Source organism: Mytilus californianus, unplaced genomic scaffold (genome assembly GCF_021869535.1).
Source record: "Mytilus californianus isolate M0D057914Y unplaced genomic scaffold, xbMytCali1.0.p SCAF_18, whole genome shotgun sequence".
NCBI classification, from domain to species: Eukaryota; Metazoa; Mollusca; class Bivalvia; order Mytilida; family Mytilidae; genus Mytilus; species Mytilus californianus.
In genome coordinates, this window is record NW_026262666.1 from 1,783,697 (window position 1) to 1,927,875 (window position 144,179).

At 33.6% G+C, this 144,179-nt stretch overlaps 6 protein-coding genes across 17 annotated transcripts in view; 3 read left to right on the forward strand and 3 right to left on the reverse strand.

Annotated features, from left to right (window-relative positions):
* LOC127726523 (tripartite motif-containing protein 45-like) overlaps window positions 1–904 on the reverse strand; it is a 2,202-nt gene extending 1,298 nt beyond the window's left edge. Inside the window, exon 1 of the mRNA XM_052233900.1 lies at window positions 1–904. This exon is cut by the window's left edge and continues 1,298 nt beyond it. Coding sequence (XP_052089860.1) covers window positions 1–871 — 871 coding nt within the window. The 5' untranslated portion in view covers window positions 872–904.
* Window positions 905–3,781: 2,877 nt separating this feature from the next.
* LOC127726766 (uncharacterized) lies at window positions 3,782–15,508 on the reverse strand. Its single transcript, XM_052234221.1, has 7 exons — window positions 15,368–15,508; window positions 14,847–15,015; window positions 11,413–11,601; window positions 9,201–9,451; window positions 8,540–8,746; window positions 4,943–5,347; window positions 3,782–4,239 (listed from the first exon to the last, which is right to left on the reverse strand). Exons 1-6 carry the CDS (start codon window positions 15,462–15,464, stop codon window positions 5,085–5,087), a joined length of 1,176 nt encoding a protein of 391 aa, XP_052090181.1. The 5' UTR covers window positions 15,465–15,508; the 3' UTR covers window positions 3,782–4,239; window positions 4,943–5,084.
* An 8,721-nt stretch (window positions 15,509–24,229) lies between these two features.
* LOC127726517 (balbiani ring protein 3-like) lies at window positions 24,230–71,844 on the forward strand. 4 transcript variants are annotated; one of them, XM_052233884.1, is made up of 24 exons: window positions 24,231–24,340; window positions 25,779–25,869; window positions 28,162–28,237; window positions 33,288–33,407; window positions 34,341–34,490; window positions 35,855–35,977; window positions 37,216–37,332; window positions 39,203–39,325; window positions 40,995–41,120; window positions 42,157–42,282; window positions 44,063–44,182; window positions 45,274–45,399; window positions 46,876–47,001; window positions 47,250–47,375; window positions 48,007–48,126; window positions 49,210–49,359; window positions 50,395–50,517; window positions 51,443–51,559; window positions 54,845–54,970; window positions 55,851–55,976; window positions 56,781–56,900; window positions 58,124–58,249; window positions 69,290–69,415; window positions 71,731–71,844. In XM_052233884.1, the coding sequence occupies exons 2-24, from the start codon at window positions 25,809–25,811 to the stop codon at window positions 71,786–71,788; spliced, it is 2,712 nt and encodes a 903-aa protein (XP_052089844.1). In that variant the 5' UTR covers window positions 24,231–24,340; window positions 25,779–25,808; the 3' UTR covers window positions 71,789–71,844. The 4 variants fall into 4 exon arrangements, with proteins under 4 accessions (XP_052089845.1, XP_052089844.1, XP_052089846.1 ...); XM_052233885.1 differs by lacking the exons at window positions 69,290–69,415; window positions 71,731–71,844 and adding an exon at window positions 60,887–61,280 and having other exon boundaries at window positions 24,230–24,340; XM_052233886.1 differs by lacking the exon at window positions 37,216–37,332.
* Window positions 71,845–77,443: 5,599 nt separating this feature from the next.
* Window positions 77,444–99,034, forward strand: LOC127726513 (balbiani ring protein 3-like). Of its 9 annotated transcripts, XM_052233873.1 has the most exons (22): window positions 77,447–77,661; window positions 78,786–78,867; window positions 79,965–80,087; window positions 80,838–80,972; window positions 81,295–81,426; window positions 82,524–82,646; window positions 83,474–83,620; window positions 84,468–84,599; window positions 84,811–84,942; window positions 85,748–86,785; window positions 88,090–88,617; window positions 88,927–89,190; window positions 89,488–89,619; window positions 90,667–90,930; window positions 91,212–91,343; window positions 91,949–92,212; window positions 93,388–93,519; window positions 94,430–94,693; window positions 95,434–95,565; window positions 95,826–95,957; window positions 96,153–96,284; window positions 98,791–99,034. In XM_052233873.1, exons 1-22 carry the CDS (start codon window positions 77,595–77,597, stop codon window positions 98,828–98,830), a joined length of 4,527 nt encoding a protein of 1,508 aa, XP_052089833.1. In that variant the 5' UTR covers window positions 77,447–77,594; the 3' UTR covers window positions 98,831–99,034. The 9 variants fall into 9 exon arrangements, with proteins under 9 accessions (XP_052089841.1, XP_052089840.1, XP_052089837.1 ...); XM_052233874.1 differs by lacking the exon at window positions 82,524–82,646 and having other exon boundaries at window positions 77,448–77,661; XM_052233877.1 differs by lacking the exons at window positions 93,388–93,519; window positions 94,430–94,693 and having other exon boundaries at window positions 77,446–77,661.
* Window positions 99,035–100,788: 1,754 nt separating this feature from the next.
* On the reverse strand, window positions 100,789–118,063 carry LOC127726768 (uncharacterized). The gene is made up of 8 exons (XM_052234222.1): window positions 118,043–118,063; window positions 116,667–116,769; window positions 114,048–114,093; window positions 107,287–107,472; window positions 106,825–106,856; window positions 104,759–104,965; window positions 103,651–104,011; window positions 100,789–102,051 (listed from the first exon to the last, which is right to left on the reverse strand). Exons 1-8 carry the CDS (start codon window positions 118,061–118,063, stop codon window positions 101,895–101,897), a joined length of 1,113 nt encoding a protein of 370 aa, XP_052090182.1. The 3' UTR covers window positions 100,789–101,894.
* A 2,441-nt stretch (window positions 118,064–120,504) lies between these two features.
* On the forward strand, window positions 120,505–131,357 carry LOC127726769 (uncharacterized). Its single transcript, XM_052234223.1, has 8 exons — window positions 120,505–120,519; window positions 122,080–122,182; window positions 125,233–125,401; window positions 125,895–126,083; window positions 127,860–128,101; window positions 128,478–128,684; window positions 129,963–130,353; window positions 131,188–131,357. The coding sequence occupies exons 1-8, from the start codon at window positions 120,505–120,507 to the stop codon at window positions 131,336–131,338; spliced, it is 1,467 nt and encodes a 488-aa protein (XP_052090183.1). The 3' UTR covers window positions 131,339–131,357.
* Window positions 131,358–144,179: the final 12,822 nt, after the last annotated feature.

The following is a 144,179-nucleotide window of genomic DNA, read 5'->3' on the forward strand; positions in this document are numbered from 1 at the left end:
TTTTCCTTGTACTATTTACTTCGTCTCTTATCTTGTTCTCGAGTTCATCTAGTTTTTTGTTTAATTTTTCACGAACATTCCCAATTTCTACTAAAACAGCATCTGTTTCTCCTTCGAAATTTGTCGTATTTTGTTTACGAGTATTAATAACTGCTTCTAATTTTCTAACTGTTTCTTTCAACTTCGTCAGAAGTTCCTTTGCTTTTGTAGATTCCTTGACACCGGTTACAGCTTTATCTATAGTAATGACGTGTTCACATTTTCTATGGTGTACAGTAGCACAAACGGTACAACATGGCTTGGAGTGATCCTTGCAGTATATTTCTATTGTTTTGTCTGGATGGTCATCGCAAGCAACAGAAGCAAAAATATTTGGAGCATTCATTTCTGCATTTATATCTGTAATAGCTAATAAGTTGTGGTTCCGTGTAATTTTGAATCTTTTATGACTTACTTCACATGGACCACAATAAGCTTCATCACAAACAGTGCACCATGATATGGCTTTTTGAGAGACGTTTTCGTTGCTACACGCATCGCAAAGTTTCTCCGCTTTCTTCATAGCTCTCCGGTCAATCATTGAATTGACAAAATGATTTCCAGGTAGGTTTCTAGCCCACGTGTCGGGTTTCACCATACTGTCGCTAGACGATACAAGACGACGACATACTGGGCACTTAAATCCTTCTGGTTTTTCTTCCTTCACGGTTGAAACAATATATGTATTTATACATGATTCACAGAACGTATGTAGACAAGGTAAATACTTTGGCTGTTTAAATGTTTCAAGACAAATAGAACACGTCAATAAATCGCCAAAATCTTCGTTGATAGATTCTTCCTTAAAGTTTGCGTCTGCTGAAGTCGCCATTTTGTTCTTATTGTTAAACTTCCTTGTCAAATATCAATAACGAGATAAAAATAGACTGCCTACTATTTACATAATGATATGTGATAAGTATCATTTTACATTGTTCTCTAGCTTACATGGTTGATTTGGAAGTTTTTATGTTTAGTATTATTTAATAATTAATTGTTCAACGTTATGGATTTATAAAATGTTTAAGCTGCTCAACATGTTTGCTCAAGGAAGATTTATGAATAAGTTTAATCTTGTTTACATGTTGTTATGTATTTTTAGTTCAACGAGTGGGATAATATCAAGTTGCGTTGTATATATACACTTCAAAATTCAAAACAGACGATACACTTTTAAAAGTAAAACTGTTTTTTACAATACTACTTCAAATTTCAAATTTTGCCTAAAATTCAACAGTCGATTAATATTATATTGTATATTAATAAACCAATCGACACAGGAAAAGTTATTTAAAAAAATTCATTGCATTTCTCATTTGGTGCGCTTTTCTTAAACATCAGCGTTCCTTGTATTCTTTTTCTAACCGGTTGTTGTCGCATGTTTGCATATAAACGAAGAAAGAAACATACACCCAAGCGCATGCTGATTGCACATTTTTTTGTAGATTGGAAAATACTTAACTTTTACGAAAACAGTTACTCTTCCTATCTGTATGAAAATTGACCAATTATCAAAAGTAAAAAGTTGATTCATGAAAGATTTCCAACATTCCTTATTAAAACTAATCTAAATAATTGATTTTTCTTTTTTGCAATGTCGTTGTCAGTTTATTTTCGACTTATGAGTTTGTATCGTTCGCCTCTCTTTTAATTTCAAGAACAAAATACGAAACCTTCTCATAAAGTCATAAGTTGCATCACAGTGAGTAAGACTTCACATGAAAATTGGACTTTCAATTTCTCTATACCATCTCTACTATGGGTACAGACAGCCTCAGTACAGAGTTTAAGAATAATTGAAGGCATTCAGGAAACAAAATATGAAAGATAAAATAAACGCATCCAGATTATACTGCAAACTAAGTTTGATTTTATATTCGATTGGTCTGTACATTTTGCTATAGACATCCGGTTTGCAGAAACTGGGAATTGCAATTAAACACGAGGAGAAAAAACAATGTGAACTCCCAAGTAATAAATAAAATAATCAAGCCTTTATCATGTTTATATGTAAATTCAAATGGTAGCTGTATACACTATTCGATTTGCAACTAAAATCCAATAGTGTTTTTTAAAATTACCTTTTGCAAGAATCTACACACAATAACATATTTCCAATAAAGGTGTTTCAACATCATTATTACCTTGTTCTATTCACAATCAATTATTTCAAATCAAAAGCAAAACAATTCATCCACAATTTCTTGGTGACAAGTCAGCGGTTTCGGGTTCCTTTTTTTTGAACAACTTGTTTTTGGAATCATTGTTAGCAGAAAACTGTATAAACTGCATCTATCTATTAAGTCAGGATACCTGAAAACTAATTACTTTAGATTTAAAATAAGGAGATGCGGCATAATTGTCACTGAGACAACTATCCACCAAAGTCTAAATGACGTGAATGTAAGCAACTATAGGTCATTGTAATGCCTTCAATAATGAGCAAAACGCGTACCGTACAGTAAGCTAAAAGGCCACGGTGTGATATAGTTACGGACGTACTATTTTTTCAGAAGACGCAAAAATCAAATATAGGTAAAGTATTAATTAGTTAGGCAGGTTCTATCGGAACAGTGGATCTTGAAGTTCATAAATGTTCATCTTGCAACATTACAATTTAGACCCGAACAAATTGTTGCAGGGATGTAATTACAAGCACTCTCTAAATTGAGAAATTTAATTTAAAAGAACCTATTTGTTTCTTTCGTCAGTATCTGTGTTAAAGGAGCAATATAGACCCTGTAAGCTAGAATGGTTCCTTCTACTAAACAAGATAGGAGTAGGTGATAATATTCCTATATCTTTGTTGTTGTCTTTGTTATGTAGTTTTCTTTTATCAATAACGCCATTTTCTTTTATCAATAACGCCATTTTCTTTTATCAATAACGCCATTTTCTTTTATCAAAACGCCATCTTTATTCTACATCTGACTATTCTCCCTTGATAGGGACTATAACTTATTTCATTTTATAAAATGTTCAAAAAAATAACCAAATAGTCCGAATGAATTTGTTTTACAGGGGAGTAATTCGTATTAGCCTGTTTAGTAGATAACCTTACCTAGTAGCGGTTTAGAAAATATTGATAAGAGAGGATGGTGAAATGTGGGAATAGCGAATTATATTTCTTTTTTTTGCAGATATATACGCAATTCAACATGAACTGAAGAATTGAAAGTGTCGAACCCTGGACACCCAAAGGTCACTTTTGAAATAAGTTTACTATCAAATAGACATCCAAAGGTTATTTGTGATAATGATTCTATATATTCTAGTGGAATGACACCTTCGCTTCATGGTCGTTTAAAATTGGTAAAGGTATAAAATTGTACATGCTAGACCTCAAACAGTGGGCTGAGACTAACAAGGATCTGACATCAAGCTGAGACAACCGGTGACGAGGTTTTACTCAAATGTAATTATCTATGTTTAAAAGGTTGATTTATATCACCGAAAGGGGACTTTCAATTAATTGTAACATAAACAATCACAAAAATATTTTACTGGGATTTTACATTGACTTGCACCACAATAGCAGAATGAATCGGTTTCTATAAAGTGATGATTATGGCTATATAATGAATGTTCCCTCTATAAAAGCATTCATTTATAATATTAAAAAAATTCTTTTTAACAATGATCTTTTGGTCAGCTGCTTATTACATATATCATAGAGGCATTACAATTTTATAATCTTGATGTTCGATATTATAGAAACTAAACATGATCATTTAAAACATGACATTGATACTATTTTATTATATATATTTTTGTATTCAAACTGTTTAAAATAGATTGTAACATGAAAAGCACTGAGTAATCAATGATAACAAGAATCACTACCGCTACACCACCACTACCACTACATGTGCTTCCACCAAAAAATACTCTTTAAATTATTACTACTATTTTTATTATTGTATTATGAGCTATTCATATTATCATAACTTCAAATTTAAAATTTTCATTTTAGCCATTTATAAAGTTAAAAATGAATTTATCTTCTATTCTTCATAATGCATAAATAATTTGACCCATAGTAATTATGACCCTGCTCCATTTAGACTAACATAACACGGCACAGACAAACTATCAGGAGTTGCTATGGCAATGATGGCGGACACGGTTGCAGCAAATCCGCCTATGATACCGATGCAGATGATTTCGATATTCAAAACCTTTTGCCAAAGAGGAATAAATCTGAAAAAGAACCAAAAAAAGCATGTAGTTTAATTTGCTTAATCAAGATGGCAACTGTTAACACTCCAGAGAAAATATAAATTCTGCTGAACTGTTGTATAATAAAAAATTAACAACTTATTTTGGTTTTTCTTTGAAAATAAAAATAATTGTTTTTCGATATGTTATATTAGCTATAATTTGGGTTGTACTTACAAAAATTAACAACATACAACAAAATGACAACTTTTCTCAGACCTTACAAAGTAAAATCTGGAGACTTCAGTTTAGAAATATATTTTTTTTTCGTGTCACTGTGATACATGTATCCTAATCCTAGCAAAATGGCTATTTTTGTACATATACTTTAGTCAAGTTAATAATGAGCAACAGTTTTATACGAGAAAAAAAAATCTTTTACTCACATCAACATCTTTGTAAAATGAAATTTTTAAGCAGATTATATTTTAGTGTCAGACTATTGCTCAGGTCTAAATATTAATAAAAAGATCTTAAACTGAGGCTATTTTTATTGACGTGTTGCCATCAGGGTGAGCATACTTTTTGCAAGAAAATTATTATAAAGTTGTCAGATTTTTAAAATGATGTAATGTTAAAATGCAACAGTTTTCATACCTAGATATTCCTTAATGGTAATTCAAGTAAACGTTTCAATTATTCGGGTTGGATTTAAGATTTAGTTTCAGTTTTAAAGATAACTTACATACGTTCTGTGCTTGGATGCGGCTCAGAATTCGCTTGAACATTTTGCTTGCTTGAACTTGCTAACAAATTATTGTCAGCTTTAATTTTCTCATCACTAGCAGTCATTGTTCGGTTTTTCAAAAGGGGCGTTTTAGCAGTTACTATTTCGTCTGTATCGTCACGTGAGACGTCATTCTGAGCACTAAACTCCACTCTATGACGGATGATGGATGATCGGTTTTGTTACCACAGTTACTATTGCATAATTTCATATAGAATAAGCAAGGGAATACATAAGAGAGTAAAGTTGTTGTTGAGCCGCCAACCAAAGATAAAATAGCACCAAAATGAGGAACACTTTCAGCAATGAATAGGACAACCAGTACGATCAGTGGTCTAACGATACATCTCTTCCAAGTGAAAGCTGAAAAACAAACGTCTTCGTCATTTGGTTTCTGGTGGAAAGTTGTCTCATATGCAGTCATACCAAATTCAAATTCAAATAATTTTATTGCCATATAAATCATTTTAAAAGGATTTGTGACATTAACATAGAAAAAGATAACATATAAACATTATATGAATGCAAACATACACAAAAAGACAAAAAAAAAACCCATAGGAAAACATATCCCATAATACATGTATAAGTAAAAAAAGCACATAATATATTTATATAAATAAATCAAGAGTCCCCTTTCCTCAATTATAATGCCTGTTTAAAAAGGGACCCTAAGCTTTTATATAAATATAATTTACTTTTTTTTATCTATTTTTCCAAATTTTTGTTCAAATATATTTTTGTAGAAATTTAAAAATTGGTGTTTTAAGTTGTTTTTTTTTTAACAACTTTGAGTACTTTTTCCTTTGTTTCCCTCAAGAATGGATAATTCTATGTTTACCTCTTTCAAAATATTTTTAACATATGTAAACCAGGTATAGCAACCTGATTCATCCAAATTTTTTGAAAGTAAAAAGATTTCATATAATAATGGATTAAATTCAGAATTTAATAATCTTGTTAGGTAAAGTATACTGTGAGTTTTTATATGCATCTCTGGTGGGTATCTCCCTAACTCTGTTCTCACGGCTATGTTTGCTGAAGATTTTCTTGTTCAGAGGATATACTCACAGAAAAACAAATGTAATTTTTCTAAACATGATTTATCAGTAACATTTAGGAGGTATATATTTGTTTTGGAGATATTTGCACGTTTTTCTGCTCTAAATTTTGAAACATATGTATCCATATAAGTAATTTCTGAATTGTAAGTGGCTATTGGTTTAAACTATAGAGTCAAAAAGACTGCAAGCTACAACAAATGGAAGTGTTTAACGACCTTGACTGGATATACATCCCTCGCACGGTCGGCTCGGTGCCCGAAGCGTTTGGTGAGCGTTTAAATAATTTTGTGCCATCGGTCAGGAACAGGTGGAGGACGCCATTTTGGTAGGCCGCCATCTTTGTTTTGTGAGTTGTTTTGGTTTTTCTTTTGTTGACTATTTTGATGTTCTTCACAACGGCTGCTTTCAGGGCCAGATTAGTCAGCTTGGCAGCCCGCTAACCTCGATGATGGAGTACTGGTAGATGAGTCTCGGACGTAGTATTAACGATGACAGGAAGCATTATCAGGACCAAAGTCGTGAGACAGTGAAATGGTGGTCCATCATCTAACACCTAGGATACAGCCCTCGGACGTCACTCGGCATACCACCCCCCCCCCCCCCCCCCCCATCAATAATGGGTTTTGGAGTGTATGTTGACGCGGGAATTTGCCCTACGCGGATTATAGCCTAACGTAGTCTGTACAGCGTTGGATTGGTTTCTGTCATCGAAAGTAGTAAGTCGTTGATCCATCTAACAATAAACCCTCATCGAAGATAGCGGGTAAAGGAGAGCTGACCTAGCACGTCCGTTCAGTTGTAATGACTGAGACGTGACTGAATGAATGAATCTAAATTGGATTCGATGTGACTGCAAGCTACTTTAACTGGCAGAATATTTAAAGAACCAGTATAAGTTTTATTGGCAAACATCACTTTCCTTGCTTTATTTACAAGTTCTTCAGAGCTATTCAATAAGTTTTCATTTGTTTTTACAAGAATTCCAAGAAATGGATATTCAGAGACATTTGTCAAATTTTCATTCTTATATTTTGCAAAAGATGTTCCCACTTTTTTTTTATTATATTGCTGCAGAATCATTGTTTTAGTTTTATTAATATTTAAAGTCAATTGCCACTTTTCACAATATTTGTCTAAGTTGTTAAGACTATTTTGTAGGCCTTCTTTACTTTCAGATAATATTAAAAGGTCATCAGCAAATTATAAAGATCCTACTTTAGTATCAATCAGTTCCAATGGACAGCTTTTTTTCATTTGAAAACTCTGCATCTAAATCATTTATAAATAAATTAAATCAAGTAGGACTCAATGAATCCCCTTGCTTAACCCCTTGAGAGACCTCAAAATATGCTGAATGCCACTCTTGGTGCTTAAAAGCAGATTTTGTTTCCTCATACTGTACTTTAATAATATTAAATATTTTTTCCCTGCTCCTGCGTTATACAGTTTATAAAGTAAGGCTTTTCTCCAGACAGAATCAAATGCCTTTTTTTTAAATCTACAAAGCAGGCATATATTTTTTTTTTTAATTTTTGTGTAAGTATTTGTTTATTAAAGACTTAAGAACAAATATACTATCAGAGGTTCTATGATTTTTCCTAGAGCCAAATTGAGTATTACTAATAGTATTTTCCATCAGTTTAATCAATCTTTCATTTAATACAGCATTAAATAACTTTGGTAAGCAAATTATCAGGGATACTCCCCTGTAATTATTATGATCACTTTTTTCTCCTGATTTATGCAATAAAATTAAATATGAGCATTTCCATAGTGATGGGTAAATACCTGTATTTAAAATTAGGTTAAACAGTTGAACAATGCTTTTGATAGATACATTTTTACTAAATTTTACTATTTCATTAATAATGGTATCTGGCCCAGGAGCTTTTTCTTTTTTGAGCTAACTAATAACGTTTTTTATTTCAGAGTATTTTATGGGAGCATCTGTTTCTCTATTGGATGTAATGTTCTTTTCAATATTAACAAGTTGTTTTTCTATTTCCTCTTTCCATTTTATATTTACAAATGTGGGTTTTCCTTGGTCCTGAATATGCTTCGTAATTATTTCTTCGTCTTTTAAAATTTCCGGTACTTCATTACCAAATTTTTTGTAAATTTTTCAATCCTTTAAGTATTTCCCAATAATCTTTAAGTTTCTTATTAAAACTGTCTGTCAACGAACTAAATATCTTCTCTCTATATTGTGCTTTTTTTAAAATTTCACCATTTTTTTAAAACTTTTTAACATTTCAAAATATTTCTGTTTTTTAAGTTGGTTATTTGGACATTTTTTAAGTTTATTTCCAACTAAGTTTATTTCTTTTTTTGTCTCATAGACACCCCACATCTTTTTATTTTTATATTTTACTATAATAATTACACATCGTATTTTCAGGTCTGTGTTTCAGCATCATATACACCAGTCACGGATTTCTTGAAATATTCGTTCCAATTGTTTTGTATCTGTTGGTTTATCTTTTTATCTCACCTTTAGGAACGCCTACTTTAGCTTCAAACTGCTGGCACACAGGGTTCATATAGATTATAAATCCCAAGAGAAGATGCAATGTGACCAAAATATCCACTACATACGCGAGAGGACCAGCTGGTATACTTCTAATTATATTGACATTAACATCTCTACCATACACAAAGTATCCAGACGCTGCTGTTGGTATGTACATTAGGAGGACAACTTTGAAAATATAAAACAAATGTATCTAAATTAAAATACAAATTAAACTAGGCTGACTTTTTTCATTTCTATCTTCAAATAATAACTAGAAGAATCATCTAATGGTTGTTACGATGCATCTTTGACATGAATTTCTTTAAATGCTTATATATTTTTCCTCTTCCATTTAAGGTACAAACTGTACATTTTACATCGAGTGAATGAAAAATCTGAATACAAACGGTATACAGTAGATACAAACAATTGATAACTTGATTGCCGTGCATTCATTTGTATTTCACTTTCAAAGTTTGAACACTTCTTTGTGCTCAACCTTTTTGTATGGTAACTTTTTCTGTCGATAATTTGTCACCTGTGTATCATACCCCCAAATAGTCGTATACCTTTACAGATAGTTTTGTATCAGGTTTAAATGAATTTTATTGTATCTTTTAAATTTACATATTCATATTACTTCCATATCCAAGGAGCGCTGCAAGTTTGAAGTCTTCCTTTTTCTTCATGTCTGTTATAATTGTTGGAAATACGGAATGACCACTGACAGCAAAAACCATTGTTCCAAAGGCCGAGGAAAAGTTTTGAAGCTTAATGTTTGAGTGCACAGTAGTATTTTTACTGTGAGAGTTGTCTTGGAAAATTTGTATGATAATTAATGTACAAGCTATTCCAGTGGAAATTGCTGCGCCAACTCCAATTGGCCTAAAAAGGTAGAAATATGTTATTTATTTAGATATGAATGGTTGTTCATTACATAAAACGTCAAAATTATTGATGTTATCTATAACTTTGGCCTGCTTTTCGTAATTTCCTTAATAGAGTGCTGTTGTACACGGAATGAATTAAATCAAGGGCTCTTTCAAGGTTAAGACTAAGTATCTTTTCGAATTTGTTACGGAAATCATCAGTATTTGAATGTTATGAAATATATGTGTCCAGCTGTCGAAGTCACTATTCGTTCTTCATTTCTTCATTCGTGACCACACTGATTTCAACTTTTAAGCAGATTTTTTTTAATAGTCATAACCAACAGGACCAGAATAACGGCTGCACCTACTATAGAACCATTAACCTTCCAGTGCACCCGAGTTTACCAAGTGTTTGGTAGGATTTGTGTAGCTCAATATTTAGTTTATCTATGTAATTTTTTGTAGACTGGCGTTTGGTTGTTTTCTTTTGTCCATTTCCTTCTTACAACTTAAAAATGAATAATTCATTTAAATGCATGTTTCGTTTTTTACTGAAATCGATATTAACTCTCTTTTTGAAGATGTAAATCCCTCGGGGTTGGGGCACTTCAATACTTAATTGATAGGGGTGCCGCTGGGGTACTGTTACCCTACCCTTTTCATATAATTTAGATTTTAAAAATGTATACCTTTTCGTATACCTTGTTTATAGGATGTGCCCCCTTAGGTAAATCATAATAAGGAGGAACCCTAAATGTGTTTGTGCTTCATGTATGATAATTGTAAGTTTAAGGCACTGGACCAGCAAAGTAATCTCAACGTTGAGTTTTTTTATTCATTGGAAACTTTTAGTCTTCCTAGCTGTAATTTTACCGATTGCGTCCTATTCCCGATTGTTACGTTTTGATCGAGTGCAGTTGATGCATTAATTGAAGAAGACGCTTACCCTGCTTACGCACCTTCTCTCGTCCCGTTTCAACTTTATTCGATTTTATCAGTTTTTTTTATTTGTTACCTTGATTAGCATCTTCTTATTTGATTTGAACATCGATGAATTAGTGACTTATTTTAATATAGTCGGGTGTAAAGTTAAAGGATAATTTTGGCTTTATCTATGTACGAGCTACTGTATGAAACGGCAATTTATAATGGTTAAAAAGTCTTTTAATAAAACACAAAAAGACTGCATCTTCAGTTTCAGGTACATTTCTGTTAGAATCTAATCTTATACAAAGAATCATTTCTTCATTTCCAATGCGAGATATGCGTTTCTTTATTGGCCTTTTTTATGAAGTGTTAATATTTTATATATCAAATATTATGCCCATTCAGTTCATAATGAGGAATAATTTAGTAACAGTTAGAGATCAATTTGATCCAGAAAACTTTTGACGGTAAGAGGAAAAATACCACAGTTACATCAAATGCTTTACAATTCCCGTTAGTTCCAGTGAGGATGTCAAAATAAATGTTTCAGAATTTTTTTATTGTAAATAAATTATACTGGTAAAGAATCGATGTGGCAGAAGTAATATTTTATTTTCTATAAGCATAAAATATCAACAATATTTCTATTTTTAAAAAAAATAACAAATCATAAATTTCTTGCGTCTGAAGCGCTGTTCTGTATTAACCGTCACTGAGAACGCACTCTAACCTTAACATCTGAAAGCCAAGGGAAAGAGTTGTTCTGTAAATGTTATTTTTATATGATCGGACCAATTGAAAAACTTAAAATCCTGATAGCCCAGTGACGTCATAAATGTTCCTTGACTAACCTGCTAACATGCTTTACCAAAATAAAGATAGGTGTTACTGTACATATATTGTGTATATCGTGTATTACTAAGAAACATGTTTAATGATCACTCATGTGAATTGTTTACTAAATTTATAGTTAATAAAACAGTGTGGTTCTCGATCGTTAATCATATATTTTTGATGATCATTTTTATGGTAACCGTAATGCTAATCAGTTACCAGAAGTCTTTTGGTGTACCAAGACAAACGATTGGAACAACAATACACGTCAGTATCATCAACCAATAACAGAACGATATATCTTTGATGACGTCAGTTAGTAAAGTCTCAATATTTCCAGCCGCTAATACCAAGAAAACAACAGAACTTCCAAAATTGAAAATATTCAACGTAATTGTAACTAAATATCTGAAAAAAAGTAATAGGACAATGGATATGATATCATTAGCGTGTAAGATTTAAAATTCTATAATGTTTTGGTGAGGTTCGTGTTGCTCAGTCTTCAGTTTTCTATGTTGAGTTGTGTGACCAGATGTTTATCTTTTCGTCGTTTTTCGGTTTTTGCCATGTTATTGTCAGTTTGTCAATTTTGAGTTTCAATTGTATTTCCTTACTTACTCCTTAAAAACATACTTCGCCTATACTGTGAAGTAAATGTATGCTTTTGTCAAAATTCATTACAGTACGGAAAGTTGACTGGATTATGAATGCATCCTTTTACTCGATAGTTCATTTTAATTGTCTTTTTTATTTTTGTACAGTAACTGTTTTTTTTTTTTTGTACACTTCAAATAAAGAAATTATAAAAGCAATATACACAGTTGAATGAATGGCGAGTTACCCTACCATTTAAAGAAAAAAGTTGATGAGTGAAGGCAATTAAAAGTGAATGTGATCATTAGTCTAAGGTTATTATTAACCTGTATAAAGAACACTCACACCAAAGAATCGGAAAGCCAATGATGAATACTTCAGGAGCTTTAAGACCGAAATGGACTTTAAAGAATAGCAAAATCGTTTTCCAAAGACTTTCTCAAGTCATATCTCATCTTACTGGTGTAGTTGATCATGCCTCGTTCAACGCAATAATCTTCGATAAGCTTAACCAGCGCGTCTTTGGATTTTCTGCTCTATCCCTTCAAACCTGCCTTGGTGATTTTTTTTTTTTTTAGTTTCTTTACTGTCTCATATTGTCCTGTTCAGAGCTCTTCTTTCAGATGTCTTCTTTCCTTCGTAGAGGAGCTCCTCCTCAAGTGACTGCTATTTTATTTAATTCGTAATAAAAATATCACCATTGTCCACTATGATGATATATCTTTACATTGTACTTTACGAAAGCCATTGTAGTTTTATCATTAGTACTCAATTCAGACACTTATTTGATTAATTAGTTCCCAGGTCAGGAATATGACAGTTGTTTTCCATTCGTTTGATGTGTTTGAGCTTTTGGTTTTGCCGTTTTATAAGGGACTTTCCGTTTTGGGTTTTCCTTGAAGTTCGGTATTTTTGTTATTTTGCTTTTTACATGTAGAACCGTAATTTATCTCCGTTCCGCTTATCGTGTAGATATAACGTTGATTAATTGAAAACTTCGACTACTTTTTTACATGTTTTCCCACTATGAGAGAGTACCTAAGTCCAATTACGATGTTTAAGATACAAATATTTTCATTTTCGAGATAATTATGTATTAATGTGATCGTTCGACTACTGTAAAACTGCTATGTTTCTACTCTTATCTCAAGTGAAATTGGTAAACAACTCGAGTTTTCGAATATATAAAGGTTTAAATCTTTAAAAAACATAGTATCATATTTTACGGCTTGTTAGTTTAATTTCAGAAAAATTTGGTTACGAGGTTCCAGAAACTTGTGTTGGTTTTTTTCATTTTTGCTTTTTTTTGTATTTGTATTTTTTTTCTTTTACGTGTTTTTTTTCCCCGTATCTGACCAAGATAATAAACAAGAGGCTCGCAAGAGCCTGAATCAATCACCTTTAAGTTTTTACTTGAATATTTCATCAATGATTATTTTTGCTTTTCAATAAATATTAATGAGTGGCTTAAAAATGCCATTTAAATGTTCATTGTATCTGTCATATTTTCCTCAAAAGCAAAAAAATGCATTTTACCCCTATGTTTCACTTTAGCCATAGTGGCTATGTTTCTTGACGTACAAGGAAACAAAATACAAAATTTATACTAGATACTCTGAAACTCATTCAGCCCAAGTTTGGCTGAAATTGATTCAGCAGTTTCAAAGTAGAAGATTTTTTAAAGTAAGCAAACTAGATGAACAAATTGTGAAAAATTGTCTTTAAAGGGCAATAGCTCCTTAAGGGGTCAATTGACAATTTTTGTTATATACACTTATTTGTAGATCTTAGATTGTTGAACATTTTTGCTGTTTACAGTTTATCTTTATCTATAATAATATTCAAGATAATAACCGAAAACTGCAAAATTTCCTTTAAATCATCAATTCAGGGGCAATAACCTAAAATTCAGATATCCGATTTTACTGATAATTTCAGGGCAGGTAGACTTTGACCTAATGAATACTTTAACTTCTTGTCTGATTTGCTCTAAATGCTTTAGTTTTTGAGATATAAGTCAAAAACTGCATTTTACCCATTGTTCTATTTTTAGCCATGGCGGCCATGTTTTCTGAGGAAACATAAAATAATGCACAAACTTTATTCTAGATAACCTAAGAATCATTCAGCTTAAGTTTGGTTCAATTTGGTTCTGTAGTTTCAGAGGAGAAGATTTTTTAAAGTTAGAAAACATGATAAACAAATTGTGTAAAATTGTCTTTAAAGGGCAATAACTCCTTCAGGGATCAATTGACAATTTTGATCATTAAACTTATTTGTAGATCTTACCTTGCTGGACATTTTTGCTGTTTACAGTTTATCTTTATCTATAATAATATTCAAGATAATAACCAAAAACAGCAAAATTTCCTTGAAATTAACAATTTAGTGGCAGCAACCCAACAATGGGTTGTCAGATTCATCTGAAAATTTCAGGGCTGATAGAACTTGATCTAATGAACATTTTTACCCATGTCAGATTTGCTCTAAATGCTTTATTTTTTTAGATATAAGCCAAAAACTGCACTGTACCCTTATGTTCTATTTTTAGCCATGGCGGCCATGTTTTTTGACGAAACAGAAAATAAAACACAAACTTTATTTTAGATACCCTAAGGATCATTCAGCTTAAGTTTGGTTGGAATTGGTTAATTGTTTCAGAGGAGAAGATCTTTGAAATAGTTTACACCGGACGGACGACGGAAGACGGACGAAGGACGCCAAGTGATGGCAAAAGCTCACATTTCCTTTTAGGAAAGGTGAGCTAAAAAGTAGATGTGGTATGTTTGCCAATTAGACAACTATCCACTAAGGATCAAATGACGAAGATGTAACCAATTGTTTTATTTTGAAAAAATAAACTTGTCATTATATGGTTTTGCCTATTCGTTCAGTTGGGGTTGTCTTTACATTTAACATTGTAATAAATTGTCTTTACTTTCAAAATTCAAAAGTAACGCATTTTGTGTGTTTCTCACAGGTTAAATAACTACGAAAAGAAATTTAGAGTAACCTCTATTGTTTTAACATCTTTAAAACAAATAAAATATAAATTCTACCTGCCAGTCTTGCCATACGTTTTCTCGCCCATGATTGGATAAGGATCCGGAACATGAGATCGATATTCGGGATATCTCTCCTGAATCATTGCCCAGCATTTTCCTATCAATGTGGCAGTGTATGTTGACAGCAATGTAAATACAACTATTAAAACAAACCCAATCCATCCTGTAAAAGAATTTTATCTAGCTTGAAAAAAAATTGAAATAATTTTTGTGTTTTCACCCGTACCCGGATTTTTTAAACCGTGCTCTTGAGACATCTTGCACCTCCCCTATCCAAGGCCCTTAACCGATCATACAACAAAGCAAAATAAAAAATGGCTTATGTGAGTCGAGGAATATAAGATAAAGATCTTTTTTAATTTAGGAATTTAAGGTGTTTGGTTTTCTAACTGGAAAATAGATCATACTGAGAAACATTATTTTATATTATCAGATCAAACTTTATGTCTGGAAATCTTTGTAATAAATTAAAACATTGTTACACAATTCAGCTAGCCGTTACATCATTACTGTACCTGTATCGTCTACAGCCCTAGGCAAAGCCAACACACCAACACCTGCTATCTCTCCAATAATAAACACTGCTGTTGTACATATAGTCAAACCCTGCATGTCTGTGGCAAATTGTTAACAACTGAGAAAATAACAAAGTAGTATCACTAGGGCAACGAACCAGAAAAATCATAAAAGTTCAGAAAAATTTCCTGTAATAAAAATTAAGTATAGATATAACACATACAAACAAAAACTGTTCGCGCGTACATCATTGTCATTTTATCACTGTGGCAAAATGTTATCAGCCAAATTAAAAGTAATATCTTAAAACGGGTGTTGGTTTGACATTTGCACAAATTTCCTAAAGACACAGTATTACTCTGTATATTTTATTGTATATTACACTTCTGTAAAGATGTATGCTACGCTTCCGTATAAAGTGCGTACTGCCTTTGCGATCGAAATGTGTACTGAGCAATTTTCTTGTAATCAACGCTAGATAAAGAAATGCAGAATATGAAATTAACACTTTTAATATTTGGTGCTTTCGAAGCCTTATGATATATACAAAAAGAAGAAGTGATATGAATGCCAACTAGACAACTATCCACTAAAGACCGAAAGACAAGGATGTATATATAGAAGATAGTCAAAATGTATTACATGTACATCTAAATTTTATCTTATTTAATTCTCTTGCAGATTGCTAAATTTATATAAAGTTCTGAGCCACAGAAAATTTTAAAAATGAAACGTTTTGTAGTTTAAATGTGTTATATAAGAAGATGTGATTAAGTTTCAATACAAGTATTTTAGATAAAATTTGATTAATCTATTTGAAGTTAAAGTACCATTTCGCAAAAGCAAAATGTTTACATAACTAACCAAAGTGGGGAAAAAGTTTCGGAACCGTAAACAAGTGTTTTTGAACTCTATCGAAAATATTGCAGAAAAGTAAGATATGTCAAATTTGCGAAAAAGCAACATTATATTTGAAGAAACGTATGACTAATTTGTGGAAAAGCGAAACTTCGCCTTAAAAATGAATAAAAATACACATAACATTCTGTTACAAACTTTCTTTACCAAGTTTGTGTGTCTTCTGGGAACACATCGATGAGACATTAATCAAACGACAAAAATAAATAAAATGCAAAATACTTCTGAAGGTCAACATACAGTCCTCAACAGAAAGAGAGGTTTCTAATAACCCCATCACACTAGGACCACGATCCCGCTACGACCTCAAAAATTACGAAATATTTTGGAAGTCGTTGTAAGATCGTGGTGGTCGTGGTAAGGACGTGCCAAGATCTTCATGATCGTGGAGGTCCACGACCAACTTTGAACATGCTTAAAATATTCGTAGTGCAGTCGTGGCCAAAACTAGTCGTACTAGAAGCGTAGGAAGGTCGTAGTTAGGACGTAGTAAGATCAGGATGGGCGTAGAAGCATCGTATTGGAAATCGTGGTGCAATTATATGAAGCCGATGGAAAAGATTTCGCTGCGACCTTACTACGATTTCACTGCGACTACCCCGGAATCACTACGTCTTTATTACGCTTCTACTGCGATATTGATACGATTATACTACGATGCGGAATACAATAGTACGCTGCTACTGCGCGCTTGTCGTCCTAGCCACGATAATTGCACGACCTGATTCTGTTGATATAAAAAAAACGGATGCAATAACTCCTACCTGTAGTTCAACCATGGACACACATGAGCAAAACCTACTTCTACAATCTTCAGCTGCACTGTATCGATTTGGCTGATCAGGCTACAGTTTTAGTTATATGAAGGAGAAGACATACTAGACAGCTTAGGTCCTGTTAGGTGCGTCCTTAGCTTTCTGTTGAAAGTAGACTCCAGTTTGGGGATTACGACCGACTTATGAAAGAATTAAGGATGGAGGATCAACAGTCATTCTTTGATTTTTTAAGAATGCCTCCAGAAATGTTTGATGAACTTCAAAACAGAGTAAGTCCTCGAATTCAAAAGAGAGACACCCGATTCAGAAAGGCACTAGATCCCGGTCTGAAAGTTGTTATTACCTTAAGGCACTTAGCTTCTGGCGATAGGTATCAACTACTTCAGTACGATTTCAGAGTCGCGCGCAATACTGTAAGTACTTTTATTCCTGAGGTTTGCCAGGCAATTGTACAGGAATATAAAGATGAAGTCATATCCTGTCCAACAGGAACAAAAGATTTTCAGAGAAGATGGAACGTGCCACACGCTTGTGGCGCCCTCGACGGAAAGCATGTTGCTATTAGAAGGCCGCCTAAAAGCAGATCCTTGTTTCATAACTATAAAGGTTTATTTTCGTTAGTGCTCCTTGCCTTGGTGGATGCAGACTACAAATTTTATGGATAGATGTAGGAGGATATGGTTCCATGTCGGACGCCCAGATTTACAACGCGGCAGAATTAAAGGAGTGTTTGGAAGATAAGACTATTGGATTTCCAGAAACAGATCTCTTACCTAATGACGACCTGTACATGCCATACTTCATCTTGGGTGACGACGCATTTGGGTTGAGAACTTATTTGATGAAGCCATATTCTAGAGCGCAGTGACAACGTAGTGGAAACGTAGTGGAGTCGTGGTTCGATCGTAGTAGACTCGTATTGAGATCGTAATGCGATCGGGAAGGTCTTGGTAGAAGCGTACAGAGATCGTGTAAATCGTGGTAAGGTCTTATTAGACGTAGCAAGAGCGTGACAAGATTGTAACTAGAACGTGTTACTATCGTAGCAGCTTATCAGAATCATAGCAAGGTCGTGGTATGAACGTGTTGAATATTCAAGCCGACCATACCACGATCTCACGGCGATCTTATTTTTTTATTGATCGTAGTGGGATCTTCATGGTGTTGGTCTAGTGTGACGGGGGGTTAAGCAATAATCCGCCCAGAGTTTAAAAAGTTGTGAAGAAATAAAACACAACCAAATTCTTACAGTACAAAATCATTATGATTCAATCACGTTTTGTTTCTCAAAACTTTTCAAATCAAAATGGATAACGAATATAGATACCGAAAAAAGGGGGAAGTATGATGAGCCCATGAAACTACAAAAATACTATAAATATCCAAACCATTAAAGGTGGTACATAACACTACAGGGATATAACTATGTAAAAATCACCTGAACGTTTTAATCATGTTCTATTGTTAAGAAAATATTAAGCTTCTCAATGATCAAAATTAGTGTTTGTCAAACTGCTATATATCCAATGAATTTTTTCCGATAAAGTGTGTGGTTCTAGTTTTTTTAAATTTTTATATTTTTGTCAAAGGGTCAAAGTGAATATTTTGTCAAAATTTTTTTAGTCAAGGTGTTTGGGACCACCTTAATAACATTTGAAAGTCTAAAGATTTGTTACGGTATGAAAAGGAAAGGCTCAACAATGATCGGTTATGATGCTTGTTAAACACAGATAATTTCGAAACCTTAGAGAGATAAAATTTTATTAAAAAAAAGCGCTGTGCAATACTTACTTATAAAACGTATCCAAATAAAATAAATGTGCTGTTCCTGTGCTTTTTATTTCCCAAGTGCGTTATAGGATTTTGTGTAAAGAATCAAAACACCAAATCTCATCCTATGCTTTAATACGGAAGTGTAATCGAGGCAATTATTTTTATCATTAATGGATGATTTATCATTGTATAAGTAGATAAGTGCAATAAAACTATAACAAAGTACTTGACATAATTTTTTTTTAATGTTACATATTTTTAAAAATATTCTATAGTAAAAAAAAAAATAAACGCTATAATTGATCAATACAAGATAAAATTATCTGAAATAAACTAGAATACTAGTCAATATCAGGGGCGAATCCAGGATTTTTGAAAAGGGCGTTAGTCCATAAAACGGATTATATATAAAATATTTTTGGATGATTTTATGCTAAAAATTTAAATAAATCGTAAAAAATATGACGTATTATTACGCTCCCCCTCCCTCCTTGCATCCCTCACTGATTATCATAGATTATTTCCTGATAGAGGAAACGGTATTTTCCCTTTTTGTGTGTGTCCATACAAAATGTCCGCTTGAAGTTCGATAAATGTTCATCCTTCCTGTACCAGATTACCACAAGATATATATATATATATATATTTGACTGTTATATAATAGATATGGATTATTTACTTTATGTATACACGATCTAAAAATACCATTGCATGTTTATTTTCTGATTTAAAACCGATGTTACCTAATTAAACATTAAACCACTCACTGAGACTGTCGGTGCAGGGGGGTTGATTAATTGTTGCATCAATGGATAATTATGTCATCATGCATATTCAGGATGATAAAATATGAAGAGTTAATAAAATGGGTAGATTCTGCTAGGTGGGAGGACAGGGATGAAGGCCGTGTAATTTGGACTGATTCTGGAAAACAATGGTTTATTTCAATCACATATGTACGAAATCGATGTTGCAAGGTTCATTTCATCATCAGTGGCGTAGCTTCGATTTGGCAATGAGGCAACTGCCTCACTAAATGTTTGACCAAGAAAAATTTAAGAAAAAAAAATGTGCAATTATTATTTTGTAGTATTGGATGGTTATAAACATTTGACTTCTCTACTGTTTACACAAGTATTTCTCCCTCCAAACGTAAGACGGATTGGAATAATTAGTTCAACTCTTTCAGTGTAGATACATATATCTTGTTTTAGCCAGGAACACCTACTCAATAAATACACATCAAACAAGAAGTTCTATAAACTGGCACCTTTAAGATGACACCATATTTGTTACTTTTGGTGGAATAGCTAGTCAACAGAACGTTAGCGTTCCTATTGAAACAAATGTTCTCCTTTTTTCACCGACTTATTCTTTAAATTTATTCGTATGATTCAGACTTCATATATATAGAGTCTCCTGGAATAGAAGAGAAGCTAGCATTATCTTTTACGTTCCATTATGTATGTACTGTTATCTCACTGAATAACTAAAATTTGGTGACAATGTTGAGCGTATATAAATAAGGTATGACTGCCAATGAGACAACTATCCACCAAAGTTCAAATAAAGTGGATGTAAGCAATTATCTGCAACCGTACGGTCTTCAACAATGAGAAAAAACCATACTGTATAGTCGGGTATAAAAGGCCCCGACATGAAAAATATGAAACAATTCAATTCAGAAAACTAACTATCTATTTCTTTGAACTTGAAATACAGGATACCACATATACAGTTATGTCTGCTTAATATCTAGAATTGGATTTAAAAACTGACAGATAAGTTGAGAAAACAAAAGAGAAAATTTCTTCCCATTGTAATTCTTCCTTTTTTATAGTAAAACCTGAGTATGGAGTATATACCTCTAAGATCAAACTCTTATAATGATAATAGTGATAAAAAATCGTTTCTTTCAATGAAGCTGGTGAACCAAGGGTTCTTAAGATAAAGTTGTAGTTATCACTTGTTTTATTGACGCCATCATGAATTGATCATTTATGTTACATATGGCCAAGAATTTTTTTCAAAATATCAGTAGCCACAACCCTGTCTTTTTTCCCAAATTTACGGCATCACAGAATTATATTTATCAACTGGTTTTAACTTAATTATTACATTAAGCAAAACGACGGGTTCCACTTGTGGAGCAGGAACTGCTCAAGTTACCCTATACCAATGCATCTGCTTGAGTTCCGTTCTTTTGTTTTTTGTGGTTCGTGTTGCGGAATGATTTTTTTGTATTGTTTGTTGAATAATTGTCTGTCTGTTGGGTCGCATTTTTTTCTTTTTGTCAGGATGTTGTCTATTTTTTTTATTTTTTTTTTGGTCTGGGTGTTGTCTAATTTTTTTTTGGTCTGGGTGTTGTCTAATTTTCTTTTTTGTCAGGGTGTTGTCTATTTTTTCCTTTTGTCAGGGTGTTGTCTATTTTTTCTTTTTGTCAGGGTGTTGTCTATTTTTTTTTTCTGGTCTAGGTGTTGTCTATTTTTTCTTTTTGTCAGAGTTGTCTAATTTTTTTTGGTCTAGGTGTTATCTAATTTTATTTTGGTCTGGGTGTTGTCTAGTTTTTTTCTTTTCTGGTCTAGGTGTTGTCTATTTTTTTTTTTTGTCTGGGTGTTGTCTAATTGTTTTTTTAGTCTGGGTGTTGTATAATTTTTTTGGGTCTGGGTTTTGTCTAATTTCTTTTTTTTTTGGTCTGGGTGTTGTAATTTCCTTCGACTTATGGTTTTTGATTGTCCTTTGGTATCGCCTCTCCCTCCTTGATTGCAATAAACGAGTCTTCATTTAAGGAATGACTGTAATATTTTTTCTGTCTATGAAGAAATCACATCAAAAATGTGGTGCACTCTGAATAACCCGCGTAGCGGGTTATTTTAAAGTGTGCACCACATTTTTTATGTTATTTCGAATAGACAGAAAAAATATTACAGTCATTTCTTATAATTTAATTCTATATTCCATTTTAGACCTGAGTAAACCATGAAAAAACGTCGATGACGTCACGGTCACATGACAAAGATATGTCTATGAGCTGATAAACAAAACAAAGTCAGCCAATCAGTAGACGCGTTAAATCCAAAATTAAATTATTACGCTATAACTTAACTTCAGTAAACAGCTAATGCATATCCTTATTTCAAAAAGACAAGCGTGAACCTTCCATAAAACGACAAGTATAAAAATAAGGAGATGTGGTATGATTGCCCATGAGACAACTATCCTTCAACAATGAGAAAAACCCATACCGTATAGTCGGTTATAAAAGGCCCCGAATTAATTCAATTGATAAAACTAACGGCCAAATTTATAACAGAATTATTTACGAAAAACAAATATGACCCACATGAACCAATGACATCCACTGAACTACAGGCTCCTGACTTGGGACAGGCACTTAAATAATGTTCATTATAACAGAATCTTTTTTTTTCAAAATTGATAGCATTAAATCTTTCGACATCGAAACGCTACCAAAACTTCTTTGCTGAATCAATAAAAAATAAAAAATAAATCTATAGAAAAGGGTTTACTGCAAATGTGTGAACAATCAAAAGGGAAAAAAGATAGAAAGATACAAATGTATTTCTTGTCAGAATGAGACATTAAATCCGGTGCCTCGTATAGGGAGCGTGCTACACTAAAGAATCCTTGCGACTGTACATTAAGGAGTGCCTAGGTGGCATGTTGCATGACAGTATTTCTGCCACTATCCAGCATATCCTCTTTTTAGTGGCAGTCCAAATTTACCCACACGTTATCCTAGTTAGCCGTTTGTTTCAGAATCAACCTACTGCTCGATTTGTTGTTTATTTGTTCTAGTCCTAAATATGTATAAAATATTTGCCGCTGAATGCTAAGTAACATAAAAAAAATTACATTTTAAATGCTGAAATTGTTTTTTAGACACGGGAAGTATCCTTGACTTATGCCCTCCAAAGCAGCATTGGGGTTCTTGACTTCCTTCGCCTCACTAGAAATAAGGGCCCAGCTACGCCACTGGCCATTAATCAATTTGCAAAGACAGTTGCCATTTTGATATTCGATGATTGATTGATTGTTGTTTTTTAACGTCTAGTGGCAAATCTTTTATGCATGTTCACGACATATCAACATAAATACAATAGGCAGGTCCTGTTATATAGGCCGTCCGGCATGGTAGTGGGCGAAATTTGCATTGCAAAATGAGTGTATATTGGATAGGGACTTGCAATATGCCACCTACGGACCCTTCAAATAGTTGTCGCAAGTGTTTCATGAGCTCCCTACAAGACGCATCAGTTAACGTACTTTGTTCAAAGGGTGATAATGGATGTATGACTGCTTAACGTCCAGTGGCAAATTAATATACATATTCAAGACGATAACATGTTCATGTAATATGAATATTAACCCTGCTTTGTACTAGACCGACACGCTGAGCCGGATTTTCTTTAACGTGCTAGTTCACAAGGTAACAGTTCGCAGGAAGACATGTCATCTTACCCGGACACATTATTCTGACTCCGAGCTGACCAATCTTTGCTCTTGCTCCTTAATGCCGCGTGTTTAGCGCGGAGAAGCAGCAAATATCTTTTTTAAAGTCTTTGGTTTGACCCAGCCGGGGTTAGAACCCATGACCTGCCGCACTCGAGGCGAACATTCTACCTCGAGACCACCGAGGTGGTTTTCGTTCAAAGGAAGATCTTTTCTTGTCTGTAATAATGTTTCCGTTTAAATAAAGTATGACGGGAGATTACGAAAATCAAAATCTCATTCCATCTTTTTACTGAAGGAACACATTTGAATAGGAACCAAAAGCTGTAATCTGTTATCAGATCATTAACATTAGATACAGATTTTAAAACACGATGTATACGTATTTTTATTAATTTATCTGTATACTTCGACTAGGGCATTTAGTGTAGACATGAATATGCATGATGGATAATGCATTTATCACTGCACGTTTTGAAATCAATAGTAAAACAATAAAATGTTGTAAAGTTTTGAAGAAAAAAAAACATTATTTTTTAAAACTTTCTTCCCTAAACACAATAAGAGCTCTTTTAAGTCGGTTCCTATTAATTTGTCTTTATATCGCATGTTTTACATTGTTAACATTTTCGCCATTAAAAATCAGCATGTAAAATAGCTAATGTAAATCATATATCTTCAGGAAACGATTTTCGCAAACCTGTTGCAAGGGGTAAATCTTGTTTAACACAATAAATAATCGCTTTAACGGATTAAATCCCTATTCAAACCATATGAAGCAATCAAATTGCAAATAAATTACAGAAAACAAACTAACCAACCAACATATTCATTTTTAGATTTGCGTTATACATATTGTAATGATATACTATATTATATAATATTGTGCAGAGACTGAAAAAAATTCTATACAATAGTTTTCTACGACAAGACGGATTATTTTTATATTGGGGGAAATGTATTGAATGAAAATCCAAAAAAATATCCGTGAAATTTCACAAACGTCACAAACAAATGGAAACATTTATCTAGGTAAGTTGATGTTAAAATAATATTAAATAAAAGTTACTTTTTTTTATATTTAGTCTCATGATTTAAAATTGACATACAACATGCGTTAGGTAAACACCGATCTCTTGCTAGAACAAATATTCCCTGTAGAGAGAAAATCTTAATTGTATTAAAAAAAACCACACAAATCAGCAAAAAATATATTTGAAATTCGATCGCACAACACCTGTTTCTGGCAAAATCTAAATCAATTAAGCCTCTGACCAAACGTACCATAAGCCAAAAAAAAAAAACGTATGCGAGCATAAAAAGGCCTTAATGTGAAGGGTAAATTAAACATATTTAATTTCAACAAATTACTAGTAGTTATTATTCTGGCGTAAAAATCTAATGTCTATGTCCTAAATTGACCAACAATTTAACTGAAAAATATTGAAATAATACAAACATTTAGACAACCCTGAGTCACACCAAGATGTATGTTAGTTAACTCTGCTGGAAGTTTCATATGAATATGGCTTACAGTTCGAGTCAACTATATAATAAATAGATTTTAATAAATAATCTGACCGGAAGCGAGAAAACGAAATAGTTCCCATATGCCCATATATAAGAAGAACAACACCATAAGCACGGCAAAATTTTAAATCACCACAAAACACGATAGAAATTAGTTTCATTTGCAGTTCTCATCTTTTTGTGTTTGTCGTTGGCATTTCATCTCTACGTCTTTTCATTATAAAGTATCGTGCCAAACTAAACTAGATAACAATGAAGGAGGTGCCTTATGATTACCAATGCGACAGCTATTCACCAAAGTTAAACTGACATGGACTTATGTAATCATATTCCACTATACGACCTTCAACAATGAGAAAATCCCAAATTGAATAGTCAGGCATATTGTTGGTTTTCGATGCTTTGATGCAACATTGTAAGACACAAGTCATGTTGTTCAAATATTTATTAAAGTACAAGAATATATATATCCAAATGTTATACAAATATTTGGTGAATACCCAAATCATCCCCTTGCCACCACTTTTCACAAACACACACAGGCACAGATATACATAATGGAATGGTTGTTTAAGCAATCGAAAGAAACACTCCATTTTGTCGAGCTGATCATGTGCAGTTTGGCAGTTTGCAAGTATATTAACGTTTCGGTTGAATGTTCAATTATTTGATTTGTTTTACTATAAATAAATACACGCTAATGTAATATAAAATTTTCTTATCTTCTCAAAGATATGTTATGATACTAGTGTCGGTCCTTCTGTATGTTTGTTTGTCCGTTGAATTTAAAATCTTATATTTGCTAGATTTGACATTGTTAACCATCAAGAATGGCATTATGTATGATTGTAGTATTGAAAGTTGGGAAGGGTATCTTTGATCTTTGTTTCAATCATTCTCCAAAGTCAAATAAAATTAAATGAGATGTTTTCTTCTGTAGAAAAATATTGAAAAGACAAACCTGAAGAATATGAAGTTTGTATTATTATTGTTAGCAATGGTTGTATCAAGTACAGAAGCTTCAAGCCAAGGTATGCAAATAAATGACCGATTCCATACACTGGTAATTTTAAGGTTAAAATGAGATACCGGTACAAAAATGTATATGTCAATATGCCAACAACTAAAAAAAATAACTGGATGTCAATATTCAGTCTTCCACAAAATGTATACAATATGTCAATCTCGTTCCAAATCGCTTTGCGTCTAGACAAAATGTGAATATAAAAGCGCCTCCTGAAATACTGCCATTATCACTGAATTCCCCAACATAACAACAAAAACAAAACCCAAAAACCCACATTGGAACCGTTACGTAGTGCTTAATAGAGCTTTCTTACAATTTGACGATTTGTACGGTTGACGAATCATACGTTAGACCCGGTTGAGGGATCTTCTGTTTTGACTCTTTTCAAAATATGACATATCTTTGTAATCATAATCAATGCTGTCGTGGGACTTCGATGACCTTTCGCCTGAATGTTTGTCTATGTTAGACCATTACACTGCATGCAACGACACAGGTCAAACTTGAATTTCGTGTGACATAGGAATTTCTGGATATACGAGGTAAATATATAATTCCACCAGGGGAAGGAGATAACCCAACAAAATTTGCTTAACAAAGGCCTCGTCAGAAGAAAAAAAATACCCCTAAAAATAAAAGATTGTGCTCAAACTCCCCTACACCAAAAAATAAATAAATAAATAAATGAAAAAAATACAAAGGCAAATATACCCCCCCCTCCAAAATTTTTTTTTTTACCTAAAACATTACTTCCTAAATACTTTTTTATTTGCACCCCCTAGTAAATTCAACAGTGAAAATATGGCGCCAAAATGTTATTGGTCTCGTTTAATAACTTTTATAGAAATTGCCCGCCTCCCCCTGTTTATTACTGCCTGTTACCTTGTGCGGAGAAAATACACCGAGTCTTTAATACTCACCCATGGATTCTTTTTTTCAGCGTGTAATTGCGTTTTCTTCCAAGCGTGTTTATTGTTAAATCATCAGTATTGAAATTCAGAATATATGTAGTACAAGATCATTTATTTGTAGGTTCGTGGACATTTATCCTATATTCATCTTCTAGTATCTAAATCAAAACTTTTTTTGTGATAATTGTTCCACTGGAATTGACACGGGATTTCACGACTTCGCTCGATTTTGTTTACATTTGACCTTTAAATTAATGGAAAGAACTTCACAAAAAATCATTTTTTTTTCTGTCTCCCAGTTTTTTTTAATTTCCATACCTTGTTGCATCCTTGTCTGGCAAATCTTGATGATTCACGTTTACAATTTGATGATGGCATACTCCTTAATATATAGAAAGAATTAAGAATTTTGTCGTTAAATTTAGGGAGCTACCATTTGATTTTTATGGGTGGGGTGGTGGGGAGAGGGGGGGGGGGGGGGGGGGGCTAGGATTAAAAGTTTTGTCCTGCATTTTATTTTAGTTATATCTCTATCCTGCCTTTTTATTTTTCACTCTATTCGGTCCTGCCTTTTTATTATTAATTTATCCTGACTTTTTTTACATAAATTGTCATACTGCCTTTTTTTTTGCCAAGTTGCTCATCCTGCCTTTTTTTTTACTCAAAACCCCTGTCCTGCTTTTTTTTCAAATTTAATCCTAGTCCCCATAAAAATGTAACTCCCTTAGAGTATCATACTTCAAGAAGTTCATTAAAATGTTCCATTGTGTTCATAGTTTAAACATTTATAAAGCATGCGTGAACAATTCCCGCGCAAATGTGTGTAATCGTGGTTAACATAAGCAACATGTTGGACGTACGTGTATTTTAAACTATTTTTCTTTATTTTTAGATATTAAATGCGAGTTTTATATGCGACATACTTAAATTTTTAAAGATACCTTTGATTCGGAAGAGAATGCGGTTTTACCGGATAAAACATAGACTGAGTTTTATCGTTGGAATGTAATACATGCTCCCTGTACGTTCGTTCGTACCTTTCGTTAAAATGTAAGAAAGCTCTTGTACTACATATCGTAGTCTAGTGTCTAAAGCACGTGTTCTGTCATTACCTACCTTCACAAAAACGATAAACATCAAGCATCTATCGAAACTTCCAAAACCAGAGTCTGGACTAAACTAGGAAACCGCTTACAGTTTGTTCTTATAATATTGTGCTGTTGTGCGACTGTCCCATTTGGAGGGGGAGTGCATAACTTCCCCTGCTATAGCAATTACAATAGATACTGAATATAAAACGTTTAGCACTTGAAAAGTCATATATAAAGCCACAAAATGTGTTCAAATAAATTTTTAACAATTTCCTATTACAATATTTGTTTCAGATTGTAATGCTGACAGTGGGAAGGTGTGTGGAGAAGATATGATAACGTATCATAACGAATGTCATGCATCAAATAGGTTTGTATAGAAAAAGGTTGCAAATTGTAATACTGACAGTGGGGAGGTGTGTGGAGACGATATGATAACGTATACAAACGAGCGTCGTGCATCACATAGGTTTGTATAGATATGGGTTACAGATTGTAATACTGACAGTAGGGAGGTGTGTGGAGAAGAGATGATAACGTATCAGAACGAATGTCATGGATCACATAGGTTTGTATTGATATAAGTTTCAGATTGTAATATTGACAGTCGGGAGGTGTTTGGAGAAGATATGATAACGTATAAAAAAGAATGTCATGGATCACATAGGTTTGTATTAATATAGGTTTCAGATTGTAATTTTGACAGTGGGGAGGTGTGTGGAGAAGATATGATTACGTATACAAACGAATGTCATGTGTCATTTAGGTTTGTATTGATATAGGTTTCATAGCGAGTGAGAATTCGATATCGCTTGATATCAACTCGAGATATTTAATTACAATATAATAATAAACGAGCCTTCTGCGAGTTTATCGTTACTATACAGTCCGCCAAAAGTTAAGCACCACCTAAATATAACTGTCAATATTTTTTAACTATTGCGAAAAATATATTTATGTTTGGTGTTATGGAGTTGCCTATTGCATACACTAGGAAAATTCATTACGACCAAAAAAATTAAACTCCGATATACCCGCCAAGCAACCTTTTATTAAAGGTCATCTGCACTTTTACAAATACACTGTTTCGATGCCTTTAAATCATCTTCCTACTGTCCCGCGTACAGGTGAAATTTGACCTTCACCAAGTCACTGTGAAATACTTTCATACATTTTTTCTCGGATCAAACTTTTTTCTTTCCCTAAAAACACTAAACAATTTATGTGTTTTATAATTAAATTAATCGATGTATACTTTAGATTTTATAATATAGATATATTGAATTAAAAAAAAAAAGATTTTAACACAACCTAAATATTTTTATGGTAAACACATCTAATGTCTAGTTAGTTTCTTATGCAAACAATTAATATTTCATTTTTTTTTTAAAGATAATAGTATAATCAGTTTTGTAATTTGACACGTGTCTTACGGTTCACTGATTTTCGGCAAAATGAATGAAAAACCGGCACGTGCTTAAACATTGTTCAATTGTTCATTTATTTTGTGATTCTTTTTCGATAGAATTTGGAATTTATGCATTAAATATCAATCTCTACCATGATATGAAATTTGTTTACATGTAATAGCACCCCATCTAGTCCTTAGTGGCATAATATAAGTCCTTAGTGCACTAAGGAGTCCTTAGCAGGTTTTAGACGCACTGTACTAAGGTGATTAAACCTTAGCTTCTTGTATGCCATGTCTTTAATTTTGACAAAACGTATTTAAATTTAATTAAAATGAATTTTTACTGCAACTTTTTAAAAGGTTAACAAGGATTGCTATGAGAGTTTTATTATCTGTATTATATTAAATTCTTGGTTTTACAAAACAAAGGTGTCATTTTTAACATTTATTAAGTTGCTTTATTTACTATTTTATATATATTTTGATAAAAAAAATGTTCACTGCATTATTAACTAATCTCGACTGACACCATAAATCTATACCAGGCTTAAGTTAGTGGTGAAAATTGTCCAGTAACCATAAAATATATCTGAAACATTAAAAAAAAATTGAATAACATTTGAGATATTTGAATAATGGTTGAAAGTTCTAGTATTTCTGATGTACATAGCAATGTGAACATGATACCATGTATTTAAAAATTCATTTAACGAAAACTTAATTTATTTCATGATGTTTTTGTAATCCAACCAGAAATTACTTCCTTAAATCACCTTGTTTTATTTTAATTTTAAAGGTGATATATACGGAGCCCTGTTGGTCTCACACAGATTATTAAGTGTCTTTTAAAGTCCAGCGCTGAAGATGTGTAAAGTCTAGCGCTGGAGATGTAAAGTCTAGCGCTAGAGATGTAAAGTCTAGCGCTGGAGATGTAAAGTCCAGCGCTGAAGATGTAAAGTCTAGCGCTGGAGATGTAAAGTCCAGCGCTGGAGATCTAAAGTCTAGCGCTGGAGATGTAAAGTCAAGCGCTGAAGATGTAAAGTCTAGCGCTGGGGATGTAAAGTCTAGCGCTGGAGATGTGTAAAATCTTGCGCTGGAGATATGCAGAGTCTAGCGCTGGAGATGTAAATTCAAACGCTGGAGATGTAAAATCAAGCGCTGGAGATGTAAAGTCTAGCGCTGAAGATGTATAATCAAGCGCTGGAGATGTAAAGTCAAGCGCTGAAGATGTAAAGTCAAGCGCTGAAGATGTAAAGTCTACCGCTGGAGATGTAAAGTCAAGCGCTGGAAATGTAAAGTCCAGCGCTGGAGATGTAAAGTCAAGCGCTGGAGATGTAAAGTCTAGCGCTGGAGATATAAAATCAATCGAATTATACGAATTCCAAACAAAAAGAAATTAGAAAATTCAGCAAAGAGTCAGAAACTCACTAAAATAAGTAAGAAAATACCAAAACGAGAATAAAAAATTTATAGACGGAAGAAGAAATGAAGCACACTATGACCAGCAAACAACCATTAGATAGCTGATAGTGGGGGCATAAAGAACCCTCAGATAGCTGATAGTGAGCATAAAGAACCCTCAGATAGCTGATAGTGGGCATAAAGAACCCTCAGATAGCTGATAGTGGGCAAAGCGAACCCCTAGATAGCTAATATTGGCATAAGGAACCCTTAGCTAGCTGAAAATGGGCATAAAGAACCCTTAGATAGCTGATAGTGGACATAAAAAACCCATAGATAGATGATAGTGGGCATAACGAACCATTAGATAGCTGATAGTGAATAGAATAGAATAAAGGTTGGCGACTTTGGCGAACAGTATTGATTTCATAAAGGTTGGCGACGTTGGCGACGTTGGCGAACAGTAATGATTTCGTTGGCGACGTTGGCGACGTTGGCGAACAGTAATGATTTTGTAAATGTTGGCGACGTTGGCGACGTTGGCGACGTTGGCGAACATTCACACAATCCTGTACCAGAATGCAGCTTTCTAAAGGTTCGTTATGCCAACTATCAGCTATCTAAGGGTTCGTTATGCCCACTATCAGCTATCTGAGGGTTCGCTTTGCCCACTACCAGCTATCTAAGGGTTCTTTATGCCCACTATCAGCTATCTAAGGATTCGTTATGCCCACTATCAGCTATCTAAGGGTTCGTTATGCCCACTATCAGCTTTCTAAGGGTTCGTTATGCACATTATCAGCTATCTAAGGGTTCGTTATGCCCACTATCATCTATCTGAGGGTTCGTTATGACCACTATCAGCTATCTAAGAGTTTGTTATGCCCACTATCAGTTATCTGAGGGTTCGCTTTGCCCACTATCAGCTATCTGAGGGTGTTTTGTTCTTTGCTGCGTAATGCCCACTATCAACTATCTAAGGGTTCTGTATGCCCACTATCAGTTATCTAAGGGTTCTTTATGTCCACTATCAGCTATCTAAGGGTTCTTTTTGCCCACTATCAGCTATCTGAGGGTTCTTTATGCCCACTATCAGCTATCTGAGTGTTCTTTATGCTCACTATCAGCTACCTGAGGGTTGCTTTATGCCCCCACTATCAGCTATCTAATGGTTGTTTGCTGGTCATATTGTGCTTCATTTCTTCTTCCGTCTATAATTTTTTTTATTCTCGTTTTGGTATTTTCTTACTTATTTTAGTGAGTTTCTGACTCTTTGCTGAATTTTCTAATTTCTTTTTGTTTGGAATTCGTATAATTCGATTGATTTTACATCTCCAGCGCTAGACTTTACATCTCCAGCGCTTGACTTTACATCTCCAGCGCTAGACTTTACATCTTCAGCGCTTGACTTTACATCTCCAGCGCTAGACTTTAGATCTCCAGCGCTGGACTTTACATCTCCAGCGCTAGACTTTACATCTTCAGCGCTGGACTTTACATCTCCAGCGCTAGACTTTACATCTCCAGCGCTAGACTTTACATCTCCAGCGCTAGACTTTACAAATCTTCAGCGCAGGACTTTAAAAGACACTTTATAATCTGTGTGAGACCAAAAGGGCTCCGTAGATATACATTCAATTTGTATATATATATATATATGTGTGTGTATGTATAACAGTTCTTAAATTAAATTTGATGAAATACAATAGATAGATACAAATAGTAGGTCTAGGTTGGTTAAGACTTTGTCGAGTATGGTTAAGACTTGGTCGAGTATGGTTCAGACTAGGTCGAGCATGGTAAGACTTGGTCGAGCATGGTAAGACTTGGTCAAGAATAGTTAAGACTATGTCGAGTATGGATCAGACGCATGTAAAATTGTTAATTACTGGTCGAGTACAAGTTCAGACTGTTAAGTATGGTTCAGGCTACATTCGAGTAATATCAAGTAAATTTCAGACCAATTCAGACTGGTCGAGTAAATATCGATACAGTCCAGTACAGGCCATTTCAGACCTTTACAAGTTTGTAGTGATATACGCCATCAAGACAGTAGCCAAATAACAAAAATAATCATAAAGACAACGATTAGGTAGTGTACTAGTATATTCAGAATTAAACGAGATGCCAACCAATCTATTTTAAAAACCAATTTAGAAATATGGAGGTCGATGTTATACATGAATAAAACGGGGTATAAGATTTACATCAAAGAGACAGATACCCAACGATACAAAACCCTAAAGGACATCTAGAGGTCAGTATTTGATTTTGATACAATGAGAGGTCATTTCTGGTTTGCTTATTCTTTTGTGGACACATAGATGTACGCTTTATAATTGAAAAGAGGATATGTCTGAATTGATGTTTTTCAATTATGAATATTTATTTCTGACGTTTAATTATTCACTGAAACAGATTTTGTGTATAAACTGTTAACGTTCTTGTCGATTTGTTTGGGAGTTCAAATGATAAAGTGAGTTCCCATAATGGCAAAGCATTTCTGATTTGATCAAGCCTCATCATTTTTAAAATCTGTTTTTTTTGTTGCTCTTTTTGATATCTGCTTTTTTCTTGTAAGACGACAGATTATTTGTATGATTTACAGAGGTGTTGCGGTATCGTGTAAGGGAAACTGTCCATGTGGATGCAAATGTTCCCAGCAAAGACGACAAGTTTGTGGTCAAGATGATAAAACATATTGGAACGAATGCTTTGCCAAATGTGCGTAAGTAAGGTATATTGGAATTAATGTTTTGCCAAATCTACATAAGTTAGCCATACAGAAACGAATGTTTTGCCAAATCTGCATAAGTCATCTAATCAGAAACGAATGTATTGCCAAATGTGCGTAAATATGCCATACTGAAAGTAATGATTTGGCAAATATGCGTCAGTAAGCCATACTGGAACTAATGTTTCGCCAACTTTGCATACGTAAGTCATGTTGGTATGTTTGTGCTGGCAGATATGCTTAATTATGCTCGACTAAAACTCAGTTGTCTTACCCGAATGATGAACGCACAAATGTCAAATTCGAATTATAGAAAGAAAAAAAAAACAGATGTTTGTCTTGTGAATATACTATAATCATGCAAACTTTGCAACAATAAAATGTTTATTTTGAATATGTATACCAGAATGACAGAACAGCAAACTCTTGTGTATACCATAGTAGAAAGATTGCATTAAATCTAAATTGTATTGAATGTAAGCACTAGTAAGCTGAAGGCAGGATACCAATTGACATCTCTGTTAGTCTCCATTATATAATGAAAATGTTTTGATTATTTTTATAACATTTACAAGAATTTCATTTAAAAATAATAAAGAGGATTCTCTTAATTATCCGTCTAATCAGGCTCTTAGTTTTCTCGTTTGCATTGTTTTACATTTGTCTTTTCGGGGCCTTTTATAGCTGACTATGCGGTATAAGTTTTACTCATTGTTGAAGGCCGTACGATGATATATAGTTGTTAATGTCTGTGCCATTTGGTCTCTTGTGGAGAGTTGTCTCATTGGCAATCATACCACATCTTCTTATTTTTATATGTACACATAAACAGTATAATGCAACACACATCTAAATTTGACTATGCTCTACATATGGATCATGATAAAATACAGATTTTCAAACGTAAACTACACCATGTATTTGTAGAGAGGTGAAAACCAAGTGTTACATGCATTGTCCCTGTCCTTATGGATCTTACAAACACGTGAAGCCTCCTTGTCGATGTAGTCGACAGTACAAACCTGTGTGTGGGGCCAACGGTAAAACATACATCAACAAGTGTAAAGCAAATTGTAGGTAGGTATCTTTGTACAGTCGAAGCTGTCTTAACCGAACCTCTTAAGATTTTGTTCGGTTTTGGTAGATGTTCGGTTATATCAGGTTCACAACTCATAAAAGTTGTTATGATTGGACTTAAGAACATGTTTGGTTTAGACAGGTTTTCGGTTTATTCAAGATTCGTTTTAGACAGGTTTCACTGTATATAGAACTTTTAATGTCTATATTGATCGATGTAACTCAGATTCAAACTTTTCTTACTGATTTGCTTGTCGTCATGTGGGCATCGAAATAATGATACTTTACTGATTAAAAAAAGTTTAGCAACATATATTTTAATTGAAAAACTTTGAAGTAAAAGTTTACAAAGTTGCGGAAGTAAATCGTTGATATTTTTTCTTTTTGTCGATTGAGAATAACATCTTATGATTTATTTTATTTTTTGGGGGTTAAATCAATTATTCTATTGTTATGTTTAGAAGTAAAATGCATTCTTGAAATACTATATTGAAAACAGTTAGTATAGATGTACCCCTTGTCGTACTGTGATTTTTTAACTTACCGTATGAAAAAGGTTTGTAACGTATTCATGGGGTGGTTGCAAAGTGGTATCATCTCCTTAGAATCCAATGCTGGTGTCAGATATTTGATTGTTTGCTTGATATATTCATGGCTTGTCTAAACCTGTGTGAGCTTGTGCCTATCAGATGATTTCCAACGTTTGTGTTTGTAGGCTTACCTTAAATCTATTAACTTGTATCGGTGGTTAGCTGTATAGTTGACATATGCAAGGTTACCAATTCAACACTGTAATTAGATCTTTGAATATTGTTTTATTGGTATTAATATTGATTTTGTTATTAGTAAATTAAAATCAAACTAAATATTATTGTTATATATATGCACACTCATGGCTCTACAATCTGTCGATACCTGTATCTTGGTATTGCACAAGGTCATGTTTTTCTCTGACTGTTCATGACGCTCAAAACTTGCACAGAAAGATATAATGTGTTTTGTACTTTAAAAAGTTATGATAAAGGTAAATGCTGGGTATAAATCAATGAGAAAAACAACCAAAAGACGTCCAAAAGGACAACAGGCAGTCTTCAATAATAGACAAAGTGTCTATACTAGTATGTTGAAGACCGTACTTTGACCTATAATGGGTTACTTTTATAAATTTTGACTTGGATGGAGAGTTGTCTCATTGGCACTCATACCACATCTTCTTATATTTATCTACTAGCTATAAATCGCCCCGAGTCTTTAAATGTTGTAAATGAATTAAACAGAAAACATAAAAGATCTGCCACTAACTTCTATCTACTGTAATGCCATAGTTACCCATTATGCTAAATCAGGATTTAATTGTATTTCAGAAAAGTGCCCGTATCCTGTACAGGAAAATGTCCATGTAAAAAATGTGCATGTCCTAAAGAATATAATCCTGTTTGTGGCGATAATGGTAAATCATATCAAAACACATGTTTCGCTTCCTGCAAGTAAGTTTTAGTATATACCATTTACATCAAACATTAGCATGTTAATAACATATTTTAGGTACACCCTGTGCTTTTACCATCCTGCTAAGCTAGCGTTAAATCTCATGAGATGTTAGACCCGAAAATATTAAGGTTTCTTGTCAAAGAAAGAAAAACTACCGTTTGTGATTATAAAAAACTCATAAATGAACCATTATATCATGTCTTATTCTAAAATATATAACGCACCGATTGCTCATTCTCCTAAAAAGCTTCATACTTGGAATGGCATTTTACACAATATTAATAGGCAGAAAACCTGATAATCGGTTACCAGGTAATCATCCAGTCGACATTTTCCGCTGCTCTACGGTTGCTACATTAACGAGTGGGAGAGTCGATGACGGGGAGGGACTGAATTATTCGGGTTAGATAATCGGTACCGCCCAACGATGAAACCAACACTGGTGATAAATAGCATACGGAAATTAGAGTTCAAACGACCCATCAGATCAATCTTTGGGATTGAATATTGTAATAAACCAGACAATATGGATGAAAACCCGTCTCTATTATCATTTTACCCCGAGAAGTATAGAGTTACGTAGTTTGTTGCTGTGTAACATATTTGTTTTTCGTTCATTATTTTGTACATAAATTAAGCCGTAAGTTTTCTCGTTTGAATTGTAACAGTTTTACATTTGTCATTTTGGGGCCTTTTATAGCTGACTATGCGGTATGGGCTTTGCTCATTGTTAAAGGCTGTACGGTGACCTATAGTTGTCAATTTCTGTGTCATTTGGTCTCTTGTGGAGAGTTGTCTCATTGACAATCATACCACATCTTCTTATTTTTATATTTACGTAGTACACCTGTAAACTTGTATTGCAATTCTGAATTTGCTTGTTCTAATCTTTATTTATTGGTCATGAGTTTGTGGAATTTTCCGAATCACCATAATGTATGGCCTAATGCCAAAAACGTCAAAGCACTATAATGTATGGCTTATTTTCAAAATCGTCAATCTGTTGTGATATTAAGCTTTTCACTTATGTTTTCATAACACGACGGGTGATGCAATTGGAACACGATATGTAGCGTTTTTGTCCTCAATCCTGTATTTCTCTTTGTATTTTTTTGTAAAGTGTTATTTTCGGGGGGGGGGGGGGGTTTTGGGGGGGGTATCATAGTTTTGACCGTATTCTGCGACCTACAGTTTATGATTTTCCTTTTCATAGTTTTTTTTTCTGATTTTCTAGAAACGTAAAAGTCTCGTGTAACCACAAATGCCCATGTTGTGAATGCCCGGCTGACATAACACCAGTCTGTGGGACTAATGGGAAACAATATTCAAATGAATGCTATGCAAAATGCGCGTGAGTACATATTAGTAAGAAGATATACTATTGAATGTCATGTCTACAATTGATTTTGGGGAAAAAAAGTAAACTAAATTAGATGTGGGGTATTTGTCAACGGGACAAGAACCCAGCAACTCCTGTCATATGATGCGTGTTGGTTGCTTGGTGTGTCTGTACGCTTAGCCTAAACCGGTGGTTGGCTTATAGTTGACGCATGCGCATCTTTTTTTTAATAAAAAAAATCACAGAAACTTTCACAGAACGATATAAGATGTTTTGACTTGTACTTTAAAAAATTAAGATAAAGGAAATGTTGGTTTACATCAATAAGACAGTAACTCAACGACAAAAACAACCAAAAGACATCCAAAGAGCAACATACAGTTGTCTTCATTAATAGAAACTCGGGTATCTATTCTACATTTTTTATATTCAAGCTATAAATCTTCCTAAGTCTATATAATTAAGTTGTAAAAAAAATAAACAGAAACAAAGAACGATCTGCCACCAATTTTTATTGGGGAAAGACGGCTTCAAGCCGTCAATTCCCTATTTGGTTGGCCAGACTTCCAAGCTTCTCATGTCAATCATTTTGTTTTTATAGTTGGGAAAACACCTCAAAATTTCATACTAAATTGATGAGGAGACACACAAATGAACAGATTGACTTTAAACACTTTTTTTACACATTTCCCTTCTGTTTCTCGTGAAATCATCGTATCTTGAGCTCTCCCTTACACTATTTACGTTTCTTTTACAATCCGGAAAAATCAGTATTACGAAATATTCTAAATATATCCAACCTAGTGACGTCATGGTTGGAATTCCACACTACGTAGAAGAAGGGATATCCTTTACTCATTATTAAAATCATTCACAGAAATAGTGTACGATTTCAAAATCGGTATTTGTTTATTTAAACATAATTATGTTTGCTGTAGATGATTCCAACATCAATGCTTTAATTTGTAGGCCAACTTTCGCGGTAAACAATGGGGATACATGAGATTGGGGAGAAAAACGACAGTTTTCATTCTTTCTGTCACTGTATTGAGAATCTTCCTCCAATACAGGAGGACCTCAATTGATGAGTAATTATCCACCAAAATAAAAGTTAATGTATCTGAACACTTAAAATTTGACATTTATTATATGATAAGTAGTCTTCCATTTCAACAAAATTTTGTGTACCAGCATAATGGTAAAAAAATTATAAAATTTTCAAATGTTGCTTTTTGTAGTTTAAACATATGTATTCATGAAATTACATATATCAAAATGTAGGATCTTGAAACAAGCTGCACACAGCTTATATCAATCTGATTGATTTTTGTAAGTACATGTATCCCTGTGATGAGAGTTGTAACTGGGAACTTTATCAATGGAAATTTAAAACTAAATAGACTTTTCAGTCCTCACTTTCTTGAGACAGTTGTAATCAATTAAAAATCTTAGAGCACTGTCACAAAAAAATGGAGAATGACCCTAGCCTGAAGTTAAGTGGTACACAAAAAAAATTTGAATATATGGAAGAAGTTATTAAATGATAGAATTCAATTGAATTTTAGATAATTAACTTTCAACTTTCATCAAATGTTTTGATTTAGAAGGTGCCAATCTCTTCCATTGGTCCAAATTGACTCCATGATGAATTCTTGACTAAGGAAATGAAATTACATTAAACAATAATTAATTTCAATATTGTCAACCTTTCTGCATGTTCTAGCTGTTCTTTTGCTCATTCTTTGTATGAATACTATCAAAAGATACCCAAAAAAAAAATAGAAACAATGGCCGTCTTTTCCCTCAGAGCTCTTAAGCTCTTTGATTCACTGTTTTACCACAGTTACCAATTATGCTTAATAAGGATTTAATTACATTTAAGAAAAGTGCGTGTATCCTGTACAGGGAAATGTCCGTGTAAGAAATGTGAATGTCCTAAAGAATATAATCCTGTTTGTGGTGCTAATGGTAAATCATATCAAAACACATGTTTCGCTTCCTGCAAGTAAGTATTAGTATATCTCATTTGCATAAAACCTAATCATGTTGATAGCATCTTATCGGTACACCTTATGACTTTACCATCCTGTTCAACTCATCGTGAAACTAGTGCAATGTTTGACCCGAAATTTTTAAGTTTTCGGTTATATTGTCAAAGGGAGAATATCTATTGTTTCGATTAAGAAAACCACACAGATTTGACAAATGCTAGCTGATAAATCGAGTGTCAGGTTTTTTCCTTGAATAGATATTGTACGTGTGTTGAATCCCCCAAAAGCGTTAAATTGGCACTCGTAGATGATATTTTAAAATACGAATATGCAGAAAGACTGTTGTGGTGCCATATAAGGAGCAGGATCTGATTACACTTCCGGAGCACCTGAGATCACCACGTTTTTTGATGGGGTTCGTGTTGCCGAGTCTTTAGTTTTCTATATTGTGTTTTGTATACTGGTGTATGTCTTTTGGTCTTTTCCTTTATTTCATCATGGCGTTGTCGGCTTATTTTCGACTAATGAGTTTGAATGTCCCTTTGTTATCTATCACCTCTCTTTTAAAAATGTATGTATGCTATTGGACTTTATATATATATGTCTACATTTGCTTAAGAGAAAATGTATTTGTTATTGTGAACAAAACGAGATGTGCGGTATACGACAATAAGATACCAGCAACGCAAATAAGTAAAGTACATCTATAGAGGTCAACATACAGGCTTCAAAAATAAATATCAGGAGTTCGAACAATATGTGCAGCTCGAAATCATACCCAGTGTAAAAAAAAAATTGTAGTGAATTTAACAGTTGACAATCATGTATTATTTGGATATGAGAAAAGACAACATTTGTTTATTTTATAGAGTAGGCCGTTAGTTTTCTCAATTAAATTATTTCATATTTTGGGTCCTTTTATAGCCGACTATACGGTAATGTTTTTTCTCATTGTTGAAGGCCGTATATTTATTTACTACAATTAAGCTTGCGTATTCATTTTTTTCCAATTTTGCAATTATCACAGATTTGTTCACTTGTAAAAAAAAATTATATCATGTATAGTAAGCTGTTTATTTTTTAATAATAATAAAGCATTTAGTTTTTACGAAAAAAATGTTTTGATCATTCCTGTTTTAAGCAGCTGACGAAGCATAATAATATCACAAAGAACAAAAATCACAGCCCCCTCTTCGTCCCAAAAGATCAAAAACTAAACAAAAAGAAAGAAAGAAAGAAACCTATAAAAGACACTAACTGTCTCAAGGCCTCACTTTGACTTTGAGATGAAGAAAAGTAATTAAAGCGCTGTTCCTTTGCTTTGTGTGTGTGTTTTTTGTTGTGCATGTACTAATTTTGTGTTATGGATGGATACCCCATATCCTTTGTTTATCTATCAAAAAACAGAAAAAAGAAACAAAAAGACAAAAATAAAGAAAGTAAAACAAAAACAGTAAAAGAAAAGTAAAAGAAAAAGAAAATGAGTATCAAAACAAACATATAATTATCTATAAATGGTGGATGGTTGTATCATTGGCAATCATACCACATCTCCTTATTTTTAAAAGGATGATCACTGACGGTGTGTTCGGATTTTTGCTTGAATATGGTATAGATCTTGAGATTATGGCATTTAGAATGAAGTAACAGAGATTAAAACAAATATTCTTCATAACATTGCAGGAAAGTTCCAGTTAAATGTCATACAAAATGTCCATGTAAAAAGACTGAATACTGTTCTAAAAAATATGAACCTGTTTGTGGAACGAATAGCAAGACATATGACAATGAATGTTACGCTAGATTAAGGTAAATATCAGTTTTAGATTTAAGTTCGAATTGTACAGGGTCGGCTACAGTGAAAAGAAATTGAGCAGAAAAGAGTAAAAATGGAAAATTAATTTACACTCGTCAGTAATGTTGCTCGATGCATCGTCAGTAATGTTGCTGGATGCATCGTCAGTAATGTTGCTCGATGCATCGTCAGTAGTGTTGCTGGATGCATCGTCAGTAATGTTGCTCGACGCATCGTCAGTAATGTCGCTCGACGCATCGTCAGTAATGTTGCTCGATGCATCGTCAGTAATGTTGCTGGATGCATCGTTAGTAATGTTGCTCGACGCATCGTCAGTAGTGTTGCTCGATGCATCATCATTCTGTATATTAACAAAACAAATGTTTTTCATGATGTTTCTTTTGGATTATTTTGACACACGCAGAATGAAGAGACTAGTAATATACCTTCAAAGTAGAAACCGAATGTAAGAAACCAAGGCTTACACGTACATAGGAAAATGGAAAAAGTACAAGGCAAGCACAAGTCATAGCATTTTTTTAACAGAAGGGTTATAGGGGGTTCTACTTTGAAAAGTGGAGTCGATGTTTTAAAAAGTAGCTGATTAGTAAATCATTTTGCAACTTGTAACTGTCTAAACTAACTTTTTAAAGGGGTTCAACCAAATTTTCAATACATCCTAACACATGACCGATGTCTGGATTGTTGGGATCCTTCACTATTAGCCATTTTTCTCTATTCTTTATAAATTTTGCCCATTATTCTCTGTTGTTTATATTTTAACACCCCACTATTCTTTTCTTCTGTGGACTTTTTTTTTCTTATTCTTTTTTTAATTCCATTTTTCTGTATAACAGGCCCAGTATTCTCTATTTTGTATCTGTAAACCACGTCCAGACCGTCAGGACCGATTGTGAAAGGTTTTCATAAGAAAATTTAAAATTGATCTAAAATCAAAACAAATGCACACGATATAAAAAGAATAAAAATTATAACTTTAGTTATAGATATGGTCCATATGAATATTTCAAATGCAAACTTTGTTTCCAGTAATACAGTTGTTAAATGTAAGACTGAGTGTCCTTGTCCAGAACCATGTGACTGTCCTAAAACCTACAATGCTGTTTGTGGCACTGATGATAAAACGTATGACAGCGAGTGTCATGCTAAATGCAGGTAAGTCTATAGATTTGCATTTTTCGAAACTTAAAGTTTTATCTAACATTTATATTTTCATTTTTATGTAATGGAAAGACATTTGTATTTGTTATCTTGAAGTTTACTTTTTTAAAGTTCTATGTCTTACAACAAATCCAAAGAAAATTATAGTGATGCGAACATATAAATAAGCTTGTTTGTAGTATGCGTTAAAAAGTTCATTAGAACAAATATAAAAAGGTATTAGTTGTTATTGGCTTAGAACTAGCTGTCAGCAATTGCGAGTACTCTCAGATCTGTACTTAGTGTCCTTTCTGTTGTTAGGGATGAGGGGTGGATAAATACCCTGCCACGTCCGGTCTGTGTTTATGTTTGATGTTTTTCTGCTTTGTATCGATCTGATGAGTTCAGCCTTTTTTAACTGATTTTTATAGTATGTTCTTATTTTGTGCTGTTACACCACTGTCCTAGGTTAGGGGAGGGTTGAACGCTCACGAACATGTATAACCCCGCCACATTCTTTATGTGCCTTTCCTAAGTTAGGAGCCTGTAGTTCAGTGGTTGTCGTTGGTTCATGTCTGTCATACTTGTTTTTCGATGATTGTTTTGCTATGAATAAGGCCGTTAGTTTTATCAATTGAATTGTTTCATATTTTTCATGTCGGGGCCTTTTATAGCCGAATATACGGTATGGGTTTTTCTCGTTGTTGAAGGCCGTACGATTGCCTATAATGGCTTACATCCACTTTTTTAAAACTTTGGTGGATAGTTGTCTCATTGGTAATCATACCACATCTCCTTATTTTTATAACTATATTAAAAAAAATGATAACTATCATGTTTTACAAGACAGACTATCTAGACCATGTGTTGTCCGTTATTGTTTGTCTTTGTTTGTTTGTCGGTTTGTTTTTTTTTTGTTTGATTTCTTCGGAGGAGCAGTGTTTTTGGTGAATCAAACTCCCCGGCAGTTCAAGCTCCGATCCGCATACTACTCTACACTAATTGAATATAGGAAAATAGTTCCGGAACGGAAACGATTACTGTACGGAGTTTGTTGGTGAATGTGGTTGGATGTTCCGTGTGGTATATTTGACGATTCCTGTTATCTCTTTTATGTGTTATAATGTTACACAATAAAATTGAGAATGGAAATGGGGAATGTGTCAAAGAGACAACAACTCGACCATAGAACAGACAACAGCAGAAGATCACCTGTCCAACAGGTCTTCAATGCAGCGAGAAATTCCCGCACCCGGAGGCGTCCTTCAGCTGGCCCCTAAACAAATATATATACTAGATCAGTGATAATGAACGCCATACTAAACTCCAAATTGTACACAAGAAACTAAAATTAAAAATAATACAAGACTAACAAAGGCTAGAGGCTCCTGACTTGGGACAGGCGCAAAAATGCGGCGGGGTTAAACATGTTTATGAGATCTCAACGCAATTAAACTCTTTTTCTGCAGAAGGAATAAATCAATAAATCATTTTACTGCGATAGATTTTTTTTTGAGTTTGAAACTAGATTTAGCATGTCAATCTTGAATATATTTGATTCTAATCTTCTGTTTGAGAGATGAATGAAAGGAATCGTTTGGTTGCTGTCATAGTGACACGTGCACCAACTGAATAAAACCAGATAACACAATTATGTTTATCTTCCTCTATCTTAAAGCGGTTTTAGTTTTAACATTTTGTATTTCTAAAACGTAGAGCTATTGTAGTAATTTCTTCTTTTGTACTCTTTCATTATTTTATATTCTATGAGCAATGCTCTTTTTCAAATCAACAGCAATGTTGGGATAAAATGTCCAGATCGGTGTCCATGTAACTGTGGATGTTCTACGGAATATAAACCAGTATGTGGAACCAATGGTCAGACGTATGCCAACAAGTGTACTGCAAATTGTCGGTAATAATATTCAGTATTTGATAATATAACGAGTGTTGTGTAAAATTGTTGAAATCATTATAAACAAGATGACTGATCATGATTTGAAATCGAAAAAAATATAGATGCGTTAATTGACCTCAGGGGCGATAAATCTAATATAAGTTTGATCAGCAGTCTCTTTTTTAACTTTGAGGCAACCAATAAGTGTTCTAGTATAAAAAAAAATTCGTATCTCGACTGCAAACATGTTAGTTGTGATCCTAAGTTCACCTTATAATAAACCTTTACATATAAGTTCAGGTTTGTGGCAATTAAACCAAAAAAGACAAGATAGAAGAGTGATCAATTCATATCACAAAAGCAGTGATAAGCTATCAATTTGATGACCGAAAAAGAGAAGCAATTAAGATTTCATTCCAAATACGTAACTATAAAACATCTTCTGAAAGTGTAACGATTCCTGTTTTATTATGCCCACGCCGCAGCGGAGGGGACATTAAGTGTTACCCTTGTCCGTCTGTACGTCCGTACTTACGTCCAAAAATTAGTTTACGTTCTCTAACTTTAGTTTGCCTCAACCAAATGTTATGACACTTATACACAATGCTTATTACCCCAAAACAGAGACCAAGTTTGAATTTGGGGGCATCGCTTTTATCGTTCTAGAGTTATGCTCCTTTACAAATGGAAAAGTTCCTGATTTTTTCGTTTCCGTTCTCTAACTTAAGTTTGCCTCAACCAAATGTTATGAAACTTACACACAACGCTTATTATCACAAAACTCGGATCTTGAGTTGTGTCCCTTTATACTGTTATATGCAAGCGGGGCATCATCTGTGTCCCATGATTTATCAAAACAATTATTGCTCTTTTTAGAATGAGAGAAAAAAATAAAATGGTTATGTATTACTTCTATGTGCATTAGATTCTGTATACATGTACCCGTCTCGTGTAGTCGTCTCATATCTTCGTGGCTGCCACAACTCGGATAACAAAAAACTATATTCAAAACAAATACCAGATCTGGTGAAATTAGTTAACTAACATAATAAGTAAAAGAGCAAAGAGTTTACATGTACGTTGGTTTTGGGAATCTTTAATTGTTTTAGAAAGGTGTCTATAAAATGTCATCGTGAATGTCCGTGTACTCCATCCTGTGTTTGTCCAGAAGTGTATGAACCTGTTTGTGGAACGGACGGTGACACGTACGACAACGAATGTCAAGCCAGATGCAAGTAAGCTAAATATATATTATATGAAAATATTGAGGGGATGGGGTATAAGTCAATGAGACAGAATTCAACAGCACACGAAAATGAACTTCTATGGTGTTCATTTGTTTAAATTGGAGTAAAACAACCATTTTAAAACAGTGTGCAAAATTGTGAATATTTAGAATATAATAACCTTCAGAAACGGATTATTGAAACTAAAAAACGATTCAGAAATATAGCAGTGATCGTTAAAAGCATATACTTTAGTACGTGTATTAGAAAAATAGCCAATATGACTTGATGCATTTCAAGATTTATTTTATGCCCCAAAGTAATAATGTCTGCTTTATACTGGTTCTTTTGATATAGAACACAAACCTCCATCCAGCAAAATAAGGTCCATTTCGTTCATCTCTAGAATTATCCAGCAACATAAAGTATATATCTTACATCTCTAGGATTATAAAAAAAAAAAAGTGTATTGCGTTCATCTCTAGAATTCTTTTGCAAAATATGGTATTCTTCGCACACCTCTAGGATTATCCTGCAAAATAAGGTATATTCCATCCATCTGTAGAATTATCCTGCAAAATAACCTATCTTTCGTACATCTCTAGAATTAACCTGCAAAGTAAGGTCTTTTTTGCAATTCTGCAGCATCCCGGGTTAGGTCCGAACCCCGTACCTTCTGCGCCAAAAACATCCACTCTACAAACTGAGCTAAAGAAGATCTCCACTAGATCAACTAGCAGAGGGGGTCTTTAGTTCTATCATAATACCTGAATGGCCAGGCTATTAACCTATTTTTGTTACTTTTTTCTCTAAAACTATCATGCAAAATAAGGTCTATTTCGTACATCTCTAAACAGTCATACTACATATTGAAACCCGGACCAAATACTACAGACTATCAACCCCCGGTAATTATTGAGCTGTTCTATTCTTCTCAAGTTGAAATATGGGATGCAGATTTTTGTTATGAATTATTTTTTATATACTACATATTACTGTCAAAGTTATATTTCATGTATTGATCATCTTCTTGGTAGCTATACTGCGCAGAGTATCTAGTTAGTCAAAGGGAAAAGTTTGTGCGCGCGTAAAACTGGTTTAATCAAACCAAGTATGGCATGTACCAAGTCCAGATATCTTGACCATGCGTTGTTCTAAACGTCCGATTTATTTTTTAGGAGTCGGGAGTTTGATTTATGTTGTCTGTCCTACTGTCTATAGATATAAGAAGATGTGGTATGAGTGCCAATGAGACAACTCTCCATCCAAGTCAAAATTTATAAAAGTAAACCATTTTAGGTCACAGTACGGTCTTCAACACGGAGCCTTGGCTCACACCGAACAGTAAGCTATAAAGGGCCCCAAAAAATTACTATTGTAAAACCATTCAAACGGGAAAACCAACGGTCTAATCTATATAAAAAACGAGAAACGTTTTTGTGATTCCTTCTATCCTTTATATGAATTTAAAATATATAATTTCAGAAAGATGCCAATTAAGTGTAATAAAAAGTGTCCGTGTGCTCCATCTTGTGTGTGTCCAGCCATATATAAACCTGTTTGTGGTACTGATGGTAACACTTACAGCAACCAGTGTCGAGCTTCATGCAAGTAAGCAATATACATTAGTTTAGGGGACAATAAAAATCATCAATAGAAAAACAGTCATCCACCATTTCCAAAAGAAAAAAAATGTAAACAAAACTAACAACGTTAAAGAAAACACATCACAACACAGAAAGATCAAAAGTCTGGCAGAGAAAAGGAAACATAAAATGTTCAAACTTTACAGCAAAAAGTGTAGTATAAGTCTAAAGATTATCAAACAAAATATGAATAAATGCCTTAATTGATTTCAGAAATGTCCCTATAAAGTGTGATAACGAGTGTCCCTGTAAACAGAAATGCGTCTGTCCTGCTGTGTATCAGCCTGTGTGTGGATCAGATGACGTCACGTACGATAATACATGTACAGCAAATTGCAAGTAAGAAAACAAACGGTCAATGTATTTTGTATAACGTAAGCGTGTCTACTTTGGAATACTGAAAACAGCTATAAAACTAACTAAGTACTAAGTAATCAGATTAGAATGTGAATTATCAACATAAAATGAGATATATTGAATTGACAATGCAGCAAAAATTTCCCCAAAATGAAGACAAAATGTATACGGTACATTGCGTTCGAACTTGTCATTTAAAGGTTTTTATTATCATCAAATGAAAGTTAATCACTTCTTATTTTGTTTTTTGTTCTTTTTGTTATTCATTCCTTAGAAACATGAAACACGAGAAAAGACTGAATGAATTATATGATCCGTAGATGTTTTGTCGAACCGATTTCATAAAGATTTTAAAAGAAGTTTAAAAAAATATGAAGAATACGAACTCGTGAAAGAGTATGAACAATATATCTTTAACCAAGAAGTGAACTTTCAACTCAATGTCTATACTTCTAGTATTTTTAGAGAAATACAATTTACATACAATAAAAATAAAAAAAAAAAACGTTTAGTTGTTTTGAATATTGACTTTTGTACTCCTTGAACTGCAACGGTTATTCTAATACATGTACATGAATTTTATAAATTAAAAACATGGTTGATTTTTTTACAGAGGAGTTACAGTATCTTGTAAGGGAAAATGTCCATGTGCATGTAAATGTTCACCATACAAAAGTGATGTGTGTGGAGAGGATAATAAGACATACTATAATGAATGTTATGCTAAATGTGCGTAAGTATACCAAGCTATGCTTTATGTGCGTAATTACGCTATGTTATGCTAAATGTGCGTAAGTACATGTATGCCTTGTTATGCTAAATATGCGTAAGTATGCCATTTTAGGCTAAATATGCGTAAACATGTCATGCTAGCTTATGCTAAATGTGTGTAAGTATGCCGTACTTTGCTAAATGTGCGTAAGTATGAAATGTTATGCTTAATGTGCGTAATTATGCCTTGCTAAATGTGCGTAAGTATGCCATGTTATGCTAAATGTGCATAAATAAGCCATGTTATGTGCGTAAGTATGCCATATTATGATAAATGTGCCTAAGTATGCTATTCTATGCTAAATGTGCATACATGTAAGTATGCCGTGTTAGGCTGAATGTGCGTAAATATGCCATGTTATAACAAATGTGCGTAAGTATGCCATGTTAGGCTGAATGTGCGTAAGTATTCAATGATATGCTAAATTTGAGTTGGTATGCTATGTTATGCTTAATGTGTGTAAGTATACCATGATATGCTAAATTTGCGTAAGTATGCCATGCTAAATGTGAGCAAGTATGCCATGTTAGGCTAAATGTGCGTAAGTATGCCATGATATACTAAATGTGCGTAAGTATGCCATGCTAAATGTGCGCAAGTATGCCATGTTATGCTAAATGTGCGTAATCGTAAATATGCCAATGCAGATCGAACTTTAATGAAAATTTGCATATACATTTGTAGTACATATTCCGAGTATAAATGAATCATGATATCTTGCTAACCAAGATGGTATCGAATGGACTTAAAGGGAGCGAGGCAAGGTGTGTCGACTTGGTAAGCGTCAACCGCTTTTCGAATCCAGATTTAGTAAAATGGCATGATAAAGGACAGGTTATATTCAGTAAATTTCAGAACAGACGACTATTTTCGGCTCTTTAGAGTTGGAGTATAAGCACAGTGTACCAGACAACAGGTTTGGGAATATAAACATGCCGAATTAATTACTAAATAATTATTTTTATGAAAAATTATTCATAATGTCATAACAAAGAACCTCGAATGTGGATTCAAAAGTAGTTGAGACATTCCCTTGTTTTCTAGGGAGGTTAAGACTAAATGTTACCATCGTTGTCCCTGTCCTGTAGGATCATTCACCACCGTAAAACCTCCATGTCAGTGTACACTCCAATACGAACCTGTATGTGGCATCAATGGTAAGACGTATGTCAACAAATGTAAAGCTGCTTGCAGGTATTTACAAATCATATATAGCATTATATTAAGTTTGTGTTATTCTACAGTTTGCTTGTTTAAATATAAATGATTATAAATAATCTACAAATTCAAGCGATGGTTGGTCCTATTTTTGTTGGCATGAGACGAAATGTGAGCCATTGGTCACTTATTATATCACCGATCTATGTATTTATATCACCGATCTATGTATTTATACCACCGATCTATGTATTTATATCACCGATCTATGTATTTATATCACCGATCTATGTATTTATATCACCGATCTATGTATTTATATCACCGATCTATGTATTTGGCTAAATAAGACGAAAATTTTATATACGAGGGTCAGGATGGGGCTTACAGAATAGAGAATAATGGGCCAAATCTACAGAAAAATGGGGGGGGGGAGATAAAGAATAGACAAAAATGGACACAAAAAAAATAATAGAGAAAAATAGGCCAAAAGAATAAAGAATAGAGAATATTTAAATGCTAAAATATAAAGAAATGAGAAAAACGACCTGGGACTATTATACTACATGCATACTGTTAGTAAAATAGTCCCAGATGACTTGTTATGATAAAAGTTGTAATTTTAACGAACCGAATATGTGTCACAAGGTATGGCATGGCCAGGTGAATTTTGATGCCATATATGTCTTGTGTTGGCTATTGGTGCGTTCTAGCCACCTCACTTGATATGGGAACTTTAAAAATGTTTAGCAAGATGAGTGCAACGCGTAACTAGGGACGACAGCCAATCAGGGGAAAAGGGAAAAAATATATCCTGTCATTCATTTTCATTAAAATTGCATTCATGGTACATGTTGTATGAACTTAGAAGAAAGTGATAACAAGAAAGCAAAGATAAAGACATATGGTCTAAAAAAATAGAAAAGTGTTGAACATCAGCATATGTTTGAACTTGTTTTTGGTCATTCAAAAACAGAATATTAACATAACAAGACCTTTTATGAAGTTTTTGCTTTGTGTTTATAAGTTTTCATGAATATACCCTGGACCCATGTCTTTACTATTTTACAGCAAAACAACTGTACTATGCACAGGGAAATGTCCTTGTAAGAAGTGTATGTGTCCGAGAAATTATCATCCAGTATGTGGTGTAGATGGTAAAACATATGCTAATACTTGTTTAGCGTCATGCAAGTGAGTCCAGTAAAAATAAACTGTAGGTTCAGAGTTGTCAAAATACGGAAAATAGTAATCAATAGAAATAAATAAATTAATTAAACTTGCAGAACACCTTGACTATGATGTTGTATGGTCTACATTTATGAATTAATTATCAAAAGTTTAAAATGCATATTGCATATCTTGCAGTTGGCAAATCACAAACTGTCCATATATCAGTTTTAGGGCTTATCATGTTGGTTTCTCTTAGATTCATTTCATCATATACGCTGAAATTGTATTTGTTGAACGAAAAAAGCAAAACCTTTGTGAATTAAAACTATAATACAAACGTAAACACAAAAAACAAGAAACTTTTAATTAAAAAGGTCAACAATACTTGTGTGAGGTGGACTATAGTTTATACTGAAACTATTGCATAGGTAAAGTAGATGAGGTATGATTGCAAATGAGACAATTATCCACCAGAGACCAAATGACATAAATGTAAGCAACCATAGATCATCAACATTCCCGTTAAAATAAAATATCAGCGGAGTAAATTATCATATCTTCGGAACATTTGACTCGGAGTTTTCCTTAAGTCATTTGAGAAATAATTTCTATCGTCTTCGGAACATTTGACTCAGGGTTTTCCTTAAGTCATTTGAGAAATAGTTCTATCATCTTCGGAACATTTGACTCAGAGTTTTCCTAAAGTCATTTGAGAAATAGTTCTATCATCTTCGGAACACTTGACTCGGAGTTTTCCTTAAGTCATTTGAGAAATAGTTTCTATTACTTAATTGATTGTAATACTTACACTTTCCATATTTAGATTTGCAAATTTTGAAATTTATTTACTATCTCGAATATATACACGTAACTGACATAATTAACGTCGTGTAGTAAGAACTATATTTTTTTTTACATGTCTTTAATATTGCTGACGATTCTATAGGGATGTTGAAGTGTCATGTGACCACAAATGTCCATGTTGTACCTGTCCTTCTGACGTCACTCCTGTTTGTGGTATCGATCGTAGCCAATATTCAAATGAATGTCAAGCTAAATGTGCGTAAGTAATATTAACATTGTTATTAGTTTTATACTCAAAGCTTTCGAGGTTTTATCAAAAGCCTCGCACTGCCTTACAGTAAACCCAGTTCTTTTCAATGGAAATAAAAAGGGATATTTGTAATTATTACCGACTTTTGATTCTGGAGTTGATATTTTTTCGACAGGTTACTCTGTGGTAAGACATCCTGGTACTCGGTCAAGTAAGAGCAACGTAAAAAAGTAAAATCAGGCTTTTAATCGATACAATTTATGGAGGAAATTAACTGCTTTATATTTTCTTAACACGATAAAATCATCAGAAAACAGAAAGCTTTCCCCGTCCAATTGCACGGATTATGTGTTTGATTTTTCTTCTTTTGGTTGCTCTTACTTGACCGAGTACCAGGATGTCTAACCACAGAAAAGGTAACCTGTCGAAAAATTATATAATCCGGAGTCAAAAGTCGGTAATATGAAAATAGTCTATTACTTATCATAATACCAAACACTTTTTCACTTTAAAAAACAAAGCAAAATGAATAGTTTGAGTCAAAATGAAAAAAAAAAACATCCAAGACTAACAAAGGCCAGAGGTTCCTGACTTAGGACAGGCGCAAAAATACGGCGGGGTAAAACATGTTTTGTGAGATCTCAACCCTCCCCCTATACCTTTAGCCAATGTAGAATAAACAAACATACAGCAATACGCATAGTAAAACTCAGTTTAAAAGAAGTCCGAGTCCAATGTTAGAATAGGTAACAGAAGAAACTTAGCAAAATGACAATGATCAACATAAATTAACAAAGGACTACTAGCAGTTACTGACATGCCAGCACCAGACCTCAGTTAAACTGATTGAAAGATTATGTCTTCATCATATGAAAATCAAGCACAATCCCTCCTGTTAGGGGTAGAGTACCACACCATCATAAATTATACGAGAAGAATATAATCCGTATCATGCCAACAACTTGTTTTAGAATAAATGTGTTTATTTCCGTGGCAAATACCCTATGAGTGAATCAATATTAATTCCAATTAATTTTTATAGACTATTACCATAAAAGATTGAATGTGAAATACCTGAACGTATAAGATGTCTGCACGTTGATTTATATTTACGAAATTCAATGATGTCGTTGTACCTATGATAAAATTTAGTAAATGTTTTGACAAGTTTTGTGATATCGAAAACCCTGGTGTAATAATTTTTCAGTAATACAGCGATTTCTTTCGTTAAAATCAAATACGTTGTTACAAACACGAGCGAATCGAACAAGTTGAGATATATACGAGGGAACGTCACCATCTCTTTTGTCGTGAATTTTGGTATTAAGCTTCCCGTTAAAGATATAGATATCAAGATCTAGGAAAGGGCAGTGTTCAATGTTAGTATTAGCTTTATTTGAAGTCAGTTCAGCAGGATAAATCTCTTTAGTGTACATACTGAAGTCGGCATTATTGAGAGCCAATATATCATCTAAATATAAGTGTTATTAAATGTTTGTATCAGATGTTGTTTCGATGGGTCTTTGTTGATTTTAGTCACAAATTGTAACTCGTAACAATACAAAAACAGGTCCGCAATAACTGGTGCACAGTTAGTCCCCATTGGAATTCCGATAACTTGACGATATACGGAATCTCCATAGCGAATAGAAATGTTACATTTGTATCTAGTAAAAATTCAATTGCAGTGATCGTATCAAAGCAGGTCCAATTGACATTATGATAGTTCTTTTGTTTGTTGTTACCAAAACATAACCTGAAAGAGTTTGAACATATATATTCGCATTCTGACTTTTTAAATGCCCATTTGATTAGGTGTATGAAGTTTTTCTTAATGAGATTATGAGGCAAAGTGGTATACAGCGTAGAAAAAGCAAAAATTTGAACACATTCAAAATCACCAATATGAGCATGCAATTTACAAAGTACTTCCAACGAATTTTTGACACTTTAGAAGTAATTAATTCCGTCTGGCGTACAAAATTTCAATCCTGTTATCTATGATGAGTTTATTTGCAACCACTGGGTCGATGCCACTGCTGGTGGAGTTTTTCTCCCCGAGGGTATCACCAGCGCAGTAGTCAGCACTTCTGAGTTGACATGAATTATCATCGATATGGTCATAATTATAGATTAACTGTTTACAAAACTTTGAATTTTTCGAAATACTAAGGACTTTCTACCCCAGGAAAAGATTACCTTAGCTGTGTTTGGCAAAACTTTTAGGAATGTTTGGTCCTCAATGCTCTTCATCTTCTTACTTTGTTTGGCCTTTTTAACTTTTTTGATTCGAGCGTCACTGATGAGTCTTTTTTAGACTAAACGCGCGTCTTGCGTACAAATTTTCAATCCTGTTATATATGATGAGTTTATTTCCAATATTTTCAAAGGCTTTATTTGAACAATTAATTATCAGGTTTTTGATTGCACCAAGTGTACTAGTAAGTAGAATAGACAGTTTAGTAGTGGAACAATGTCTTGAAGACGAAATAAATATACATTTGTAAGGTGTTTTGTGCAGCTTTGGAAGCCAGTACATAGCTGGAACTTTCATGTTATTCGGTGCTGCTTGTAAAGAGGTACAGCTAAAAGTTTATGTGTGTTACAGATGTTATTTTCCGAAAATGGAGTCAGTTGGAATGTTTGTGAATTCGTGATTTCCGTTTGCAGAACCTCAATATTAAATTTACGTCAAACAATAATGATATTATTGGCAGCCTTATCAGCCGGGACAAAAACAAATTACTTGGCGAGTTCTTTTAGCCTATGTTTGATACGAAGAATAGCTAGAGCTATTATGGTTGTTGTTAGGAGGGAAATTTATTTAAAATGTTTAATACGAATATCAACTATGTTTATTACTGAATTAAAAAAAGAATCTAAGGATTTTTTCAGCTTTTTCTCGTTTTATCCATTTCGTGCAGTAAGTACGGAGTGAGTCGTGGATGATGTTACGACATTCATTCCAATTAATAATTGACGGGGGACGATATTTTACTGAGGAATGATTCCAACTCTCGGTCATGGACGATATTAAGGTCTCCTGTTATAACATGCGAACTGGGGCCATAAATATATTTGGAATTACTGCCTGTCTTGTAAGCTTTTATTAATCCTCTTTTGGTTTTGTCAGTCCGTCAACATTTGTATAAGGTTTTTGATTTTCAAATATTTTGTCCTCGAGCCTTATTTAAAAGGCAATAATTGCCGCAATGCAGTAACATTGGTATTAAACATCAATGTTATAATTAGACTGATATCATTTATGTGTTTTCATTTATTTTGCAATTTCAGCAAAGTTCCAATAAAATGTTATACGAAGTGTCCATGTGAGGAGGTAAAACCATGTTCTGATGTATATGAACCAGTCTGTGGGGTAAATGGCAGGATGTATAACAATGAATGCTATGCCAAACTGAGGTAAATAGTTTATGTGTGTCAGTATCTCCATACAATTCATATTAACGTAAAAGAGCTAAACTCACGTCCAAATAGCGTGTATCGCGTCGGCTTTTTTTTCAAGATTTTATAACAAAATGGGCAAGTTAAATTTTCCCTGTGTACAAGTTTTGTTTATAGGGAAAATTCATTACAGTAGTGTATAATTAAAAAGGGGCTAAACTTTTTGTCCGCCTTCTACCTCGCTACAAAAATTTCATAGGCCGATGCGGCTCTTCGAAGCAGGGGCTAAACTTTTTGTCCGCCTTCTACCTCGCTTAGAAAATTTTAAAATGTAAACAACATAAACTTGATAGACTGATAAATAAATAAGAGTATACACAGAATTCGGAGAACATTCAAAGGAAGTAAATTATGTAAATTGCTGCGTGCCAAAAAAATGTAGGTTTGGATAATTGTTTTATTGTTAAACAAAACAATGTTCTCAAGCATATTTATGCAACTATCAGTCATTGCAGAGTGAAAGGAAAGAAGCAAATTAACAAAAATACCGAACTCCAAGGGAAATTCAAAACGGAAAGTCCTTTATAAAATGGCAAAATCAAAAGCTCAAACACATCTAACGAATGGAAAACAACTGTCATATTCCTGACTTGGTACCAGCATTTCTTTCTGTAGAAAATGGTGGATTAAATCTGGTTTTATAGGTAGCTACGCTGTACAAACGGGCCGAAAAAAAAACCCAATAATACAGACTCAAAAACGGAATAACAAAACGAAAGAAAAATCAAGTTTGAAAAATACCAGCCACATAAGAATTGGTCCATTCATAATACGTTGAATGTCTAAGATCTTCATTGATGATTAAGGAATACTAGTATAGTTGATATTGTTTTTACAGTAATACTGCTGTCAAATGTAAGTCCGTATGTCCATGCCCAGAACCATGTGACTGTCGTAAAACTTACAATCCTGTTTGTGGCACTGATGATATAACTTATGATAGCGAATGTCATGCAAAATGCAGGTAAGTTAAAACAAAACTTATATAAGAGGGTCTGGATGAAGGTTGAGCAAAACGCACAGAATAAAGGGCCCCGAAAATAAGAATTAGAGACAAATGAGCAATCAATAAAGAATAGAGAAAAATCGGTAAGCTCTAATCTATTGTTAAAAGAAAAACTAGGCAAAATAAATAAAGAATGGAGGAAAATGGTCTAAAAATATAAAGAACAAAGAAAAAGGACCCCATACAGACCTTCATATAAAGGGTTGGTGGACCTTGATAAAAGCAGATAACTCGTTGAATCAGTAATGCTTTTGTCTAGTCATGTTTCATCCATATTATTTTATATAGAAGTAGATGCGTTACAAAGGGGAGATAACTTTGTCGGTGCACCTGCTGTAAAACCCTTAGTGTTTATGCGATCCCCTCTGTTTTCACTCCAATTTATGAGGGTCTAGAAGGGGTTTACAGAATAGAGAAAAGTGGGTCTAAAATATAAAGAATAAATTGGTGCTACAATATAGAGAAGAAAAAAAAAGAACAATTGGCATATGTGTTAATGAATAGAAAAAAAATGATGAAAAAATAAATGAAGACCTCCTCCTCCTACAGACCCTCAAGTCTGTCCGAATGATTTATTACATAACTTCCTCCATTGCTAAAAGACAACTTTATAGGCACGTTTGGTTTTTATACTATTAAAGGTGACAGGTTCATATGTTTGGCTTTCCAAACTTTTAGTCTTAAGCATATTTGACGTATTGTAATCTCGAAACACGTATCGTGCACGTGAAAATCTGTATCAATTTTTTTTCAAATCAACAGCAAAGTTGGGATAAAATGTTCAGGTCGGTGTCCGTGTAACTGTGGGTGTTCTACAGAATACAAACCAGTATGTGGAACCAATGATCAAACATATGCCAACAAGTGTACTGCAAATTGTCGGTAAATATACTTAGTTTGATTGTTCTTTGTTCCTTTTGAATTTCTGCTATAATACTTCTGTATGTATGACAAAAAGGGAAAAACAGAACATATGGCAGACATAATTTGTGACTGACATTAAAATGAGTAACCCCAAAATGGAACTTTCTAACAGGTATCATTCTTAAAAACATTTTGTCTTGTCCTGAGTGAAATACATGTTGAGAGACTGCAATTTATAAAAATAAAATTTGAAATAAAAAATTCGGTTTTTGGTGAAATTTGGTATTTCATGTGAAAAATCCTGAAAATATTTTTTTTAGAAAAAAAATGCAATATCAAAACGTGGTTCACGCTGCACTAGTCTTTAAACAGCACAACACTTGGTGTTCCTAGTTTTCTTGTGAATTTCATTGAATTTGTGAAATGATTAAGCGTTATTATCTGTTAAAATATGCAATTTTAGACACACTTTAGTGTAATAAGTAACAACATGATATATAAGTAATAACTTCCATAAAATATTTTTGCAAGCAAAAGATATTTTGCATGAAAATTCAAATAAATATAAAATATGCAGTATTAACTATAGCATATCTCGTAAGGATTTTTTGTCTGTATCGGTACATATGTGTGTATGTATGAGTTACGTGTTATACACATCAAATCAGTCTGAATTTCTTATCAGTTTATAAATTGTAAACCGGGGGTTTGAGTTTTTTAAAGCATGATCTTAATAAATCAATTTTGCTATGACATAACTCGAAAGTCTGCAATCGTTGCCTTTAACCTACAAACATTTGCATGAATAAATCTCCCCAAGGAAGGGGGTTATATTTCAATCACCTTCAGCTTTTCTGTCCGTCCGTCCGTCCAAAAATGTTTCCGTCAAACATAAGTAGGAAACAGATCATCAACCTGATAATGATAAGTTGTAACGTATTAGGTAAGTACCTTTCGGATCTGTCATTGACTGTTTGACGACAATTTTAATGCCCATTCATCTTGATGGGAAAAAATGGAACACACCGGACAGATTGATTTCACATTTTGTCAACAGCTTGACATCAATAAGTTGAAACGTTTTTCGGACACCTTCTTTCTGCTTACTAGTACTTTGAATTACGAGTTGTGGAATGCTTATCACGACAGTGTGTAAAATTTAATTGTTGTTTGTATTGAAAATTTTGTAAAATGTATAAAATTTCATTACTCTTCTTTTACCTTTAAATGTGCCCTTTCAGAAAAGTGAGCGTCCAGTGCCAAGGAAAATGTCCATGTAGAGAACCATGCAATTGCTCTACATTATATAAACCTGTATGTGCCGCTGATGGGAGATCCTACACGAATGAATGCTTTCCGAAATGCAGGTAGAATTATATTTAATTTTAATGTATGAATACCCAGCAAATTGATCATAAAATGGTGGTAAAAATAATTATAATTTAAATAGAAATAAAACGGCAACATCTGATTTTGATAAATACTAGACATAAACATGTCTAAACCAAATGCAACCCTTTCGGGGGTCTCGTGGTAGCGTGTTCGCCTCGAGTGCGGGAGATATAGGGTTCCAACCCAGCCGGGTCGAACCAAAGACTTAACCGAAGACTTTAAAATTGTGATTTGCTGCTTCTCCGCTTAGCACACGGTATCAAGGAGTGAGAGCTAAGACTGGTCGACTCTGAGGCAGAATAATGTGTTCGGGTAGGGTGATATGTCTCTTTGCGAACTATTTCTTTGTGAACTAGCACGTTAAAAATCCGACCTCAGCATTTCGATATAGTACAAAGCAGGGTTATAAACAACAACATTATCTCTTCCTGAATATGCATTTAATTTGCTGCTGGACGTTAAGCATCCATCCGCTCGGGTCAAACCAAAGACTTCAAAATTGGTATTTTCTGCTTCTCCGCTAAGTATGCGGCATTAAAGAGTAAGAGCAAAGACTGGTCGGCTCGGAGTCTGAATAATGTGTCCGGGTAAGGTGACATGTCTTTCTGCGGACTGTTACCTTGTAAACTAGCCAGTTAAAGACATTTGCAGCTGGACGTTAAGCAGCCATCCATCATCATCAACATCGTGGTCACATTCATAAACTTTCAAAAAGTCAAGTAGTTTCATTCAACAATAAACAAAAAGAAGCTACCATGATAACATTGACATGTTTCATTGATTGATTGACGTCTGCTTAAGGGCATACGATACTGTTTTGATACCACGGTGATGTTTCTTAACGAAAATTTGCATGCAAGCTATTTTTCACATAATTAATTCAAATATGTAATAACAAATATACCTTTCATATGATACTTCTAGAGATAAATGGGGTCGCAATTTTAGACATTTACTCGTAATTTCGGTTTCGTGGATATTTCTATCCGTTGGATAGACATACCTAACTTTTATGTTACAAAAGGATTATTATTTACATACACTTGCTCTAAATTTGTGCAACAATTCTTCGGTAATAATTCATTTTTATCAACTTTTCGTAATTTTAGTTAAAAAAAAACGGCATTTTTTTGTGGTATATTTATCTGATTTTAAAACTTTCCATCGTGATTTGTTCATAAAAATTTGGACAAATAATCTTCATACATAATCAAGCCACATATCATTTTAAAAAAGTATAGGTCAATGCACTCGTTTTCAGGCTTACATGTACATGTATAATTAAATTGAGTGAAAAATTATATCTTTTCCTAAAATGTCACAGATTGACGCATTTTACGTAAGCGACGTCGTTATCTCCCCTGTAACTGTATCGAGACGTCGCAAGATACTGGTATTGCTTCGAATAAACGTGCTCTACCTATTCTAAAACATGTTTCAGTAGTTATATAATAAGTATTGATGTCATGCGTTATACCAAAATAAAGCTTATTTCTTCTTTTGTTTTTGATTTTGCAAGCATTATGCAGTGTGATGATAAGGTTATGAGAAATAATAGTCCAAAGCTCGTAAAATTGTAAATTGTGTCCTGTCCCGCGTTACATTTTGCATGATGTTATTCAACATAAAACGAATGTATTGGATTCTTGCTTCCCTCGAAATTGCTTCATTTCGTTTTCCGTTCATGAACGTCATAACACCTTCATGTTGCAATATCTATGTTCCCTTCAAAAGCGGTTGGAGTCGAAAAAAATGGGAATCAGATGATGTATGGGGTATGTCCCGTATCACTCAATGTTGCGAAATTTAACATTATATCAGATTTAAAGATAAAAATGATAAATAGAAACTTATCAAAAGTAATATGTTTTTATACAAAAAAAAGTATTATAACTGTACTTTTTCTCACTATGAAAAGTCCAACTAAATTCGTGTTCCGAATTTTTATGAAATAAATATAAATGTCCGAAAAATTGTCCCTTTAACACAAAATGTACGTTTCTGTGTTACATGTATATTCTAAGTGCTAGAAAACTCACATTCAACAAGATTTATGATTCAAATTTTTCAAGTCTTGAAAAGTACAAATACTCAATAGATATAAGAAGATGCGGTATGAGTGCCAATGAGGCAACTCTCCATCCAAGTCACAATCTGTGAAAGTAAACCATTATAGGTCAAAGTACGGCCTTCAACACGAAGCCTTGGCTCACACCGAACAGCAAGCTATAAAGGACCCCACTAGTGTAAAACCATTCATGTATGTTGATAGTGCGATACAGAATAAAACCGATATCAATAAACAGTTATGGCGTTCATTATCACTGAACTAGTATATATATTAGTTTAGGGGCCAGCTGAGGGACGCCTCCGGGTGCGGGAATTTCTCGCTGCATTGAAGACCTGTTGGTGACCATCTGCTGTTGTCTGTTCTATGGTCGGGTTGTTGTCTCTTTGACACATTCCCCATTTCCATTCTCAATTTTAGCTATGTCCAACTCAATGTCCCCCGAGCTAATATTTAACGTTTTGAACGTCGAGACGCAAGAAAGCCGCAGTATACATAACACACTGGTACAAATAAATGACTTACAAAAACTTCCTAATTTCAGGAAAATTAAAAAAATGACTGCACAGAAAGCCTTAAACGTTATAAAGAGGAACAGATTTAGAAAAGAAGAAAACGAAAAATCAAATCATACTACAAAAACTGTGATGTTAAAATAAAAGAAGAACATGTAAAAGACACACGAAAAGCAAACAAAAAAGAGAAAGTATCGAGAGAAATAAGCGGTCTGAAGCAGGCCAACATCAAAATTAACGAAACCGAAAGGTCCTTACTATGACCGTGATCCGACAAATCCACCTAAATACGAACTTATATAACAAATACAATTGCCATTGTAACTGCTGTATCGGTTGCTTTTATCTGTGTCCGAAATTTATGCAAATGATATTTTGTGACTAGAATCATGACATCAAGACATTTTCAGAAAGTCCAATAATTACATATAGGTCATTACAACAATATGTGAATAAAACATCATACTTCAATTGTTATACAATTATTTTATTTAGAGAAAGAATCCTTAAATAAATGGTCTGTAGAAAATCTGTTCTTGGCGTTACTTAAGGTAACACAATACCAAATGGCATATCTCCTGATTTCTAAAATTTTGGCACAATTGTTCTTTGATTTGAGTTACATCGAATATGAAATACTACATCGAATATGAAATAAAAAATAGGGGTCACCATTTTTGTTTTTTTGTAATTTTTATAAGAAACGTCAATTTTGGCGACAAATATATGGAAAATACCTTTTTTTAACATATTTTTTAAGATTTTTCAATGGGTGGCTATATGTTCTTATATATGGAGAAACACTAAAAACTAACATAATATCCAGGATTGTATACTGAATCTATGCATGTATAGAAACGATCCTTGATTTTTAGATACATTGCTTCAAAGTTGACCAATACGCTTAGAACTTGACAAAAAACGTGTGACGTTACTGAATACAGAATAGTGTTATTTTTACTCAGAGGTATTGAAAAAAAATATTTAACGGGATCTGAATGGTGTTTGTTATTTTATTTTCATTCCCCCTGTCGTAAATTTCCCATTATTTAAAATAACATTCTACTGAGTTAACTTTAGTTCGTCCTAACTGGGTGCACTTTTAACTTTTCAAAACTGAATCTTCAACTTAACCCTACCAAACTAGGAAAAGGTGGTGTCACCGCTGTATCCATGCATGAATAAGATAAAGTTCTTCAAAAATTTGATTTGGTAGACAGTGATGATGAAGTACAATTTGAATTAATGGATTGATGGTTGCTTAACGTCCAGTGACAAATACTTCATACATTTTCAGGACGATACAATGCAATTTGATATAGTTGTGTCTAAAAGACACATTTGATGCATCCGTCAGAAAAGGTTAAACATTCTGTTAGTTGTGAAAATCATAAAGAAAGTCAACATCCTGATAAAATATACATTATAAATATAGTATACTCTGTATGGTGTAAACGTGTGAGTTGTGTTTGTAGTTAGTCGGACAACCCTTGCAAACTGTATACAAAATTACACTTAAGAGGACAAAGTACAACATTCTGTCATTCGATCGTGGAAAATTATTTTTTTTAAATCCTGAGAATATATATGCACCCTCAACATAGGTAAAGGGACTCTGACAAGATGCGCATCTTTAGTATATATACTAACACAAGGTACATAATTTAGAATTTTAAGCTTAAAAACTGTAGTCCTAAGAAATAGGCCGTATAAACCCTATGTGCAAAGTGCGGGACGGACTGTCGAACGAACACGGATAAAACAATATGCTCCCAGCATTTTGTCGAAGGGAGCAAAATATATATTAGCATATATACTGATGATGATGTTCTATTTTGTAAGGCATTTGGTGGTAAACTATCTTTTTGAATCAGCTGTTCATAGTGGAATGGTAATTGGGAGATCTAAAATGTAGCAATGCAAGCAAGCTAACATCTACGTCGTTTGGTCTTTGATGAAAAATTGTCTAATTGGCAATCATACCACATCTCCTTATTTCATAATGGTCTGAGTTTTCTCCTGAATACAATTAGTTTAAAGAATGAAAAATACGTACTAGAAGCCTGAAATATGTTGCTGTTATAATTAAAATCTGACTTATGTTGTGAACATGAGATGTTATTAAACTTGATATACCAAATGTACTTATTAACTTTCCTATTCAAGGGACCAACGAATCTTTACTAAAACTACAAATTAGCAGTAAAAAAAAAATACTCTTCCATTCTGCATTAGTCACGTGTTATCTGGATGTCTTTGTATTTGTGAGTCGTTAATTGGTCAGTTGCTGTTTTAATATATATCCCACATCTCTATTTATGCACACAAAGAAATAACAACCCTTTTAATTTACATACACACTTGTATACTTGTTGTTAAAACTCCTTATAACTCGGGCTTTTCCCGACGCCTGTGTGAGCTGTATGCCCATACCCCAAAAAGGCACATTTGCTAATCATCTGTCAGCTCATCAGATGGATACAAACAGAAATACATATAACAAAAAACACAGAGTGGACGTTGCAATGTATACTTATACAACAAAAAAACACTAAGTACAGATCTGAGAGTACTCGCAGTTACTGGCAGCTAGTTCAGAGCCAATAACAACTAATAAAAAAATCATGCATTTAAGACTGAAATATTAATCAGTACACATCCAACATCCAATGGATTTAGTGTAAAGACGTCATTAACAGTCAGGGAAAAATATGACCTTGTGCAATGCCAAGATACATGTATCGACAGATTGTAGAGCCAATGTGCATATGTATATCAAAATAATATTAAGTTTGATCTTAATTTTACTGATAACAAAATGTATATTAATACCAATAAAACAATGTTCAAAGATCTAATTACAGTGTTGAATTGGTAACCGTTTAAAATAAGTTTATTTAAAGGATCGATAAGTTTACCCGGATCGTATCTAAATTTCCGGGCTCGGTAAACAATATCTCCGTAAAAATTAGGATGCGCTATCCCATCTGAAATAAGTTTTATACGGGTATAACCAAACTTCAAAACCAAATCTTTATATTTATGGAAGAATTTAGTAAAGATTTTAAGTAATTTGTGGTAACATAATCACTGTCTTAATAATTTACCAGTAATATATAGATTACTTTCCTTGAAATCCAAAACGTCACAATAGACACGGACATATATAGCAAATGGTTTGTGATATATAAACACCGTTAGATCGTGCCAAAGGGACATCACCGTCCAAAAAAGCAAAATTAACAATGGGAAACGAAAAATCGTCCCTTTTGTCGTAAATTTTAGTGTAGAGTTTCCCGTGTAAAACTGAAGTATCTAAATCTAGGAAATGACAGTTATTACCTCTATATTTGATTTAATTAAAGTAAGTTCATTTGGGTAAATTTCGGCAGTATATTTAGAAAATTCTGGATTATTTAACGAAAAAATATCATCAAGATAACGGTAAGTGTTGTTGAATTTATCAATTAAATGCAACTCAGACGGGTCTTTACTGAGTTTGGTCATAACAATACAAGAACAAGTCTGCTATTAAAGGGGCGCAATTGATGCCCATAGGAATGCATACAACCTGTCGATAAACTGTACATAAATATTATTAAGGAGAAAATTAACAGCTTCTATCATCTCATCACACCTCCAGTAAGTGTATCGTATACGCCTTGACCTATAATGGTTTACTTTTATATTTTATAAATTGTAACTTGGATGGAGAGTTGTCTCATTGGCACTCATACCACATCTTCCTATATCTAGCATATTAACCTTTCTCATTAGAGAAGAAGGCTTTAAATGAGTTGCAGCAAATATATTTGCATTCAGATTTACAAAACGACCATTTGATTAAATAGGAAAACTATTGTTTGATAAGATTGTATGGTAGTGTTGGGTAAAGCGTTGAAAAGTCAAAATTGTCAACAGAACCAAAAAGACCATCAAAAGGACGTAAATTGTTTAAATTATCCAAAGAATTTTTTAAACTCCAAAAAAAGTTAATTCCACTATTTTCATATATTTTATTACAAAAGTTAATGATAAGTTTTTGTTAGTAGTTAAGGAACTAGTTAAAAGCACTGAAAGATTAGTTGTAGAACACTTACTAGAGGCCAAGATGAAGCGATATTTTACTGGTTTTTTGTGTAGTTTAGGTAACTAATGCATAGTAGGGACCTTCACGTGATCAGAAGAGATGTGATGTGGTTATGATATGATTGTTTACTATATGACTCTCTGTGGAGCGCACGGACTTGAATGTAGAAGAATTTAAAATTTCATTCTTAAGAACGTCCGTGTAGTATTTACGGCATACCACCACCACATTGTTGGCTGCTTTGTCGGCCGGTACAAACACGAACCGCTTTGAAAGTACTTGAAGTTTGTTTCTTATTCTAGAAATAGGCGTATTATGTACTCTTTTATTTATTTCTGAATTATTTTCAAAATGTGATATTCGAATATCCACAACATTCATACATTTATTCAAATAAGAAGCATGAGATTTTTTATCAGATTTTTCCCGTTTACACCATTTTTTACAATATAATGAAAGAGCGTCTTTTGTGACCTGACGACACTGTTTCCGATATATTTTTGATGGAGGACGATATGTTGGTCCTTTTTTCAGAAAGTTTTTAACCTCTTGATCTTGAACGATACTGAGGTCCCCGTAATAACATGGCCATAGTAGTTTATTTTAAACAAGTTATCGAAACAATATCGGATTTCTTCTGTACAGTCCTATAAATTCAAAGACTTGTTTACACTTGAAACATAGGGAAAGTTGTCAACTACTCTTCTTTTTTCATTTCATCCCAACAAACCATTTTCTGTCTGAGTTTCATCGTCTGCTTGTACGGTCCTTTTTTTTCGCTAAATTCTATCCGTATTCTTTTCCAAATAAATTTTTCTTTTTCTATTTTGCTAGTGGCGTTTTTCGGTGACCATTTTAAAACGAATGGGTTTCTTAGCGGAATTGCACTAATTTTGGTACAATTCCCCGTATTTTCACACATTATCATCCGTTTATCATACGTTTCTAAAATTTGGATTTCTACTTTCAAAACAAAATTTTATCGGGAAACGGTGTGCATCATTAATAAATCATTAAAAATCAACCCAGAATAAAAAGCTCAGTCTGTTATGCTATAAATTTATCGTACAAATGCTTACTTATCAGTCCGATATACACTTAATTGATGAATAGCTTCGACACATGGTCAATCTTTCTATGTTTCATATTGCAACCCGATTCCGTAAAATAAGTAGCCATGCTTTTAAGTTCGTGACCTTTGTCTTAGACGGTGGCTTTTGCGCGTGTGTAACAATATATAGGTCAGGCCTATTGTATTATGTGTATTGGAAATAAATTTGAGATCAAATAACAAATGAATATCTCGCAAAAAAAAAAAAGATAAATTAGGACTTACTAACTTTTTTATTCTCCCTACAACAATCATTCTAATTTTTACTCGTGACTTCCAATGGTTAATTGGAAAGTCCAGAATTAAACACTTTAAACACGTTAAGGTAACTATAACGATGGTCACAATGACATTGATGCATTAAAGTATTTTTTCTTTCAATTTGCATTCAATGGCATAGGATTAATTTACTCTTTACTCTTTACGAGCCAATATTCGGCAGGTTTTGTTTTATCATCAAATCATTTTCTGATCTTAAAAAATCCGCTCACTTACAGACTTTAAGAAAAAATAATACTCTTGGCCATAAAAAAAAAGCGCCACATGACCTAAAAATAGATGATGACTTATTATTGAGATGTCAATAACATTGCTGAAAGGATTTTTCCAAGAATTCAACGAAATTCTAGGAGAGAAATAAAACAGTAATAGTGGAAACAGACGTTTTTCTTCATCTTTTTAATAAGTTTTGGATTTTCAAATATTTTGGCCTCGATCGAGCATATTCACTGAAGAGACATTGATTGTCGAAATGCGCATCCGGTGCAGAAAAATTGGTAACGTTTATGATATTACTACCACTAGGTCGATGCCTCTGCTGGTGGACTGATAGGCCACCGAGGGTGCAATGTATCACCAGCCTAGTAGCCAGTACTTAAATCGGTACTGGCATGATTATACGGATTTTGTGTTATTAAAATTTGCTGTTACAAAATTTTGGAAATTTATTTTTAAATTAAGGAATATATCTCCCTTATGTAAAGCTCTGATTCCTTGCCCGACTATATTTGTTTGTCCTTTTTGGTTTATCGCTCTTCATCTTTTTAATAAGCTTTGGATTTTCAAATATTTTGGCCTCGAGTATCACTGGAAAGACATTGATTGTCGAAATGCGCATCTAATGCAGAAAAATTGGTACCGTTTATGTTATTAAAAAAAAATGCAAGAACATACCTTGAGGAACATACACAACTTCTCTTTTTCATGCCGATATTAGTGATAAAGTAATGAAAAATGTCCGGTCAAGTTTTTTTTGAAGTAACACGTTGCCGATGATAAATACTTATGCATGACGTCACGATTAAGTGGAAATCCCCAAATGTCACGAACTTGCTATCATAACGAACTTGCAATCATCGACAATATATTTAAGGTCAAGTTACAGTAAATGTTCACCTATTTTGAAAGAATTCAATTAGTAATATTTCAGATGATAAAAGAGATAAATGCATATTTTTTTCGATTTCTGTTATAGTTCAACGAGCCAAAGTTGTATGCAAAATTTTAGCGAAATCTGTGACATAGGCTATTTACTGTTCCTTGACCTTAAATGTAAAGAGTGAGAAGAATGGGAGGAAGACAACGAAGCAATCAATGTCAACTAACGTATTGAACAGATATATCATGTTAAGGAGGGATATTTGCGAAAATACCAGTCGAGAGAATGTTAAATTTCGCGAGCCGTAAGGCGAGGGAAATTCATTCTCAAGACTGGTATTTTTCGCAAATACCCCTCAAGAACATGCTATATCTGTTTAATCACACCGAATGTTAACGTACAAAACGCATTGATGATCGTGACATTACAAGCGTCCAGTCGGATAGAGTATTTTTTGGCAAATACCACGGCAGAGAGGGTAAGAAAGGCATATCCTTTTTGCATATACCCCGGCGCTGTTAAAAATGAACGATATTCATTTGATAAAAGTAAATTGGTGAAAAATACACTGGCTATCAACCAATCAAAACCCAGGATTCTTACATAAGGTGTAATTATGCATTAAATCCCTCATGCAAAGTTACTATCAAGATGTTAATTAAAAATAAAAGTGTAATTCATTACTTTTTCATTTCGAGATAAAAGTACAGCCTACATGTATTGTGTCGTCAAACGCCAGAAACACGACGGAACCTACTGCTCCATTGACTTTGTTCAATAACACCAGGAACAACTACTCATAACGTAACGTCATTTGGTATCGTGTTACATTAAAAACGTCGTAAGCGTGTTACGTTAGGTAACGCCAGAGGCGGATTTAGGGGGGGGCAGGGGGCCCGGCCCCCCATTTGTGGGAAAAATTTAGTTGATTATATAGGGAATCACTGAGGCATGATGGGAGCGGGCCCCTCTTTAATAGGTAGCCAGTGGGCCCCAACTTATGAAAATTTCTGGATCCGCATCTGGACGCCAGTATCTTGCGACGTCTCATCGTATACTCTTAACGTCCAGTGGCAAATATGTCATGCATTTTCATGAGAGAAGAAATTTACAATTAATATAATAGGTAGGTTATGCAAAAAGTGAAGGGCAAGATTTTTGGACTGCAATTGGATAATTGGGGTACGTTAGTTAGGGGCTGAAATGTTGCCTTGCAACAGGCTACTTACAAACTACTTAACAATGACATAATATCAGTTTCTGTTGAAACAAATATTCCATATGTTTATATTTGTTCCAATAGAAATAATATTCCAGAGTATTTATTCCATTTGGAACTTACATTATGAAGGGACGTCTATTTTATGAGAGCTGTTTTCTACTGTTTTGCAATCTAAGATTATGCTGTTGATGCCAGATCTCTTGAATAAGGGATGCTATGTTGATATAGTAAGTAAGCCAAGGTGACCTACATATTGTGTATTTGTGGTAATATGTAGCTTATGATTTTGCTTAGTACTGGTCCAGTAATGATTTTCTTAATTTCTAGCAAAACGCATAAATATATGGATATATTATATCTATATTTATACAAACCATTCTTAAATTGTCCGTTTATAAATTTAGAACTTAGTATGAAACTAAGGTTTAAACTCCCTCAGGCAAAGTTCACCTTAGATGGATTTGGCTATTATTTATAATAGGTCATTTTTTGTCATAAAGCTCTTTAACTTTTTCGTTTTTTATACAACATTGGCTTTCAAATAATCAGCTTTCAGCGTTCTTGATCAAGGGAAATTATGAAAAGCGCTTCGGACGCATCAAATTTATAGTGTTGTTTTCGTTTTTTATAGATCGATAAAAGTAGAATGTACTGGCAGATGTCCGTGTAAAAGGCACTGTGAATGTCCGTATATATACAACCCAGTATGTGGTGATGATTGGAAAACATATTATAATGCGTGCTGGGCAAAATGCGCGTAAGTAAAAATTTGAGGACTAGTGGTCTCTACTGGTAAACCTAGTAATTGACGTGAAAATTTTGGGCAAATTTGGTCTATATCAAATCTCGATAAAAGAAGATGTATACTATACTGAGTGCCAATGAAAACGCAACACTAAGTTTTTTAGAAATAACATTTTTATACAAAATAATATTTTCTATATAGTAATTGTTAATGACAGTTAAAGGGTTTATCTAAAGATAAAAGTCAAACAAAAATGTTCAATTGCCACGATTCGAATGCAATACGGTTATGCATCACAACGCTACAGTTCACTAACTCACAGTCTCATTAACGAATGTGTCCACCGCGTGCTGCAACGCAAGCTCTACAACGACGTGGCATTGACCTGACCAGACGTCGGATACGGTGTTGTGGAATGTTTGTCCATTCTTCCCGCAATGCAATTTCGAGTTGGCGCAACGTAACTGGTGGTGGCTGTCGTCGTCTTACGGCTTGTCCAATTTGATCCCATAAGTGTTCAATTGGACTCAATCCGGCGAAAAGGCTGGCCATGGTAATGTCTGAACATGGATGGTTGTTGTTGATAAACGCAGTTATGAGTCGGGCGGAGTGTGCACGAGTGTTATCTTGCTGAAAAAGATTAACATCTTGATGCCTAGCCATAAACGGTATAACGGTCGGCCGTAAAACTTCATCAATGTTTTTGAGCGTTTAAATTGCCATTGATAGTGATGAGCGGAGTTTTATGGTTGAATGATATTCCTCCCCATACCATGACACTACCACCACCCCAACGATCTGTCTCTTGGATACACGAATCTGCATAGCGTTCTCCTCTTCGTCTCCACACACGAGTTCGTCCATCACTACGGCGAAGATGGAATCTTGATTCGTCCGTCCATAAGACAGTTGTCCATTGCCCGTGTGACCATCTCTGACGCTGTTGTGTCCATCTAAAGCGATTTTGGCGTCGTACTGCTGTCAGCATGTTACCACGGAAAGGCCTCCGTGCCCTTAATCCACTGCTGCGCAAACGGCGTCTTACCGTGTTTGCTCCAATTTGTCTCTTATGGACGCCGACAGTCTCCCGTGCTGTTTGGACAGCCGTACGGAACTGATCTCGCAGATGCTGAAGACGAATGTATCGGTCCTGTTGGGCAGTAGTTGCTCTCTGTCTTCCGGGACGTGGTTATCATTCAAAGACCCAGTTTGGTTGAATCTTTGGATAAGTCTGGTAATTGTTGAGGCTGAACACTGCATTCTGCGTGCAATTTCACGACTTGAAATGCCTCCTTGCACCATGCTCCAAACTTCATGTCTCTGGTTGTCTGAAAGTCTTGGCATCTACGCCTTAGTTTATTGCAGTGGCTTACAAAAAAGGATGGGAAAGTTAAATTCTTAAGCGAGGCTTTCCAAAACACACAATTAAAAAATCACTCGTGCGAAAAATAGCGGTGCACTCGACTCACCCCCTTTTTCTGTAACCAAGCACGTAACTTTTTTTTCTAAAATCATTCAAGCGTAAAGTTGTCGAAAGAAGTCTGACGATTCATTTTCAAACCGATATAGGTAATCATTTTAAAAAAAATATTTATATATTTTAAAATATTTGAAATTTACAAGTGTTGCGTTTTCATTGGCACTCAGTATATATTACGATATAAGCTAGGGTTTTTTATAAACATGTTATGATTATCATGATTATAGGATTAATTCATGTAATAGAATATTTTTCACATAATGTTTAAATAAAAACATTACATTCATAGTAATTTGGTACATCGCAATATTTATATTTTAACCATTTTTTTTTTTGATATCGTGAGGTTTGTACCTAAGCTTTGTTGTATTTAACCTATAAGGCAGTGAGGTAAAAAGGTGGAAAAGGAGGGGGCGGGAGCAATTACTTTTTTATATTTCATTTTCCAAATATATTTTCTGCCGATTTAAAAACCATCTATTACAATCAATAATAAGATATATATTCGCCTTTAACATTTGATTGATTGATAGATTGTAACGTCCAGTGGCAAACGTTTTATGCTCTTTGGTCGGGTTGTTGTCTATTTGACACATTCCCCATTTCCATTCTCAATTTAAGTATCATATATAAATGTCCAAGACGAGACCAGATTAATAAAAAATACAATACGTAGGTCTTGTAACGGGGGTCTTTTGGAATTAAGGGTGGGAAATTTAGACTGCCACTTGAAATAATGATACATTAGGATCTTTATTTTATTATATTCTAATTAGATTAATGATAAAAAGATATACTAGTAACTTGATTTGTATGCATTTATCATTTATTTACTGTAATTTTTCAGAGGTGTACTTGTTTCCTGTTATAAGCAGTGTCCATGTTGGGAGGATCATTTCTATTGAAATGGGATAAATAAAGATATATACTTAGCTCTGCTACACTTTTATCATTGTCTTGTATAGATAAATGCCTGGGATTAAATGTTGTCAAAAACTGGACAACTGCAAAATGAAAAATCCTTTAAAAAAAGTATTTATTAGTAAATATTTGAAGTTTTTTTTTCGATATTAAAAGTTTGGTAAATGAAGATGAGACAGCCACTAAACGAAACAAAAAAAAATATATTCTTATCATGATCTAATAAAATGTAGATCTGACATGACACGAGCAACAAACAAATATAACGGAGCACAGAGAAAGTTTTAAATCAGATTGGGACATATCAAAATTCAAACTTTTTTTCAGCGGATTTAAAACAAAGCAAAATCTTACTTTTTAAGACCCAAAAGTCTTCACCGACTTAACCCCCTGATTTCCTGACCCATTGCAATTGCAGACAAATATAGAACACAAATTTGATATGAAAAAGTTGACACCGGTCAACTTTTTTGCTTAAAAATTGCAATATTATTTTGATTTCAAATTTTTCTCTCATATATTCAAGAAAACTTTTTTATGCTTTATGTTTTATTTGAAATACCCATTCCTGACAGTAACTGATCACAGTTCACGTCCATGATTGTTTAATTGGATTAACAAGACCGTAATTAAGTAATCTCACTTAGTCCCTAATCAAATTAACACACATAACTATGAATGAAAGAAGGAATAAATAATACTCACATTCAGTATATTGCATTCAAATTTCTCAATCCTTTCAGCTATTTACATATACTGTCTGCTTTTAATGTTGTGTTCGGATATCTTTATTGTCAATAATAATAAAAAGGTAAGTATTAATATATTTTTATGCGTATTAAGGTTTGTTAAGTTGACACTTTTCTGGTCCATTTTTTTTTACCTTAATTTTTCTGAAATCTTTTAAACAAAGTTAACGATTGAAATTTGGTATGTTCCGAATTTATAATAGTTGATCCGTTCTGAAAATAATTTTTCCAAATATAATTTCTAACGATCAGGTCATTGGTAACGGCAAAGTTGACGGTGGTCAGGTAGTGTTTTTACCCTTTAAAATATTTTCGTTGGCTGTTATTTGGTCTAAATGAATAAGTATTTTTTTTATAATTATTTAAATTTCTAACTATGAAAATAAGAAGATGTGATATGATTGTCAATGAGAAAACTCTCCACATGAGACCAAATGACATGAACATCATCAACTATAGGTCACCGTACGGCCTTCAACAATGAGCAATACCCATACCGCATAATCAGCTATAAAATGCCCCGAAATGACAAATGTAAAACAATTCAAACGAGAAAACTAACGACCCGATTTACGTACAAAATATTGAAAAAAAAATGATATACAGCAACAAACGACAACCACTGAATTACAGTCTCCTGACTTGGGACAGGCACATGCAGAATATGGCGGGGTTAAACTAGTTTGTTGGTGCCAACCCTCCCCAAACCTGGGATAGTGGTCTATATACATCAAGAAGAAAACAATAATTTTCATTTTCTGTCGGTCAGGAAATTACATTTAAGTGTAACCCGCACACATCGCAATTACTCAAAAAACAGGGCGAAGATTCCAAAAAGGCAACACAAAACCAGAAGTCCAGTAAAAGAGACAAAACCAGAGGTCCAGTAAAAAGTAAAATAACAAAAATACCAAACTCCAAGGAAAATTCAAAACGGAAAGTCTTTTATCAAATGGCAAAATCAAAAGCTCAAACACATCAAACGAATGGAAAATAACTATTATATTCCTGTCTTGGTACAGTCATTCCCTTATGTAGAAAATGGTGGATTAAATCTGGTTTTATAGCTAGCTAAACCTCTCGCTTGTATGACAGTCGCATAGAATTCCATAAAAGAGACAAAACCTTGGAAAACACAAGATGAACGACGAAAAGAAGAGCAACAGTCCACAAAACGCTACACAGAAAACTAAAAGATTGAACAGCATGAACCACACTAAAACTCTTGGGTGAACTTGATTGCTCCGGAAGGGACCAACAGTTCAAGGTTCACCAGTGACACCACCGTGTTATATGCTATAACGAATTCTGATCAATTTGTTTTTTCAACAACATTCTAGCTTTTATGAAGGCCAGCTACATTTCAATTTTGGTAAGCCTTGTTGCATTCCTGTATTTTTTGCACTTCTCGCGATAAGTCAAGTATGTTTTACCTAATCACGTGAAATTTTACACGATGTTAAGAAGGAAGGATACAATACCAAAGGTGCAATAAAAAAACATAATTTCTAATAGAAAAGACCAACATACCAACAGACATACAGCAGTAAAAAAGACAAACAGAAAATTAAAGATCGTGTAACACGAACCCCACCGAAAACCGAGAGTGAACTCAGATACAAGTATTCATATATCTTGTATAATTTACAATTGCTAAATATACCCCCGCTTAGTAGGAGGAAGGTATACTGGATTTCGTCTTTTCGTCTGTCCATCCTATGAAAGTTACGTCTCATTTTTCAAAGGAACCGCGAATCTTCCTGAAATTTGGTATTCAGCTTTATTGGAGCATGTGCTACCGTGTGATGCGTTTTCACCCTCATCCCTTGTCACAAAAATCTCGAGAAATTACTAATATCATTAAAAAACGTGAACAAACAAACAACCATGATCACTTTTACCGTTTACTTAGATTACGTAAGCATAGTAAGTTCTGATGTGTATAGTATGTTTAGAAATATCTTTATGATCAAACCAGAATATGCGTACTTAATATCTGCAGGTATATTTATACAACAGTCATAAAATTCTATGTAAAGAACACTTCAAAACGTTTTTTCCCACGACCTTTTCAATGAATCATTAATACTTGATAATAAATTTGTCATTGTTAAGTACTTTTTTTCCTTCCCAAATACCGGATGGACTCTCTCGTCCATAGTTGAGGGAAGAAAAGGCCTTCATCATCTTGCGTCCAGTACCCCCCCTTTTCACTGCCCTTACCTTCAAATGAGCCTTAACATTTAATTGCCATTCGTCATATCATAGAATTGATCATGACCTACCGTTTCGTTTAACGCAGGTAATTGTTCATTGTTACTCTTTTATCGTTATATGGGATACTCCATTCTCACCCTCATAGTTGCACATTTATAAATATACATAACAATATGACATATTTCCGCACTTTCACTCTCAGATACAACTCTTCTGAGTGAGCCTTAAATAAGCCTTAGATTTATAAGGTTTTTTGTTTTTTGCTTGTTTTTTTCTTCTTCTCTTTTTCGACTTTATTTTTGATGGGACGTTCGATGCTGATTGGACCAGATTAAAATTTTGAACTATGGAACTCCACTGAAAGTCTCAGTTATTCAGCATGATAAATGCACGAAGAAACATCCGTTTTTCTGAATAATGTAACTTTCTGAAAAAAAAAATCTATGGACCCTTTCCTAGGTTGATTCACAGTTTTGCCAATTTAAACATTAATAAAATAAGGAGGCGTAGTAGGATTCATTGCCAATCAACAAATATCCACCAAAGCCTAAATGACGAAGAATTAGGCAACTATAGGTCACCGTACGACCTTCAACAATGAGCAAATCCCACACCGTAAAGTCAGCTATAATACATGTAAATGACCCTGACATGACAAAATGTGAAACAATTCATATACTGAATTCCTGCTCGATATATTTGCGTGTCCATCTGTATGTGTACTACATGAACCTGATAGTAGCATGCCATAAAACAAATCCCGTAACTAGTAGTAAACTAATTCAAATTTTAATTCGCACAAAAAATATTTTAAAATATTGATAAACAATGATTTGTTATAAGAACCATAAATTACACAAGTACTATAAACATCGTTTATTATATGTGGGAATATTATGACGAATGTCAGAGGTTTGGCAATTCTATCATAAATAGGTGGGAAATTGTTTATCTTTATATTTTGGAAACTTTTAGACAAGGTAATGTACTATGCAGTCTGATGAAAATCAGGTCTCTCACTCGCCTCAGCTCGGCATCAAAACTTATGCAATAAAGTGAGAGACCTGGATTTAATCACATTTTAATATGATATTGAAGCTTCTTTTTATATTTGTAAGATATGATAACGCAATGCGTTTGTCTGTATCAATTTGAAATATTTAGTTTATAAAATGAAAAAAGGGAGATTTTGGTGTACATTGATGACATAGCAACCCAACGACACCACAGAAAAACCAACAGAAATCACCAAGTCAATACACGGTCTTCAACAATTATAGATAGGTGGCTGTGCATTATGCCGAACTCTAAATTTTGCCTTGATTAAATGTTAGAAATGTGCTATTAAAGCCTCGAAAATACTTTCCCTTTAACGTAAATACGTGTACATGTATACAATTTCATTTCATGTTCTTTCATGTGCATTTCCCCCTATCATAAAAACTTCACAACTAGAAAAATCCATTGATGTGTAGTCATAACTAGTACCGAGGAACGGGTGTGTCGCTAAGAGTTATGGAAGATATTCATGATCATCTCTGACACAGATTTTCCGTAACGGTAAAACATTTCCAAAAAATGCCGGTACAGAATTTTCAAAGAGGAGACTTCAACTTAAGCATCAAGAACCAATAGAAGTTGTAATAATTAAAGCAGTCTGAGCGTGCATTTATTTCTTTAGTACTCAGAATTTTCTTACTTATTTTAACGTATCAAATTATATAAAATTATTACATTGGTAGCATTGAATTACATTGATTTCCCAGTCTAATAAAAACCGATAATTTCACATGTGAAATAATATACAATTACTGTCTTTTGATGAGGTAAATGTGTGGTTTTATTGACTTTTGAAAAACTGATATTCACTGAGGCCAACGGCCGAAGTGAATGTCACTAGGTTTTTCAAAAGTCAATTAAACCACATATTTACCGAAACAAAAGACAGGAATTGTTTTATTCCATGTTCCGAGCGAGAAAAATATGTATAAAATAACAGTTATTTACCAAAAACCAACTAAACGTCAAACATTGTATCGTTATTATACACGTAAAAGCACGCGACGTTTTGCGCGGTGAATATGCTTTTTCCGCAGGTGAATATGCTTATTTATTCAAAATCCCATTCATATAGAAAAACCTACTAAAGTTCTATCAATATGGAATAAACGTGGTTATTTCACTCTCTGACGTCATACAACGATAGGCGTTGTCAAGACGTCGATAACGTCGGATCAAAACAAATTGTGAATGTGTAGAAAAAAGATATAGTTCCTTACATTTTCTACATTAATTTCATTAAAAAAGCCATTTGCCAATGTAATAAAAAGAATAACTAATCAAAGAATTCAAATATCGAAAAATATTCAACTCGTGACTGAACAACACTGATTATTAACTCATGCGCTACGCGCATTCGTGAATTAATGTGTTGTTCGGTCACTCGTTGAATATTTTTCTCTATTTGAATTCTTCGATTAGTTATTCTATAATTATTTTTATGCTAAAAGAGGATTAAAGGTAAAAGAAAGTAGTATATTTGCGATTAATAATTATACAAAAAACGACGTAACAAATTCACGTAAGAAAATTGAATAAAATTTCACAAGACTTTAAATACCAATTCGATTTGATCCTCTTTTGTTTTATAAAACTAACTTATAGGTGGAAAACGCTTTAAATGAAGATAGTGAAAGTTTGGACAAGTTTCCTGTCAGATAAGATTGAAGTATTTACGTATATAAAAACTTCATAATTGTGGTTATATTATTTATAACTTATTGATACATACTTTGTTCACAGGCTGACGACTGCAAACGCAAAAATGAGAATAAAAATTTTCATTGCTGTTCTTTGCCTTACGACTGTGCAATGTTTGCGTCGAAAATCAGGTAAGTGGTTTATTTATTTATTTAGGGGACGACCATTTGATATTCTAGAAGGGGCATTTTCACTTACAGCTTTTGCGACTCTTGCTTATTTATTGCGGCCATGTCGTTCGAAAATTTATTTTCACTTTTGTTCACATCAAGTTCCTGCATTTTGCTGGACTTTTTTTTTGGTTAAAAGTCAACGTCCCAACCGTTTCTTTGCAATCGGGACTTATCAATAATTTTCAAAATTTTTAGAGGATGCATATGTCCACTGGCTTACACGTGACATAATAACCCCCGAAACAAAGACAGATGTCAAAAAACGTATTTACAAATGTGCTGTATATGTATTTCCGTCTTCATACTTTACTGAAATTTATTGAAAAATGAAAGTTTTATACTATAAAAACATGTATATAAACAGTTGATTAATTTGTTATATGAGTCCAAGTTATGAATTATGATTTCATTAAATCAATTAAAAATTAAAGTTAAACATTGTTTAAATATATGATGGTCTGGATTAGGGGGGAGGGGTCCTTAATTTCTTTATTCTTTATTTTTTTCATATTTTTCTCTATACTTTATTTATTTTGCACATAATTCTCCATTTTTTATAATTTATCACCCCATTATTCTCTATTCTTTATATTTTAGCACCTCATTATTCTCTATTCTTTATATTTTAGCACCACATTGTTCTCTATTCTTTATAATTTAACACCCCATTATTCTCTATTATTTATATTTTAACACCCCATTATTCCCTATTCTTTATATTTTAACACCCCATTATTCTCTATTCTTTTTTTAAACTAGTTTTCTGTATTCGGTATTATTATAGCTATTTATTTTGCACTTTTTGCTCATTATTCTCTTAACTGTAAAACCCGTCCAGACTCTCATATAAGAGCAATAATAGTCCATTTGTACTCTCAGTCCCTCATCAGATAACGAAAAACTGGAGAAGACGATATTTCGTCTCGCTATCGTAGCTCGATCCCTAGATAGTTTTTTGCTGGACGAACTTAGACCAATTACGTCATGTACCGTGTCATAAAATTTCAAAAATACGTACAACGTATAACAGCATCTGGTGATGTTGGTAACGACACAGTTGAATCATAACATTGTTTTTATAGGTCCTAAATGTAGCAAGAAAAGCGGTCCAGTTTGTGCTCAAAACGGTAAAACTTACAAACATGAATGCGCTGCAATTAGGAGGTACGTATATATACATGTAGATATTATATAAAGTGTCCGGTACAGTCGGTTATCAACACCTATCTTTCCCATTCGAGAATGACTTCAGTCCCAAATATGGGGAGGATTGGGTGATCGCAAACATGTTTAACCACACAACATTCTGTATGTGCCTTTTCCAAGTCAGGAGCCTGTAACTCAGTGGTTGTCACATTGTTACTGTATATCATATTTGGTTTTTTGTTTACTGTTGGGAACATAAACCAGGCCGTTTGTGTTTTTTTCGTTTGCAATGTTTCATATTTTACCAATTCAGATCCTTTGATAGCTGAATTTTCGATAAAGGTGTTGTTCAGTGTTGAAAGCCGTATAGTGATCTTATACCCACGTCATCTAGACTCTGCCGGATAGTTTATCTCATTGGCAATCATACCACATCTCCCTTTTTTATACTATCTAGTTGTTCATAGATAAACAAAACATGTATATAATATACTGATTTATCCAATTACAGCGCTCCAAAAACCTTACTAGGGACACACCAGCAAGTTAATATTTACAGGATTTGATGTACTAATTCATGATAAAAAAAATCCCTACACTAACTTGACAAAACACGATCCAAAAGAACAGTTCCTTTATTGCTGTGCTTCATCTTAATGTCACAATAAGGCCTTAAACACAGGTCAAAATCTCTCATGTAAGGGAGAGAGTAATCTAGCAAATACTGTATCGTTATGTGAGAAGCTTTACATGTAGCTATTTATAAAAATTAAGGATGTTCGCTCCTCTTGTTTTTGAATTTTTGTCAGATATTCGAAATCCTCTGGTTTTATCCATGAAGTGCCAATAAATATTATGCCCGCTAACCCCTACTTTTCTTTTCGTAATTTTATTACATGTAGTTTAAAAAGCCATATTTGAAAATCTTATAAAATCCTTGTTATTTTTCATAGTTTATGAAAGAACAAAAGTGCCAATGTTACATGTATGAAAAATCTAGAGAAAATCATTTCCCGCCAATTTTTCATTACTCGTGATGAATAACATTTGATTGTGATTGATAACGATTGGATTCCATAGAAAATATTCTTTAAAAACGTTCCGTTATATTTTAGAGGATTAGAGATAGGTTGTAAGCACGAATGTCCATGTACACCATGTGCCTGTACAAAGAACTACAAGCCTTTGTGTGGAGTAGACGGCAAAACATATTCTAACATCTGCCAGGCAAGATGCAAGTAAGTATGGAATCCGCTGACAATTCATGTATATTTCCGGGTTATATTTTTATTTCTATTCTGACAATTTCCATTTCCCCTAAAGCCAAACTTTACAAGCTGTGCAAGCTACTTTTGCAACAAATTGATCAAGATGTCAGATTTGAAGAAAAAACAAGTATTTAAGAGACCCATGTCCAAACAAAATGTAAAACCATAAATATATATTCACAGGGAAATTTAGATAGTTTACGACCATTCTACAGATTTCAAGTCTTCCTGTAGCACATATAGGAATGATTGAACATTACATAGATAAGAAATATAAGGAAATAAATACAGAAAAGGAAATCATTTTTTTTTTTTGACAATACAGCAACTTTAGGAATAATGTTGTTGTTTCGAATTTTTTATTGATTTTTTTTTGTTCGTTTATAGTTAGTAATTTTGTAACAGCCGGGTGAGAAATTTGACATTTGTTAGTTTCAGATAAAAATTTATTCAGAAAACTTCATACTTTTTCCCTATATCAGTATGAAATTTGTTAAAACAAACTTAAAACTAAGCAGATTTATATATTTTTTTGAAACACAAAGCAAAGGAACAGCACTTTCATTTCTGTTGTTCATCTTAAAGTTACAGGGATGTCTTCAGCATGAATCAAAAACTCACTTCTAACTGCTATTTCAAGCCGGTCTGTAACAGTAGTTTTAGCACAATTCTTTGTTAGTTGTCGATAACGCTGCATCTTTGCTTGCATTTATTTTATAGAGGAATTAAGCCACGATGTCAGCGTGAATGTCCATGTAAGCCATTGAAGTCATGTGACACGTGTGGTAAGAGAAAAAAACCCGTATGTGGTGCCGATGGAGCCACTTACCGAAACGGATGTTTGGCCAAATGCCGGTGAGTAATTTTCCGTATAAAGTAGGCAGCTAAATCTGTCACAATTTTGTGTGTGTTTTTGTTTGTACTGGACGATTTGATGCACAGTGGTTTTAATTGATAATACAATTGAAATTTTAATCCAGATTTCAAGTAAAAAGATAACGTTTCTTCATAGAAAATGAACAATATTTTAAGATGGGACTACAATTCTATTTGATAAACATTCTTCTCTAAAACAAAATTAATAAAAATGGCTTGTGATCTAACTCTGTGTTTTTATAGTACTGTTGGAACCGTTTTTATGGTTCCAGTATATCTTACTAATATTTATTTTTCACAGTGGTGTTAAGTTACTGTGTAAAGGTATGTGTCCGTGTAAAGGACTTCCTCCATGTGCCTGTAGAAAAGATTACAACCCAGTGTGTGGTGCTGATGGGAGGACATACGAAAATGAATGCTTAGCAGGTTGCGGGTACGAACTTAAAAATTAAATTTCAAAGAATTATAATAAAAATGAAATGTTGCAGATTATTTATTGAATTATCTTTTAATTTTCTGATAGAACTCTGTATGGTCAGTTGAAACAAAAACCATAAAATAGAGGCATACAGATAAAGATCTTTTTTTTTTATCATTATTATGAATTTAAATGCACGTGCATGTACCTATGAATTTGAAAATTTAAATACCGAGTGTTGCTTTCAATTACTAACAGGGCTTTTATCGGCATGTTAATTTTATGGAAATTGCATGTATATCAAAATGCCTTTTCTTCTTTAAAACTTATCAAAATGGATTCCAGTCGACTTGGTACAGGAATTGATCCTTTCGAAGCATATGAGTTAAGTGTTTCAGTGGGGTTCCTGTTATTCAATATTTAAATGACAATTATTGTTTTGCATGGTGTTTTGTTGTCTGTTGTTACTCTTTTTTCTTTTCTCCGTTATGTTCATCAACCTTCTTTGGCTTACGATTTTATATTGCCACTTCCGGTATTTCTTCAGTTATTTTCATTTTTTTCTTCAAAACAATTTGTTGCCAATTCCGGTATTTTCTTAAAGTTATTATTTTTTCTTGCATACAATTTATCCTCAACAATGAAATATATTTTCTTAATGAGTTCAAAACTTTATAAACCATCTAAAACAAAGCATCAGCTCATGATAAAATAGTAAGATAGTGGATTTTTCTAAATTCTTTGTTATACCATGAAAATTTCCTTGTTTTGTTTGTCTTGAAAGAAAGAAAACCATTAAATCAGTAATAAAAAAAACAGAAGAACTTGGATGTTACCATTGAAACGAAATAATTGATTAAGCATTCATTTGTTTAGGAAAGATGTTTGCTGAAGCTTTCCGTTATCCTATATCCCAGGAAAATCAATTGGAAATCTTAATTTTTTTTTATAATTGTAAGTTATTCATCATACGTGTATTAAACTAAGTTTTTTCTCGAGCAGAGAGAGAAAAAATACCCAATTAAGATACATACAAGGAATTGGTCTTTTTTACAATTTACACAAAAGCATGTTTTCTTTCTTGAGAATGTCTTTTCTACGCTTTATCACAGAAATTCAACTGTTTCATGCAACTATGAATGTCCGTGCCTGGCATGTGGATGTAAAAAAAGACGGAAACCAGTTTGTGGCAGAAATGGAAAATCATACTTGAATAGATGTTTGGCTAAATGCGAGTAAGTTATTGCAAAGGGATATTGGAAATCTGCTCTCAACTCCCTAATTTTTCCAAAGCATATATATTTTCTATTCTTAAGTTTGTTATATTTGTATTACAGTGCGTTTAAAGGTATCCTTGCATGTTCACTTCCTGATTATATATCAAGATATCTAGAGTACTCTTAGGAACTTACCCTTCTGTAAGATTGGACGATATTCATCGAACTCGAACTTATTATGTAGAGTCAATTGACCCCTGTTATGAAAGTGACTTGTATTAAAAAAAATTCTGTGTCTTGACCTGATAGGTCACCCTCTTCTTCTTTCACAACTGCAGAAATACCTTTACATTTTAAACCTCCATTAAATGGTCAACTCTCTTATACGGTCAGTATTCTCTGGTGCGAAGGTAGAACTTTATATATGCAGGTTTACAAAAAGATACAAAATCAATGTAAAAACAAAAACTTGGGGAAAACAGTAATAGCATCAACGAATTAAGTGTTCCTATAGAAAAGAGATGTTGTATGATTGCCAATGATACCACTATCCACCAGAAACCAAATAACGTTGATGTAGGCAATTACCAGTCACCGTATGGCCTTCAACAATGCGCAAAACACATACGGGATAGTCAGCTATAAACGGCCACGATTTGTGATTTTTATAGAATCTAATCTGACTTACCTACATATTGTCTAAGTTTTCGAAATTTAGATGTTGGTATGCAACAGAAATATGTTCAAACATGAAAAAAACAATGATTATGTGTTCGAGCGTTTTATTATCATTTTATTATTACTGGATAATTATAAAATAAAATATTAGATTCATTTTATTAAAGTGGAACTAAACCTAAATGTAAAGGGGATTGTCCTTGTGAAGGTCAAACGGAAGCACTGGATATAAGATGTCTCTGTAACCGGAAGTTTCAACCGGTGTGCGGCAGAGATGGGAAAACTTACAACAACCCCTGCATGGCGAAATGCTCGTGAGTATTTTAAAAGCTTTCAATTATCAATGCTTTTCTTTAATTTTACTAAAAGGTTCTAGGACCGTAGGTCAAAATACTGCCTCGTATCATACATATGTTTGTGATATATAAGATTAATACACAAAGTTGGTATAAGTTAACCGTTGCCAGTTGATAAATCTCGTTCAAGCAAAAACACAGAAATAGACGTGAAAATAGTTTAAATGGTTTGAACTGCGAGCGGAGAGAGATCAGATTCAAACTTTATAGATTGAAACTGGGCTTTTTGGGTTGTTGTTTTTGTTGGAGTTGTTTGTTAACTGTTATAGAAATGTCATACGATTTACATTTTGGCTATTTTTAAAAAATAGGAATACCTGTTGGGAAATCTACTATTGATATTAAAAAAAAAATAAATGTTATAAGGGTTTGTTTTTATTTTGGTGTTTTCTGAACAGAAATATTGTTTTAAATATCGCTGTTATTTATATTTAGTCTTTTGTCTTACTTCAAAGAGTAGTGGAGAGTTGTCTCATTGGCATCATACCATATCTTATCATTTTTCATAGTTATTTTAGTCAAATCGTTGTCCGAACGGTGAACATTATGTCCATCAATTCTATGTCTATTTCCATTCTCAATTATATGTAGATTTTTACTTGTGGAATTGCCTACCAAATTGTGGTAGCATAATATAAAACTTCGTAAAGCAATTTAACACCAAAATCTAAAAACCATTATTTGCTTAAAGAAATGTTTTAGAAAGAACATCAGAGTTATAATTCTAATGATTTTTGTCTCATATGATTTTTATGTCTTTCTAAAAAAAATGTTTTGTAATAAATTTAGCAATTTGTCTTTACAGAAAAACTAAGATACAATGCAAAGGCCCATGTCCATGCAGGGAAGAAAAGTTGTGTAAGTGTACGAGAGAACGGAAACCAGTTTGTGGACGTGATGGTAAAACATACAGCAACACCTGTATGGCGGAATGTCAGTAAGTACATTTATACATTGCAAACTGACATAACTCATGCTTTTATTAAAAGATATTATGTACAGCATCTTTTATCAGTATGGTTCTAAGGGACTAAGCTTTACCTTAAAACTAGAATTTATGTTTATCTGCAATGAAAAGCAAAACCAAATAGTAGCCCTCGAATAAAATGAAGCAAACAATCGTTTAATTTTTTTTGTGCATTTTGTAGAAACGTTGCAATTGAATGTCAAGGTGATTGTCCGTGTAGACCAGACAAGTTATGTATGTGTACCAGGGAAAGAAAACCGGTCTGTGGGCGTGATGGAAAAACATACAGCAATAACTGTATGGCGAAATGTCAGTAAGTCATTTCATAAATAAAACCGATCCAATTTTAATTAAATCTCAGCCTGCATACATTATTCATCTTGCTTCATGTTTAATATATAGTAATGGTAAAATGTAAGTATCTAGTCAATGCAGTAATGATTTTCATGCACAAAAGAAGCCTGGAAACCTACGTTTGAAGATCACATTCGTCGCTTGTCAAGGTTAGCAGGATTGCGACCGTCCATATTATTGTGTCAATGCTTCAAGCGCTTGCAAATATGACTGTCTCGTTTTGAATATCAACACATTTATTTTGTCGTCATTTTGGCGTGAAAACTTTTAGTCTCTAATGTTACTGGTAATGGGTTTTCATGAAAATTGTTCCATGTACTAGTATACTGAATGACAATAACAATTCAATAATTTCGTGCGTTGTGTCCGAAGTTCTTTTTTGGATTTATCTTCATCAGGAAAACTCCAACCCAAACATTTAAAAGCCAAGGATGTACAAGACAAAATCACGCGAAGATCTATATATATGTAGTCAAATTTATCTAAGGTCAACTTTACGGGAAGGAGTTGGAACCTTAGTTTCGTGATCATTTCTAAATTCATCAACGGAAAATTTGCGAAAGCTTTGTTATAAATCATGTCAATACCGAAGCACTGACTACTGAGTTGTTGGTACCCTTGGGGACTAACAATTTACAAACCAGTTGTTTTGACCTAGTACTAGAAAATGAAAATAACACAATAAGTTATTTAATGCATTTGTCGATTTTTATGAATTCTGAGTGGTTTTTATTCACTGTATGATAATTATATTTATCTTTCAGTGATGTAGCCATTTCTTGTAATGGAGAGTGTCCTTGCAAAAAACCATGTATTTGTACAATGGACTATAGACCAGTTTGTGGCATTAACAATAAGACCTATAGCAATAAATGCAATGCCGATTGCGACAATGCTCAGATTGCATGCGATGGAGAATGCCCTTGCAAAAAGCCTTGTATATGTACCTTAGATTATCGACCTGTATGTGGAACCAACGGCATGACATTTGGAAACAAGTGTAATGCCGATTGCGACAATGCTGAAGTGGCTTGTAATGGCGAGTGCCCCTGTAAAAGCAAATCCTGTATATGTACTATGGACTATCAACCAGTATGTGGAACCAACGGGAAGACCTATGGGAACAAATGCAATGCTGGCTGTGATCAAACAGAGGTAGCATGCAATGGTGAATGTCCTTGTAAAGGAGCATGCGCATGTTCAAAGGAATATACTCCAGTATGTGGTACCAATGATGAAACATATTTAAATAAATGTGAAGCCGACTGCGTTGGGGTAGATGTGGCCTGTAAAGACGAATGTCCATGCCAAAATACAACTGACCATTGCGTTTGCACGATGGACTACAGACCCGTATGTGGAACAAATGGTCAGACATATGGTAATAAATGCGGCGCTAACTGTGCAAAGACTATCATCGCATGTGAGGGAGAATGTCCATGCAAAGACATAAAAAAACCTTGTCTTTGCACGATGGATTACAGACCAGTCTGTGGTGTAAATGGACGGACATACGGTAACAAATGTGAGGCCAACTGCGATGGAGCTAGTATCGTTTGTGAAAGGGAATGTCCTTGCGGAAATACAAAACGGCCTTGTATATGTACATTGGACTATAGACCTGTATGTGGTGTTGATGGGATAACATATGGTAACAAATGTGGGGCTGACTGTGCCAATATTGAAGTGGAGTGTAATGGCGAGTGTCCTTGTCGGAGATTATGTCAATGTAGCAGAGAGTATAAACCGGTGTGTGGAAGTGACAAGAAAACATACAGTAATAGATGTTTGGCGGAATGCAAGTAAGTCATAACTAGCATACGTTTCTAATAGATTCCGAATAATTCAATTAAGAAATTTGTTTTTCCTACAATGTATTAAATAAATTTGTATGTGGTTTCCATCTACATGTGAACTAGTTGCACAATTAAAAGAGGCGTTGCTTACAACTTTGCTTTCATTTAGAAAATGTGGTATTGTTTGTTGAATTGTCATAATTTTTCAACCTCGACTGTAAATTTTTATCCTCTTTATATTGATTAATTGATTGATGTTTAACGCCACTATCAACACTATTGTGGTATTTCGTGGCGGTCAGTTTTTATTGGTGGAGGAAGCCGGAGTGTACGGAGAGAACCACCGATCTTAGGTAGGAAAACTGACAATTCTAGTCAATTAAGATTGGAGTCGAATGCAACTGCCACGTACGGGATTCGAACTCACAACCTCAGTGTTGACTGGCTTGTGATACAGTAGTTCGACTACTGGGACAACTCAGCCACCGAGGCCCCGATTTTCTTTATTTAGGTTTCAACATACCAAGGCAAAGTTGGCCATTCACAGTTCTAATTAAGTCATTTTGAATGTGATCCTCTCACAAATAATTATTTTATTTAGCTTTCCAAACTTCTGGTCTTTCGTATTGCTGTTGAACTTTCACCCCAGAAACATGTTTCATTTGCATGTAAAAGCTTATAAAGCGTGCTAGACTCATAATTAGATACATCAAACACACGTTTCGTCTAAAGAAGTGGTGTTCAAATGAAAACAGTTTAAAGGCAAACTCATTTGTAATGTGAAGAACATTGAAACTTAAAACGTCAAGGTAAAATTAAGCCCCATCTGGCTTAGGCTTTATATGCATTGGACTCGAAAATCCTTAGTTTTCCAAATGATTTCAACATTTCATGAACATTTAGTTTACATAGAATGACCACAACAATGATGTTTTCTGTCAACACTAAAGTGCTGACTACTGCATGGGCTGATGATATTCTCGAGGATAAATTGTCCATCATTTGTGGCTTTGACCTTGTGTTTGTAAAAACTCATTAAAGGTACCGGGCTTATATTTTAATACGCAAAAATCGCGTTTCGTCTGCACCAGATCCATTAGTGGAGCTTGAATTAGAACAGTTGTGAATAGGTTTCATACGGGTACATTAATGTTGACTTTTGACAAATGAATGTCCTTCTAATAATGTTTAATGACCTTGGTATCTTTTATAATTTTATTAGTCATTATAGCTAAATATCCAAAAGTAAAAATTTGTTAATGTTTCATTATTGTACCTTTTCTATTATTATTTTAACTCTTTTTTTGCAGTAATGCAGACATCCTCTGTAACGACACATGTCCTTGTAAAGCCCCTTGTTACTGTATGGCTAGTTATGACCCTGTCTGTGGTGTCAACAACAGAACATATGACAACGAATGTGGAGCAGGATGTGATAATACTGCTGTTTCCTGTCAGGGCAATTGTCCATGTATGGGCAACAAAAAACCATGTGCATGTACACGTGACTATCGCCCTGTATGTGGTATTAATGACCAAACATATGGGAACGAATGTGGTGCTGATTGTGCGAAAGTTGACGTTGCATGTAATGGAGAATGTCCATGTCGTAATAGAAGTGAACCCTGTATCTGTACAATGGAGTTTAGACCAGTCTGTGGAGTAAACGGAGAATCGTACGATAACACATGCCAGGCCGATTGTGAAGGTGTCGAGATTGCATGTAATGGGGAATGCCCGTGTAGGAACAACCGATTGTGTCAATGTACTAGAGAGTATAAACCTGTATGTGGACGTGATAGAAAGACGTATAATAACAAATGTATGGCTGTATGCAAGTAAGTTAAATGTAAAGTATATATAGACTTGTTAAAAATCATCCTATTTGTGACTTGATTGTACAGATTTTCAATGGTCTTTATAAAAAGGCTTTGCAAGCATTTTGATTCATAGTAATACAACAATTAAAAGGCCAGTAGGATCAATTGGCATACCGAATTTCGAACCAAACAGCAGTAAAAAGAATTGTAATACAAACAGTAAACAATATATATCAATTTCGACGTCTTTTCTTTTTGTTATGTATGTATTTTGAATTATTGTAAGACATTTCAACTCAAAAACATGTGCATATGTATCTTTTACAGAAGTGCACAGATTCAATGTGAAGGAGAATGTCCTTGTACACGATCCGCGGAGAGTTTGTGTGTTTGTACAATGGAATATTCCCCAGTATGTGGAACCAACAACCAAACGTACGGAAACAAGTGTGGAGCGGATTGTGCCAGTACGGCTATAGCTTGTAACGGAGAATGTCCATGTAGAACGGAATGTATCTGCACAATGGATTACAGACCTGTATGTGGAGTTGATGGGAAAACATATGGGAACAAATGTGGTGCCGATTGTCAGTAAGTATCTACATTGTACAAATCCGCAATGACAAATTATGAAAACATATGAAAGTTTCATTTGTTGTTTTGTGTATACTGTGATTTGTCTTTTGATCGTTTTTAGCCATGGCATAGTTGGTTTGTTTTCGTTTTATGAGTTCAAATATCCCGTTAGTATCCTTCATCTCTCTGTTATGAGATCAAACAAGTGTGTTTTTTTGTTAGTAACTATTTTCCCCCTGAAAAGAATTATACCAGGGAAACCGTGGCACGTTGAATAGACAAAAACATAAACAAATATTTTGCTTTTTGCAGAAACGTTGAGATTGAATGTCAAGGTGAATGTCCATGTAGAAAAGATAAGTTATGTAGGTGTACCAGAGAACGCAAACCTGTGTGCGGACGTGATGGCAAAACATACAGCAACAGATGTATGGCAGAATGTCAGTAAGTTGATTTCAAAGTTATCAAAATTTTATGCATTCTTTACGCAAAATCAAACAGCAGTTTTCGAAATTAGTCGTGATTTCATATTTTTGTCTGTGGAAGTGTCTGCATTAAAGTGTTTTCTCTTTGTATCGATCTGATGAGTTACGCCTTTTTTCAACTGATTTTTATAGTTTGTACTTATGTTGTACTGTTACACCACTGTTCCAGGTTAGGAGAGGGTTGAGCACTCACAAACATGTTTAACCCCGTCACATCCTTTATGAGCCTGTCCCAAGTCAGGAGCCTGTAGTTCAGTGGTTGTCGTTGGTTTATGTCTGTCATATTTGTTCTTCGTAAAGTGTTTTGTTATGAATTAGACCGTTAGTTTTTTTCAATTGAATTGTTTCATATTTTTGCATGTCAGATCCTTGAAAAGCCGACAATACGGTATGGGCTTTTCTCATTGTTGAAGGCCGTACGGTTGCCTATTATTGCTTACATCCACTTCATTTGAACTTGGGTGGATAGTTGTCTCATTGACAATTATATACCACATCTCCTTATTTTTATATATATTAGCTGTCAAATTCAAGTCCACTCATCTGACCCAAATTCTCATATTTGATTTGTTACATACTGAAATGTATATTAAAATTACCAAAAGTCCCAAAGAAACAATAAACAATGCATGGACTCGCTATAATGTATCAGCATTTCGTGCGTATTTTAGACTGGACGCCACCTAATTATCTATCGAGATTACCTCCAAAGACTGCCGACGGTCATTCAACCCGATATAAACATTAATATAAATATAAACAAACAACCAAGCAGTTGCAAACGTATAATGACAATTTTCTAGGTTTGTTTGGTTTAATGTTATAGATTAATAATGTATGTATGTCACCGTTTTATCTGTATGAGAGTGTTTTTTGTGGGCCGAATCAGTCAACAAAATGTTTTTTTCTGGTGGCTCCCTTGTTTCACGTTTCAACGCTGACTTTTTTTCTTTTTAATGATGAGATAAAATATTTACAGCATGTGCATATACTTCCTTTTTGACAGAGGTGCACAGATTCAATGTGAAGGAGAATGTCCTTGTACAAGATCCGCGGAAAGTTTGTGTGTTTGTACAATGGAATATTCACCAGTATGTGGAACCAACAACCAAACGTACGGAAACAAGTGTGGAGCTGATTGTGCCAGTACGGCTATAGCGTGTAACGGAGAATGTCCATGTAAGACGGAATGTATGTGTACAATGGATTACAGACCTGTATGTGGAGTTGATGGGAAAACATATGGGAACAAATGTGGTTCCGATTGTCAGTAAGTATCTACATTGTACAAACCCGCTATGAAAAATTATGATAACAAAATGAAAGATTCATTTGTTGTTTTTTGTATACTGTTATTCATCTTAAGATCTTTTTTAGCCATGGCATAGTTAGCTTGTTTTCGTTTTACGAATTCAAATATCGCATTCATCTCTCTGTTTTGGATCAAACAAGTGTGCTTTGTGTTAGTAACTAATTATCTCTCTGAAAACAACTATACCAGATAACCCGTTGAATAGACAATAACATAAACAAATATTTTGCTTTTTGCAGAAACGTTGAGATTGAATGTCAAGGTGAATGTCCATGTAGAAAAGATAAGTTATGTAGGTGTACCAGAGAACGCAAACCTGGGTGCGGACGTGATGGCAAAACATACAGCAACAGATGTATGGCAGAATGTCAGTAAGTTGATTTCAAAGTTATCAAAATTTTGTGCATCCCTTACCTTAAATCAAATACTAGTAGCAGTTTTCGAAATTAGTCGTGATTGCATATTGTTGTTTGTGGAAGTATCTGCATTAATTGAGCCATTAGCTGTCAAATTTAAGTCCACCCATTTGACCAAAATTCTCATATTTGATTTGTTATATACTGAAAAGTATATTCAAATTACCAAAAGCCCAAAAGAAACAATAAACAATGTATGAACTCGTTATAATGTAGCAGCATATCGTGCGTTTTCTAGACTGTACGCCATCTTATAATCCATCAAGATAACTTCCAAAGACTGCCGATGATCATCTAACCCGATATTGATATAAATACAAACAATCAAGCAGTTGCAAACGTATGACAATTTTTCTAGGTTTGTTTGATTTATTGTTATAGATTAATAATATATGTCTATCATCGTTTTACCTGTATATTAATGAATTTTTGTTGACCGAATCAGTCAAATAGTTTTTCCTGGTGGCTCCCTTGCGTAACTTTTCAATACTGATATTTTTTTTCTTTTAAATGATGTGATAACAAATTTACAACACGTGCATATACTTCCTTTTTGACAGAGGTGCACATATTCAATGTGAAGGAGAATGTCCTTGTACAAGAACTGCGGAGAGTTTGTGTGTTTGTACAATGGAATATTCCCCAGTATGTGGAACCAACAACCAAACATACGGAAACAAGTGTGGAGCGGATTGTGCCAGTACGGCTATAGCTTGTAACGGAGAATGTCCATGTAGAACGGAATGTATCTGCACAATGGATTACAGACCTGTATGTGGAACTGATGGGAATACATATGGGAACAAATGTGGTGCCGATTGTCAGTAAGTATCTACATTTTAGAAACCCGCCATGGCAAATAATTCATTATTGTTTTTACAAGATAATTTAACCTTTATTCTAATATTGTATTAAAATCGTAACATCGACAATCACAACCCAAAATCATTATGTATGCCACCATTTATTTTGAGGTCAACATTTGATTGATAAATTTAGCTACAACCTCCAGACTGTTTCGCTTAAATTTAGAAGATGTTAAAACCACATTTCATTAGCTGACAGGATATTAGTGACGCTTGCTTTTATTGATCACTTCTTTCATTCAGAAATCTTTCTAATGGAATACAGAGGATCTTCATTATTTCCCGACAATTTTCAGACATTTTTCTTATATTTGTAAATGTTGAGACATGCAATCGGCTGAAAGGTCTTGTTTGTAATGAATTCTTAATTTGTAACTTTAAGATGCATTCTAAATGAAAGGGGGAGAGAAGAAGGTGTTTTTGTATTCTGTTTTAGAAACTTTTATTTTCATAACACCGCTTCGAGAGAGGAAGTATACTGTTTTGAATGTCGGTATACTACTGTTGCCTAAATCTTCCTTCGTCCGTTCGTTGGTCCACGGAATTTCTTTATCTCATTATTCTCAGCAACAGAGCTTACTTAAATGTGGTATCAAGATTGGTATGATTATGATATATCATGTGATGCGTTTCCTATCCATCTTGTTTCAACATCCTGTTTACCGAATAGTGGGTATTATAAAGGAACAGTATATCTTGTTCCTCGTGACAATAACACACCGGCATTCTTTTATTCATTGACACTCCTTGTTAGGGTATGTGCATTCATATTAGATTTGACTATCCTGTTTAGCAGTACTTATAAATATCATGGTGTATCACTTCTGATTTTATCACATGGAATATTCAAAAGTATTATAAAATCAACATAGTTCATATTGCATTTAAAAGAGTTAAGAGAACAACTTGTAAATTATAAGCCTGGTATCTTTGATGAGTTTTTTTGGTAAATACGTGATGACACTATATGTGTTTCTGTTAACAAGGTTGGATTCCACAACTATTTTACCGTTCCTTTATATGAGAAAAGGCGTGTTTGATGTTCGTTCCTAAATTTTCCCTGAGAAAAAAGTACCGGGATTTCCGTGACAAGTAGACCAGCCAATAACACAAATATGTTTTGCTTTTTGCAGAAATGTTGAGATTGAATGTCAAGGTAAATGTCCATGTAGAAAAGAAAAGTTATGTATGTGTACCAGAAACCGGAAACCAGTCTGTGGGCGTGATGGAAAAACATACAGCAACAAGTGTATGGCAGAATGCCAGTGAGTTAATTTCAAAACTATTTAAATTATGTGCATTTCTGAAAGAAATAATATTTTCTATATTCGTCTGTGATTAGATATTTTCCCGTTAGCGGACGTGTCTGCATTGACTTGTTACCATTAAAAACTTGAAAAAAAATTAGCATGTAAAGATACAGTAGACACTCCAACACAACAGCATTAAATTCAAATAATGTGCGTATACGATAAGAACGGACAATACTTAAAAATGAATACCTAACAAACTACATCACATATTGAGCATACTAGTACCTTTATATGCATTTTTTTTAACTCATAAGACGAAAATAAACTGACAATGCCTTGGGAAAAAACGAAAATGCCTAAATGACAAACAACAGTATACAAAACACAACATAGAAAACTAAAGACTGAGCAACACGAACCCCACCAAAACCTGATGGCGATCTCAAATGCTTCGGAAGGGTAAGCATATATTGGACCACATGTGGCATCCGTCGCAAACCAGTTGTTTTACCGACATTTAAAGCCCATAATTCCAATAAAAATACACAAATCAAAAACCCATCTGAATTAGAAATCTATGTAACGGTTCTTATTTACTTTCTGTAAAAATTCAAAAAAGTTGAAGAATTTTTATTATTACTTTTGTCTATTACTAAATCACATTTTAGAAATATAGATTAGACCGTTACTGTTCTCAATTAAATTTTTTCATATTTTTCATTTCGGGGCCTTTTATAGCCGACTATACCGTATGGGTTTTTCTCATTTTTAAAGGCATTACGATTGCCTATTATTGCTTACATCAATTTCATTTGAACTTGAATGGATAGTTGTCTCATTAGCAATCATACCATATATCCTTATTTTTATATTGATATGATAAAATGTATACAATATGTGCATATGCTCCCTTTTTATGCAGAGGTGCACATATTCAATGTGAAGGAGAATGTCCTTGTACAAGATCCGCGGTAAGTTTGTGTGTTTGTACAATGGAATATTCCCCGGTATGTGGAACCAACAACCAAACGTACGGAAACAAGTGTGGAGCGGATTGTGCCAGTACGGCTACAGCTTGTAACGGAGAATGTCCATGTAGGAAGGAATGTATCTGTACAATGGATTACAGACTAGTATGTGGAGTTGATGGGAAAACATATGGGAACAAATGTGGTGCCGATTGTCAGTAAGTATCTACATTGTAGTAAAGTCATACGACGACTGAAGATAGTAACAATAAGTATTTACCAAATGGGCATTTCCTTTATTAAAATATGGCTACTATCAGTAATATACTGTTGATGTCAAATCAAACATTGAACATTTCGGGACTTATAAAGTGGACGATCATTTGATATTCTGTGGTTTGTGGGAAGGGACAGCCAAGACAATTTTTCTTGACGGAATATTCATGCACACCTTTTGCAAGTCTCGCTTATTATATTTGCCCCCTCCCAAGACTGTCAAATGTGTGTCACAATGACATTTTTGAATTTTTTGTATAAAGGATATTTGAGGGTAATTAAGCTTTATTTTGTGTAGCTGGTGATTGAAAGATATATATCCGTGGATAAAAGCGAATACAAAAAGAAACGATTATTGCCTAAACTTGTATGTTGACGTCAATGTGCTTGTGCTTACACTATTTGATTCCAAAAACGAAAACAATGTTGATTGATGGAATCATTAACGAAAATAGCAGATAGTTGTATTTGATCAAAGTGAATAATATACAAATTTACTACCAGAAACAAATTGTTTGTACAGAACAATATTTCTTTGTTTGATGTTCCTCATAAAACACTTACGGGCATGTGAGACACACGCCAATAGCAAATAAACACTTTTCGGTCATGTGAGACACACAGTACTAACAAATAAAAGTTTTAAAAAATCGGACAAAATCTTTATTTTTCCTTCCTGCAGAAACGTTGAGATTGAATGTCAAGGTGAATGTCCATGTAGAACAGAAAAGTTGTGTAGGTGTACCAGAGAACGGAAACCAGTCTGTGGTCGTGATGGCAAAACATACAGCAACAGATGTATGGCGGAATGTCAGTAAGTTGATTTAAAAGATGTTGAAATTCCTCAAATAAAATACGCTACCTGCATGTAGTTTAAAGAAAATTATACCAATTACAATTTCTATTCTTACTCACCTTGAATTTCTCACAGAATATGAAAAATAATTAAACCAATGAATTTTATTCTATCTGCTGAATTAATAAACTATTAGTTTTAGTGAAAGGGGACAATTAAATCACATTCAAGAGCATGTTAATGGAAAAAGTTTCATTCTATAAATTTTATATTTAAAGGAATGTAGATATCAAATGCGAAAAAGAATGCCCATGCAGGAAACAAAAACTGTGTAGGTGTACCAGAGAACGGAAACTAGTCTGTGGAAAAAATGGAAAGACGTACGCAAACAGATGCATGGCAGATTGCAAGTGAGTATATAATATTTACTTCATATCATCTACACCACGAATAACATGAATTAAAACAAACAAACAAAAAAAGCGAACACGAAAAATGTAGATGTTTTTGTTAATCATATTTGTGTTCGAAATTTAAACAGTAGGAGAGATCAAAAGATTAAAGACATGTACAATGTATTGATAAATATTTTTTTTTTGTTCAAGGGCTAATGGAGTCGACTGTGAAGGCCGATGTCCTTGTAAAGCGTCAAGGACATGTAGTTGTACTAAGGAAAGGAGACCAGTGTGTGGAATGAATGACAGGACATATAGTAATAGATGTATGGCTGAGTGTCGGTGAGTGCACGAAATACATTGCATAATATCAAATTTAACACCTTCGATTTATTTCGCCTAACAAAAATATGTTTTGAACTGCACATATTCATTCTGGGAAGCCTCAGAGCAAAAAGAAAATATTAGCTCATTCTACCATTAGATTTGCTCTGACTTTTATTAGTCCTACTATTCTCTATTAAATTTGCATCATCGATGAGGCTTAATTGAATTAAGAGTTATCATAAACTAATAGTGGATGATATAATTTGAAGGGGAATGGTATAAATGGGAAGGTTACACGGACCAAGTACTGTATGACTGTATGAAAGATCGGGGGTTTCGGTCATAAAACTATACTCAGAACTCGGCTCGAAACACCAAATCCAGTATTTTGATTGGTTGATTAAGAGTATGAGTACGATAATCGTACAAGATTTTTTTTATAATCGCAAGCCCGGTTGCTGTAAAGCTGACCTTTAGTTTCCTCGTTTATTTTCCTTCCATTTTCACATAATTTAGAAGGCGTCAATTAATTGTGCAAATATTCTTTTTAATGATCATTAAGAAACGTTGAAATCATCTGTAAAGGGCGCTGTTCGTGAAGTGAGAAAAATATATGCAAATTTGGCGTACAAAATTTCAATCCTGGTATCTATGATGGGTTTATTTACACGTGATATGAAACATGGTCGCGGTATTGATGGCAACACCTAAAACAATAAGTGTCTGGCTGATTGTTTGTAAATAACTATTTCACAGTATATCGGAAGTCAACTAAACATGGGTCGTGGGTTCGAACCCAGTCCGGGTCAAACTAAAGACTTTGAAATTGGTATTTGCTGCATCTCCACTAAGCACGCGACATTAAGGAGTAAGAGCTAAGACTGGTCGGCTCGGAGTAAGAATAATGTGTCCAGGGAAGGTGACATGTCTTCCTGTGGACTGTTACCTTGTGAAATAGCACGTTAAAAGTCCGGCTAAGCGTGTCGGTCTAGTACAAAGCAAGGTTAGTATTGCATGTTCTCATCCTGAATATGGATATTAATTTGCCGCTGGACGTTAAGCAGCCACCCATCATCATCATCATCATCATCATCATCATCATCATCATCATCATCATCATCATCATCACGAACTAAACATTTGTCACAACGATTCGGAATAAAACTTTGACAATCTTTTGTTCAAATTCTTCATATTTTTCCCCCGCAAACAAACTTTAAGAGGTATACTAGTATATGAATCTCCCTGTCCATCCGCAAGTTCATCTGTGTGTCTCTCTATCTATCCATGTGTCTTGTAAGTGTAAATCCTCCGAACGGGCTGGGCGAATATTGATGAAATTTAACAAGATGTAGAACACTTCCTGAGAATGTGTAAAACGGAAATAGTTCCGTTCCAACATTTTAAATTTGCGGTTTGGTGTATCCTTTTGAGAGTAAACACACAATTTTAGGTTTGATTTGGATTTTTCCTATCTTGTTTAAGCAATGGGTGGTTGGTTCTGCAAAGATGAATCTCTGCGATTAAATTTAATGTTGGAGAGTTGGTGTCATAAAATCGATAGGCTGTCATTTTTTCTTGATACTGATTCTACAAGCCATGAGTACGAGTATCGCTCACAACCTGTTTTGGAAAGGATTTTTTTCACTTGGTAACTTCATTGCAGTTGTTGTTGATGTTTGGAATAAAACTTCGTAGATGCATCATCATGCTAGCTCTGGACAAAAACTATAAAAATTCAAAAACATTGCAATGAAAATCGAAGAGGCCATAACAAAACAACCAAAACCATCCACCGTTAACTTTGCTTTGGGAAATTGAACATTAGCTTTAGCTTAATAACATTATTTTACTGTTTAGTCCATTTTTGGTAATATACTTTTGGCATGGCTCGGTATTTATACATCCCGCCATTGTGTTATTGTGCTATGGTCATTTTTTGTATTCTTGTCTTTCATTTTTTGCTTATGTGCCTTGTCTGAAGAGTGTCTATGTGCCATTTTGTTTTTCTTTTTTGTAATAGTTATTTGTTTTTAAAGTGAATAAGATTATAACATAATGTTGACTGACTGGAATTTTATGTGACTGCCATACAACTGAGAGGTTTAGCTAGCTATAGAACCAGGTTTAATCCACCATTTTCAGGAAAATGCCTGTACCAAGTCAGGAATATGACAGTTGTTTTTCATTCGTTTGATGAGTTGAGCTTTTGATTAATTTTTTTATGCCATTTGATAAAGGACTTTCCGTTTTGAATTTTCCTTGGAGTTCGGCATTTTTATTATTTTACTTTTTATGAAATGAAAATTTACAGACAAAATGCAGAATTTGAATCATTTGCAATCAAACATAAACATTGTTAATGAAACTTGCGAAGTCGAAAAGCCACATGTTCAATATAGAACAGTTAAAGACTTGCTCAAAGAGTATTCAAATCTATCAAAATACTTCGTTTTAATTCCATGTAGTTCAAACTTTACTTATATTACCATCTCTTAATATGTCATTTTCTTTATTTCAGTGACGTGACCGTTGCTTGTGAAGGAAGATGTCCTTGTTGAGATCCACCTGTCAACATTTCTTATATACCAATATTTTAAATACCTATTACTGTTTGTTGTTTTATAAATATATCTTATATTTTTATACTGAATTTCATGATATTGTTCATTGTTATAATTGTGCATTCAAAAATGTAAAACGATTTTTATGAACTCATTTTTATTGTATTTTTATCAATAAAGCTTACGGCGCTATACCAATTAGATGTTTCTTCCTTCCTTTTTTCACTAAATAATTTCAAAAGATGAAACGCAAACAACCAATTATTTTTGTATACGAAAATATACAACTGTTGGTATTGTTGTATTAAATCCATTCAGGAACTCTAAACTGCCAATTTCTAAACACCAAATTCATATGCAACATTTTCAAAGACCTGACAATATAGAAACCAAAGACAATTAAACGAATGTGTTCCATAGTTCAAAATCGTTTTTTTCTTTCTGAAGAACAAATAACGACACAACTTCAGATTGACTCGGCCTTAGTCGGAAACAGCTGAGAATTTCAATTGTGAACCGTGATTGGTGACGTTATGTCCAGTGATGCCCAACTTTCAATATATATTCTCTGGTATACCATTGATTTTTAATTTTGTACGAATATCTTGAATGAGGCAAAGCAAACGCAGGAGTTCATTTCTAAACTTCCGACTTGGTTTCCAATTTCAGAGTTTTTTTGCAAAGAGAAACAACAAGGTGTGATAAACTGTTGTCCCTATATATACCAAGCTAAATATCAATATGACAATAAGTTTGACTTTGTAAGTGCTTCACATAATTATGGTAAAAAGGGGCCCTTTCAACGTGCATTCTACACATTAAGAGATATATTTCAATCATAAACGTTTTGTTGATCGATTAATTAAATGTATCTATCTCTGTAGAATTAAATGCTACATACATGGTACAGTATATCATTTTTCTATATTCAGATACAGTTTAATGAGTTCATAATGCATCCGAAATTTTATTATAATTTTTAATACATGGTAATAACGTATACCTTACAGAAAATTAAAAAAAATAAAGATCTGATCAATTGGATAAATAGAGTAAAATGTTAAAAGCTAATAAGTTATTTTTCAAGTAAATTACATAATAAACTAAATATAAAAATCTAACAATGTACGAGATAAAAAGTACGTACTGCTTTACGTACAACATGTAACAGAAGTGCCTATGAAAGGATTCTTTGGTAAAGTGTTCACATTATGGATACATCATTTTACAAAGTATGGTTAGTCATCATGATCCCATTTTGTTAATTGGATATCTATAAGAGTCGTTGTTCTAGGGCAGAAATATAAGGCCATCATTTGCCCATACAAACCATTTCAATCTATTCACACTTAAGGATGTTCGCTGCTGTTTCAAAATAACAAGCTTTTTAAAAGATTGTTCTGAATTGAAAGTTTATAAATAACGGAACTTAACAAGAGGCTCTCAAGAGCCTGAATCGCTCACCTGTATTTCAGAGGAGAAAATTTTTAAATGTTAGCAAACTTGATGAACAAATTGTGTAAAATTGTCTTTAAAGGGCAATAACTCCTTAAGGGGTCAATTGACAATTTTGGTCATATTAACTTTTTTGTAGATCTTACTTTGCTGAACATTTTTGCGGCTTACAGTTTATATATCTATAATAATATTCAAAATATTAACAAAAAACTGCAAAATTTTGTTAAAACTACCAATTCGGTGGCAGCAACCCAACAATGGGTTGTTCGATTCGTCTGATAATTTCAGGGCCGATAGATCTTGACCAATTAAACAATTTTACCCCATGTCACATTTGCTCTAAAAGATTAAGTTTTTGAGATATAACCAAAAACTGCATTTGACCCTTATGTTCTATTTTTAGCCATGGCGGCCATGGTTGTCGATGGATACAAACTTCGGATACAATTTATAAACAAGATACCCTAAGGAACATTTAGTTAAAATTTGATGGGTAATTGGCCCAGTAGTTTCAGAGGAGAAGATTTTTAAATGTTAGCAAACTTGATGAACAAATTGTGTAAAATTGTCTTTAAAGGGCAATAACTCCTTAAGGGGTCAATTGACAATTATGATTATATTAACTTTTTTGTAGATCTTACTTTGCTGAACATTATTGCTGCTTACAGTTTATATATATCTATAATAATATTCAAAATAATAACAAAAAACTGCAAAATTTTGTTAAAACTACCAATTCGGTGGCAGCAACCCATCAATGGGTTCGATTCGTCTGAAAATTTCAGAGCTGATAGATCTTGACCAACTGAACAGTTTTACTGCATGTCAGATTTGCTCTAAAAGATTTAGTTTTTGAGATATAAGCCAAAAACTGCATTTGACCCCTATGTTCTATTTTTAGCCATGGCGGCCATGTTTGTCGATGGATCAAAACTTCGGATACAATTTATAAACTAGATACCCTAAGAAACATTCAGTTAAAGTTTGAAAGTATTTGGCCCAGTAGTTTCAGAGGAGAAGATTTTTGAAATAGTTTACGACGACAGACGACAACGACAGACGACGACGGACGACGACGGACGCCAAGTGATGGCATAAGCTCACATGGGGCCCTTCGGGCCCCGGTGAGCTAAAAAGCTGAAATATTAAATATCTACGTCCTTGTTTTTTTTTTTAGATATAAGCCATCGAAAATTTGGCGGGAAATGAAAACTATGAAAAAATAACAAGCATTTTCAAAAATGGCTTTTAAACTATATGTAATAAAATAAACAAAAAAAGAAATGTAAGGGATTAGTGGGCAACATTTTTAAGGACACTACATCGATAAAACCAGAAGATTCAAAATATCTGACAAAAAGAAAAGATCAGCGAACACCCGTAATAATTATGATTCTTCATAGTTTTGTACGATTCTTTTCAACGATCAATTAGTAACTATAACCCTGTTTAACTTTTCCCCTTACTTCCGGTCAAAAGAATACTAGTTGTCTTTCCAATTAAAATCCAACTTCTTTCTTCTACTTCCGGTTTTTATCTAAACCATCATGAACCTCTCCTTGCTTTGTGTTCACCAGAACTAGACATGGGAAGTAAACGTAATTCATGTTCCTGCTCCTTGTAAAGTGACGTAACACGGAACGGACAAACTCTCCGGATTGGTTATATCAATAATGGCGGACACTGTTGCTGCCGTGCCCCCTAATATGCCAATCATTACTATCTTGGTGTTTAAAATCTTCTGCCACATGGGAATGACGCTGAAATTAGGTATAAAATCAAGCTTTTAAACATCATTTGAAATATCATCTAATAAATAAATTTGGTGTATTTACTGTCTTCTGATTGGTTAAAAGTATTACCTTTATTTTCAATGTTGTCAATTTTTATGGCGACACGCCCACTCTGACGTTGTGTATTCATACGCCAACATGTGTGTACGTTGTTATTGTTAATATAAATAATATAAAAAGCTCTTTGAGCCTTATTTTTGATAGAAATTTATTTATAATGAATGACAATAATTTATTTTGAATTTATTGAACCATAAAATTAATTTTTGACTCTTCACATTTTACATAATCCGCTTCGCGGATTATTCAATGTGAAGAGTCAAAAATTAATTTTATGGTTCAATAAATTCAAAATAAATAATAGTCATTCATTAAATGTAAGGATTATACTGAATCATTTACAAGCAAGAAGGCAGGACGTGACATACATGTATCTGCAAAAAACTTAATTGTGAAATTAAAACACTGATGAAACTTAATAGTGAAATTATGACAATGGTTTTAATAAGTAGATAAATGGTTTCCATGGATCATACTGATCACTTTGTGGAATAAAGAATTCTGAGTTCAAAAGTCGTTGCATTTGTTTATTGTTCATGGAGTTGGTGTATTTTGTTAGTTGTGAATGATTTGCTGGTTTTGTGGTTTTCTGTAACTCTTCAAACATTTAAGTACACAATAAATTCAACTAATAAGTAAAAGTGCTATATCTAAACTCCGATTTTGCCTAAAAAGTGCGACTGTCTAATCAAAATCTAGATTTCTTTTGGTTATTTTTGTCGTTGGATTGCTGTCGCATTAACGTATTCACAACGTCACCATTTATTCGTAAGAAGGTAGTTATTTACAAATGTAAATTCAAAATTGTAAATTTGTTCAGAAGTGAAACGATTAAAGTTATATGTGCAAGGTTTTAACAGTTATGTATGATAAAATTCCGGAATTCATATCAAATGTTTCACCTTTCTTGATTATAAAAGAGTAAGTTCGGTAACGGTAATATTAAGTCCCGAATATTAAGTCCAATGAAAAGACACGCCAGAAATTGAAATAGAATTCTTTTTGTACAGCTTTTCATATAAATTTTTGAAATTTAAACCCAAATAAGGCATCAAACTTATGCCTAGTAAATATAGAGCGCACGCCTCGACAAACTGAATATTCAAGTTCGATATTATGTAAAATGTTATCACAAACATTATGTTTAAAGATTATTTTTTTGTCGACGCATGCGCTCTATGTTCCAATTCTTAGAATAATGAATGCAAATCTCCCTGTTTTCATTGAATTTTCGCGGACCAACGAACGAAAATGCTGTAAAATTGTAGAATCTGGAATTTCAATGTTCCGAATGGATATGGCGGGAAATAACACGAGACAATTTAAATCAACATGTGGCTAACAATTTTTTTAACAGGTCAGAACCGTTAACAAGCACACAAAATAAGAGAATATGTTATATCCCTTTAGAAATTGCTATCCCTCACTTGGTACATCTATATTTAAACATGTAATTTTGTCAATTATACTCAGTCCCTTCAAACATAACATTTACAAAATACTCACATTGGCCCGTTGATAATTGTCCTTGACGACGCCCGTGAAGTGTCTTCCGGAATTTCACATTCAAACGCACTCTCTCTTTCTTCCTCTTCAGTCAAATGGTCTAGTAATGGGGACTGCTCGATTGACTTCTGAGTGAACGTACCGTCGTTGTTAACCACACGACGTGAGTCAAGTTTTTGGTCCTCGTTTACATCTCTACAGAGTTTCATATAGAATACACACGGGAAAACATAAGCTAATAATGTCGTGGCAGAACCTCCAACTAATGACAGGATCGTTCCAAAATGAGGTACACTTTCAGATACGAAGAGTACTGCTAATACTATCGAAGGACGAACAATACATCTTTTCCACGTGAACTCTGGAAATGAATAAAGGAGAGAATGTGTATTAAGCTGTGTATTAGGCTGTAACTCTTATTAATTAATTAATCTCGATAAGTAGATGTAGTCAGTTTCGGAATTTTTTACAGGCAAAATTTTCAACATTTTAATTCCCTGAACATTTCAAAACATAACATTTTATATTTGAAAATTACGATCAATACTTACTTTCCGGTCCCCCTCCCCAAAAAAAGATATTTCAAAACAAAAATGCAATTTGAAAGGCTTCTAGTTGATTCGAATAAAAGAACAATAAGGGAACGACCATTTAACTTCAAAAGGGGGTGGGTATGGTTTTTTACTAAAAAAATATTCTGATCCCCAATTTGATGAAAAAAAATATTCTGGTCAAGCAGATGACAAAAAAAAATATTCTGATTCCAGATTTTCCACATACCTTATAGTGTTAAATAATGAAAATTATAATTTGATTGATAGCGTTGAAAAACTAAATAAGATCGATCGCTCTGCGCGAAAAAAAAAATTTCTGACTCAAACAAAAAACCATAACCCCCCCCCCCCCCCTGTAAGTTAAATGGTTGCTCCCTACGGTATAATACAAGCTTCACAAAATGCGTTAAGAAGTGTAAAGAAATTAATAGTTGTACTTATCCTTGCTCTTCAAAATACGAATACACAAGTTATCAATTAAGAAATTGAAAGAAATACTTTTGCTTTGAAGATTTTATTTTTTTAATTTCCGTCACTTTCATAGAACTCCTTACCTTCCGGTACACCAACAAGAGCTTCAAATTGTTGACAAATAGGATTCACAAAAATTACAAATCCAAAAAGAAGATGAACTGTTATCAAAAGTTCCGTAATGTGAGCAATATAACCGACAGACAGGCTTTTTAATATGTTAACATTAACATCTCGTCCATACGCCTGGTATCCAGAGAGTGCCGTCGGAAGGTACATCACCATTACGACTGTAAAAGATAAATGAAAAAAGGAAGGAACGATCCAAAAAGGTAGCTACATTGTATCCCCTTTTCCTTTTACTGATATAAAGTACCCCTTGCTTTTTACATCGCGATGACCGTGAGGGCATTCCGATGTATTGCTATCGCCTAGATTTCCATTACGTAACTTTCGTTTTGGGTTTGTAACCGATCTATAAACATGATAAATACGCAGATATTAACGAGTGCAAAATAACATTCCTTATCGTTTGTTATAAATGCATCTCTTCAATGAATACTGATAACAATATTTTTGTTTAGAACATAAATTAATAATATGAAAATGTTTTGTCGTTAGCTATATATATATATAAGTAAAAAATCAAAGGATATGGTAAAGCATGCGGAAGAATATCTCTAGAACATTTTGCGACAATCCCGGCAAGGACCGGTAACTCTGCATGGAAGATTGTTTTTGCGGGAAAATATGAATGCCTACTCATATCCAATCTTTTAGAAAAATCGAATTTTTACAGAAGAGTGTCCACCATGCACTTGCACTGCACTCTTATTAGAATAGTAGAATAGAATGATATACAAATGGATGAAAATTATATATACATGTAACTGTTATATTAATATAATATATAACAACAAACCAGTGTATACTGATTTGTATCACTACAATATAATAGTTATTACGGTGAGGTTGAATTTCCTGTCATTTATTCATCATCCACGCACGAACTTGTCTCAGAAAAAAAATTTCTCTGTACATTAACCTCAGTTTCAAGTATAGAGATGTGATTTTTTTTTCTGTGACAAGTGCTTTTGACAATCCACAAGAACTTGCGGTCATCCGATGTTCAGTACTTCAGTACTTTGATTAATGATATAGTACCCCGGTTGTTTTTACTGATATAAGGTACCCCGTTGATTTTACTGATATAAGGTACCCCGTTGATTTTACTGATATAAGGTACCCCCTTGTTTTTGTATAGAAAGTACCCCGTTGATTTTACTGATATAAGGTACCCCCTTGTTTTTGTATAGAAAGTACCCCGTTGATTTTACTGATATAAGGTACCCCCTTGTTTTTCACTGATATAAAGTAGCTCCCTGGCTTTTTAATGATATAGAACCCCTTATTTTTTAATGGTTTAAACGCCTCTTTATTTTTTAACGATATAAAGTACCCCCTTGTGTATTTACTGGTATTAATTACCTTCTTCGCTTTTTACTGATATAAATTATCCCTCTGTTTTTTACTGATATAAATTATACCCTTGTTTTTTTTAACTGAGGGGGGGGGGGGTTAAACATGCTAGCTTTCGCCTAGTTATTGGTTGATTCAAAACACCCATTAAAGGGCTTCAATTAAAGATGTCGCACATATCATTGCACTTATCAAATATACTAAAAGACCCGAACAAAATAAATCACATATATGTCGCTCATGTCATTGCACTTATCAAATATACTCAAAGACCCGAACAAAATAAATCACATACATGTCGCTCATGTCATTGCACTTATCAAATATACTCAAAGACCCGAACAAAATAAATCACATACATGTCGCACATATCATTAATTCAAAGACCCGAACAAAATAAATCACATACATGCGATGATTAAAAAAAGAACTGAAAATATCACTTTCATGCTTAACTTACTTGAATATCCTAAAAGAGCACTTTTATTAAAATCATTTTTCTTCTTCATATCAGTGATTATTGTAGGAAAAATTGAATGACCTGCCACAGCAAATACCATTTTCCCGAAGGCTGTAAATATCTTCAATATACTCGTTTCGGAATGATATACGATTGGTTGTTTGTGTTTGTCCAAGGATGTTTGAATAATTATCAGTACACAAGCTATACCTGTAGATATTGTTGCACCTATGCCAATGTACCTATAAATATGGTAAAAGTAGTAGCAAGACTATCAACACAGTACTATCAAAAACGAAGTCGGTGACTGTGATTAAACAGAAATGTATGTTACAACTAATTATCAATTTTCAAGATAGATCAATGTATTGGTTTTGGAAGTATGATAATTTGTAGTCATTTTCAAGTATGCTTTTCACTTATTTTATGTGCATTCTATATAAATGCACATATATTTTAAGAACATTTATTCCTTTAAATTTTAGATATCAAAATAGATACATCATATTCTTGAGTTTTATTTCAAATGTATCAACCTGTATTACAAATCTTTTAAGGATGTGACATCACCAATTTACTGTAATTTGACTTTAATTAGGCAAAATATAAGCCAACTCAAATTGATCAGAATTTCTACCTATGTAACAGACATGCTAAATAAATAAATCTTACCAAAAGTTTTTAGGTGTTCCAAGACATGTGATTGGCGTCAAGAGAACACTCAGAAGCAATAACCAGTAACAGAAAGAGACTTGTGTGTAGTTCGATAGCAATGTTACAGCGTTATTTGCAGCAAGTACCATGAACACAACAGCTGTTCCGAAGTTAAAAATGCTGTTAGTAACTGTAACTAAGTTTCTGGAATAAAAGAGTAAATTTGTTGATCATCATAAAAAATGAAGAAATCGTAATAGACTATTTTCATATTACCGACTGTTGGCTCCCAATTATATAATTTTCGACAGGTTGTCAATTCTGTGGGAGGACATTCTGGTACTCGGTCAGGTAAGAGCAACTAAAAGAAGTACAAGCATGCTTATAATCGGTGCAATTTGGGTAAACAAATATTTTTTTATGTTAATATCTATACACGACAAAAACACCAAAAAAAAAGTTAATTTATTTCCCAAATTGCACCAATTGTAAGCTTGATTTAATTTTTTTTACTTGCTTCTACTTGACCAAATACCAAAATGGCATACCACATTTTATGTAACTTGTCGAAAAATTATATATTATGGAGTCAAAAGTCGGTTTTGTGAAATAGTCTATTACGATTAACTATGTTCGCAGCTGATATGATTAAAATAACAGCATTTTTTGGAATGAAGTGTTTTTAAAATCTAGACAATAAATAATACTTTAGAATTATAAAACAAACAGCAAGGGATAGGTCGTGTGTTCGATTCTGAGTATACTGATTTTGAAAAACTAGAGTTTAAGTGGGAACAATATGTCTTTAGATTTTTATTAGAAAAATAAACAAACATTAAATAGTATATAGTTACAGACATTATGACATGACATACATTGAACAACAAAACAGATGAGCAAGACAGTAATTGATATTTTTATGGTTTACAAATGATTTAATAGCGTGAAATATGGATATTGATCGGCCAATTATTTTATTGAATATCAAAGGTAAAGGGCAGAGGACTTGCGAAATAGGGAGAATGGAGCCCTAGCGAAAACACACACACATACACAATAATACAAGCAATTTTAGCTAACATGAATTCTTAAAAATCACACAACTTTCAAATGAAGAAAAATTGCATACATTTCTACAAATAATGGCTTCAATATTGTTATTGAAGGTAAGTACAGAAGAGCCTTACGAACACAATATGTGACGTATAAATAATTATCCCCGGCTTAGTATATTTCTAGGATTTTGATTGCATAACGCACGTCGTTACAAAACCCATAACCCCTGGGTGTTGCTAACCCATATACCCGGACGTTGCTATCCATTACTCCGGGGACGTCACGCGCGTTTTCCTTAGTTCCATGGTTGTTCCTTGTGAAATATAGAATTCTGTAGATTATTCATGATGTCTGTAATTAAATATGTAATCCACTAACGATGTTATCTTATTTTGTCGATCATTTGCACTCATTTTAGTAAATGCATCACTTGGCTGCCACATTGTCTATGAATGGGACTACTGACCTAGCTTAGTCCAGCCCTGGCCTCAGTGAATTTTTTTCAATCTTTATTTTTTTTTTGTTGTCACTGAGTCCAGCTCGCCCTCCTTTACCTTCAATGGTGCAAGCTCCCGGGTAGATTACCAGGGGACTATATAGACACAGAGCTCCAGATAAGAATTCACAAATTGGGGTTTTTACCCACCATTTTTTTATGTAATTGGGTGATAAAGATTTTTAATTGCATTATCAATTCCAATTCACCCCTCAAGCAAATATCAAATTGAGTTTTTCACCACCAAGCTCCTTAATGTATTGGGTTTTTTCATCAACACAATATTGAATATTTAGGCATGTTATAATCACATTATATCAACCCCAGATGTGTTTCCATCTTAAATGTGTTTCTTTCTTTGTAAAATATGTGCTAGCTGTTTTATTTGGTTTTATTCACTGACGAGCAATTGTACATTTAATTTGTGTCCCGTTTTAAACGTTCTGTCAGTTTTGTATTTTCTCAAAACTTATGTAAACTGCAGCTGGTGTTACTAGTTGGACAGGAACTAATTGCCTTTCTAGATCCCATATGATCACACTACAGTTTAATTATAGTTGGGGTGGGTGTGGCTAAGTGTTAGATTTTTGTGTAATATATGTGAAATTTAGGTGCTGTAAGAAAGTTTTGCCAGTCCTTTCACCTATTTGCCAGATCTACTTTTTAATAAAAATAAAAAGTAGTTTCCAGATTTAAGATATACCCCAAAACCTTGAGGTTTATAGGGTGGTTTATAATGACGGAGACCACATTCAGCTTAAATTTACAAATAATTCTGCAACATCAAGTAAATAAATGACAATGTTATACTGCACTTGCCAATAAGACAACTATCTTAAGCATCTAGAACAAAACAAAAAAAAATTGTCAAGCTGCATTGACGTAAAAAACGGATATATGTTTATTCACTCATCAACTAAAATGAAAAAAATAATATATAAACTGTTTTCGTTTAATTCAATTTACATAAGTCTGGGTTAAGTTGTCCCTTATCAGAACTTTTGGTTTCCGATGCTTTCAACTACATATCATGTGATAATTGATTTGGCCTTTCACTTTTTCCAACTGATTTCGTTTTTGACGGAACCCCGTGTTTATCGCTCTAGCAATGCTCTCGTTATGGTACGCAAACACGCCCGTGCGTTCAATGGCCGCTTCCTAAAATCACTAGCTGAGTCTTGTTATCATCATAACTTTCCCTCAGCTATCAAAAAGAAGCCGAATTAATTGGGTTATTGAACCCTGCAATGGGCAATTGCATTGGGTTTTTAATTATTTTTATTGCGTGATCACGCAAATACGCAGCTTATCTGGAGCTCTGATAGACAATACCAGAGCGCTCAAGTACGAAAAATGTATAACAAATGGTAAAACTTGATAAAATAAACAAGTTACATACCTGAAATGCTTATACACTATATGGAAACTCATTTTAACAGGAGGAAATCCCTTGCAGTCGGAGCTGTGGAGATCTTGTTTACATCAGTAACGCTATATTACGGAACGTGACGTTTCTACGCTATAACGCAGACGAAACGAATTCAATGTATCGATAAAGATATTCAACGTTTAAACTCGTTAAATCAACGATGTTGCACCTCAAACTTTTTAAACGTGGACTTAGGGCACTGAATGCTGCTGGTAAATTATGACACTTTAAATTATGTATGTGTATACCTTCTGTTGTTCAGAAGAAGTTTACTGATTGTGTTTTTTTTTCTTCCAAGCGACAGAAACCGAATCAGTTTAAACGTTTTCACATATCATGGTTCCTTTCAATAAATGACGGGACAATATTAAAAAATCTCTTCATCAATTTATCATCACACTTTATTTTTTGAACCATTTTTCAACCCGAATTTCAACGAATAACCCCGAATTTTTATTTGGGGTTGCCGTACGGCTGATAGGCGGCTCTGTCGATTTCCTTGCGATAACTTATATATTAACCGCTCGTTCAAAAGCTTTTTGAATGTGAATTTATTGTTACTGGTGACAAAATGGAGAACAACTTTAATACTGACGATTTCCATTTTCTCTCATTGTTTTAAAGTCTCGTTAATATACAACTGAAATTCCGGCCTCGTTAAGTCTTTTTTTACTGAAGCAGCGAATGATAAGTCTGAAACTGTTTTTTCACTTAAAGTCTTTTATATCTTAATAAGTGTATTCAATTTAACATTGGAATTTAATGCAATCTAATACATTTTTTTTAACTTTCAAATTAACGATACACATACCTGCTATTAACCTTTGGGCCAAAATAAAGTTTTTTGAATTGTGAATAATTTGAAACTAGACTTACGGACTAAGTCCAGTTTCCAAAATCATATCATGGCAGGATCATCTCCGTTGAAATTCGGGTTGAAAAATTGTTAAAGAATAAAAGTGTAATGATTTATTGATGAAGAGATTTGTTATTGTCCAGTCATTTACTGAAAATTTACGAAGATATGGACAATAGTCATGTGATTATATCAGATTATAGTTTTTTTAGTCCTAGAAGATATGGCCAACCATGAAACCATTCCTTTACCGGTGTGAATGGTTTTTTAATTTCCATCCATTTGTATATCATTCTATTTCTTCTATTCTAGTAATAGTGCATTGCAAGTGCATGGTTGACACTCTTTTGTATTATTCGAAAAAAAAACGAAATTTACTGGACTGAAAGAATACGGATGGAATTAGGCAAAAAAGCACAATACAAGCACACGTTGAAACTCATCATCGGATCATACAGAAAAGAGGTTTTTTTAGCATCGAATGAGAAATAACAATGGTTGAACTTATTATTTGGCCAAATAACTTTCCCTGTGTTCCAAGTGTAATCAGTCTCTGAAATTCATTGGTCTGTACAGAAGAAATCTGATATAGTTTCGGAAAAATTTTGAAAATAAAGTTCTAGCTTTGTAATCGTATAAACGGGGTCTCCACGGGACAGCAACATCGGAATGAGGAGAAAGTTAACAAAGGCTCAGAAATACATGTGCATTTGGTAAGGAAGAAATAAAATTACATAATTCATGTCCCGTTACACCCTGATTAAAGCCAGACCCCCTCCCCCGTATTCACTTGAGTCTAAAAAAAAACGCAAGAGGGTAGGTGGAGGCTGGCATTAGTCAGACTGGTCCCGTTACAAATTATTTTCTCGAATTCTACAAGCAAATGATTCATTAATTGTAAGTCAAACGGCAGAAACAGACTGAAAACAATTAGATCTTAAAATCATTTAGGTTTTATATTCATGTTAATTCACGCCTGGGAATTCGGGGATGGTGTGGTCTTTTTTTTGTGTTTTTTTTTTAGTTGGACATAATGAACAAGTTCAAGGGGGAGACAAAACGACTGAAAGACGATTAACAGAGTTGCCTTTTGGGGGGAGGGCATATTGCTCACATAGGCGTCGGGGAAAAGCCCGAGGGTTTTCATAGTCTTATAAGGAGTTTTTAGAGCAAATAAACAAGTATGTATGTACGGCTGTTGTCTGCTCTTTGGTCGGGTTGTTGTCTCTTTGACCTATTCCCAATATCCACTCTCAATTTTATGTATGTAAAAAATAGTGTTGGTGTTTCTTTGTGTGAATAAATGGAGATATGGATATAAAATAAGATAGCAACAGCTATGCAACTAATGATATCAAAACCACATATATCTAGAAAATCGTGACTAATGCATTATGGACTAGTATCTTTGTACTTCTAATTTGTAGTTTTAGTAAACGTTGGTCCCCTGGCTTGGAAAGATATATAAGTATATTTAGTATAGCAAGAACTAAATCTATCACGTTCACAACAATAGCCATATTTTAATTATCGTAGTAACATATTTCAGTTTCCTAGTACATATTTGTTTAAGTCGTTAAACTTCTTTTGTTTCTGGAGAAAACTCAAACCATAATAAAATAAGGAGATGTGGTAAAATGGTCAATGAAACAACTTTCCACCAAAGACCAAATGACGTACATGTTTGTTTGCTTCATTTTAGATCTCCAAATTACCATTTCACTATACATGTAGCTATGAACTGCATATTCAATGATATTTGTATTGTCACCACATTCCTTATGAAATAGCACCATAACATATATATATATATATATATTGTTTTAACCGTGCCCGTTCGACAGTCCAATCCGTACTGGGTATAAATAGGTTTTTACGGCTAATTTCTTAGGACTGCAGTATATAGAGGGTGCATATGTAAGCGTGATTTCATTCCACCGTGGATTTATTCCGGATACCTGTTTTTTCACTAGAGAATATTGGATGTAAATAGCTTGAAAGCGTAGATCTTGATATCGTTGTTCTGTTTATATTGACCGGTTTATTGTTTACATACATTTATGGGTTGGAATTAGAATAATTTTCAAGGAACCAGTGTAATTGATCTGAATCAATCTATCCGGCGTTTTATGATATATAGATATTGACATAGAAGACATGATTTTAAGTCGATCAAAACGCAAATGCACTGTAAAACTTCGGCAATGCAGTATATGATTATTACAATTAGTGACAATTCAAATCATAAGATTTTATAGATTTGCATACAAAAATCATTTAAATCTAATTTGTAAATAAAACGTTATTGTGGTATCATGTGTTCAAATCAAAATGAGTACCCAAACACTTCATCAATGTATGGATCTGAAACACTCGTGTAATGAATCCCGGTTCAAAATAACTAGTGCAATTAATCCTCGTACAAAATCACTAGTGTAATCATTCCTGGTTCAAAATCAATGTAATCATTCCTGGTTCAAAATCAGTGTAATCATGTCTGGTACAAAAGCACCTAGCGTAATCATTCCTGGTTCAAAAACACTTGTGTGAACATTGAATTTCCTTCGATGAAAAACACGAGTTTACTTTGTCAATTTTTTACATAAATCAACTATGCAAGTTTTCGTTAATTCAAATATCCCCAAAAAATGCCAAGCCCCATTTGTTATATATTTCCCCTTCAAAAAATTTGTCATCAACGTTAACATTGACTGACGTTTTTTTATGAAAATTACAAGAACAAAAATGGTGACCTAAGTTTTTATTGCATACAATGACATATGCTAATGTAACTCGATTCAAAATACAAGTAAGCCAAAAAAAAATTAAATATCGGGAGATATGCCATTCGGTGTCGTGTTACCGTAACGAGTTTTGATACATTGATTTCGTTTCGTCTACGTTATAGCGTAGAAACGTCACGTTTCGTAATATAGCGTTACTGATGTAAACAAGATCTCCACAGCTCCGACTGCAAGGGATTTCCTCCTGTTAAAATGAGTTTCCATATAGTGTATAAGCATTTCAGGTATGTAACTTGTTTATTTTATCAAGTTTTATCATCTGTTATACATTTTTCGTACTTGAGCGCTCTGGTATTGTCTATATAGTCCCCGGGTAATCTACCCGGGAGCTTGCACAATTGAAGGTAATGGAGGGCGAGCTGGACTCAGTGACAACAAAAAAAAATAAAAATTGAAAATAAGTCACTGAGGCCAGGGCTGGACTATGACCTAGCTATGCAAATAACCCACGTTGACGTCACACCGTCTATGATGTAACTCTCACAACATTGAGCGCCAAATTCGACCCACTCCAGTTTCTCTGTCTCCGTATTAAAAACGTCTTATATTTGACTACCTGTAGGGTTCTGCCAAAGGTAGTACCCTCTTTGGTAGAACCCTACACCCCGTAAACGATATGTCAAATTCCTAAATTTCAATAAAAGATTTTTAGAAAATGAAAAAAACGTTGCTTCCACGTTACACTTTGTGGTCGAATTTCTCTAAAAATCGACAGATTTGGACTAAGACCGGGGATAAATTCGTTATCTACGTTCATATCAGTAGATATTTTAACACCCTTCAGTACCCTGTACACCCTTCGGCTTCGCCTCAGGGTGTACTTGGATACTTCAGGGTGTTAAAATATCCATATCTACGGATATGAACGTAGATAACTTATAATATCTTACGAAGCTTTACGTTGATCGCTTAGGTTTTGGTGGTTCATCGTCAATTGGCATAAAATTTAATTCCTATTCGATGATTAATTTTTGCCATTTTGTAATTATATTTGTTTAAAATGGGCTTTATTTAGCTACACATGTCGATTTTCTATTAGCAACATTACGGTGATTTAACACCAGTATTTAAATTGCAAACGAAATATATGTGATCGTGGTACTGCAACTGCACTAACTGGAATTAATAAATTCTTTGATTTAAGCAGCAACCAAGCTATTTGACAAGTCAAATTGACTTGATCTTTATGACGTCAATGCAGAATACAGATTTGCGGAAATTTTTACGTCGTCTGCTTCAAATTCCAAATTGATCGGGTTGTTTTTCAAAGATTTCATTTTTAACAGTTGTAAGAGTTGCAGTATAAAGAGGTTAACTATACATTGTCTCGAAATATAATTCTTATTTATACTCGGCTCGAAACAGGATAGAAATACTTGGCAAAGCCTCGCATTCTTCGTGTACCCGTTTCTAAGCCTTGCACAAATAAATTTTATTATTCGAAACAATTATATTTATTCTCTCTCTCTATATATATAATGTCCTTACATACCTGCCAAAATGGCCAAACGCTTTCTCTCCAATAATTGGGTAGGGGTCAGGAACGTGTGATCTATACTCGGGATATCTATCCTCGATGATCACCCAACATTTCCCTATCAGTGTTGCTGTGTATGCAGACTTCACTATGAATATAAAAATGAAAAAGAGGCCTATCCATCCTACAACCAAAAGAGTAAATGAAAAAAAAATGACACGTTATTAAATACTTTTTTATAAACGTTGAAAATGAATGTCGCGGATAAGAAATATACGAATTATAAATGTGTATCAATAACAATAAAAATAATAATAATAATAATAATAAATTATTTTCCTTTGAAAATTTTATTTAATTAAGATACGAAATTTACTGAAATGAATCATATTCTCATATCAGAAAATGTTGAATAAAATTGACAATGGAAAGGGGGAATGTGTCAAAGAGACAACAACCCGACCAAAGAGCAGAAAACAGCCAAAGGCCACCAATGGGTATTCGACACAGCGAGAAAACCCTGCACCTGGAGGCGGACTTCAGCTGGCCCCTAAGCAATAATGTATACTAGTTCAGCGAAAATGGACGTCACACTAAACTCCGAAACATATTATAAATCATCAAAAATTAAAAAACATACAAGACTGACATAGGCCAGAGCTTCGTGACTTGGGAACTTTAGTTAGATAATTCAAACCCAGTGTAAAAACCTTGCGAATGTATATGATCAGGTAATATATTTAGATAAGAAACCTTAGACTGAAACTTCTTTCAAATCCATCAGTTGATGGTGGTGATAGATCGGTTTTTGGAAAGGATCACATGCATGCATATATCAGGACAAGAAATGAATCGTGATCCTTGTTTTACTACACCGACACGATGAGTAAGACGTACTAGTTCACAAGAAATCAGTTCTCAGGAAGACATGTCACCCTACCCATACACATTATTTTGAAACCAAATCGGACATTCTTTGCTCTTATTGAAGTTATTCCTAAATACAGAGTGCATTGCGAAGAAATATCAAATACCAATTTGCAAGTCAATGGTTTGATCCAGCTGATCCAGATTGAACCCACGGTAACCCGCATTTAGAGCGAGGATAATTACTATCACGAGATAACCAAGACGGTTGTCCATCGGTTGTTCATGAGCAAGAGTGTAAATTATTCATTTTAATCAAACATTATATTTTCCTAAAATATTGTATAAAGTTTACAAACCTAGAAGAAAAGTTATCTTAACGTTTACACATAGAGGCCTAGCTAGGAACATACCCGTATCTTCTACAGCTTTGGGAAGGGAAAGTACTCCAATACCGGCTATTGCTCCAACGATAAACATGGAAGATGTCCATACTGTCAACCCTTTTGAGCAAGTCTTTAGAACATAAAGATAATTGTATTAAACAATAACTTGTTTATTTGTATTTTTTTGTGATTTGTAAAGCAATGTAAAATCCCGTGTAGAACGTTAACAATAATATTGCATTTCGGGAGAAGCCGTTCAATAATCATCAATCCTAGTCCTCTTTTAAGTTTGGCACACAAAAGTGAAGATTACCTCTAGCAGAATATGTGTTGGAGGGTTCGCAAAAATACAAGCAAAGAAATAGAAATTAAACAACAAACGAAGATATATTTATCCCAATTTGGGGGGCAGACGACATGTGCTTCTGAATTAACATTCTAAAATAGTTGGAGCTATTTCCAATTTTTTTTGCATCAGGATATTTATGTTTAATCTTCCTTTGGAAAGATCATATAATTCTGCCAGGTGCAATTTTGGGCATGTTATTTTTTTTTAACCCCCCCCCCTTTCCGCCGAATATCCGGTCGTGCATTATGCAAAAAGATTTCTCGTAGAATATTAAGTTTACCTGCAATGTAGTAAAGGAAATTTGAGAAAAACAACACACACAAGCATACAGAAGAGAATATATACAGAAGTTAAGTTAAAATGGTCTATGTTGTCATTAGAGTGTAATTTCTATAATGAATTCGAAATAGTTTTCCTTTGTGCCTTTGAATTTTAAGTATGACTTTTTGTGATGATTTTCATATCAATGTTTAATTCATAATTCCGCGAGGAAACTGCTATATATGTTTGATTGCCAACCAAAAATGTAACGTTACATTTGATAATTTCAATAACATGTTTAACTTTGCCACATTTTTTATGTGCCTGTCCCAAGTCAGTAGCCTGTAGTTCAGTGGTAGTCGTTCGTTCATATCTGTCATATTTGTTTTTCGGAAATTGTTTTGTTATAAGTTATGCCGTTAGTTTTCTCTATTGAATTGCTCCACATTTTTCATGTTGGGGACTTTTATAGCCGACTATACGGTATGGGTTTTTCTCATTGTTGAAGGCTACACGATTGCCTATAATTGCTTTCATCCACTTCATTTGAACTTTGGCCAATCATACCACATCTCCTTATTTTTTTTTCAAATTCGGAAGGTGTTAGATATTTTGTTGTTTCATTTGATTTTGTTCACAATCTGTCTGCAGATAGTTATAGAACGGTTAATTATGGTTAGTCTCATAAAGAAAATCTAAATAAATGTTTATAATCCTTAAGGCTTTGAATTGCATGACTTATAACAAAGATAGTAGATACGATACTAAATACTGTTTTGCCATTGTTTTTTACTTTTCCGCGCTGTATAACCATTTTGAAAGAAAGACACATCTTACTTACCATTTTTGCTACTAACCGAGTCCTGTAATAGTGAATCTAAAATGAGATGACGGCAAATTCCATCATTTTGAATATATCTCTCCTAGGAACCCATGTTTATTCCGCTTATATTACTCCATGATCGGAAGTGCAAATATCACATGATATACAATGGACACACTTTGGGCTTTGTTTTTTTTTTTTTGACGTTATGACAATGAAATGCTGTGACGTCGCCGTATAAATTTAGCGTAGTCCTGCAATTTCAAAGTCATGTATACGCAAGTCAGACAATTTAACGCCCTCTTTTTTTCAGTATCTTAATTCATGTATGATGAGCCAACGCTGGGAATTTTCGACCGATTTTTGCAAGCTTAATTCATATATTACCTTTTCGAAGACATCCCGTCCGTAGATTTCATGAACAGATATATATACACGTTGTGAAAGAGCGAATTGATGAAGGAATTTTTTACTTTCGAAAAACTAGTCGAGTTTGTAAAAAAAAAAGATGAAAACGCCTTATTGTTTGTATTTTTACTTTGTAAACAAGTACTGTATGTTCAACCGTCCCTTAATGTATATTCTAAACCAGGGCCATTTTCAAAAAGTCTTTCAATCTTTATTTAAATTGACAATATGACAGCTCTGTTCGTTCTAATAATGGAATATAGTACCTTAGCAGACGTGCAAATAGTATAAGCTCCTGAAGATAGCTCAAAACCGAAATTTTTACAGATTTTCGCAAAATGTGTTTATCCAAGACGGTCAGTCTTAATCAAAACCGAAATTATTTTGAAAGTGAATCTATACATTGTCCTTTGTCTTTCAAATACTAATTAATTCATTTTGGTTAAAGACATTCTTCAATGGAAAATGTATAAAAACATGTAAAATTTAAATTTTATAAAAAGAAATACTTAGTAATCGAAGATACCAAACTCTTTTGTACGTTAGATACGCGTTTCGCCGACAGAAGACTCATCATTGGAGCGTGAATTGAAACAGTTGGAAGGCCAAACCTCACTATAGGTTTATTTCAGCTAACAATCGGTAAATATAGCAGCCATAGCAGAATGACCGCAATTGATACATTAGCAGCCTATGAAATATTTAGAACGGGTTTCCAGAATTTAAAACAATATCTAACGAACAATAAATTTTCTGTGTCCAAGAATACGTATCAAATGCTTATAGGTAACACTTCTATTATACTACATATTTTTTTTTTCAGCGGGAAAAGTAAGTTTTTCAGATTAATGTTTTTCTGAAAGCAAATTTTATTTATAAGCTATTTAATGGTTATGTAAATAGGCAATGCTTATGTCATGTGACGAAGAATTGTCAACCAATGCGTAAACATGCATTTCCATTCGGGAAATTCAACTGTTACAACATAAACATTTGCGGATCTATCAAGATTTTGGTTGTTTGAAGCCCCTTTCTCCGAAGATGTTTTCAAAACCACGTACAAATTGTCATAAAATTCTCTTTGAATAGTTTTACATTTTGTAGAGCTGGACCAGCTTATAGCTTACTATACGATATGGGTTTTTGTTCATCATTGAAAGCTTAACCATGACCTATAGATGTTTACAATCTTGTCCTTTGGTAACGTTTGAATGCATATAGTTGTCCCATTGGCAGTCATAACACATTTCCTTATTTCAATATGATTAGATAAAGAATGTTTGACTTTCCGACACTCCCATCCCCACAAACACACACACAATCACTTTCCAAGTGTGACGTCCTAGGGTTCCTTTTAAATTTGTTTCGAGTGCTATCATCACAAATTATGTATGTCTATAGTATACACTGTCTGAAATTAAGCCCAAAAATCAGCGGCTACATTTTTTTCTATTGGGATTTGAACCCATGCTTCTGGGACAGATCGTGGCTAGCACGTGTACTACGAAAAAAAATTAAAATCATTACTACATTTTTATCTATCAAATAGATTTATAAATGTCATTATGATCAGCATTTTGACTCGATTCATATCTCATAGATTAACTTATTATATAAATGTTGATAGATAGATGTCACCTATAACTTATATTTATTCGCACCTGATGTTCTATATCGCGTTGATCTTATATTAAATTATATCAACTTCTTTTTCTTTTCCTTCTTTTGTTGTTGCAATATTCCATTACATGATAAATGCAAAATTGTAATTGAATATTCCTAGTTACGCTTTTATTTCTAATCACATGTTGTTATATTATAAACAATGATTTACGTTTTCCGTCCTCCTAAATAATCATAGATACATTTTAATATTGTTGTACAACCTGAATAAGGAAAATATAAATTTAACATTGTCCAAAGTCGAAGGTTTCTGAAATGTTTTGTTGTTAGTACACATGCACTCTTATGTGAAAATGAAAATAGTCATGTGCCCATTATCTTTTGAGGTAATCTTTTGAAAAATGAGTAATGAACAGGTAAGAATTTATTTTTGATTTAGTTGAAACGAAATATTTGTATAATCTCGGATGCATGCATGAAATTAAACGTTTAATTTTTAATCATTTATTTAAAGTCCACACGGAGAACAAGAAAAAACGTTACTCTTTATCATTTGGCAGAGTGTTAACTAACGATATTTCGGTATTTGGTCTATACCATGTATATCCCTGTTTCCCGATATTGACTCTAGAATTATAATTATATTAGTGAACTGGTTCTTTTCAATAACGAGCGCAACAGAAGAGTAGTTATAAAAATAATACTCTATTGTCATATGAATATATACAATGTTACAGTGCTAGTTATTTATGATAAAGAATGAACACAAAATATGACCAAGAAGTAACAATTCACTTGATTATATATAATGAGCACATGGCAAATAATGAGATTTCTGCCCTCATTTCTAATGACTGTTTTAAAAAGAAGCAAATTACTTTATCATGGTCATTGATAGAAGGGTTTAGTATTGCTTAGTATTGTTCTTTAGTGAGAGACACACAGTTATTGTTAGGTAACCATTTATCTAATAGATTTTCCAAAGATTTTGTTGAATTTTACGTTCAAGGAAGATTATGATTTCAATATACAAATGCTGTCAACTTTACAAGCAGAAATTTTGTTAAAAGAAATAGAATTAAAAGGGAATTGTGATGTTAGCGTCAAAGAGACAGCAACCCGACAACACAAATAATGCATCTGAAGGGCAACATACGGTCTTCATTAATAGACGGTGTCTGTAAAATATGTTAAGCTATTATATATATATATATATATCTTCTTATAATAAGGTCTTAAAAAGTTGTGCGTAAATTTAAACGGATATTAACGAAAAAAAGTCCAATGCAAAAATATATATAAAAAAGGAAAGCAGTGAGATATTTTAATAACAGGTAACCAAAAACACCCAAGTACGAACAAAAAAAATGTCAAAGAATGCTCGCATTTACTGAAAACAAGCTCAAAGTTCCATGAAATTACAAAAAAAAAGAAATAACTACTTTTTCAACCCTTTCAAAATCATATTTATTCAATGATAGAATTAAAGGATGAGTTCCTTTTATTTGTATGCTTTAAAAACATTTGCACTTGATACAAGATTTGTTCTCGTTACTTTGTGAATAACGTAGTTGTATCACTACTATGTAGAAAGCTACATTTGTTTGTTGGATTTTGCCCAGTTTGTGAATTGTCGTATGTACTATGTAGAATATCATATATTTGGTAACAATCATGTAATTTTGGATTTAAAAACCGAATAAAATATTAATTTTCTCTTCATATTTTTCGTTTTTTTAGAGATTTGTTTGTTGATGCCAGATTTCTTTATTGTTCTGTTTTTATTCACAACATTTTAAAGATTCTAGACGATTTAGGACTTGACTTATTCTTTATACACCGGTCGTTTGTTGAATATTCAATTTGTATGTTGTCTTTTGACTATTTATGACGTTGCGTTGACGTATACCCTACATATCCTTTTAATCATATTATGAATATTTATTTATAGTTCTATTTTTTTTTTCAAATTTCAGACCAGTCATCATGGACTTACTATTTGGACAACAGCTGTTTTTATAATAGGAGAAATAGCAGGTGGTGGGGTCCTGGCTCTTCCTAAAGCTGTAGAAGATACAGGTATGTTACGGATATGAGGTATCTTATCAGAGTATATATAAATAAAAGTTAGCGTAAGGTGGCTAGGGTGTCTTCCTCCATCTTAGATTTTGAAATAGCAGATAACAATCGGTCTAGATCTTTAATGAAATGTACAAATTTCGAGAGTAGTGTGTAATTCATGTGTAAGACTTTGTATATTAATATAGAAAATTATGTGTTTTATCATATATATGGCTGTATTTTACAAAAAACAAAATATTTTGCTTGGTAATTTTTTTTAAACTTTGCCACATAAGGGGAGATAACTCAGATAGATAAAGTAACTTTTATAATAGAATGTGTTGTGAATTTACCTATTTTATTATGTAGCAAGAAAACTAGTACGGTGACCCCATTCTTTCTTTTTATTATCTGACAGCATATTATTAGAGCTATCTTCTCATATTTTATCTTAAAATTCTATGGTGTAGTTTTCTTTTTATCACACAAAATTCGGTTTTCCATAAGTGCATAATTTATACAAAATCGGACCCATACTTTTTATTATATGTTGAAAAAAGCATGATATTAACTACATTTTGACAAATTATTAACAAAATCTATGGAGTTTAATTTAGACCCCATCTACCTTAAATGATTTGTGTAACGAATTTATAGTTTTACTGTTTGTGTTATATCGTCAATTCTATATATAGACCATCCGATACCTCTTGAATTTGCAGGCTCTTTGGTTTTATAGACTCTTATATATTCTAATGAGAAAACGGTCCAATGATATTCCGACATAAAGAAACCCTTCATTCTAGCGCTGATCGAGATGAAAATGAAGGGGATGGGGTTGATATCTACAAGAAATAACTAAATATGTATGTGAAATGTTCTGTTCCAAGCCAGAGACATTTTAGTGGTTGTCATATGTCTTATCTAAGTGTTTTTGTTTTTGTTACGTTTGTTTTTTTTATGGCAGAGCTTGTAGTTTGTATATTTTTCTCTTTTCTTTTTTTTTTAAATTCGGGATGATTTAGAACTTGATAAATTGTAGAGACACCTCTCTGTTGTTCAAGACTAAATTAAAGCCCGGTTTAAAAATATTCAATACAATACTGGAAGGTCTTATGTTACTAAACAAAACGTTTATTTATGATAGTAGGATTGAGACTGACACAAGTATCAGCTTGTCCCAAGATTTTTAGTTCTTCCGTTCGTTTCGCTATTTAAGGTGCATCCCTCAGATAGAATTTCTTATTTTGCTTTTTCAAAAATATAATAAAAAGTATGGGTCACCGTGCTTTTTGCAAGCTACAAGTCGTGCAAAATTGCCCAAATTTGCATAGATTGATCATGAAAAAACACATTTTTGTAAATAAAAAGAAATCTATGCGATAGAATTTTGAAAGAAAATATTAGAAGATAGGTTTTATAATAATATGCTTTGAGAAAATAAAAAAGAAAAAATGGTGTCACCGAAGTTGTTTTCTTCCTAAATAAAATGTAAAAAATGAAAATTTCACTGTCATTCCAGTATATTTTTTTTACTATAAGAGTTATTATACCGCACGCAACGAGTTGCGGAGGGTATAGTGTTTTTGACCCGTCCGTCCGTCTGTCCGTCTGTCCGTCCGTCAGTCCGTCAGTCCGTCACTCCGTCAGTCCTGTTTCTTGTCAACGCAACTCCTCTCAAACCACACAACAGAATTTCACGAAACCTTTTTATATAAGGACATACTATGTAGTTGTGCATATCGACAGGAAATTACGATTCAATTCTTTTTCTAGGAGTTACGCCCCTTTGAACTTATTTACTTTAATGTACTACTGCAACAGTTTGTCATCGCAACTCCTCTCAAACCACACAACAGAATTTCATGAAACCTTTTCAGATAATAAGGACATACTACGCAGATGTGCATATCGACAGGAAATTACGATTCATTTTTTTCCCAGGAGTTACGCCCCTTTGAACTTATTTGCCCAATATACTACTGCAACCTTTTGTCATCGCAACTCCTCTCAAACCACACAACAGAATTTCATGAAACCTTTTCAGATAATAAGGACATACTACGTAGATGTGCATATCGACAGGAATTTATGATTCAATTTTTTTTCCAGGAGTTACGCCCCTTTGAACTTATTTGCCCAATATACTACTGCAACCTTTTGTCATCGCAACTCCTCTCAAACAACACAACAGAATTTCATGAAACCTTTTCAGATAATAAGGACATACTACGTAGATGTGCATATCGACAGGAAATTATGATTCAATTTTTTTTTCCAGGAGTTACGCCCCTTTGAACTTATTTGCCAAATATACTACTGCAACCTTTTGTCATCGCAACTCCTCTCAAACCACACTACAGAATTTCATGAAACTGTGTAGATAATAAGGACATACTATGTAGATGTGCATATTGACAGGAAATTATGATTCAATTTTTTTTTCTGATACAATTTTTTTTCTTACACTTATTTTATTTCTCCAATGACAATGTGGGGACGTGGGGTATGTGAGCGCGCTCACTAAGGTTCTTTCATCTCCCCTTAAATGGCGAAGTTGAAAAAATGATTCTAAAAAGCAGAAATATTTGGTATTTGTTTAATCATTTTGAATATTGCATTTTCTTTATACAAATAAACAGTCTTACACATTAATTGCATATCAGTCTCAAAATTTGCAAATTTAGAACTAGACCGATTGTGTACTGCTATTATACAATCCGAGATGGCGGTGTACAATGAATCTACCTTTAACTACATTGCTAATATGTGTGTGTATATTATGCACTGTTATGAACTGATGCATGAAGACAGGAGTGTTGGCGTTTAAGTAAATGTATAGGTGTAGATAAAATATTGTTTTTGGTGTGCGACAATGAGACAACAACCAAACCATAAAAAACACATACGTATTCTAGTACGTTGACTTTTATATTACATGGTATGACGCCTATTTACCATTGACCTGTATATGTTATTGTTATTTTGTGTCATAAGGTTGATATCTCTAATTGACGAATACTAAACATTTCATTTTATTCAAATTTAGATGAATTCTTTGGTTTTAGGTTGGATTGGTATCCCACTCCTTGTAGTATTTACTTTAACATCATCATACACGGGAACAATTATTGCTAAATCCTGGGTGATAATTCAAGACAGGTTCCCAGAATACCGTGATCACGTTCCTGACCCTTATCCTGTAATCGGAGAAAAAGCTTATGGAAAAAATGGACGGTGAGCTGTTATTTATAATACTTTTAAAGTTATATATTTGCATATCAACATGTACAAATAATTGAATACGATTGGTCAGTTAAAATTGTTTTTCCTGGTTCACATTTCAATAGACCAGGTTGCCGAAACTACCAAAGTAACCAATGTTAACACAACGTCGATTTCAATATGGTATATTTATAAGGATTAAGCACATTTTGTTAAAAGGTTATCTATGTGTAAACTAGGTCGCCGGTTCACGAACGGTTTGACCTTCATTTAGGTTATGAGTAATTCGGCCTAATTTTCACATCATAACACTGTAATCTACTAAAATATTGTTTCGCCTATTACTTATTTTCCTACAAACAAATAACGTCTGCCAACATCCACATATAGCAGGGGGGGGGGGGGGGGGGGGGACTAGAAAACTTTAAGTGTATATATATTTTATTATTCAAAATAGAGATTAAATCGTCTGTCTTAAATGTGTCCAACATAATTTTGATTTCAGACATTTGGTGACATTTTCCATTAACTTCACCCTGTTTGGTGCATCTACTGTTTATTTGATATTGGCATCCGAGAATATCGAAGATCTCATGTCCGATGTTACTAAAGATATCTCGTTCTGCTATTGGTTGTTGATACTTGGTGGTATACTAACTCCAATCACATGTCTTGGCACTCCGAAAGACTTTTGGTAAGTAAAAACCAGGGGAGTACCAAAACGACTGCATAGTTTGTCTAGTTCTGATTCCATCTTATTCCAAAAAGATGTTTCATCATTGGATCGCGTCACTAGTTTCGAAGTTCCGATTGGTCCAGGCGTGTTTAGACCGGTGCATTTACGCTTTCTCAATTTGCCAATCCAAATTATTTGATCATCTGTCAGCGCTCAGATCCTTTGTTGTTTGGCTGAACGTTGTTCCCCCATTTTCCCCTTTTTGGGTTCGCCTGTATTATTTTTTTTTTATTCTTTTACGACATTTTTAGTTCTTTACATTTTATATATTTTAAACATATCTTTTAAATTCACACTGCTAAAAAAATGGGTCTTACATCGAATCAAAGTTGAAATTTAATTATATATCAAAATTTTATTATTTGTTTTGTTTTTTATTATACGTTTATTCTGCATTCGCGGAGATGTGGGATATACGTCGGTGTTATTCTGAGTACGTGGAGATGTGAGATATACGTCAATGTTATTCTGCGTACGGGGAAATGTGAGATACACGTCGATGTTATTATGCGTACGGGGAGATGTGAGATATACGTCGATGTTATTCTGCGTACGGGGAGATGTGAGATATACGTCAATCGTACGGGGAGATGTGAGATATACGTCGATGTTATTCTGAGTACGTGGAGATGTGAGATATACGTCAATGTTATTCTGCGTACGGGGAAATGTGAGATACACGTCGATGTTATTTTGCGTACGGGGAGATGTGAGATATACGTCAATGTTATTCTGCGTACGGGGAGATGTGAGATATACGTCGATGTTAGATATACGTCAATGTTATTCTGCGTACGGGGAGATGTGAGATATACGTCAATGTTATTCTGCGTACGTGGAGATGTGAGATATACGTCAATGTTATTCTTCGTACGGGGAGATGTGAGATATACGTCGATGTTATTCTAAGTACGTGGAGATGTGAGATACACGTCGATGTTATTCTGAGTACATGGAGATGTGAAATATACGTCAATGTTATTCTGCGTACGGGGAGATGTGAGATATACGTCGATGTTATTCTGAGTACGTGGAGATGTGAGATATACGTCAATGTTATTCTAAGTACGGGGAGATGTGAGATACACGTCGATGTTATTCTAAGTACGTGGAGATGTGAGATACACGTCGATGTTATTCTGAGTACATGGAGATGTGAGATATACGTCAATGTTATTCTAAGTACGGGGAGATGTGAGATATACGTCGATGTTATTTTGAGTACGTGGAGACATGAGATATACTTCGATGTTATTCTGAGTACGTGGAGATGTTGGATATTCGTCGCTGTATTCTGATGGTACGCGGAGATGTGTTATAAACGTCGATGAGATAGTATATACAGGAGGGAAGGGGGGCGAAGCGGTGGCGCGCCAATCCCTAAAATCGGCATAAATACGTCAAAATGCCACACTCGCTCTGCGCTGTGAAATTATAAATATCATGCTCCCGACCTCAGATCCAGGACGCTCCTATGTTATTGTATTTTTCAACTAGTATGGTGATTATATATATTTAAACTGTTTTTTTTAATAAGTGTTATAAAATAGAGGCGAAAGATACCAAAGGGATATTCAAACTCATAAGTCGAAAACAAACTGACTATGCCATGGCACAAAAAAAACGAAGAACGTTCAAAAGACAAATGCTAGTATATAAAACACAACATAGAAAACTGAATACTGAACCATACCAATCCCCTCATATTATAAAATATATTTAATTTTTTGGAAGGCCTATCGGTGTTGGTGCGACATTGTCAACAGGAATAGCATGCATCCTGATTCTGATCCAAGTTTTACACGATAAGGAATCTGCTCCACCAGTAACACATTCGTCAACTGATTTTATGAAGTTCTCTGCAGCTTTTGGGACCTTGGTGTTTTCGGTTAGTGGTCATCCCGCTTTCCCGACATTTATAGCGGACATGAAGAAAAAGACAGATTTTAAATGGGCAATATTGGTAGGATATGTTAGTGAGTACTTTATAGTCTTCAAGCTAGTTGTTTGTGAAAAAAGATACGGAGAACGTCAGTAGAAAAGACACATAACACTCATGACAAAACATACTCAACAACAAAAACAAAGACCATACGACAAAACAATAAGAAAAAACACACACAACAAAACCTCAATGAGATAAAACATATAAATTACATCCGATAAAAAAAATCATGACGGACATCATTGTTCTTGTAAAAACAATTAGAACATTTGAAAATCTTTCTGAAAACTAAACCTGACTCGTTCGTTGATCATACAAAAAACGGCAAACTAAGTAGAATTAGAAGATTAACATATGTCAACCGCTTTTGAAAAGCAAATGTTAACCAATAGTCTTTATCGTTACAGTTGTCATGTTGATGTATCTCCCGACCACAACTTCCGGTTACTTCGTGTATGGACAAAACCTGAATCCAAACATTGTAAAGAACATGACATCAGGACCTATAACCTACATAATAGATATTTTAATGACTCTACATTTGATATTTGGATACATTATACTCATCAACCCTGTCTGTCAGGAACTAGAGGCTAAAGTTGGAGTTCCTAAAGGTAAGTTTCGTAATATCATAGAAAATGAAATTTAAATAACGGAACCCTCCGTCACAAAATTACCCATCAAAGACTTCAAAAGAATTTTTTATTACATGCTGAAAAACTCTATCATAGATAACCCGAATGAATAGGTTGTTATAGCTCACTCACTACGATCACTCCTCATGGGACACAGAGCGATTAAGGAGGGGGTGGTAATAATTCGAATGATATCATTGTACAATTATGGTTATGAAAACGTTGAGTATCGATTAATTGGTATTGTTGCAAAATTTACCCGGTATAGATATTGTTTTAAATTTTAAGGATTTGTGCACTACTCTCAAAATCTCAAAATCAGTACAGATTAATAATTGTTTTTTATTGTCAAATAGATCATATTAATAAGTAGTAAATATTGTGTAGCCGGAGAGCATGATTTGCCTTCCATAATTAATATCTGTACTAGCCGGTATTCGAACCTGGGACCCCTGGCACAGTAAACCACCGCTCTACCAACTGAGATAAAGGAGCACTCCCAAAGCAAAGCTAATGGCGGCCGGTTATAATCTACTAGGTAAGGGGAGGTAACACTAAAACTGTTACAATGCTGATAACTGATCAAATATTACCAGTTAACTAGATGAATCAAAGTTCTCCGAAGGAAAATTATAAATTATAGACACGAAGTTAACATGTTCTTGTTCAGAGTTTTTTGGGTTGTAGACTTGCTGTCTCGTTTCTTTTTTTGCTAAAATAAAATAAATACAAATGACAAAATGGGCAGCATACACATCATGACTACAAGCCAGCAACAAATTGAAAATAGAAATAAATATGCAGGTCCTAATGCATTATTCAACTACAGTTATGTTCAACATAGCACAGGCACTTATTTATCTTTGCAAATCTGTAAACCAACTTATTTTCGCGAGCGATTTATTTTCGCGACATACGCGAATTTGAAAATAACGCGAATACAAATCGTCGCGAATTGGTGAACTTTGATCTTCCCTTATATACATACGTCATGAAAATTAGAAAATCGAGAAAATAAATCGCCGCGAAGTGCAAGAAAGAGCTCAAATCGAAATACAGTTTCCGCAAATATAAGTTGGTTTACGTCATATGCCAATTTACAAAGACAATGCATGCTAATCATTGTGAATCAGCCTTAGTTTACAGAAGTCGTGATACAAATCTTCAAATTAATAAACTTTAAATTATTTTATAATTTTAGATAGATTTTTAACTATTGATTGAATTTACTTCCATTTTTTAGTTTTTTGCTTGCAGCTTTTACATGGAAACGATGTATTGCGAGATCAGCCATAGTAATGGTTGTTCTGTTTGTAGCTGAAAGTGTACCTCACTTTGGTGCAATTCTATCTTTGATTGGAGGTTCGACAACTACACTTTTATCATATATCCTTCCGTGTGTGTTTTATCTGAAGTTAGCAAAAGGATCAAACAATCAAATTCAAACTCGACACAAGACAAATGGAATTTCTTATCAGAATGTTGAATCAACAGACGATAGCGATCACGCCAAGCTAGTAGGTACAGAAAGGTCGGTAACGACTCCATTAATGAAAGATCTGAATACCACAAAACATGACATAAAAGACGCCAATGGTGCTCCTTCACATTCATATGAAGAACAAGACCGAGAACAAACTCTAGAAATGTAAGTTCAAATCTTTAAATTAGTTGAGAAAGATCACATTGATAACTACTATGAGTTGAGGTCAATGATACATCAACCCAGCGACAAAAATAACCAAAGGACGTCCATAATATTATATTCTTCAACAAAAGACAGGTGTCTAAACTGTAAATCACTCCGAAATAAAAGAAAAGTCTGCAAACAAATTATTCAGAAATTATATATAAAAAGATCTGTCATCAATACCAAATTCTTCGAATAACAAATGACATTAAGATTTGACCAGACTGGAAAACAATGAACCGGTTCCTTACTCTGGACAGACACACGAACATGCATGCCACATGATTAAACCTCGTTTTGAAGTACATGTCGAAATTGTCTGAAAAGCGAGGTTAATAGTGTTGTGTATTTCCTCAACAATGTCGTTACCAATATTTCTTTTCAGCAGTACCAAATTATTTTCTTTAAAACATCCAGCCTCTAAGCGTTCTGGTGACACGAGAACGTTTTAAAGAATAAAAACGTTAACGCACTTGTGACCTTTACTTTTTGGAAAGCATCACCTGCAGTTTTATTAAAATTGTCTTTACTAATTTTCGCACATATTTTGATGTATGTGCTCCTTTCGTTTACAAAGGCTTTGTGATCACTCGCTGAGCTGCCTAAATATTAATGATATTATATTTTTGTGTTCGTTTATTATTCATTCATTATTCATTCGTCTACTTTTGCATTAGTTGTATCAAAAGTAATCAAATAAATGGAGTTATATGATGGTATTGAATGAGACCGAGGAAAAATAACACTTAAATATAGCTTACTCGAATAATTTATAACACATTTTTTTTTCAGAGTTGTTCCCCTTTGGGAGAGAGTACTGAATTACGAGATTATACTAGTAGGTACTCTCGCTGGTATAGCAGCTACTGTGGCAGCCATAAAAACTTTAGTGAGTCCAGATACATTCTCCGTACCATGTTATATTAACCCTGGTAGGATTTGAGAATAAACCTCTAAACATTTATGTGTATTTTTTTTTATAAAACGATCATTAATTACGTATTTTTTTAGATTTTTTGCTACGAACATTTCCAAAAATATGACTAAATCGGCTTAAAACCGAGGTCAGTGGTCATACGTCTTTGCTTGCAATCAGTTAACAAACGATCGTACAACATTCGACAAGTCAATAATCCCAAACTTACGTATTTATTGATAAGTAATTATATATATACAGGTAAGGTGATTTTTGTGAGGGAGGAGGGGAGGCAGGAGGATTATTAAAAATAATGTCCTGCCCTGGTCAGAGCTAAAAAAAAAATAAGCATGCATAGCAACAGATGAAAATGAATAGCCAATCCGCAAAAAAATATTTCGCCTATCTGTAACCATATATCTAAACTCTGGTCGGAAATGATTCGTTCTGTATTCTAAGTTCATCTTGGACAGTAAATAATTTATCTGACTTTATGTTTAGATCCATGATAATGCGCAACACATTCAAAATTTCGAGAAATAAAAACATTATACCTTAAACGTAAAGGGGATAACCATTTGATATTTTGATGCGGGGTGAGGAAATGGATATTCTGACCTTGTTAAAACTGGAAATGAATATAACCTTGACCAAAACAGGATGAACATGGATATTTATCCTAACAAATTGCGGGACAATTAAAAAAAATTTGCGTACAAGAATGAGCTGGTCTTGTCCAATCCCATCCAAACCACACACAGGAAATCAAGTTGATAGTCTTCCCCTGAACGTCCGGATCCGATATTTATTTTTATAAATCGGACCACAATTTTGTTACATATCACTAATTTTAGAAATCAAGAATGTGCCTATGACATAATCAATTATAATTCATTCCATTCTTTTTAGTTGATAAAAAGTTTAGCAAGCCCATAGATCTATACACATATGGCAAGCCCAACATCTATATGTCATATTGTCATTTGATCGGCATTCACAGGGAACATATATCTATAAAGAAATATGCAGGAGTTGTCTTTCGTTGAATGCTATAAATTTTAATAGCCTCGAAGGTACGATGAAAAACTTCTGTAAAAATGAATTTAAAATATAACATCGAAAGAACAAATTACAATAGTTTAAAAATTCTTTTACTAAAACGATTGTTTGAAAAACTGTCGAATTATGAACCCTCTGTAAACGGCAAGTTTCTAGATAGTTTTTGATAACTTGAATGGTTCTTTACTGATGAATCTGGTACATCAGACTCAAGGTTAAACTTTTCAATCTTGTGAGAAGTTTTCTTCATCTATAATACTGTAATGTTAACAAAAGGGATCTTCCCAAAATATCAGATTCATGAAACTTGTAAATTAACAATACGTTGATTTTTTTCGTTTTGAACGTTAATATCTAGCAGGTGTTAGTTAGGGTGTTTTCTTCATTATATAAAACCTGTCTAATTGGCAAGGTTAAGGAGGATTTCCTATTGTATACTATCAGGTGGAAAAATCATTAGGTTTTCCACAAATTTACCAAGAAAACATAGTTTTCTAGATGAAAGAGCGATAGCATTTGATGTTTTCAAGCACGAAATGAGAAAATTTCTACGACAAAAGAAAAAAGTGAGTTCACCGCTTCAAAGACTCACAGGGTTGTTTTGATTATCTGAAAAAAATTGTTTCTATCAGAAGTTAAACATGTTAAATTAATTTGTTTACGTGCAAAACATTCAAACAACTCATTTAGAAGACGGTTTGTGATACGATCGAACAACGTAGGTCCGACAACCCGCTGGAATCTCGCGTGTTCTCACATACTACGCTAAATTACCCTTCTAAACATATTTCATGCGCGCTGCAACCGTTAATAGGTCGTTTCAGTGTCGTAATAATAGACTTCAAAAGATTTTTACGACATTGCAGATCTTGTATTTGAAGTACGAATAACAAATAGCAGAATGAATATTATTTATGAGACATTTATTGAGGATCTTTGGGTTTAATAGAGGATAGATATTTAGAATTGTGAGGCTTTAATTGAAGACTGATCGGTCGAGTATGTTTATAGAGATATATATTCTTTTTGAAACAAAGGGAAGCTTATCATTAACCCTATCACCCGCTTTCAGTAACAGTTTTCGAAAAGCCACGCCGTTCATTTCAATGTGAAATTTTGCATCGATTTAAAATAAAAATATCTAATCAAATTACACCCCCTCTCACAATGATACTCTTTGTGTTTTATATTTAATACTTTGAAACAACGAATTTGAATTGCAAATATTGCTGCCCAAATGTGACCACTTTACAATGAGGATAGCTTCATGATTAATATGATGCGTCCCACGTTGCTAAATGGCATAATTTAGATATCGACGATTTGTAAGCAGTCCACTACAAACCAGTAAAAGTCTGAAATGGCCTATATCTGTACTCGACTGTACTGATTTTTACTCGACCAGTCTGAATTGGTATGAATTTTACTCGACATTACTCGACCCCAGTCTTAACCATACTCGACTGTACTGATTTGTACTTGACCCTTATCTTTGCCATTGAAAATAGTCTGAACTATTACTAGACCAGTCTGAAACAGTCTTAACCCATTCTCGACCTGTACTCGACCTATTTTTTTCAGTCTAAACCATACTCGACCAAAGGTCTGAACAATACTCGACCAGTCTGGACCATACTTGACCATATAACCTCTACTTTTTCTAAATTTTAACTGTTAAAATAAATTTCTTTTTAACTGACATGACAACAGCCACAATAAAATAAAGATATATTCTAAAAACAGATTTTTATATTCTTACATGATTCTCAGATTTATCGAATAGAGATAGTTAAATCAAATTATCTTATATAATAATTTAATTATATTAATTTTAAAGTTTTAGAGTTTTGTTAAAAAAAGATTTTCTTTTACCTAAAAACCACACCTATACTGAGGGTAATTAAACCTTATTAAGGTGCTTCTTGTTTGGCATGTGTTTTTTTTGTTAATTTAATTTTCCAAAATTCCTAAATAAAAACTACATAGGTTTCATATTTACATACAAAAAATGTATAATAGTTATATAATTATCTTTTTAATGAGGTAACAACAGCCAACAAAATCACTGAAATTGTTTAACCTTATTTTAGAAATATATCTATTATTATAATTTGGGATATATTATATACAACTGTACAATATATATCAAAAAGGGATAAAAATTAAAAAAATTAATAAAATTGTTCTTCTGATTAGTGGTGAAGTATAAAGTAATACCCCCTGCTTGGGGCAAACTCATGAAAAAGATCACACCTGGTCAGAGAGTATTAAATTCTAAATAACATTCATTCAAAATTGCAACATCCTGTGAAACTTAAATCGCAAGGCCTTTTGAATTCACTAGATAAGTAATACACAAGTTTAAGAAAAATAGGGCTTTCTTTTTACCTGTAAAACACACATGTACTGAGGTAATTAAACCTTATTAAAGTGCTTCTTGTATACCATGTCTTTAATTTTGACAAAAATTATTTAAATTTAATTGAAATAAATTTTTACTGTAACTTTGGAACACATTTCCTTTTTAAAAAGTTTATCACCGGATTACTATGGAAGTTCTATTATCATGATTATATTAAATTCTTGGTTTAACAAAACAAAGGTGTCATTTTTAAAATTTATTAAGTTGCTTTATATGCTATTTTATATATATTTTAATAAAAAAAATGTTCACTGCATTATTAACTAAACTCAACTGACACCATAAATCTATACGAGGCTTAAGTTAATGTTGAAAATTGTCCAGTAAACATAAAATATATCTGAAACATTCAAAAAATTTTGAATAACATTGAAAATATTAGTCACAATTCAGTTTTGAGATTATTTGATCAGCTTGTTTTATTTTTATTTTAAAGGTGTTATATGTGTATGTATATAAGTGTTGATGAATATGGTGATGAAGTTATATTATGTTTATTGTGAAATTTTGGTTTCAATGCTATATCATGTATATTGAATACATTTTTAATTTCAAATTGTTATTCAAATTTCTAGCCAGGGGAAATAGCTGTTGTTAAAAACAGTTCCTAAATTGATGAAATTCAATAGATAGATACAAAAAATAGGTCTAGGTTGGTTAAGACTTGGTCAAGTATGGTTCAGACTAGGTCGAGTATGGTTCAGACTAGGTCGAGAATGGTTCAAACTAGGTCGAGCATGGTTCAGACTAGGTCGAGCATGGTTCAGACGAAAATAAAATGGTTAAGTACTGGTCGAGTAAAGGTTGAGTACAAGTTCAGACTGTTAAGTATGGTGCAGACTACAGTCGAGTATTATCAAGTAAGTTTCAGACCAATTCAGACTGGTCGAGTAAAAATCAGTACAGTCGAGTACAGATATAGGCCATTTCAGACTTTTAATGGTTTGTAGTGGTCGTTAACGTGGTCTATCATCTATGATCCTCTGAGATGCAAGCCGGGAAAACATGTGGACATTATTAAACAGGACTAATACATTAGTATCGATCATTTTCATGATATGCATGGACCTTTATACAGTACACCAAAAGGCTTATGGTCAATATATTAAAATGGATATATTGATTATTCAAGTCAACGAAAATAATTTGGGGTGTCCGATGCGTTTTTCTGGGTTTACCTTCACCACGAACGCTCAACTGTGACCCAACCACGTGGCACCAACACTGTGAAAGCCAAGAATGTATAAATATTGGAATACGTCCGACATGTACATAAAAAGAACAGTGAAGGTCATTTAAAGTCAACGTTGTCTGAGGAGTACCCTACATTGTGAAATTAATACTTTCTAAATTTATCAACGGAAAATTTAAGAAACGTATCGTATAAACCATTCCTTTACCTACATTTGACCTAAGCACTGAATACTGAGCTGATGATACCCTCGGGTACTAACTAACACTCCACTAGCAGCGGTATCGACCAAGTGCTAGGAATCTAAATTAACACTTTACTGCGATTACATTTAATTTAAAGTACATTCATGTTGTCTCTACAAGACGAATGTCGACCTATGTCCAAACTTAAATATTGAAAACTTAAGCAACACTGGACCCATTGCAAACATATATCTGCCAAGGCCGTAACTAGGCATATTATTTTAGTGAGGCAGAACTGATCGCCGAGCAGAGCGAAGTGAAAAAAATAGAGCCGAGCGTAGCGAGGCGAAAAATTTCGGCAGGGGTCTGGGATAAATGGTGTAAAATCCTGCATTCTGGGCATGTCCAGAGAGCTTGACATCGTTGAAACAAGCTGTCTGGTGTTTTTATTTTTGGACACTTTTTATATATTTTTCATATTTTAAGACATGTACTAACACCAAATTTTTAACAACTTTATCTAAATTTATATGTCGGATAAACATCCAAATATCAATTTGAGTCTGCCGCCAGAACACAGAACAAACATAGACTCTGTAGCAATTGTTATTCAAATTGGAGTTTACCCATTTTTCTATGGCCGGTTTCGTCAAATCGTTTCAGAATATTTGGTCTGCTGACATCCTTTTTGCGATGAACATGAAGCATGGTAAGACCGCACAGTTCCTCATCACTCATGCTAGTCCAAATAATTATGACGTCTTGAAAGGCTATTTTGGTTTTTTTTTTCTGGGACGCCATCGTCCCAGAAAAAAATATAATAGCCTTTCAAGACGTCATAACTATATGGACTACACTAATGTATGCATGCTCTTTCCCAAGTTTTCGGTCGTCTCAAGGCAGAAAAAGAACGTTTAAAGCAAACACTCGTCACTGGGAGAGTTAATAAAAGCAGAAGAACACGTCTTATAATATCGGATAATCATATCTTTTTCATCTGAAATCACTGAGGTATGGGGTACCCCCTATGTCATTTTATGTTATTTTAGGAATATTATTTTTAGTTTTTTCTTTTTGCCACGTGCTACCTTTTAATGTTATGGATACGGCAAATTGGATATAACTAGTATATCTTTTTATGTTATTCTAGGAATATTGATTTTTATGTTTTTTTTTATGGATACGGGGAAATTGGACTGGCGTTTTCGCCGTTTACATGTAGGTCCGTGATTTAAGATTATTTCTGGAAATAGTCAGTAGGTCGACAATCGAATAATGAAGGAAGTAGGAAGGGGTCTGATCCCGAAATCTTGAATTAAAAGACACGAAAACCCGTAGTCCCGAATTAAAAAACATGAAATCTCGTTTTAAAGGTCCTACCGTCCCTCTATAATGTCAAAATTGGATTACGGGATGTTCTTTCAAATTTTAAGGTAAAAGAAACATCGACAAAAACTAATCCATGCAGGTTTCATATTATTTATATATTGTTTATCTGTATACATAGAACGAATACAGTTGGGGAAAATGGGGAAATGAATACTCAGACAGGAAAAACAAATGACTATATTTCGTATTTAATGCCCATAAACAAATACACAAAAAAAAATCAGTGTCGAAATTTTAGTGAGGCAATTGCCTCACTTGCCTCAATGGTATTACGGCCTTGGTCTGACTGCTGAAGACCAGTATTATTAGCCTTCGTAGTTTTGTGTACGAAAAGTGCTGATCTAGGTTTAAAGTTCGCTTATACAAGATGAATGATCAAAGTACTATATCTGTCACCAGCAATATCATTCACAACGGTTTATTGCATCACTTCAGTCATCTTCAATAGCATTAGAAACGTTCCGAATATCTTTGTATTTTTGTCATCACCGTGTAATTGTAGGTAATGATCTTAGTACGCATGACAGGACTACAAATGGTTTTAGCAATATGTTTATCATACCTTACAATTTAATATGACATCCATCACTCACAAGCCTTTATAAATAACGATAATTAATGGAAACTGATTGATATAAAGCTCTATTAATGAGAGATTAATCATTTTAATATATTCAAATATTAAAAATAGGGAAATGTCAATTGCGTTTGATGTTTTCTAATGCGGTGTTTGGATGTCGACTCACGTTTTACATAAAATCAATGCAGAAATCTGCGTGATGAGATGAAAATATATTAATAGTATCCGCCTGTCAGGTAGCGAACCACCTCACCTCAGATTTCGGTTGATAAAAATGTCGGGAATTAGGGGGAAAAAAGATGATAACTAAATCTGTTCGTGTGGTTGTCTCCCTTTTGTTCTATAGGTTAACTGGAAATGCAAATGCTTGGATTAAAAAAAAATGTTAAATGACAACATGTAAAATATATTCGTTTATTAATAAACACTTGAATCATAAAAATGCTGAATCCATCAACACTACACTATATTATACAGGTTTAGTCCTTCATTTAACAGTGTTTTAACTTTAGAACAGAGGAAAGGTGATCATTGGCCCCTATCGAATTATGTGTGAATAATTATATTGTGTGTTGTAATGTTTAAAATAATTTATGTGCATATTACTGTTTGTTTTTCATGATTAGTAATGAGGGTCATGATGGGGGTCCTTCATCTCTCTATTCTTTAATTTTTAGGCCATTTTTCTCTATTCTTTATACTTTTTGCTCATTATATTTTAGCACCTCGTTATTCTCTATTCTTTATTTTTTTTTTGGTCCATTTTTCTCTATTTTTCATATTTTTTACCCATTATTCTCCATTCTGTAAACCCCATCCACATCCCAAGTATGATATGACCAAATGTATTTATTGTCATGCATTAATTAAGGATGTTCGCTGACTGCCAGATATTCAGAATCCTCGGGTTTTATACATCTAGTGCCATTTAAAATTATACCCTTGAACCCCCAATTTTTCTTTTCATAACTTAATTACATTTGTGTTTAGTTTAAAAAGCCATTTTCCTATTACAACCTTGTTATTTTTCATAGTTTTCTAAGGAAACAGATGCCAATGCTAAATGTATGAAAAATCTAGTCTAAAAGAGAGAATCATTTCCATCCAAATTTTCAATGGCTTATATCTCGAAAAAAAAGAACATTATTTTCTTATGCTCTTTAGTTCCGTTTTATATACTTTTAATTTACAACAGTCTTTTAAAAGATTTATTGTTTTGAAACAGAGCCCCAAACATCCTTAAGGATGTACTCGGGTCAGATTTATGAATTTTTGTCAGATGTTCTTACTCCTTGGATTTTTTCCTTCGATACAGGGTAAACTAGTTTGCCCAATATCAACCTCTTTTCTGTTCATAGAAGACATCAATAGCTCATAAAAGGTCATTACCAAAATTAAAGCAGATTTTAGGTTTTTTTTCTTTCGATTTGAGACCCAAATAATGCCAATGCTAAATATAAAGTAAAAGTCCGAGTCAGCCTTTTCCCGCCATTTAAAAAAAATCAAATATCTCAAAAGGAGTTCCATAACTTATCCATATTTTTAGCTTATTTTGTTCCTTAACTAATTCTCTTCTGACTTATTGTATCAATTTTAAATTCTAGATTTTTTTTTAATTTCACCTAACTTCATCCTTGAGTATACTATCATGAACTTGCAAGAATTCTAGAAAAAAATATGCTTTTAAGGTTATATGTTTTACATAGTAAACAAGTCTAGAAGTTGTACTTATTCATATTTTGAGGGGTGCTAGTATATAAGAATTATTAATAGATATTATAATTATATTGTAAAGTTGTGTATAATTGCGCATATGATATATTGTGAGATAAATATCAGTCCGCATTTTTGTGATTTAAAACAAGACTAAAAAAATAATGTTAGTCCCTTTTTCTCCCTTTTTTATGTTTTATAGTAATATCATCATCATTTGGATTAAAATTCGCTCTGAATTATCATATTATTTACTGTATGAACTGTTCTCTTGCAATGTATATACCACGGATGATACTCATTCACCATCTATGTTAAACTTATTCACTTTCAAAGTTCAAGGCCAATTAAAGTTTGATAAATTGTATTCATATAACTTAATACTGTCATCGTCCTGAACATGCGTGAAATATTTGCCACTGGTCGTTAAGCAACCAACAATCAATTTAATACTGTCGTGTACTTAGCAAAGACGTAGGAAATAGCAATTTAAAAGTTTATGGGTTGAAACTAATGAGATTCAAACCCAAAAAAAAACTTCCGTACTGGAAGCGAGCATATTATAACGAGACCGCCGAGACGATTAGTACGTAATTATGAAAATTACATGTAAAGACTGAATTTCCTTTCTGTTTTACATTCGCACCCTGAATAGTTATTCTTACACTGCCATTAGCGTTTAACAATTATTGTAAAACCGACCCACCGCAAAGTCCATTTACAAATGTTATCTTTAGATAATGAATCATTAAACTAATTTCCTTATCATTTCTAAAAATTAAAGGAGTTTTTAAAATGAAAATGACCAGAAATAAAGTATCAAATTAAAATTTTGATTGAAATCTGAACCTATTTTCATTTAATGTTTATTTTTCATCAGTGATATTGGCATTTGAAGATAGCTGTCAATTGAATTGAATGGGACTGTGTGAAATGATAATTGATATAACGCGGTTTTATTTAATTTACAATTGATGAGTAGCTCGATTGCAATGGTACTTCTATCTTTTACAAGTACATGTAGATAAAAGAAATTCAGACCTTAACCTCTAAAATTTTCTATAAAAAATACTTGAACTAAATTTTCAAAATAGAGTTTTAATACTTATATTGTTCATATAAAAGTACAGAAAATATATATGTTTGAACAAAATCAATGTATAGAATGTATTTTGTGGATTGAAAATGCTGATCGATTGAAGAAAAATGATGACAATAAATGGATATTTAACTATCATACATATATGAGTTTGAATAATCAAAGAATTTGTACGATCTCTTTTTAAACTCGATCGGTAGAGGATAAAATTAATATAAAGTAAAATAAGCGTATTATACTGGGCCTGATTTTCCAAAGTATATCCTTTATGAAAGCGTATTTGGGTCACTCTATGCTGTAGAAAAAAAAATGTAAGTCGTGGCCACGAATTACTTATTCGTGGCCACGACTTACTTGTCCGTGGCCAAGACTTATTTGTCCGTGGCCACGACTTATTTGTCCGTGGCCACGAATTACTTGTCCGTGGCCACGACTTACTTGTCCGTGGCCACGACTTATTAGTTCGTGGCCACGACTTACTTGTCCTTGGCCACGAATTACTTGTCCGTGGCAACGACTTACTTGTCCGTGGCCACGACTTAGTAAATCGTGGCCACTAATAAGTAATTCGTGGCCACGACTTACATTTTTTTTTCTACAGCATAGAATGACCCAAATAAGCTTTCATAATCCTTCGACATGTCCTATTGTAGACATTTTTATGACAGACTATAGGACTATCATAGGATACGTCTTAGACTGTAATGCAAAGCTGTCCTAATCCTTCGTTCAATTTAAACCGTTATTTCATATTTTAGATTAGAATAAAACATATAATCTATTTTATTAATAACACTATGAATATTATAAAAATAATTTATTCAATGATAATAGCGATGGAAGACAAAGACGCTTGCATTGGAAGACATAAAAAGTGTATATAGCCGTCTATATGCGGTAAGTTTCGCCTGATCGTATGAGATCTGAACCACATTCTTTATGTGCCTGTCCCAAGTCAAGAGCCTGTAGTTCAGTGGTTGTCGTTGGTTCATGTCTGTCATATTTTTTTTTCGTAAATTGTTTTGTTATAAATAAGGCCGTTAGTTTTCTCAATTGAATTGTTTCATACTTTACATGTCGGGGCCTTTTATAGCCGACTACTAGTATACGGTATGGGGTTTTCTCGTTGTTAAAGGCCGTACGGGCTAGACTCAAGCTAGCAGCCACTCGCTAGCAGCCACTCCGCTAGCAGCCAGTTTTCAGATATGTCTATAAACCCAAAAGTTGCATAAGATTCAAACTTACTAAAACGTTTTTATTTTATATAACCACAATAATATCTGTTTTAACGTGAATTTAGCAGTCGAAAACATAATTCAATGAATTTTGACATTTCATTTCCTGTTCAATATTTTAAAAACAATATTATGTGCTTTCAACATCGTGCTGCACGCTTTAAAACTTCAACTGTCAACACTGACAAAATGAAATTATCTAAATATGGCCAAATTTCCTTGTTTCATGGTATCGACTTTTCCATCAGAAAAATTTTGTTCGATATTGTGTGAAATAGCTTTCCATATTCTCGGCATCCTGTAAAATAGTGCCTAAAAAGTAACAATATTTCTACGCTACAAGAATTCAAAGTTGCGTTCGTACTTTAATACTTTCATGTCTGCCAAACCTGTTTTAGCGAATCATTCTCTTTCTATAACAATGGGTTTCGCTAAGTTTTGATAATACGCAGGGATTATTTTAAGTAATCAAAGTATGGTGCGCAGGGACATTACTAATTAGCTATATTACCAATTTAAAAAAAATGTGTGGAAAAAAGTATTGCCGTAGGAAAATTTTTATTAACTTTGAAAGTTAGGGTAGGGTAGGGTGTCGGACCCCAACTTTGGACCATTTTTAAAAAAAATCCGTGCTATACCCCACCTGGAAATTTTAGTCAAGCATGCCTAAGGGTCCCAACTTTCATTTGCACCTAGTGTGGAAAAAAGTATTGCCGTAGGAAAATTTTTATTAACTTTGAAAGTTAGGGTAGGGTAGGGTGTCGGACCCCAACTTTGGACCATTTTTAAAAAAAATCCGTGCTATACCCCACCTGGAAATTTTAGTCAAGCATGCCTAAGGGTCCCAACTTTCATTTGCACCTAGTGTGGAAAAAAGTATTGCCGTAGGAAAATTTTTATTAACTTTGAAAGTTAGGGTAGGGTAGGGTGTCGGACCCCAACTTTGGACCATTTTAAAAAAAAATCCGTGCTATACCCCACCTGGAAATTTTAGTCAAGCATGCCTAAGGGTCCCAACTTTCATTTGCACCTAGTGTGGAAAAAAGTATTGCCGTAGGAAAATTTTTATTAACTTTGAAAGTTAGGGTAGGGTAGGGTGTCGGACCCCAACTTTGGACCATTTTTAAAAAAAATCCGTGCTATACCCCACCTGGAAATTTTAGTCAAGCATGCCTAAGGGTCCCAACTTTCATTTGCACCTAGTGTGGAAAAAAGTATTGCCGTAGGAAAATTTTTATTAACTTTGAAAGTTAGGGTAGGGTAGGGTGTCGGACCCCAACTTTGGACCATTTTTAAAAAAAATCCGTGCTATACCCCACCTGGAAATTTTAGTCAAGCATGCCTAAGGGTCCCAACTTTCATTTGCACCTAGTGTGGAAAAAAGTATTGCCGTAGGAAAATTTTTATTAACTTTGAAAGTTAGGGTAGGGTAGGGTGTCGGACCCCAACTTTGGACCATTTTAAAAAAAAAATCCGTGCTATACCCCACCTGGAAATTTTAGTCAAGCATGCCTAAGGGTCCCAACTTTCATTTGCACCTAGTGTGGAAAAAAGTATTGCCGTAGGAAAATTTTTATTAACTTTGAAAGTTAGGGTAGGGTAGGGTGTCGGACCCCAACTTTGGACCATTTTTAAAAAAAATCCGTGCTATACCCCACCTGGAAATTTTAGTCAAGCATGCCTAAGGGTCCCAACTTTCATTTGCACCTAGTGTGGAAAAAAGTATTGCCGTAGGAAAATTTTTATTAACTTTGAAAGTTAGGGTAGGGTAGGGTGTCGGACCCCAACTTTGGACCATTTTTAAAAAAAATCCGTGCTATACCCCACCTGGAAATTTTAGTCAAGCATGCCTAAGGGTCCCAACTTTCATTTGCACCTAGTGTGGAAAAAAGTATTGCCGTAGGAAAATTTTTATTAACTTTGAAAGTTAGGGTAGGGTAGGGTGTCGGACCCCAACTTTGGACCATTTTAAAAAAAAATCCGTGCTATACCCC

Bases quoted from the DNA above. Each gene is read 5' to 3' on its own strand.
- LOC127726766 (XM_052234221.1), bottom strand. From the start codon at position 15,464: ATGCAGGGTTTGACTATATGTACAACAGCAGTGTTTATTATTGGAGAG. The intron at 8,747-9,200 runs GTAATATGAATA...ATATTTTCAAAG, and splicing joins AGCGCTCCTTGGATATGGAA to TTGTCCTCCTAATGTACATA. The intron at 5,348-8,539 runs GTGAGATAAAAA...TTTGTTTTTCAG, and splicing joins TAAAGTAGGCGTTCCTAAAG to CTTTCACTTGGAAGAGATGT.
- LOC127726517 (XM_052233884.1), top strand. From the start codon at position 25,809: ATGAAGTTTGTATTATTATTGTTAGCAATGGTTGTATCAAGTACAGAA. The intron at 37,333-39,202 runs GTGAGTACATAT...ATTACATTTAAG, and splicing joins GAATGCTATGCAAAATGCGC to AAAAGTGCGTGTATCCTGTA. The intron at 55,977-56,780 runs GTAAGTTAAAAC...TCAAATCAACAG, and splicing joins GAATGTCATGCAAAATGCAG to CAAAGTTGGGATAAAATGTT.
- LOC127726513 (XM_052233873.1), top strand. From the start codon at position 77,595: ATGAGAATAAAAATTTTCATTGCTGTTCTTTGCCTTACGACTGTGCAA. The intron at 86,786-88,089 runs GTAAGTCATAAC...CTTTTTTTGCAG, and splicing joins AGATGTTTGGCGGAATGCAA to TAATGCAGACATCCTCTGTA. The intron at 91,344-91,948 runs GTAAGTTGATTT...CCTTTTTGACAG, and splicing joins AGATGTATGGCAGAATGTCA to AGGTGCACATATTCAATGTG.
- LOC127726768 (XM_052234222.1), bottom strand. From the start codon at position 118,063: ATGGTTATACAGCGCGGAAAA. The intron at 116,770-118,042 runs GTAAAAAACAAT...TATGTTCTAAAG, and splicing joins TGGTTATACAGCGCGGAAAA to ACTTGCTCAAAAGGGTTGAC. The intron at 114,094-116,666 runs GTATGTTCCTAG...TCATTTTAACAG, and splicing joins CAAAGCTGTAGAAGATACGG to GAGGAAATCCCTTGCAGTCG.
- LOC127726769 (XM_052234223.1), top strand. The intron at 126,084-127,859 runs GTAAGTAAAAAC...ATTTTTTGGAAG, and splicing joins GGCACTCCGAAAGACTTTTG to GCCTATCGGTGTTGGTGCGA. The intron at 130,354-131,187 runs GTAAGTTCAAAT...TTTTTTTTTCAG, and splicing joins CGAGAACAAACTCTAGAAAT to AGTTGTTCCCCTTTGGGAGA.